General features: G+C 52.4%; 7 protein-coding genes and 3 non-coding genes across 15 annotated transcripts; 5 read left to right on the forward strand and 5 right to left on the reverse strand.

Annotated features, from left to right (window-relative positions):
- Positions 1–944: 944 nt before the first annotated feature.
- SOD2 (superoxide dismutase 2) lies at positions 945–9055 on the reverse strand. Its single transcript, XM_028509592.2, has 5 exons — positions 8849–9055; positions 8235–8437; positions 4983–5099; positions 3327–3506; positions 945–1684 (listed from the first exon to the last, which is right to left on the reverse strand). The coding sequence occupies exons 1-5, from the start codon at positions 8869–8871 to the stop codon at positions 1539–1541; spliced, it is 669 nt and encodes a 222-aa protein (XP_028365393.1). The 5' UTR covers positions 8872–9055; the 3' UTR covers positions 945–1538.
- Positions 9056–31674: 22619 nt separating this feature from the next.
- On the forward strand, positions 31675–55735 carry LOC114493989 (WT1 associated protein). Of its 5 annotated transcripts, none has more exons than XR_003684381.2 (9): positions 31986–32157; positions 36768–36805; positions 40201–40256; positions 43630–43688; positions 44923–45050; positions 48170–48348; positions 48568–49976; positions 53073–53227; positions 54494–55735. XR_003684381.2 is itself a non-coding variant. In XM_036024951.1 (9 exons), exons 3-9 carry the CDS (start codon positions 36776–36778, stop codon positions 55075–55077), a joined length of 1191 nt encoding a protein of 396 aa, XP_035880844.1. In that variant the 5' UTR covers positions 31986–32157; positions 36329–36394; positions 36768–36775; the 3' UTR covers positions 55078–55735. The 5 variants fall into 5 exon arrangements, 4 of the variants coding, with proteins under 4 accessions (XP_035880845.1, XP_028364676.1, XP_035880844.1 ...); XM_036024951.1 differs by lacking the exon at positions 48568–49976 and adding an exon at positions 36329–36394; XM_036024952.1 differs by lacking the exons at positions 31986–32157; positions 48568–49976 and adding an exon at positions 31675–31780.
- Positions 55736–61666: 5931 nt separating this feature from the next.
- ACAT2 (acetyl-CoA acetyltransferase 2) lies at positions 61667–72260 on the forward strand. The gene is made up of 9 exons (XM_028509113.2): positions 61667–61846; positions 62483–62617; positions 65743–65924; positions 67337–67454; positions 68278–68421; positions 69600–69722; positions 70282–70436; positions 71156–71266; positions 71680–72260. The coding sequence occupies exons 1-9, from the start codon at positions 61792–61794 to the stop codon at positions 71848–71850; spliced, it is 1194 nt and encodes a 397-aa protein (XP_028364914.1). The 5' UTR covers positions 61667–61791; the 3' UTR covers positions 71851–72260.
- LOC114495898 lies at positions 64569–64672 on the reverse strand. The gene has a single exon (XR_003684557.1). It is a non-coding gene; the product is annotated as a small nucleolar RNA U13 (small nucleolar RNA).
- Positions 71967–81492, reverse strand: TCP1 (t-complex 1). Its single transcript, XM_028509112.2, has 12 exons — positions 81256–81492; positions 80135–80220; positions 79803–79931; positions 78243–78340; positions 77757–77867; positions 77267–77448; positions 76779–76905; positions 74101–74276; positions 73604–73727; positions 73091–73283; positions 72778–72941; positions 71967–72260 (listed from the first exon to the last, which is right to left on the reverse strand). The coding sequence occupies exons 1-12, from the start codon at positions 81317–81319 to the stop codon at positions 72044–72046; spliced, it is 1671 nt and encodes a 556-aa protein (XP_028364913.1). The 5' UTR covers positions 81320–81492; the 3' UTR covers positions 71967–72043.
- Positions 73403–73540, reverse strand: LOC114495843. The gene has a single exon (XR_003684508.1). It is a non-coding gene; the product is annotated as a small nucleolar RNA SNORA20 (small nucleolar RNA).
- LOC114495860 lies at positions 77951–78089 on the reverse strand. The gene has a single exon (XR_003684524.1). It is a non-coding gene; the product is annotated as a small nucleolar RNA SNORA29 (small nucleolar RNA).
- Positions 81493–82555: 1063 nt separating the features above from the next.
- MRPL18 (mitochondrial ribosomal protein L18) lies at positions 82556–85767 on the forward strand. Its single transcript, XM_028510591.2, has 4 exons — positions 82556–82745; positions 83027–83213; positions 84431–84662; positions 85420–85767. The coding sequence occupies exons 1-4, from the start codon at positions 82694–82696 to the stop codon at positions 85489–85491; spliced, it is 543 nt and encodes a 180-aa protein (XP_028366392.1). The 5' UTR covers positions 82556–82693; the 3' UTR covers positions 85492–85767.
- Positions 85768–87713: 1946 nt separating this feature from the next.
- On the forward strand, positions 87714–104903 carry PNLDC1 (PARN like, ribonuclease domain containing 1). Of its 2 annotated transcripts, none has more exons than XM_028510672.2 (19): positions 87714–88064; positions 88463–88520; positions 88828–88901; positions 90923–90962; positions 91328–91451; positions 91627–91715; positions 93198–93298; positions 95616–95692; positions 95870–96013; positions 96551–96620; positions 98218–98303; positions 99509–99564; positions 100386–100450; positions 100895–100948; positions 101118–101160; positions 102523–102622; positions 102910–103085; positions 103231–103329; positions 104412–104903. In XM_028510672.2, exons 1-19 carry the CDS (start codon positions 87989–87991, stop codon positions 104473–104475), a joined length of 1596 nt encoding a protein of 531 aa, XP_028366473.1. In that variant the 5' UTR covers positions 87714–87988; the 3' UTR covers positions 104476–104903. The 2 variants fall into 2 exon arrangements, with proteins under 2 accessions (XP_028366473.1, XP_035880846.1); XM_036024953.1 differs by having other exon boundaries at positions 96548–96620; positions 104412–104740.
- Positions 104904–127516: 22613 nt separating this feature from the next.
- MAS1 (MAS1 proto-oncogene, G protein-coupled receptor) lies at positions 127517–128565 on the forward strand. The gene has a single exon (XM_028508368.2). It carries the CDS (start codon positions 127517–127519, stop codon positions 128492–128494), a length of 978 nt encoding a protein of 325 aa, XP_028364169.1. The 3' UTR covers positions 128495–128565.
- The last annotated feature ends 9012 nt before the right edge of the window (positions 128566–137577 follow it).

Below are 137577 nucleotides of genomic sequence, written 5' to 3' on the forward strand. Positions count from 1 at the left end.
GTACGTGGTGCTGGGTCACCCAGAGCTGGGCACCCGAGGGTGCCGGCAGGGGGCTCGGGCAGAGGGGAGGGAGCACTGAGTGCGACACTTCCCAGGGGCTCGTCTCAGCAGGGACCCCACAGTGGACCCCAGCTGGTGCATCAAGGATTGGGGGGGCAGCTGAGAGAGGCCTGGAGAAGCAGTGTCCCCATGTGCAGGAGGTTGGGGGGCCAGCGAGAGACAAGGGACCAGAGGGCACACTGTGCGCAGGCCAGGACTCGCTCCCCAGCATCCCATTTTGTCTGAAAATTCTTTTAATTTGCATCCACAGGCCCATAAGGGGTCCTTCTCCTCAAGTGTTTGTGGCTAAGTGTGAAGCAACCAGAAATGAGGCCTCCCACCAGCGCCCCCACCCCTCCGCAGGGCAGGGATGCGCACTGGCCTGTCCCGGGTGCGCTCGCACAGCGGGAGCCTCCTCTGACTGGCTGGGTCGCCGCACCGTGTGCCTAGTCTCCCCGTCATTGGAAAAACTCGACAATGTAAAGCTTCTACGGTGACTGCACATTCTCTAAAAGAAGATCGGAATGGGTAGAATGACTCAACAGCCTATCTCTGAGAAGGCACATCCCAGCAGGAGGTGCGCTGCTGACACACCTGGGGACCACGCCGCCGCTGGCTCCCGGGAAGGGGGCGCCGGGCCGGCAGGGGCTCTGCCAGCGCTGCTCAGCGCAGGGCGCAAGGAGGGGGCCAGCGCCCCGCCCCAGGGATGGTGCCATGGTGGCCTCATCCCAGTCTTCGACCTTATCAGCTGGGCCCGAGGCTGTCCCTTCTGAGCACTTGTACAAACACACGTGTGTGCACTCGAGGGCATTTCTCGAACAAGCCCTCACGTCTCCCCCACAGAAATACCGACACACGCGACTGTTTCCCTCTCATAATGAAGCGACTCTCAGTTAGCAACCACATTATATATATATACATTTTTTTTAATGACAAAACAGTGTTAACTCTGTGCAACACGTGACTACAAACAATTGAAGACCACTGCGTGACACTACGAGAAGGAATACTAGACGTAGGGTTACTTACAAAATAAGCAATTTTCGATAGAAAAACTAAACATTTCCCTTGGGAAAAAAATTGAATACTTTATTGTTAAACTGGGTGAAAGGACTAGATTTTCTATTAACGCGGCAGAACAGGATCGGAAAGGCTTCCCGAGACACCCCAAGAGCATGGGGACCCGACACTTTCGATGGCTTGGTGGTGGCATTTGTGACCTCCTGGCACTTTCTCTCTCTGAAGAAAACGTTCAATCAAGAGACTAAAATCATACAAAGCAGTTAGTATTTTTCAAACTGGTGCCCAGCAACAAAAATTTTAACACGAGACATCATTCATGGCGCTAAAGTACTGTGTATCAGACACTTGAAGAAGCTACATTCAGAAGCGCCGCGGCAGAGCGGCCCGGGTGTGCCGGCCCAGGTGCCGAGTGCTGCCACCGAAGCCGCCGGCGGGGCTGGCTCCGCGCACCCACCCGGCGGCGCCGTGCCGGGGCCTCACTGTCTGCAGGCCACGTATCTCTCGGTGACGTTCTGCCAGTTGATGACGTTCCAAATAGCTTTCAGGTAGTCAGGCCTGACGTTTTTGTACTGCAGGTAGTACGCGTGCTCCCACACATCGATCCCCAGCAGCGGAACAAGACCTGCCGGAGAGAAGAAGAAAAGTCAAAACTGTCCATCTCCGCTCGAGCACTGCATCTCCTCGACTTCCCCTGTACCCCCGGCGTCCACAATCACCCCGCACGGCACCCTCCCCCACGGCTCGGTCTCTTGTATAAGCAGCGAGTGTGCGTAAGAACGCTCCCATCAAAAGGGTTTGAACTTTAACTCCGGAAGAAAATGTGACTGCTACTAAAAATAATTGAAACAGACCTGGGAAAATCGATCCACTACAGTATTTTAACAGTTGCTCCTAAAACACCAACAGATTTACCCAGGAGCCCGTTCTTGGTCGTCCCCACTGGGGGTCCCAGCGAGAGAGTGGTGCCTGCGGGGGTGCGCCAGGACCCTGCCAAGGTCCTGAGCCCTCCGGAGGGGGGGGGGGGGTTTGCAAGAAACCTGCCCTGCTCCCCGAGGCTAGCGTCAGTCTTGGAGAATAAAACGTTCGGGAGACACTGATGGAAGGAACAGGCTAACAAGGAAAACCGAGGCGGCCTGAACCAGGAGATCCGCAGGGGGTGTGGCCAGGGTTCCCCTGGAAACCTCTGCCCGCCCAGGCAGGCGCCCGCACGGGTGCACCCGACTCCCGGCAGCGCTCAGCACTCACGAAGTCTGAGCTGCTGTTACAAATTCTGGGGCACCGCCCTCTCCCAAAAGAGCTGTTTAGGTTCTAGAAAGATCTGAGCAGGTCCAGGCAGAGTCAGGTAACCAAGTCCCCTGGCGTGTGTAGAGGGAGAAAAGGCGGCTGAGTACCGCTGCAGTTTGATGTGAAGGTGTCCCTTGAGCTTCTTTACATCGAAGGCCACGGCCCCAGCTAACCGCTGGATGACTCATGATTCTTTTTCCTAAAGAGCTGCTAACTCGCCCTGGCTGGCGTAGCTCAGTGGATAGAGCGCGGGCTGCAAACCAGAGTGTCGCAGGTTCAATTCCCAGTCAGGGCACGTGCCTGGGTTGCAGGCCACGGCCCCCAGCAACCGCACACTGATGTTTCTCTCTCTCTTTCTCCCTCCCTTCCCTCTCTAAAAATAAATAAATGAAACCTTAAAAAAAAAGAGATACATTGATTTGTTAAAAAATAATTTAAAAAAATAAAAATAATCCTAAAAAAAAAAAAAAGCTGCTAACTCAACCCGGCTCAACACAAAAAAGGAACGCGTGAGCGCAGCCTGGCACTATCAGACCACAGACTCCGAAACGCCCGGAAAGGCTCCTCCAGGTACTCTGCCACGAGCGCTGGGCAGAGTACCACCCGCGGTCTGAGACGGAGGCCGCCTCCTCACCCTTGCCGTCTACCCAGCCCTAGTTTGTTTATTTCACCTCATGCCATTAGGAAGCGGGTACGAACTCCCTGTCAAATGAAGCGGTTTACGTTTAAGATATTTTTTGTCAATGTTTCTAAAATTGCATGTGTTTATTTTTGCTAAGATTTAAGATTTTCGAACAGCGAGACCTTTGAAGGCGCCTCGGCTCACGCAGACCCTGGGGCGCACCTGTGAGGATTCGCTCTAACGAGTGCGCGCTCATCACGGGCTTGAGCCCTGCGGGGGGATTCGTGTTGGAAGCGAAATTCTTTCTCGTGAGCCACCCCACCCCCCCAGGGCACGTGCGACACGTTTGCAGCCTCACCTGTGGTTCCTTGCAGGGGGTCCTGGTTAGAGCAAGCAGCAATCTGCAAGCGCCCTCGCTCCTTGTTGAAACCAAGCCAGCCCCAGCCTGAGCCCTGGACGCCAGCAGACACAGCGGTCAGCTTCTCCTTAAACTTGGCGAAGGAACCAAAGTCACGGATGATGGCTTCCAGCAACTCCCCTATTCAAAAGAAAAAAAAAAAAAACAGAGAAGTCCCACAAATGAACAGACGGCAACAGGGACAGTATCTTATTACCTACGTGAAAGTGTCCCTGTCAGACAACGCCACGCAGAAGACACACCCAGACCCGGAGAGCCCCCACAGCCGGGGTCACCCGGGCCCAAGACCGTCACCTGGCCCTGAGACCGTGGCCCCGGGCCCTCAGTGTCAACCCACACGCCCGTCCCTGAGGCACAGCGGGCCACTTCCTCCCTCACTGCGCCCCAGCCGCCGGGAAGGAAAGAAGAGTTTCTATTCACGTTCCCGCTCGTCAGAAGTTTTGCTTGGACTTTTCTACCCCGTCTACTCTGTCACGATCCGGGAATAAAGCGTTATAGCTGGAATCTGGTAACTTCTGCAAGGCAGCCGGGATCTTTCCTAGCTCGATGGCGTCAGTTAAAGAGTGACTTCCTCCATCACTGAACTAAGGCTCCCCTTCAAGGGCTACAGCCCTTTTACTCCGCAGTAACACAGACTATAATTCTGCACTGAGCACATGAACTACATCGGCTCGGCCAGACGTCATCACTTCTCTGCTCAAAGTAACCGCCTGTCACAAGCACAAGTGATGGAGCACGGTGACACGGGACACGGGAACGGCAGAGCGCCAACACCCGCTGGCCGAAGAGGGGCGCGCCCGGTACTGCGGGAACTCTCAAAACCGACAGGAGGAAATCACGGTCTGAAGACCTAACCCACGGAAAATCAACTGCCCCGCCTCCCACACTTACTCCCCCCCCACTGGCCTTTACGTCCCAATGCAACTGCTGATTTCAAGTGCCACAGGTGCCTTCCAGGGCACACTCAGAAACACACACTGGCAGAAACCCGAGGAACGTTCCAGAAGCCCAGAAACAAGGCGAGGGCTGCAGGCCAGACCCTCAGCTCTGCACCCCCGAGTCACCTGCAGCGAGCAGAAGTCTCACCTGGGAAACCTGACTCTCCGGGACAACTGACTTCTTATGGCTCAGGAAGAGCAGTAAAATAACAGCAAAAGGCACTACTCTAAGCACCTGGCGTGCAGCAACTTATTTAATTCTCAGAACAGCCCTGCTGTCATCCCCGCATCCCACAGGTGAAGACAGGAGGGCGAGGAACGAATGGCTGTGTATCTCGCCCCGGGTCCCTGGAGCCGGGACCGGAAAGGTCGTCTTTCCTGACCCCGGGTCCTCGGTCGCTCCCTAAGGGACAGTGCCGCACATTCCCACCCCAGGTCGGCACGTGACACTGCGTGTCACAGTGACTGATGACATGAGCCCCTGCACGCACGCTCCACTCTGACCGATGTCCCTTTGAAAGTCACCGCTCGTGACTGCGCCCCTTGCTACGAAGACTGCACCACAGCGACACCTCCGAGAGAATCGGGGTCACGTGAGAACCCCAAAGTCACCCCTATGCTGCACGGTGTCGCTCCGCCCGCACCCACGGACACCGACCTGTGGGCTCCCCGCCGCCGTGGGGGCTCAGGTTTGTCCAGAAGATGCTGTGATTGATGTGGCCTCCGCCGTTGAACTTCAGTGCGGACTGGAGGGAGATCTGGGTGGTGACGTCACCTGAAATATTAAAAGGCACGTACATTTTTTAAAATTCTCACTTTTTCAGCCATTCTATACACTATTGTATTCTTTGTAAAATGTCAGGTAATTGGGTCAGCTTGCCTATAGCACCCTACAGGTCCTCAAATTCTACAATTTCAGAGCTCTACACAGAAAGGCCTTTGCAAAATGCTCTGTCCCAGCGGACTGCCAGGTGGTAAGCGACACATTAAACACCTAGAGGGAGGCCCAGGGGCGGGGGCGAGGCCGGCAGAACACTCAGTCCTGAGCTCCGAAGAGCCAGAGCTCCCTCAGCACAAACACAGGAAGCAGTGCGATGCCACACTGTACGGCCCCACACAGACTGCGGGACGGTCTCCCCTCTCGCTGTCTAGGTGAACAGCTATTCACTGGGAAACGTCTCAATGTTACATCAACGAGAAACGCCACACAGGCAAACTACACTCCTGATTCTCAACCCCAAACGTGCTCCTCCTGCGGGCTTCCCCGCCTCGGGAAGGCCCAGCTGTCTTCTCGGGACATTTCTGATAACTGGGTCATCTCTGACCCCTTTCCCCGCACACCCTTCATCTAACAACCCACTGCATGCCCACCAGCAAGGCCAGCTCTCCCGTTCACACACACACAGGACCCGACCCCTTCTTCCGATGCCTGGTGCAGACCAGCAGCATCCATTCCCCCGCCTCTAGCCCCCAGCGCTCCTGCCACCCCGGGGCATCAATCTCCTGCTTCCAAGTCTGCCCCTGACAGTCCATTTTCAACAGACTGGCCAGGGGACTCCTCTACACCCCACAACGATCGCTGCTCTTCTCAGCGTGAACCCCAGGTCCCTACAATGGGCTACAGACACACACACACACACCACGGGGCCCTCTGCAGCCCCAGGCTGGCCCAGCTGCAGGCTCAGCGCGCTGCCAGCTGAGGGTCCCCGAGGCTTCCTGTGCGGGACCCCTCGTTCCCCCGAGGCAGCCTCAGGCTTCACTCCCTCGTCGCTCCTTCAAGTTTCTACTGCACTGCCAACTTCACCGTTTACGCAGTTCCCCTACTTTTCCTCTCTACACCCCCTGCCATACTACATACTTACTTGTTCACCTGTCTCCCCACCAAAATAAAAGCTCCAGTGAGGACAAAGACTTTCATGCACTACTGTGACCCAGGGCCCAATATATTGCCTTGTATGTAGCAAGGCACTCAATGTTTGTTGATTGACTAGATAATTAAATATATTGAATGTCGTTTCCAAGGTCAAAAAACTATCTGACATCTGTAGTACTCAAAACAAAATGTCACCTTTGAAGACATTAGACCTTGCTAACAAGGAGGCAAAAATATTTTGATGCCTTCCAGAAGCTACAGATGAAGTGAACTATCAGATAAAAATGGGGAAATTCCCTTGTTAAATGAAATGACTTGTTTATTATTCACAAGATGGCAAGAGACAAGGTGAAGGGCACAGAGAACCACCGAGGACGCTGCTCAGAGCTTCTGTAACAGAACAAGCTCGCTGCTGCTGGCCTCCAGGCGCAAATGCGTAAGAAACACCCCTGTTTTCTTAAGCAAGGCCGAGCCTCCAGCTGGCCAGCAATTCAGATAGGAGGGGACCGCGTGATATCTGAACGCACAGCTGATCTTTGAAAGTTTTTTCTAAGATGCCAACTGTCTGCTGTTATGTCTATAAAACAACTTTCTCACAAATCGGTGTCTCCCTTGATTAATTCTTCTTGGAAAGACACCCTGAAAATAAATTTAAGTTTACTAAATTGTGTTTTCATAAGTCAACAGTAACTACATTTTTCTAATGAAAAAGAAACACACTTAATCAGAATTAGTCTAACAATTTCAACCTGTGAAAGTTGAGTTAATCATTTTTTAAATTGTAATAGCCATTTGGAGGACTTAGTATCTGCTTGGAAGGAGGGAGGGCGGCTTTGCTGTCGCCCGGGCCGGGTGGCTCAGTTGGTTGGAGCGTCATCCCGTTCACCATAACTTCTCTGAAGTTCAACCTTTCCTTTGGTTTCACTTCTACCTTTTTTCCCTTCTGTGAAACACAATAAAAGCTAAATGAGTTTATTACTTACACGTGATGAGACTGATGATGTAATTTTACTTCTATTCTTTTGACCCCAATTTTCAAACATGAAAACTCAGCTCTTGCACAATTTTTAAACTGTAGCACTTTAGATTCAAGACAACTCGGCAGGTACTTAATAATTAGTGGGCAGTACAGAATTATAATGTAAAGCTCTTCTTCCCCCAGTGGCTTTCATTAAACAAGTAGTTCGCTGAATCACTGCTTCCATTGCACAAGCAAAGGAGAGAAAGTAAGCTATTTTGAAATTACTGAAGAGAGAGGTTCGTAGGTGTCAGATGTCCTCAAGTAGAACATACTTTCACAACTGGGATATTCCCCAGCCTCTCTACGACCACAGCCTTCCCGCTTCTGCTGTGTCCTGAGTCACCAAAACTTTTCCGGTCTGCAGAGCCTCCCGTCTGTCTGTCGGCACCTGAGGTTTCTGAGCATCAGAACTCAAGATTCCAAAGTGTGGCAACTTCCTCTTGTTTTTGTTTTGCTATTTACCTCACCCACAATCCGGGTGAAATACTGCGTCTTTCCACTAGGTGCCCCCAGTAAGCAAGATTTCGCTGTCAAAAATTTACTACGCCAATTTCATAGGACTTGACATTCAATAAAAATACGTATATTCCAGAAAAAAATATGTTTTTTAAACTGTGTAGCTCACGAAGCCATACCTGTAGTCTGGAGACACGACTGCCAATTATTTCCTCTGCAAACCCCTGCTTAAACTAACAGGCTGAAAAGTGTAATCGTTTTTGTATACAAAGATCAAGGCGTAGTATTCCCACACACACCCCCAGACGCAAAACACAAAAAGTCCACATGTTACTGGTTTTGTCAGCTGGGCTCTTTAAAAAAAAATAGTAACTCCACATGTTTTCATTGAATTCTAAATATTAGTAAACAAAGACAAGCCTGTATCAGGTTCCCACGAATGGATACTTTCCTTGTGGATGTCAAGAACACGTGGAGTGATCTACCAAACGGAGGAGCAGCGTCTCCTCGGGGAAACACGCCCGGCCGCCAGCTTCCCCGAGCGGGGAGCCCGCACCTACCCTTCTGCAGCGCATCCAGGTACTTCTCCTCGGTGACGTTCAGGTTGTTCACGTAGGCCGCGTGGTGCTTGCTGTGGTGAAGCTCCATGATCTGCGCGTTGATGTGAGGCTCCAGGGCGCCATAGTCGTACGGCAGGTCGGGCAGTTTGTGCTTCTGCCTGCAGCCCAGGGACCCCAGGGCCGGCGCCAGCTTCCGGCTCGTGCTGGGAAGACAAACACAGACCGATCCGCTCACGCGGGCCGTCCGCTCCACGCGCGCCCGTCTGCGCAGCCCCGGCTGCGGGACGAGCGGCGCACCTGGGCCTTTGCCCGGCTTGCCCGCTGTCTCGCCCGCCACCTTCTTTAAACTAACGCCGCTGTCCTGCGCCTCGGCAGCACCTGCACGCGCTCAACGCACCCCTGCCTTTCTGCAGGGCCGCCCGCCGCGTCCCCGCCACACCACGGCCCAGAAGGTGCCCTAGACCGCGCCGGGACCCAGCCCGGCAGCTGCCGAGAGCGCCAAAGCAGAGAGACGACCGGGGAGGCGACACCGCGCCGTCCCCGCCGAGGCCCCCGCCCTTCGCCCTTGGGGCAGGAGCCGCGTTCCCGCCGCGCGTCGCAGCCAGGCTCCTAACCTGTACGCTGCGCGGGACAACATGGTGACGCCGACAGCAGGCCTCTCCGAGTCCGAGCCGCCGCGCCGCGCTGACCGCTCGGAGTGAACCGGCGACCGTCGCTGCGCGGCAAGGGCACTGCCGCTCGCCGCAGGCTCCGCCCCCTTCTGGCCGCTCCCACCGAAGGGGGTGTGCTGTGCCGGGGGCTGCCCCGCCCCCGTCCAGCCCGCGCCCCGAGCTCAGGGGCGCGAGAAGGGGGGTCGCAGAGACCTTCTCCAGTGGGCTGTGGGAGCCGCGGTGCCCACCTGCTAAGTTTCCCTACGTGTCACCAAAGGAACGCCGCTATGCCCCCCCCGGTGTCTGATGGTACGGTCCTTAGCTCCGCCTGCGTCGGCACCGCCCTTCGGGTCCTGGAAGAAGACACGGGATGGCAGGGTCTGCAAGTTCGTCCCCCACCCTCCTTCCCTGGTGTCCGAGCTGGGGCAGCCCCGGGATCAGGTGATTTTCCCGGAGGAGACCTCCCTTGTTTCCCTGAACTGCCTAGATGCGCTCCAGCGGGTCGGTAAGGAGGGTGGGTCCAGGTTGCTGGGAAGCTGTAGGGCCATTGCCCGCCCCCCTCCCCCCCAGTGCCGCGAAAGGCCTTTCATTCCGAGAAAAGTGACCTTGGGACCTCCTGCAGGCCCGAGCCCGGCGGAGGGCGGTTACTAAACACCTGAGGCCAGGGACTGCGCCGCAGGGCTCGCGGACATTGATCTCTGTTTCACCAGGAGGATCGGTATCTTCGACTCCAGCCTACGGCCAAAGAGTTCATGGAGGTTAAGCAGGCTGTACTTGTCACACAGTTAGTAAGTAAAAGAGTCAAGATTACAACTCCAAGTTCATACTGTCATGAGTACTAAGACCTACCAGTCAAGTCTTGAGTATTTGTTAGGCGTGACTTCCATGAGCTAACCGCTGGGAAAATATAAAGAAATACAGCAGAAGATTCTTTTTTACAGTGTCTCACAGTCTACTAAGTTGTATCAAATGCTTTATCAACAATTAAAAAAAATTCCTAAGTTGTGTGGGCCCTCCCGATATAGAAGTTAGGACGCCTTTAACACTGTTATCGGCTTGAGTTGGGCCCTTATTGAATGGAATAATATAAAAGGAAATAGATAGTTGGTGCTTAATAAAGAATTTCCCCTCCCGGCAAGATAGCAGAAGGGGCGGGTGGGCAGTGCGAGAGGTTGCTGGAGCGGCTCTGCTTTCTCACCAGGATCTCCCACCTTGAATGTTACCAAATTGCCACCACTTTCACACGAAGTTATCACCAGATGAGCCACAATTAACATAGATACAATGGTCATGTAGCTGATGGGGCATCCAGTTGTGAAAGCTATTTCTGGAGGTCACGCTGTCCGGGTCAAAAATGAACTAGAAAGACATATTACAATCAAGCTTGGATATGCTAATGCGAAGATTTATAAACGATGACTCAGGTTGTCCTCGGCCGAATGTTGCAGACCCTGCGGCAGTAGCACACCTGATGGGTTTCCTACAGACAGCCCAGGGACCGAAGGGAACTGCAAGTCAGCCAGGCACGTTTCCCTTGTCCATTGCCCTGGCCGGGGTATTTTGATGGCTGCTGTGCTGAACCCGGCAGCAGATAAATATGGCTCTTCGGTTGATACCTAGCTGGTCATGAGTCTTGTCCTCAGCCTCAGACTTCTGAACGCCTGGTTGCTATAGAAATTGTGAAAATAACATATATTTGATCCTAGAAAATAAAATTGATTCGGTAAAAGAGAGCCCGGCCAAAGAACAGTGCAGACACACCCTCGCCCTCGTACACAAGGTGCAGTAGCAGAAGGAGCTCCCGCTTTCCGATTTCTGCTCAGCTGCACCACGATATTGAAATACTCATTGTTATTAGATCCTTTGATATCAACGAACCTTAAGCTGACTTTAGGGGGGCCGTGGCTGGTCGGTGGCAGTATTCTAAACAGAGTGTTAAAGGTGGGCCCGGGGTAGAGGTCAGACCTGGTATTCAACCTCTTGTACTTAAAATAGGGTCTACCATAATTGCATACATTGGCGTAATGTGGGATTGAATCCACCAGAAATCGATCATTCCCAAATAATGGCTAACATGTCTATCAATGAAGATTTAACATGAAACTTCACTACAACTAGCTTTTGCTACAGCATATGTGCCACTGAACCTGCTGGAAATAAAACTTTTTCTTCTCATCTTCATCATTCATCTTTGGGTAGCTGTGGGCTTGAAGGATTCTTATGTTACTAAAAACCGGAAGACACAAATTCCTAAACACCAGCTTCCCTTTGCCTCATATTTTATGTTGCTTTAGCTCCACAATTTTGAGTGAAAAGAAATGAATTGGCTCAAATAAAATTATCCTTTCGAGCATGAAAAAAAAAACAAGAATTTCACTTGTTTTCTTCTGCCTCTTGCACAACCCTCTAAGGGTGGTGACTGGGTCTGGACGAGGGAATGGCAAGGGGAACTACCCAGACCGATTTCCCAGCAAGAGGGCCCGGGCTTGCCGGCAGTGGAGAGAATGCAACCCAGGGTGTGTTTGGGTGAAGGAGGAAATTTGGGTGGAAAGCAGATTATGGATGTTCTTAAAACAAACATATGGTTGGTAACAGGAAATTGAGAAGTGTTTTCGCTGAGCACATCAAAAGTAGTTTTTCAGGCAAAATAGTGCAGCATTGATATCACAAGGGCCCGGCTAGTTAGGAAGCTGCTGTATGAATCCCAGCGTTTGGTACCAAGAGCCAGTTTCAGGGGACCAGCTATGAAAACTGGAAGAAAAGGGATTTCTGAAGGATGGTACAATGGAATTCAGTGACAGACCAGTCCCTAATAAAAGGGCTTGATCTCGCTGTGGCTGGCGGGGCTCAGTGGAATGAGCACTGGCCTGCAAACCAAAGGTCACCAGTTTGATTCCCAGCCAGGGCACATGCCTGGTTTGGAGGCCAGGTCCCCAGTAGAAGGTGCACAAGAGACAACCACACACTGATGTTTCTCTCCCTCTCCTTCTCCCTCCCTTTCCCCCTCTCTCTCTAAAAATAAATAAAATTTTTTATTTTTTATTTTTTTATAATTTTTAATTTTTTTAATTTAATTTATTTATTTTTAGAGAGGGAAGGGAGGGAGAAAGAGAGAGAGAAACATCAATGTGCGGTTGCTGGGGGTCATGGCCTGCAACCCAGGTATGTGCCCTGACTGGGAATCGAACCTGCAATGCTTTGGTTCGCAGCCCATGCTCAATCCACTGAGCTATGCCAGCCAGGTAAAAAAATAAATAAAATATTTTTAAAAATAAAATAAAAAGGCTTGATCTAGTGAGAATAACAAACATCACTATCAGGAGACTGTCCTGTCAGAGAGCAGTGATGTGCTTCTTGTTTGTACAGATGATGAGACTTAAATTGGGCCCCAGGACGGGCCTTTTTTCATTTGTTTTTTTTTTTTATTTTAGTTGGTTATATTGATTATATTAGTTTCAGGTGTACAATATAGTGATCTGGCATTTTTATACCTAACAGTGTGATCCCCCCACTAATTCCAGCAATCACCTGTCACTGTAAACCTTCGGGGAGCTTTGCCAGCAGAGCCCCGCATCTGCCACGCATGAGAATAAGTCTACCCAGACATGATCTCTCGAAGGAGAAGGGCCGGGAGCCTTTTCCTCAGTGGGCTTTTATTGGGTTCAGTCTGTGCAGGAATACAGATAAAGCTCATCAGTCATTGTCAGGCAGTAAGGATCAAACAATAGATAGCATACAAAGAACTATGAGGGCTTATTCTGAGTCAGGGTCAGTTGGCTAAAGGGCTATAAAACTTTGGGAAACAAACTCATTTCATGCTTGGACCCTTTCAGAAAATTGAGGGCATTCTTAGCACAGCAGGTTTCACAGGATTTTATGCATTCTTTCTTAGGGCTGATCACCCTAGGGAACCTGCCCGTTCCTGCCCAGGGCTGCACCGCCCTCTGTCATTGTTTCAGGCTTAAGTCAGGCAGAGGAAGTCAGGCAGCCAAGAGATTAGGAGACTTCTTGCAGACAGAATGAGGACTCAGGCTTTGTCAAAGCCAAAGGGCGAGGGTCCATCACCCCCTTTCTCCACAGTCCCCCAAGTCCTTCCCTGGGGGGGGGGGGGGCCCTTCATGACCATGCCTGTCTTAGGTCGTCCCTCCCTTGAGGAATCTTACCTGTCATTGGCTAACCGATCACGCACTGGAGGCCAAGCAGGGTGAAGTAACGGGGGGGTGGAGGCAGCACCCCTGCCAGGGAGAGAAGCTTTGTCTCCTTAGTGGCTTAGGGTCCCAAGGTCACTCACTCAGCCTTAGCCACGGGGGGTTACGGCTTCTGAAACCAGGCAGGGCAGGTCCCAACTTAAACTATCAAAATATTATTGACTATATTCCCCTCCCCTTTTGCATTTCCTTCGCAGGGGAGGAGGAATGCACAGACTGGATGTTCTGATTTACTCGGGTATCGGATGAGATGTGGTGAGACCAGAAAGGGGTAAAGGAGTTGCGGATACAGCAGGTAAGTACAGTACGATGGGAATGAACTATGAAGGGGGTGAAGTACAGTGGGCACAGGGTAAGATCAAAGGTTTAGATGTCCCTTGCTGTGTATTGTTCAAACGAGAATGAGAGAGAGCAAGCTGGTAAAAATATAAGAAAAAAAACTGGAGATAATCATCACCAGGTACAGAATACTGAGTACCTCTAGAAGGAGGGTGGGAGATGAGGTGGAATAGAAATACAATTTGCTTTTTCTATTATAGTTGACGTTCAATATTAGATTAGCTGCAGGTGTACGGCATAGTGGTTAGACATTTACATAGTTTAAGAAGTGACCCCCTGGATGGGTCTAGCACCCCACCTGGCACCCTACGTGGTTATGACAAAGGACGCGCCCTTTTGAACAAGCAACGAAGACCGGGGCGGAGTGAAGTGGCCGTGCGGGCCAAGCAGGAGTGTCTCCAACATGATGTCTGTCACTGGCTCCACCCTCCCAGAAGGACGCCGCCAACCCTCGGAGCATCTGAGATTGAGACCAAGGGTTTTGGGGTATAAGAGGTAGTGAGAAGAAAGTTTTGTGGGTTTTTAATTTTTATTTATTGGTTTTAGAGAGAGGGAGGGAGGGAGGGAGGGGGAAACATCAATTTGTTCCACTTAACTATATGTACTCTTTGGTTGGTTGTTATATGTGCCCTGAGTGGGAATCGAACCCACAACCTTGGTGTATCAGGACCATGCTCTAGCTCAGTGGTCCCCAATTTTGTTGGCACCAGAGACGGGTTTCATGGAAGACAATGTTTCCATGGACCAGGGTGGGGGTGGTGATTTGGGGATGATTCAAATGCATTCATTCAAGCTCACCTCCTGCTGTGCATCCTGGCTCCTGACAGGCCAGCCCAGTACCGGCCCCCGGCCCTGAGGTTGAGGACCCCTGCTCTAACTGGCTAAGCTCCCCAGCCGGGGTGAGAAGGAAGTTTCTTACATTCTTCGTCCACCATCATGCCCCACACACAGGCCTCTTTCCTTTTCGTGCGGCAGCTGCAAGCAGCACTCATTTAGTTCAATTAGCCTGAGGAGCCAGATAGAGTACAGCTGGCTGGGGTCCGTCCCAGCCTCCTTCAGCCAGCTCAGCAAGCTCTCTGCTGCAGCAGGGCACCGTGACCGTGGACTCCCGTTGAATGAACCGCTGAAGACCACTGGCTGGAGGAGGCAGATGTGGGTCGAGGTGAAGTCACTGTGAGCCTGTTACCGACCGCATTCACATCAAGTGACCGAGCCCCAGCCAGTGTCCCACACGCGGAGGAATGGCTTCCCTCCTGCAGAGAGACCTGGAGTCCGCAGTCCAGGGCTGGGATGACAGCATCATCGCAGACTCGGGCTCCCTGTCCTCTGCTTGCCTCATGATCCGTGATAGCTTCCACAGCGCCAGCCATCTCACCTCCTTCCCATGAACAGCGACTCTTGCATGTGACTCGAGTCATAACTCTTGGACCTGAAGCTGGATGCTGCTCCTGGGTTCTCACCTTGGGTCACCTGCCCCTTTCCTCACACTGGCTTTTTGGCCTCAGGGAAGACCCAGCTTCCGGGAGCTGCCCTTGGCATTGGCCCACCTAACTGACTCCACCTGCCCTTGTCTATGGAGAGAATCAGACCTTCGAGCCGTGAACCTGGAAACCTGAATGGAATGGGGGAAGGGCGAAGAGAGAGCCACCCCATATTTAGGGTCCAGCAGGTTCCTCCATAGATCCCTCCATTCAGCCTGCAGCGTCCACCCTGAAGCACCACCATCATCGCTGCGCCAGGTGCGTTAGGTGGGGTTCTCCAGGGACGCAGAACCTATGGGATGTGTAGAGAAAGACAGAAAGAGATGTATCATGAGGAATGGGCTCACGTGATGATGGAGGCCAGCGAGTCCCAAGTCTGCAGTGTGAACAGGGGCGGTTCCAGGGCGGAGGCGACCTGAGGAGGAGGCTCCCCTCACTCCGGGGGAGGTCCGTGTCGTTCCCTGCAGGCCTTCCCGGGCTGGACGAGGCCCACCCACCTTGCGGAGGGCAATTTGCTCTACCCGAGAGTCACTGATGTAAATGTGAACCTCACCCCAAAACACCTCCCAGTGGACACATAAAATTAACAAGCACACTAGGTTAAAAGAACAACAAGGCCAGGAGGGCATTCTACGTAAGGGGTGGGGAGCTCTGTCGGTCATTACACCACACAATTCCAGCTAGAGCACCCCGGGTGCGTCATGGCGTGAGGCTGCGTGCATGGGCACAACTAGGAGCTGCCCAAGGTGAACGGACCCAGGCCACCAAGGCAACGACCAAGCACAAGCATCGCAGGCTGGCTGCCTGTCCTGCCCGGCACGTGCCGGGGGCTGCACCCCACACCGTGGGGTCCACTCTGAAGAACCAGAGCGGGTATGCAGGAGGCGTGGCCTCAGGTACCACAGCAGCTCATGCCAGCACTCGGGCCACTGGGAGAGGTATGCCCAAGGGTCCCATGCAGGCATGTCCCGGAACACCACCGCCACCGCCCTGCTCTGGTGCTGGCTCACGGCTGCATTAACCCTTCGAGATGGGAAATCGGATAAAAGCATGTGAAGCAAGCCTGTGTTTTCACCCTGCGACAGTTAATGTACATGACCTATCAGTGATGTACAAACTGGAAACTCTCTCAATTTCAACATTGACCCTGGACATTCCAGTCCCCCTTGAGCAGACACGCCTTAGTGTTGCCCCAGGCCAGCTCAGGGAGTAGACCCGTTGTTCGGAGCTGCCTCCTGTCCCCACAAGTTCCTTTGTGAAGTTTGAACCCCCAACACCGCAGACTGAGGCTGTGTCTGGAAGGAGAGCCTGCGGGGAATTACGTGAAAAGGAGAACCCCAGGGTGGCCCCAAACCAGTGCAGCTGACACCCTAAAGAGATGAGGAGGGAAGGACACAGCATACACTCGGGCCGCAGGGTGGCCGGGTGAGAGGGTGCGGCAGGAAGACGCCCGTCTGCAAGCCCAGGAGAGAGACCTGAGCCCTGCCGACACTTTGGTCTCAGGCTTCCAGCCTCCAGACCGGTGAGAAAGTGGATTTCTGTCGCTGAAGCCGCCCAGGCTGCAGTGTGTTGTCACGGCAGCCCAAGCAAACTAGCACAGCGGTTCAGCACTTTCTGTAATGCAACCTGCTGTCACAATGTCAGCTACTGTGGAGTTCATCGTCACGGTCACAGGGCCTCCTTCCCACCCGGGCCCTCCCCACCACACTCCCCTAGCACCCCCAGCTCCTTCAAAGGCCTTGCTGGCGGCGCCTGCATTCAGGAGGGACAGCCCTTCTCAGCTGGCTCCTGCTTCGCTGTCATCCAGCCCAGGCACTGGGGACGTCGGCGCCAGCCGCAGTCAGGTGCTGAGAGAAAAGAGGTGTGTGTTCCATCCCGGTCTAGTTCGACTTCATTTTCACAGGCTCTGTACAGGCAACATGCCTGGTTTGGCTTCACCCCCCTCCCCCACCCTGCTCCGGCTCTCGGTCACGTGGGGCCCATGCGCCTGCCCGGGTGTGGCGCCCCTGCCCCTCTGCTGGGGGAAGGACCTTCAAGCAGCTGTGCAGCCACCAGGGTGGCCTGTTTCGTGCTTCCCCCACCTGCTCCCTAAGACCAGCTCGTGGCTCCCCCTTCAGAGCCGTCCTGAGGAAAAGTGGATGCCCGTGTCCTAGTTCACCCCAAATGTGCAGGGGGAAGAGGTCCTGGACCCCCGTTTCTCCAAGGGCACGAGAGGGGAGTAACATGGGAAAGGGGAGAGCCCAGCACTCTGCTGAAGCAAAGCCTCAGACAGCTCCGGCTTCTTCCCCGCCCAGCCGTCAGGAGTGGGGTCACGGGGGAGCTGCCCAGCCTGTCCAGAGCACAAGCCTCCCCACCTACGCGCCAGGCTTTGGGGAATCCCTGGGCTGACTCCCTCGGCTGACTCCCTGGGCTGGAGCTGGTGGTGGCAAAGGCCTGCGGTCAGCACCCTAACCTTCATGCTCCACTGCTCCCCCAGTGACAGCGTGCCGACCCCATCACACCCATCAGGCCTCTGGCTGCTGCACCAGTTGTGAGCTGGGTATGGGACCAGCCATCATCCCCACCCTTGGGAGCTGTGCCACAGTCCCAAGGATCCTGTCACTCAGGAAGTGGTGTATGGAAGAGCTGACAGGACGGCCTGAAGCTACCCAAAGACCTGGGGTCAAAGGCCTGGGGTCAAAGGCCACAACCTGGAGAGCAGGACTTTTCAGCATCGGCACCGTTGGCGTTTTGGGCCAGCCGAGTCTCTGTTGCAGGGGCTGTCCTGTGTCGAGTGGGGCATTTATGCATGTCCCCGGCCCCTACCCGCCAGATGCCGGCGACATTCACCCACCTCCAGTTGCGACAACCAAAAATGTAGTCAGCATGGCCAGATGTCCCCTGGGGGCCAAAATCAGCCCCCCGCCCCCAACATTGAGAACCGCTGTCATAGAGAGAAAACTATGACCGAAATGAGGAGCAGGAGTAGGGACCGAGAAGGGAACAGAGGAAGACGAGAGGCACCTGGCTGCACCCTGAGGCGCCGGGCAGGTGATGTGCAGAGCAGGTGAGGCGCAGGGTTTGATGGTGCTCCAGCTCCTCCATGTTCAAGTCCACCTGGCCTGTACACAGTCCTGGCCCGAAGCTTGGTCTGATGGGCTAGCGCTTAGTCAGAAGGCGAAGGACCTCTGAGGAAGAATTAAGAAGTCCTCCGTATCTGTTACAAAGAAAAACCAGTTAGCAAAACCCGATACATTACAGCCGAGTGAGGCCGAATGATGACAGCGAGCTGGGCGAAAAGGAGAACCGTGGGTGCGCGGTCACACACGCGTCTCTGATCAAAGGTGAACGCAGCTGGGAACAGCTGCACGTGCCGTGTGACCGGTGTCACGTGGACGGCTGCGAGCCGGACGTCGGGGGATCTGGCAAAGGGGGAAATGGGAGAGGGAGCCAGCTCCCCCCCCTGCTGGCGGTCAACAGGGCAGCAACCACACACCTCAATGGTAACAGTAACAGCTCTTTCTTACCGAACACCTACACGCAAGAATCTTGACCCGCTGGTTTTGTTTCATCCTCACGGTTTGCCAAGTGTTACAGGTACAAAGAACTTGAGAAAAGAGGAGGTCTTTTCCCAAGGGCACTGAGCTAGAAACACGTAACACAGGATTTAAACCTGGATCGGCTTGACCCCAGGGCCCAGGCTCTTCCACGCCACCGCGCTGTTCCAGGCAGAATCAAGGCAGGGGTGGGCAAAAGCCGGTTTATAGTTGCGAGTATTCAAAACACGGGATTTATTCTTGGATTATGATTTATTGTATCATTTTTCCATTCAAACAACTGCAAACCCTCTTGTGCCCAGGCCTGCATAATAGCTTTGTGATACAGAGTTCACGTCAACGACTCTCCGGGTGGACAGACGTCCTCCGGTTCCTCCGCAGAGCGGCCAGAGCGGCCCGAGCGGCCGCCGTGGCGCTGCGGTGACCAGGGCCGGGGTGCTCACTGCTGCCGCCAGCAGTCGAGCCGCGCGCTTACCAAGCGTCGGGTGCATTTGTTCCCAAAACACTTAGGCCTCGTTTTACTTACTTCCCGGTTATTGAAATTATGTCATTTCATTCAATGCTACAACTGATTTTAAAAAATGAGTCTGAAAAAGAAAAAGTGATTTTAATGAAAAGCACATGGAACCCCCTGGAAAGACTCCATAAAGGGGAGCCACTGAAAACAACCCATGTTCAGTTAGAGGCAGGCAGAAGAAACGCGGCGGGGTGGGGAAGCGGTTAAAAAGCTAAAGGAGCATCACCCATGACTAGCTTAGCTCAGTGGATTGAGCGTGGGCTGCGAACCAAAGCATCGCAGGTTCGATTCCCAGCCAGGGTACATGCCTGGGTTGCAGGCCACAGCCCCCAGCAACCGCACATTGACGTTTCTCTCTCTCTATCTCCCTCCCTCCCCTCTCTAAAAATAAATAAATAAAATCTTTTAAAAAAGCTAAAGGAGCAGATTGCTCTGCAGGGGTCTTTCGGCTCCCACTCCGCCTCGGAGACCTGAACATGAGAATCACAGACAAGGCATCAGCAGGTGGAGACGGCAGTTTCCCGTCTCCTCATCTGACAAGTACTGAAGGAACCTGCATTCGTACGTGTTGAGTTCAGATGCATTTTTAAGGTACGTATGTGACATTCTATTCGGCCGCCGACTTTGACCACATGAAATAAAAAGACGTCGTGTCTTCGTGCTGACTGAAGGACAGATACCTCCACAGCGCACTCTGGAAGCTGCGTTGCAACGCCTGGTCTTTGCGGGTCCCCGAGCTCCTGGCTGTGTGAGTTCTGGGGTCCCCCGGGGCCTGAGCTCAGTCCCCCTGCGCTGTCTCTCCACCTGGGCGATGCCGCGCACCTGCACACTGTGGCGATTCCATTCTTCCCCCCCTACCCCCACCTTGACTGAGGTATGACTGACAAATAAAATGGTAAGATAGTGACAATAAATGGTCTTTGACGTAATGTCTATTTTTGTTAAAATTCGACTTTCCATTGGCCTACTTTTCTTTTAGCTTTAGCGTAACCTTTTGAAGTTCAAAGGAGAGGTTTGGTTTTCTTAAGCATGGTAGAATCTCTCAGTTTTTGGACTGAATTCTGGAAGAGACATTCTCAGCGATGGGGTGGGCTGCAAAACCCCATCGTGGACAGGAAGAGTCCACTTGGAACAAGTGCCAGGCAAGTAAAAAGACAACAGCAGTCAAGCACGATGCCCTCGCGACGTGCCTGTCACAGGCCACCACCGGAAGAGTTACCCCACACCTCCTCCCTCCCCGGGGAAGGCAGAAACCTCTGCTGACGGAGGAGGGGCCAGACGGGCAGGGAAACAGGAGCCGCCAACCAGCTCCCACCTGTTCCCCCCCCCCCCCCCCCCCCCCCCCCCCCGTGGGCTGCTGGCTGGCTTCAGACCTGCAACAGAGAGGGAGAAGACTCCACTTTTAAGTCCGAGTTTTATCACACAGGACTGGGCATCGAAGACACAGCTGTGTTCTGACTGAAGTGATTACATGACCTTTTGTTACCTAAGAATCAGGTGACCCGCAGCGGGTCCAGGGACAAAGAAAAACAAACCCATCAGGCCGGGGCAAGACACCGTGAGTGACGAGAAGGAAGTCACCTATGATCCCATCCCATGAGATGCTGTTACTCAATGGGGTGGTTACCCAATGTACTGACAACTTGTACTAGCGAGTAATAAAGTGTCTACTAGGAAAGTTCTCTCTTATTTTTGGCAGTGGAGTGTAACTCTGGGTTTCTAGCAGGACTGTGAGTTCTTTCCCCCGTGAGTCATCTCAGTGGGGATTTCAGAGCTTACAACACCATTTTCCTAGGATCATCCAAAGGTGCCCTTTAAATTTAGAAACAGTATGCAAATGTATAACTTAGATCCTTCTAGACGTTTATGGCTTCCTTTTTTTTTTCCTAAACATTTCTGGAAATTCTTTCAAAAGAGCATGAAGAGTAACAAACATCAGCTGCTTGGACAGTTCAGCTCCTGTCTCTTCCTTTTGCGTGTAAACCCCGTCACAAAACCCCATCACAGCCCAGCAGGCACGTTCCCTGCCTTCCTCCCCATCAGCTGGAAGGTGGGAAGAGGACGAGAAAGCTTGTTTGGGGCCCAGCCTGGAAACGCCATCCATCCCCTCTCACATGCCAGTATCTGGAACTCAGCCCCATGGCCACACGTGACTGCAAGGGAAGAGGGACACTGTAGCTCACCTCTGTGACCAGGAAGAAGAGGAAATGGGTCTGGTGAGTATTTAACAAGTCCAGTCCACACACACAAATATATATTTTTTTCTATAACTGGTCATTGTTAAGCTATAAATTAATATTCACAGGATACCATGAAGCGTGATGACATAGTTATATTCATCATGTAGGGGAGGAAAAATTTTCCTCCATGCTTCCAAGTTCTTTTTTTTTTAAAGATTTTATTTATTTATTTTTAGAGAGGGAAGGGAGGGAGAAAGAGAGAGAGAGAGAGAAACATCAATGTGCAGTTGCTGGGGGTCATGGCCTGCAACCCAGGCATGTACCCTGACTGGGAATCGAACCTGTGACACTTTGGTTCGCAGCCCGCGCTCAATCCACTGAGCTACGCCAGGAAGGGTCCAAGTTCTTTTGACTGATCTAATAATTAAATTGACATAGATTAACTGGAGGGAAAAAAACAAATTTAATTGTCTATGTACGGGAGCCCCAAGTTACAAGACTCAAGGGCAAAGCAGGAACCTGAGGCTCAGCATGGGACCAGGGCCGGGTCTCCCAAGGAGAGGAGGGTGGTGACTCGCAGGTGGGGGAAGAGATGTTTGATAATTAGACGCTTGCCCTGCCACACAGATAGGTTTTACAGATAAAAAGTTATCTCTGATAATAGGACTGTCCTGGGCCTAGCCCCCCAGTGCACTCTTTTAGTCAGGGGGAGGCAGACACTTTTCTTGGGTCTGCTGGGTCTTCACCAACTTCCGCTCAAAACAACCTACAAGCCAAAGTGGCACATTGCGGGGTGGCTTCTTCTGCTCTCCTTCAGTCATTTTGTAAAGAATTTAGAAATGCTACAAATGCACACTTCAGCTGGATGCCTAATGGCCAAATTATATCATCAATATTTCATCAAAGACAAATAACACCACCACAGAATGAACTTTAGAAAATCAAGAATAAAGCTGAAGCCTTATTCAAAATAAGTAAAATTACTCTCTTATTAAAATACTTAGTAGTAGTAGTTTAAATGTAAATTCATTTTAAACGTATTATGATCATTTCCCAACATGTCAGCTGCTAGATTACTACTGAGGTCGTGGCTGAAGCTCATGACAACAGAACTCCAGCTTTTCCAAAGGCCAAGGCTAAAGCCACACACGCAGTGAATTTCAGAAAACACCAAGGTCAAAGCCACACCAGGGTTTATCCCTTACAAACTTAGTAAATACTTATTATCTCTTCAATGCCTTCAGGGGAGACTCCCACGCAGAACCAACACATTCACCTCCTGGCATTTGCCCTCCACATCTTGCTCATTCCTTGCTTTCAGTGTCTGAGACCCTGGAACACTCCCCCACCCCTTCCCAGTCCCTTCTTCGAGGGGCCGGGTCCCCTACTCGGAAAGTAGCTGGCCAGCACACGGCCCCACCTCCATCCGGAACCACTCCCACCTCCAGGGCCCCGGCTCAGAGAACGGGCCTCTGGAAATTTCGGCTTGCCTGAACACGCCTAAGCTTTCCATGCTGTCAGCACATGGCCTTGGACAGCCCGGTGTTCCTTTCTAAGAAAGACTTGCCCTGGCTGGTAGCTCTGTTGGCCTGTTGTCCCAATGAGCCAAGGTTGTGGGTCCCATCCCAAGTCAGGGCACAGAAATGACCAACCGATGAATGCATGACTAAGTGGAAAAATAAATGGATCTCTCTCTCTCTCTCTCTCTCTCTCGCTCTCTCTCTCGCTCTCTCTCGCTCTCCCTTCCTCTTTCTCTCTTTCTAAACTTAAAATTAAAAAAAAAAAGACTCTGTGACCGCCACCCCTTTTAGCTCGCCTCCCACCCAGACCCGCCCTCGACCATTTGGCTATCTTTCGTCCGCACAGAGACACAACACAGACGTGCCGGGTCAGGGTCATCTGGCTGTCGGAAGCATTTCGCTCCTTGGAACGAGACAGCCTTCCCGTGTCTAAGCTCTCTCCTACGGAGAGGAGGACTGGGTATTCATTCAGCTCAAGGGCTGATGATGGGCATGATGTAAGGATGTCCCGAAAAGGAGACACTTAGGGCTATCCGTCTGATGAGCTGAAAGCTACCTTAAGTCACATTATCTGCAGCAGTCATACCATTATTCTGTGAAAGGTTTCTAGTGGTGCTCCAGTCCCTAAGGGGAGCCTGTGGTGTGTGTTTAGGAGAGTGGACTCTGAAATCAGCTGTTTTCATCCAAGGTGAGGCTTTACCCCTTACCTGCTGTCACGGAGCCCTCTGTGGGGACTAATGAAACAAAGCACGTAGAAGACCTGCCAAAGTGTTGGCCATCACCTCCCACCTCTCTGTCTGCACCTTTCCTTGTATTTTTTTTCCTCTTCAGAAGCCCAGCATATCTGGGATTTCCCTGAGTCTCCCACTGGGTGACACATCTCATACAATACAGACTTGAAACTCTTCAGGAAGGACGAGCCTGGATTTGATCTGGGACAAACTAGCACACTCCATTTGGGCTTCTAACGAAGTCCCTTCCCCTGACTGTGCACCCCTGCCTTCCTCCCCAGTCTGGACCTGGAGTGTGGCCTTCTAAGGGCCCACACAAACTTGGCTTTGACCCAGGGCTTGGAAGCACACACAGCATTTAGATTTTTTGCTTTTATTCCCCCGCTAGGTGGCGCTCTTTCCCAGCGTTCTACAAAGCACTGCCTTCCCATTTGTTGAAAAGGTGTAACGAACCACTCAGATTCGGGGAGCCCAGGTTGTGAGATAACCTTGCCCTGGTGTCACCCCAATCCACCGCATCCCAGATCACCGGTGCTTTGCCCAGGAGGCTGTGCTGGTGAGGATGGGCGTGTTGGCTGCAGAGCATGGTTGCTGTCTACGGTTTTCCGTCTTGTGGGGCTGACCCTTCCCCAGGCCTTAGTCAGAGGAAGCCCGTTTGCTGGGGAGCATGCTATGTCCACACCTGGTGGTGTTTCCAGATCGCCAGCTTCGGGGCTTCGGGAAGCAAAAAGAAAGCCGAAGTTAACTCGCCCCTGTGTCACCCTCAGTTACCTAGTCAGGGTGCCTTGCGCTTGTTTTACAGAAAATGTCCAGGCTTTTCAGTGGTGCTTCATAAGGGGAACAAGGAAGCGTGTGCCCACTCCATCTCCCCGGAAGTGGACACCTCCCAGAACTGTATTAGGGACCAGCTTGCTTGCCGTGTGGAAGGAGGTTTCGTGGGTGGCAGGGGACCAACTATAAGGCTGGCGCAGTGGTCCATGAGAGGAGATGAAGACATGGACACAGATGAGCAGGGCAGAGGACAATCTTTAGGAGGGTAATAAAGGCAGGAAAGAGCCATGGACGTAGGTCTTACGTTGTTCTTCACCGATGTCCACAGCAGGCGGTCAGTGTGATCCTACAGACTTACAACTGCCTCAAGCCCGGGCTCTGCTCTGGCGGAAGTACTGCTTCGTGGTGTGCCCAGGGGAAAACAGGCACAAGGCTTTTGAAGATTTTATTTATTTATTTATTTTTAGAGAGGGAAGGGAGGGAGATAGAGAGAGAGAGAGAAACATCAATGTGCAGTTGCTGGGGGCCGTGGCCTGCAACCCAGGCATGTGCCCTGACTGGGAATCGAACCTGCGACACTTTGGTTCTCAGCCCACGCTCAATCCACTCAGCTACACCAGCCAAGGCTGGCACAAGACTTTTAGATGCACTGTTTTCTGACACAAGTGGGTCTTTTAGTTCACTGGTAATAAAGAGTTGCCCTTTTTAAAAATTAAAAGGGGTTTCATGAGTGTTCGACCCTGCCCCCCAAAAACATACCTGGTGTATCCACAGGTTGAGCACAGTTAGCATGCAGCAGAGGCTAACAGAAGAGGATTCTGGAAAGTGTGGGGAATAAGACTGTCCAGCCCCGGGGAGCTAGGTCCAAGTCATAAAGTCCCGTCTTCCGGGAGCGGATCGAGGTATTTCAGTGTCTGCCCTCGCCCCTTGCTGAGCGGGAGGGCTGCGATCACAAGCGCGATAACGCACCCAGGAAGAGAGGCTGCGTTTGATCGTGGGCCCAGCGAAGGAAACCAAGTCCTCTCTGAGCTTTTAGATTTCACTGAACTCTCTGGAGGTGAATTGCTTTATTATATATACATTTTTTTTCAGAGAAAAACCCAGCTTTGTTGGTGCTTTCCCATTTTCTTTAACTTGTTTACGATGTAAACTCCCTTTTTCTCCAACTGTGTACGTCAGCACATGTTAAGCCATAGGCAGCAGCGACCCTGAGGGGCGGTAATTTAAAAAATGAAGACATTCCTGTTCTACTTCATCAGAAGCCCAGCCACTGGCCGACCCTGGGTTAGCGCGGAAGCCTCACCGTGGCATCCGGGATTTGGGGACCCCCACCCTCCACGCGCGCTTGCAGCAGGCTGGCTGCTCCTCTCCTACTTGGCACTCCCCGTCCTAGGAGTTGCTGCAGGTGCCAGCTTACAGCCTCTCCCCGCCGCAGACAGACAAGAAGGGAGGTGGGGGGCGAACAAAGCACTTTCTCCTCCTGCACGTCTCTCCTGCCAGAGAAGATAACCTTTCTCAGAAACCGCAGGAAGCTTCCTCTGGCCTGGGGCCAGGACTGGTCAGCTGGCCAGTTCTGCCTGGAAGAAGACTGAACGCCACTGTTTGGTAAGGAAGGCCACGGCACCCACACTTGACCGGGGGTTCTCACCAGAGGCCTCCTGCCCATCCAGAGGCGCTGGAAATGTAGAGGGAGCCCTTTCACTGTCACACAGAGAGAGAGGTGCTACTGAAGTGCAGTGGGTAGGTCTAGGGGTGCTCACGGTCCTCAAACGCACGGAGCACTTTTGCACGCAACAAAAGCTTCACCCTACACAAAATTCTGATACCACTCCTTTTAGCAAACGTTGGCTTAGACCGGCCGTAACTCATCCCCGGGGCTGAAGATACTATGACTCAGAACACGAGCAGGGGACCATCAGCAAGAAAAGGAACCCCGCTCCAGCGGTGTGTGCCGTGCCCCTGGTGGGAGTCAGGAGTTTGCAGTGAGCAGTCACGATGGCACAGTGACTCCTCTGCAGAAAGCACTGTTATTTGCACTGAATGGGTGGCAAAGAAAAAACGACAGAAATCAGGACTGTCTCCAAGGGCTGACTTAATTTTTCCTAATGAAGGGGATTTCCCAGGAACTGGACAAGTCTGTGTCCAAGAAGTGGCTGTGACTTCCCCACGCCTCTACTCTCTCCGCTCCCTGCCCCCACCAGGACTCAGGATAATTAAACCTAACTGTAGAGCTGCACTTGGGGGATAAAAATCTCCTTTGAAGACCCTGTACTTGGTACATGGAGCAGGTGTTCAGAAAATGTTTCTTGGGTATATGACAAACACGTTGATTCAAAACAATACAAGGACACAAAGCCAGAAAATTGGTCAGCATCATGTTCAAGGAGATAGGTACAATAAATAGGATTTAAAAAATTTTTTAAACAATAAAATAATTAAAATTTAAAAAAAAATTTTAAAGATTTTATTTATTTACTTTTAGACAGAGGGGAAGGGAGGGAGAAAGGAAGGGAGAGAAACATCAGTGTGTGGTTGCCTCTCATGTGACCCCTCCTGAGGACCTGGCCTGCAACGCAGGCATGTGCCCTGGCTGGGAATCAAATTGGCAACCCTTTGGTTCGCAGGTTGGTGCTCAATCCACTGAGCCACACCAGCCAGGGCTGATTCTATCATTTAAAAATGCATTGTTAGAGTGTCAGTGGAGCTCTTTGTGGTGTGCGAAGATGAAGACCAGACATCGTTAGCTTTAATTATCAGTTAAAGTTTTAGATGTTAACAATCTGAAAGATTAGATATGTGGGGTTGGCATGCTGCACTGCTGTTCACAGAAAACTTTTGCAAGATGGCCTAGAACACACTAGCTTAGGAAGAGAAAATGAGTCTAGAACACAGGTGGCAAACAAGGTCGGCCCTCCACCTTGTTTTATCCTGCCCAGCACCTTGTTTCTACCCGGTGGCAGCGCCAAGCTCCTTGCCCCTAGTTAAGGAGTAGTTTCATGTACACAGTCCTACAGTTACATTCGGCCCTTTGAAGGCCACTGTGAGGCTGATGTGGCCCCCGGTGAACATGAGTTTGACACCCACCCCTTGCTAGACTCTACAAAGCTTGGTTTAGCTCTCGTACCTATACAACCACATCTCTATGTTTGACCCATAAAAAGCGAAATAAAGAATGCCTCTGAAGCTAATTGCTAATGAACGGCGGGTAGCCTGGTGAGGCCAAGTGCAAAGAGCACTACAGACGGAACAAAAGGGCTGCGCAAGCGCACTGGCTCCTGGGAGAGCATGCTGTGCACATGCCCAGGGTCCTGGTCTCACCAGCGCTAAGACTCAGGGGAGCTTCCGTGGATCACTGTCAGCTTCCTCCACGGCCAATTCTGCCCCATCCAGGGCCCCTGGACTTTCTGGGTGCCAATGACACAGGCCAGACTGACTGCAGGTGTCTTTTTCTTCTTCTTTTTAAAAAACCTGGCCTCCCTACTAACATTTTATTAGGTGGTCCCTAGACCAAAGTAGGAGTAAAGGTTAGAGGCTCAGTGCAGACGGATGGAAAGGAAGTGGCCAACTGACTGAGTAGTCTGTGCTGTTTAAAACAGCAACGCGCACGAAACATCACCAGACTTCGGTATCTCATTTGAACTTGCAGCTTCAAGTGGCATGAATAATGAGGACCATGCTAGGCCCAACTCGGGTGCTCAGTAAACATTTATTGTTGATAGTTTCATAAAGTTTTCTTGGAAGGGTAATAATTCATTTTGCTAGTACTTTTAGATCTGCAATACCACTCTTTCTCCTGTGCTTTCTGCACATGGATGGTTACCCCACTCTTACGTATTTTAAATTTGATCATTCGGTTCAGGTGGTGACCACCAGATGGCTCCCTACACAAGTGTGCTCTCCATAATTAGATGAACTACCCGTGGAGCGATGTTTCGGTGGCGCACGAATGCTGCTATTTTGCATCAATCTATCATCTCTCAAGATTTTAAAGTCCATGGATCATCCTTGCCTAAATTGATTATTTCTTGAGGATTTGTGTGATAGTCATTTTCTAACTACATCATTTATTCTACATTTATTTGCTGGCACCATATAATTTTCAGAGTACGAAGTCGGTATGTAGTCGTTTCCAGTGACGGCCATCGTCTCCTGCCCCCTTCTCTCTCATCCAGTACAGTCACAGAGCACAGATTTTTATCTATTCAGTACTTACAATCAATTGTAGTCATTTGCTCAAGTTGCTCTAAATTTGGCCTGTGGGTGATCTTTTAAGCTGGCTTTCTTGTCTGTTTAAAGTTTACTTTTAGAACCTTGAAACACCAATCCAAAAGAACCTACGCACCCCAATGTTCATAGCAGCACAATTTACAATAGCCAAGTGCTGGAAGCAACCTAGGTGCCCATTAGTAAATGAGTGGATCAAAAAACTATAGTACATTTACACAATGGAATTCTATGCAGCAGAGAAAAAAGTAGCTCCTACCCTTTGCAACAGCGTGGATGGAACTGGAAAGCATTATGCTAAGTGAAACAAGCCAGGCAGTGAAAGACAAATACCATATGGTCTCACCTTTAACAGGAACCTAATCGACAAACAAACAAGCAAAATATAACCAAAGACACTAAAATTGAGAACAGGCTGACAGTGACCAGAGGGGAGAGGGGAGGGAATTTCAGGGGAAGGGGGAAGGGTTTGAAGGAACTAGTATAAAGGGCACATGGACAATAACAAGGGTGGAGGGGGAGATGGGAGAGAGGAGGGGAGGGCTGGGGGGGGGTGGGCTGGAATGAGGATTAAGGGCAGAAAACTGTACTTGAACAACAATTAAAATTTTTTAAATTTACTTTTAGGGACCAAACATACAGACAGACATAGCCAGACCATGTATAAAAATAGAATCGTGACACAGCTGGCAGCAAAGTGCACAGGAAACCCACCCCCTCACCCCCAGTAACCTGCCCAGGAAGCCAGCCTGCTGGAGGTCAGAGTCAGGCTGCTCTCCCTGTAACAATCCAGAAGCCTCAACAAGCCGTCTATGTAACACTCAGCTCGAAATGGTCAGATTTGATTAAAAACCGACAGCTTCCCCGATATCTGTCCCACTTCCAACTCAGAACCAACCGAAGAAAGCCAAACCCACACTCCTAACCGATCCCAGGGCTGCCCCACCTCTAATCAGCCGCCTCCAGCTTCCCTGCCCATAGGCCCCCTCCCCCCCCCCCATTCAGGCCACAGCTGGGCCCTCCGTGCCCCCCACTGAGAAGCTCGCCCCTCCTCTGCCTGCCTTTGAGACTCTGCCTAACCCAAGCGGTGGTGGGGGCAACTCTCTTGCTATAGCAACCTCTGAATTAAGTAGCCTTTGTTTTTCTCATTTTGTCTTCATGTATTTCCACACTCTATTGAGGTATAATTTGCATACATACGAAGGTGCAACTTACATGAGGTCTAATAGATGTGAAGTATAATTTACATTAAATACATCCATTTTAGTGGTGCAGTTTAATGAATTTTGACAACCATATATACCTGGGTAATCATCACCCGTGATGTAGAATATTTTCATCACCCGCCAAAGTTCCCCTGTTTTCCTTTCCAGTTCATTCCCGCTCCCTTTCCCTCCTTTGCCAAGCACGGATTTGACTTCTATCACTAGAGATTAGTTCTGCCTGTTCTCCTAAACCCTGGGGACATACCACCGGTAGCCTAAGCGTTTCCCTTGCACTCAAGCACAACAAAACATCTGACTTAACATGCACCTTTCCCCGCCCCAGAACTGGAATCAGTCAATTCTCCAAGATGCTCTGGGTCTATTTTGTGGGAAATGGACATTAGAAACCAGGATGTGATCGGCAATTGTGTTCATTGTTAGTGTACAGAGGCCTGCCCTCAAGGTGTGTGAGACAGGGACAGTTCAGCTCCAGTTTGAACGCTCCAAGTTCCCATCCCAGGAAATCCAAGTCCCTGGCAAACTGGAACCGCTGGTCAACCTACTGCTTCTATCCAGGCCCTTTCCGTGCACAGAAGTAAGAAATTCACTTTTAAAAATCCCGTGCTCACGTTGGTATTTCCAATTTCAACATGACACGTTTTTTCTGAACTTTCTTGATGTTATACGTGTATCTCATTCTCTCTTACACTGAAAGTCTCATACGTTGTAACATTAAAATATTTGTGTATCCTACTATACAGTTCCAAAACTATATAGCAACAATATTACCGTTAATTATACACCACTGAGTGAAGCGGAAGATTCCCTCACAGTTCTTTTTTCATCCTTAGGCTATATCCCACCACAGATCCTCTCTGCGTACTATGTTTACAAGTTCTGGGGAATAATCCTTCTCTCTGTTTAACAACCTAGTTATGTCACCAATTTGCCTTCAACTTTGGGTTTCTTTTTTTCTTTTCTGGCTATGTAAATAAAAATGCAGAAACAGGTTAGTCTTGCCTCCGTTTATTTTCCCTCCCCCCACCTCCCTCTACAAGTAACCATTTTTATTGTTCCTGGGATATCCTCCCAATTTTCCATATAACCTGGAGCTCAATCCAAAGCAACGGTATCCTCCTAATAACGTGCACTCCACTGCAAGTGAGGACGAACAGTCCTTCATGTTTAAGGGCCACTGCTATTTCTTTTTCTGTGACTTGTCTGTTCATGTTCTTGCCCATTTTTCTCTTTGAACTGTGGTCTTTTTCAGTTTTGAAGAGTCCTGTGATGCAAGTTGCAAATATTTTCTCCACATTGATCTGATTTCCTAGGGATATTATCCCATTGACCATCTGGAGTAGACTTTAATCTTATCCTCATAAACCACCTAGTTCCAGGACACCTTTGGGGATAAAAGTTTTGGTAAAGCTGGATAAGGGCGGACCAATCAAAGAATTATCTGATCCTAGGAGCCAGTGTGAGAAGAGACAGTTTCTCGTTTACCAGGTGACACCATCGTTCTTACGCAATGGTCCGGACGACACCAAGTTCTCCTCTTAAGACAGCATATTCGAATTATAAAACTTATTTAATCGGGTTCATTAAAAGCACACAAGGTGCGCTCCCTCTCGTTTCTGGGTTAGCGAGGTGCCCCTAGACTTGCTGACAAAGGCACAGCGTCCATCTGCAAGACAACGGCTCCTCCGCCTCGCCTCGAGACGTCGTCAGGCCTGAACCAAGCGGCCAGGCGGGCCGCGCTTCACGACAGAACAGAAGGCGTCGGTTTCTAAGCTCTTAAAACTCGTAACCGCAAGCCTGAGGACGCCCCAGCCCGTTCTCCACCGGGCCCACGGCCGCACTCCCGGGCTTGCACCGGCCCGCCAGCGCGCGGAGGGATCACAGACAGGCTTTGTCAGTGCACGTCCAATCACGCGCCGCCCTGGCTCAGATTCCTCCGCCAGAGGCCGCGCCGCAGCCGCAGGTGGCCCGCGAGCGCGTCCACCCCGAGCCGCTGATCGCGACCCCGCAGCCCTTCCCGTGATGCCTCGCGGCTGACCTCTGACCTCGCGGCCCAGCCCGCCCCGCGGGCCGCATCTCCCCGCCCCCGGGGAGCTTGCGGCGCTCCCGCGGCCGCGGGGGGGTGCCACCGGAGCGCAGCTCCTCCTTCGCTCCTAGAGTGCCCGGGTCGGGCGCCGTCCATTCGCCCTTCCTTCCTGTGACGCGGGGCCCAGCGGCGGCCGGGGAGTCGCGGCCGTGTCGCGAGGCGACAGGTCGATGAGGGGGCGGGACGCGAACACGGAGGGGCGGGAGTGAGCGGGCGGCGGCGCGTTTGGGCCGGGGCAGGGCTGCGGGCGGGGCGGGGCGGCGGGAGGAGAGGGAAGGGGGTGGGGCGGCGAGGCCTCGCTTCCTCCCTCAGCGCCATTTTGTGGCGGCGAGACCCGCAAATAAAGGGGAGCGTGGGGGGCCGCCGCTACCGTGATCGGGTGGCCTCGGCGGCGATCGGGCAGCGTGGCCTCGGCCTATGTGACTAGGCGGCGCCGGCGCGACCTCCGTCTGGAGAGGTAGGTGCGAGCCGCCGGCGGGAGCGGCCGCGAGGATATCTGGGTCCCCGGGGCTGAAGCGCGGCCGCCCTGGCCCAGAAGGGGCGCTTAGAGCCCGGCGGGCGACTCCAGGCTTCCGAGCCCGCCGGCTTCCCGTTAGCCGCGCCGCCTTCCCGCCCGCAGGGACGCTTCCGCTGCTTCGAGGCCATTACCTCTTCCCTCCGTCCCCTGGGCCCGGGGCGCGGTGGGCGCTCCCGCGGACTGGCGAGACCGGGAGTCCGCCCCCTCGGTGCGCGTCCTGTCTCCGCCTCGGTTTCGCCCCCTCCCACCCACTGGCCGCATCCCGGGGCTAGCGGTGCTGAGCAGGAGGACAGCAGGGGGAGGGAAGCAGCGTCTGTTCACCCAATTTCGCATCGCGCAGTCGGTGGTTGCTGCAGCTGCGTTCTCCTGTAGACTTCCATTTTTGAATGATTGGTGCATTCTGAGCTCAAAGATAATTCTCTGTGGAATTGCTTACAGATTTTCGTGAAAATGGAAAGTCTCGTCTTCGGTCCTTGTCTGGCTGTTCGTTGGTTTTTTGTTGTTGTTAGTGTAGAAAGTCCAAGTTCTTGTTTTCGTAAAATCAGTTAGATGTTTGATCCCAAAGGACTATGTTACAAATTCTAAATAACCGTGTTTATATAGTAAAAAACGATTCTTTTGCGCGAGATAGAAAAATATTTCCATGAGCATGTGACAGTTGTAAATTGTCCATCTAGTTTTCCATCTCTTAGAATTTAGTTAATCCCATTGCTGGAAAATAAGTGGAAGTCAGCTTTATCACACACAGCCGTACGATGTGGATATGAGAGTTGTAATAATCGTAAAATAATAATTACATTTGTACAGGATACTACAGTTTTTCAAAGTCACTTGGAGTCTTGTATTATGTAGTATATACTCCCCTTGAAAATATAGGGGTGGGCAAAAGGTTTACAGTTGTTAGTAGGAAAGATAATACAACAATTAATAATACAAGAATAAACATTTTAGCCGACTCAACTGTAGGTTTTGCCCCACCCGGTATATTTAGTAGCAGTCTTGATGGTTTTCATTAATTGTATATTATGTAGCTATTGAAAAAAAATTCTTCTTGCTCTTAAAAATTTTATGTTGGTGGGTCATTTAGCAAAACAAGACCTAGATAGTATTAAATTATCTCCCACTTTTGTGACTCTAAATAATTTTCTATTACTAAGTTTATTAGAGATAAAACTTTAATATTCCCATAATAATACATTGGCTATTAAGGTGGTGCATCAAGACAGAAATCAATGTTATAAATAAATGTTCTTCTCTCTTGAAAATGTAGGTGATGGAAATTTTTCCTAAATGCACAGTAAAATCTTTTATGTTAAATGTTAGTATTTTATGGGAACTCCCCCCCCCCTTTTTTTTTTTTTTTGGTATAGCGCTTTTATGGCACTCCAGGCATTGAGAGCACTTTATGAAGCAGGCAGAATTTGTGTCCCCTTTCTGCTGATTTAGAGACTGTAGCCCAGAAAGTTAAGTGACTGGCTCAGAAGGACATGACTGAGAAGGTGCAAGAGTCAGGAAAAGGTGGTGTTCCCGTTTCTGATTAGTACCCTTTCTGCTACAGTGCCAAGGCTAGTTCGAGGTCAGATTAGTCATTTGTTGTGTTAGGAGTTTGAACCAGGTACGTGCTTTCATGCTGAAGTTGTATTGCCTGGTGCTTGCCTCTCAGTTGAGAGAGGACTGAGTTGCATAACTTAGATCTTGGTGCTAAGAGCCAGGGAGGTCCTGGGATCTGGGATGCTGGGCCCCCAGCCAAGCAGAACCGAGCCTCCACGTGGTGCACTGGTTTTCAGTGTTTGGGCATCGGGAGTGGGTGAGGCTTCTGACATGGTAAACTTGAGAGATATTGTCTCTGAATTAGCCATATAAATAACTGAAACCATTACATAACTTTACAGTCACGCTTCACCGTTTTCTTAAGTATGCTAAAAGTTAACCAAATTGGCCAGTTCTGAATTGTATTTATTTTGCTTTTCTGCATTCTCTACTTTAGCTAGCTGTAAGCTGCTTGATCATTATTCTGGATGAGACAGTGGGGAATTACCCATCTTCATTAGTTACCAACTTTTGTCATTTCATCATCTGGAAAATGGGGACTGACTTTCAAAGTGGCTTATAGCACTGAACATATATTCATTTTTTTCCTCCAGGGTTCAACTCAAATGACGTTCAGTCATTCCATGTTTCTGATATGAGAACAGATTGTACTGAGAACCTGGACTGCTCGCTGTCTTTACGACTTAGAATTGACTGTAGACGGTTATGCTGTCAGTTGTGCCCCCCAAAATCGCCTTGGAAATAATAAATTTCTTAGCACATTTGTGCAAGTCAAATTTGAGAACTAGGTTCTATTTTGACTAAATAGTTGGATGTTGGTGCTTTCAAATTTTAAACCTGGCCTAATTTGCCTTTGCCAGACTGCCCATTTAACTGTTATGCAACATCATGGACTCAAGACTGACTTTTCATCAGCTAAAGATAAGAGAGGAGTTTCTAAATGCTGATGCTTTGAGTCCTCCAGTTGCGGGTCCTGGGACAGGTGGCGTGATCTCTGGCTGTGAGAACTGATGTGTGCAGTGCAGAGATTTACACAGAGCCTGTATTTACCCCCGCTTGTGTTACAGGTTTAGAAATTCACTATTAAAAAGAAAATACAAATATCCTCTAAGCAGTTTGTTATTAAAATCTACGCGGCATCTAACTTTTAAGGAAAGAGAACATAAGTGAGATCACCAAGAATTTTGTTCTTAAACATTTAAGACTTTTCCTCAACCTGTCAATACTCCCTTTGGTTTTTTCGAGAAATAGTAATTGGGGGTCTTTTTTTATGGGGAGAAGGAAACTAATAATTAAATGCTTATTTTGATTAAATAATTTAAAAAGTAACACCATGCTAAAGTCTGATATTTATCTTCAAAAATAACACAACAATTTTGAGCCTTGGTGGTGGTAATCCTTTTTGAGATGGGGGGACTGAGGCCCAGAGGTTACGTTGCCTTTTTTACTGAATTGGCTGAAAAGTCCGTATGGTTCTTTTCCATAAAATGAAAGACATTTTTCATTTTCACCAAAGACTTCATTGATTTGGATATTTTGAGTATGTTGGCCATCTCCCGGTATGGGCTTCGAGTGGGGAGAGGCCAGGGTGCTGCTGAGCATCTTCCGGTGCGTGAGACAGCCCCACAGCAAAGGGTTATTTGGCCAAAATGTCAGTAGTACCAAGAAACTTTGCAAACCACTTCTGACGCATTTGATCAGTCATAGCACCTTTTCCATGTACCATTTAGTCCCCTTGTACCACTCTCCCCCACCCCCCGCCCCCCAGCAATCTTTTTGGCGTTTCAGTTGCATTTTTACCTTTTCAAAAATAGTAAAGCATAATGCCAAAAATATTGTGTAACTTCTTCCATCTTCACTATTAAAATGGCTGCACAAAAATTCATGAATTTTGTTAAGTTTATTTTATTTAAGATTTTATTTATTGATTTTTAGAGAAAGGGAGAGAAACATCAGTGTGCGGTTGCCTCTCACCTGCCCCCTACTGGGGACCTGGCGCACAACCCAGGCATGTGCCCTGGCTGGGAATCAAATTGGCAGCCCTTTGGTTTTGCAGGCCAGCACTCAATCCACTGAGCCACACCAGCCAGGGCTGATTATTTGTTTTTTAATGCATGCTATGACTGCTATCAGTACAATCGAACAAAATTGTTTCGAATGAAGTTAAAGACAGCTAAGTACTGCTAGAGCCATTGTGTGGAAAAACATAACGGACTTTTTAGCCAATGCAATGTTTTTGTTTTGTCACCCTGTTCCAGAAAAGTAGGGCTGTCAGGACTTCCTTAGTGTCTTTCTCGGTCCTTCAAATGCCTTTTAAAAAATAGTTTAGCATATTTATTGCTAATTAAACTTGCAATTAATTTTATTTTAGTGTAATAAGAAGTTGAACAACTAAGTAGTTGGAAAAGAATGAACAAATAGACCTGGGGAAAGAGTCGGGTTGTAGAAGCATATACTAGTTGATTAACTGGAATTCAGTCTATATTAAATAGCATCCATAATACTTATGTTTTATAAATAAAGTTTTGCGTAGCTATGGTGCCCTTCTGTATCATTCCAGGAAGATGCCTGGGACACTGCTTGAGGCCAGTGTCTGACTTCAGCACCGAGCTATCGCCTCTGCAAAGTTTGTCTTGCATGGGGCAGGTGTAAGAATGCGCTGAAAAATTACTTTCCTCAATCCTTTATGGCGACATCAGGAAGAATGAACTTCCTTACAAAAGAAATGTAAAAATAACCTGATAACAGCAGTAACATCATATAATAGTGATATTGATGTAAGATGTAACAAAGCAGAAATTGAGTGTGGGGTGTGTGGGACCCCACGACGTGTCTGCGGCTGTGCTGTAAATCTGAAACGAAAGTGAGAAGAAACGCTAATGATTTGATCATAGTTGAGTTCACTGATATATTGGTTTGAAAAGGCTAGTATTTTTTGTTGTTGTTGTTCTATCTTCAGTGGAAAATAACTGAATCTCATCTCTTTTCTCTTTTTCTAGGATTCAAGATGACCAACGAGGAACCTCTTCCCAAAAAGGTGTGTTTTTTCCCTCAGTTTTTAAACTACCTCTTTTTTTTTCTTTTTTCTTTGATAGCAGAGTCGAAAGGACTGTCTGCACTGTTCGTTCACTGCCCACGGCCTGCCTTGCCTGCGGCAGGCACCGCACTGTGCTGTGTGGGGTGCTCAACGTTGTGTCTTCCGTGCAATGTATTTTTAGAATATCCTCAGACTTATTTCACAGGTTCCTCTTAGTTAATTATTTTCTTTTCTCCTAATTTAAATTCCTTTGATTATAATGTAAAGCCACTTCTCTTTTTTTTTTTTTAAAAAGGGGGGTAACAGCTGTCTAGTTCTTAGTTTCTGCCTTCTTCGCTGGTCTCCTAGTACCCTGTTCTGTGTCCCTTGGTTCAGTTTAGTTACTGTTACACATACAAGTAACACAGGCAGGAAATTCTCGAACATTCCTTGTAGCTCTGTATTTTCTGATATATCTCCTCGGGCAAGGGAAACAAAAGAAAAAAAAAATAAGTGTGACTACATCACACTAAAAAGTGTTTGCACAGCCAAGGAAACCAACAAAATGAAAAGAAAACACACTGGATTCAAGAACATATTCGCTGATAAGGGGTTAATATCCAAAGTTTATAAAGAACTTATAAAACTCAAGATATCCCCCCAAAAACCCAATTTAAAAGTAGGTGAAAGCCCCGAATAGACCCTTCTGCAAAGAGGACATCAGGTGGCCCACAGACATGGGCAAAGATGCTCAACCTCACCGGTCGTCAGGGCCGCAATAAGCTGTCACCTCGCACCGGTCTGAGGGGCTGCCATCGGTAAATCAACAAACAACAAGTGCTGGCGAGGACGTGGAGAAAGGGGAGCCCTTTTGCACTGTTGGTGGGAATGCAGACTGGTGCAGCCACTGTGGGAAACTGTGAAATTACCTCCAAAAACTAGAAATGGAACTGCCTTATGACACTAATTTGAAAGAATATATGCACCCCTGCGTTCACGGCAGCACTGTTTACAATACCGAGGATGTGGAAGCAGCCCAAGTGTCCGTCAGTAGACTGGCGGACAGAACAACTAGGGTCCATTTATACAATGGCACACTACTTGGCTGTGAAAGACAAGGAAATCTTACCCTTCACAACAGCATGGATGGACCGTGAGAGCGTTATGCTACCTGGAGTAGGCCAGTCAAAGAAAGAGAAGGGCTATATGATTTTACTAATGTGTGAAATCTAATGAACAAAACGAACTAACAAGCAAAATAGAGACAGACTAGAGAGTGGGCTGGCAGCTGTGGAGAGGGGATTGGAGGAGGTGGGGTGGTTGAGCAAGAAAAAAACCAAACTTGAGGCCATGAACCACTGGTAGTGATTGTGGGGGGGCAGGAAGTGGGTGGAGAAAGTTGGAGGAGGGCATAGGTGAGTAAATGGTGGTGAAAGGAGACTTGATTTGGGGTGATAAACAGGACAGTGTGCAGAAGACGTGCTGTGGAAGTGTGCACCTGAAACCTGTAGGATTTTAACAACTAGAGTCACCCCGGTCAATGCAATAAAACACGGGAAGGGACGTAGTGGAGATGGGGCTTCTTCAAGTTCTAGTTGTTAGCCTGCTTGGTACAAAGTTCAATGTGTGCCTACTCGTTAAGTCGTACTTGTTTTATTTTTTATCTTTTAAAGAAGTAGTAACATAGTTTCTAATAGGAATTTATAGTTCAATTGGGAAGGCAGGGTGTGTGCTTACTAACAAGTGAGTATTTAAGTGAACAGATGAGATGTGTGGGTCTTATCAGGGAAACTGTAATACAGCCATAATTTTATCGTAGAGCGAGAGAGGTCCCTCACCTTTACAGCCTTCATTTGGTGTAGAGAAAACACAGCGTTTCTCCATTGACAAGTCAGACTATTATGCCCATTTTTTAAAAGTTTATTTTGAAATAATTACTGATTCACAGAAAGTTGCAAAGAAATGTGTGGGGAGGTTCTGCACACTCTTCCTCCAGCCTCCTTGCCGTTAGTGTCTTGCATAACTCCCAGACACCTTGCATAACACTGTCAAAATCAGGAACTAGACACAGAGCCTGTTCAGATACCACCGGTTATCCTGCGGTGCGTGTGCAGTTCATCCTCGGCAGCTCAGTGTGACCAGCACCACCACCACCACCACCTGAACAGGGGGCTGCGCTGCACCAGCACCAGCACCAGCACCAGCACCGCAGGCCTCCCGGCGCCATTTTCCCAGCTCTGTCCTCTCCCTCTCCATCCCCAGCACCTGGCGGAGGAACGTTAATGAGTTTCCCGTTTTAACTGTGCTGCTTCACAAGTGTTACAGAAATGAAATCTTGCAGTATGTGTATCCTTTTGAGATCCTTTTTTTTTTTTTTTTTCCCACCCAGTATAATTTTCCTGGAGCTTTATCCGAGTTGTTGCATGTACCGCTGGTCTGTTTCTTAGTATCCCGTGGTGTGAGTGTATCATAGTTTAACTCTTCACCTGTTGAAATTTCGGTAGTTTCCAAGTTTTGGCTATTGTAAATAAAGCTGTACATTCATGTACAAGTTTCTGTGTGAAAATAAGTTTTCATTTCTTTGGGATATGTGCTTAAGAGCTCAGCCGCTGGTTTATCAGGCATATCCATTTTTTACTTTGAAAAGGAACCACCAAATTGTTTTCCAGACCAGCCATACCGTTTTACACTCTCACCAGCAATGTATGAAAGTTCAGGGTTTTTGCACCTTTATCTACCATTTGTACTGTTTCCGCTATTTTTTATTTAGCCATTCTAATAGGTACGAAACGATTGCTCATTGGGGTTTAGATTGCGTTTCCCTGATAAGCAATGCTCATTTTAAAGATAACAAGTAATTCACCTTTTAAAAAACTTCTTTGCAATAAAATCAGGAGTCATTTTTTAAAGAGGAGAGAAACACTGATGAGAAATAGTATCAATTGATTTGCCTCTCGCATACCCCCAGCTGGGGGCCTGGCAGCTGCTCTGGCATGTGCCCTGATCGGGAATCAGACCAGCGACCTTCTGGTTTGCAGGTTGGCACTCAATCCACTGAGCCACACCAGCCGGGGAAAATAAGGTGTTTTTGTTTTGGGGGGTTTGGTTTTTGGTTTTGTTTGTTTGTGGGGGGGGGGTTGTTTTTGTTTGTTTTGGGGTTTTTTTTTGTTTTGTTTTTTTAATTATACTATGTACTGACTCATTTAAGTCTCAGACTCAGGAGATGTTCCATTGCAGCGCTCCTTTGGGGAGGGGCTTTGTGTGTCTCCAGTAATTAAAGGAATTCCTGATGGAAACCAACAGTTGAGAGGTTAGAAGTTATGATCCTGTCTCCATAAAGTGTGAAGAGCTTAAGTGCCCCTGGTAGTTAAGGTTTTAGGACAAGCATTCCGTTCACATTCTGATTCTCTTTATAGGTTCGACTGAGTGAGACAGACTTCAAAGTTATGGCACGAGATGAGTTAATTTTAAGGTAAAATGTCTTTTATCAAAATATAAATACTTTTCTATAGAACATTGTGTTATAATTACTATAAACTTTATATCTATGTCACTTTATTTTTATTGTGAATACATCTTCAATCATTTAATGTACTTTTGGAATGTATTTTACATGGCCTGTTTCTTATATGAACATTGAGGAAAGCGTAAGACTTTAAAGATCTGAAAAGCACTAGGTTCAGTACCTTCTAGATGATAGGTAAGCTGATTTTTTTAAATAGGTAACTGAATGCTTTTCTTGCTAAGAGAAAATATTCAGAATTTTGCATTGAAAAGTATAACTTGCTATGGGGAAAGATTCTGCTTTCAGTTTAACAAATATATTGGTTTGGTTTAGTGTAGTTATTTCTTCCTTTTCTGTTTGCCGTGTTAAAAAGTTGTAGTTCTAAAGGCTGTGTTTTTAGTTATGGATGAAATGCAGGATTTACTGATGAAGGCAGGTTATTCTTTATCATATGGCGATGACCTTGGTCAGCACGTTTAACTCTTTGTATCTTTCATTTGCTCATTTGCAACTTAAAGGAGTTAGATTAAATTACTTTTAAGAGTTCCTTGCAGCTATGAATGTCTGTGGTTATCAGATAAATGTCTTGCAAAAGTACATTGTCAAGTGCAGCATTACGGTATTCTTTTTTTTTTTAGATTTTAGATTTTACTCACTTTTACAGAGGGGAAGGGAGGTAGGGAAACATCAGCTTGTGAGAGAGACATGATCCCTTGCCTCTCCCACACCCCCATCTGGGGAACCGGCCCACAACCCAGGCCTGTGCCCTGACAGACAATCAAACTGGCGACCTTTTGTTTTGCAGACCGGCGCTCAATCCACTGAGCCACACCAGCCAGGGCTCAGTATTCATTTTTTAAGTGCAAGAAATCGAAAAGGGGATCATGTGTTTTGTGTTTTACAATTTAAATATATTCTTCCTGCATTTTATTACTATGATTGGTAAGTTTTTTACATGACCATCTTTAGGAAAAATAAAATGAATTACTTTTCAGTGTCATTGAACCTTTTTTCTGTAGAAATTTCATGGAATTTTTTACTTGAAGAACTAAGTAAATTTAAGAGGTTGGAAGTGCAGGGGCGGGGAGAGGAGAGTTCTCTTGTTAGATGGACCCAGATGACTTCTCTGTTGTTGCCTCGGGTCTGATGCCTTCCCACCCGCATTCTGCTTCCTCTGCCCCTGTCACGGACACACGCTCTCACCTTCCTTTGCCATAATCTCGTGTGTGAGGCAGCTTTCTCTTTATGTGCCTTTAATTTCCTCCGCACACATTTTGAATCCTTAGTATTCTAAAATGCATCTGTCCTCTTCCTGCTGAGGTTGGCACTTCCTTATGACATATTGCCACTTACCTGTTCTCTTTGAACCTCTAATATGGGGCAGTCCTTGCCTTTTATCCTTACTTAGATAATTCCTTTGGTTATTACGTTCAGTCTTTTTCTTTTTTTTTTTTTTTTTTTCTTTTTTTTTTTTTTTAAGATTTTATTTATTTTTATTTATTTTTAGAGAGGGAAGGGAGGGAGGGAGAGAGAGAGGGAGAGAGAGAGAGAGAGAGGGAGAGGGAGAGAGAGAGTCATCAATGTGCGGTTGCTGGGGGTTATGGCCTGCAACCCAGGAATGTACCCTGGCTGGGAATCGAACCTGGGACACTTTGGTTCCCAGCCCGCGCTCAATCCACTGAGCTACGCCAGCCGGGGTCTTTTTCTTGATTAACTCTGTGTGTTTGGGGAGTGATCAATACTATAATTTTTTTTTAAGATTGTGTTTATTTTTTAGAGGGGAAGGGAGGGAGAAAGAGAGGAAGAGAAGCATCAATGTGTGGTTGCATCTTGAGTGCCCCCAACTGGGGACCTGGCCTGCATCCCAGGCATGTGCCCTGACTGGGAATTGAACCAGCAGCTCTTTAGTTCTCAGGCCAGCACTCAATCTACTGAGCCACACCAGCCAGGACAAGTACTACAATCTTAATAAAAATCATAGTAGTGATTTTTAGTACTGTTGCCTTTAAGGTTTTAAAATCGTGTGTATATTTTTGAAGTCAATTTAACTTTTTTTTTTTTTTTTTTTTTTGCATTCTCATTGATTTTTAACACATTATTTGTGGGTAGTTTTTATCTCGCGCTCTACTACCAGTTAATGTAAAACGTATAAATACGTTTCCCGCCTACAATGTGTTAAGTGAGTTTTTCCTCATTAATTCTCTTGATGATTTTAAATCATCCACTACTTATTTACCTAGTCTCTGCTTCTTGACTTTTTGATAAGGATGTTCTTGTTGAGCTTTTACATTTTTCTGTCGCTCTAAAACAAACAGTCCTTATATAGCCCCCACAAAAGACCTTTATCCATCCCCAAACATTGAATGCACTCGGGCTGTGTCCTGAGTCAGTGGGGCTGTAAGAATAAGCATGCTCTGGGCTGAGCAGCAGTCTGTATGTGGACGGTAGCTTAGCTTGGTGTTAGGGAATACTGTTTGTTCGTTAGGTTGTAATTATCTATAGCAGACCTGTCAAGGTTGTTAGACTAGAAAAAGATCTTCTGAAATTAAATTTTGGCTAGCAGCAACTGAAGAGCCACTTGAAGACACAGGGCTTCAGTCAGCAAGGTAATGACATTCAGGGTAGTCTACTAGTGCCTTAGCAGTCGGTCACTCTTACGACTGGGGAGAGGCGTGGTGTTCACGTGCAGTAATCGCAAGAGCAGCTCACGTAGCCTGTCGTGTGGGCCGAGGAATCTGACAAGGAAGGAAGGTCTCCTCGTACTGCGATGGTGCACAGCGTTTATGAAGTCGTTTGTGCCGATTAGATGTGGCTTTTAAAATAGTCTTGAAAAATAGTATATTCTTTTTCCCTTTTTGTATAGGCAGAAATTAAGTATTTTGAGAGAGTCACATGGTATTTTCACAGAAGAGCCAAGATAAAGAACCTTCAGTCCCTTATAATCAGGCATATTTTTATATGCCTTTTGTTTGAGGTGGGCAGCATACCCGAAAGCAGTAGTAGGTGTTTCACTCAGCTTCCGCTACCCAGGCACTGTGCCGGATGGCAGGGAGTCCCGTGCGGGGTGGGCTCCGGCCCGGGGAGCACAGCTGGTGTGTTCTCGAGAGAGGACACTTTTCTCTGTGTTGCATTTGCATAGCTCCTATACTTGAGAAGGGGTAACGAAGTGACTAACTTATTACTGGTTAGACTAGGTGTATGATCATCCCAGAATGGAAGAGACCTTAAAAATCATGCAGTGGAATTCTCGGTGCTTAATTCATAAGTTTATAGATGTGACTTTTCTAGTTAATAAAGCAGTTGCAGTTTGACCGCTAACACGACTTTGTTTTTGTGCTAGATGGAAGCAGTACGAAGCATACGTGCAAGCTCTGGAGGGCAAGTACACAGACCTGAACTGTGAGTCCCAGTTTACTTCTAACAGCTGTGTGGGAGACCCCTTGTAGGCTGTGACAGATGTGCAAGATGACTGGTTTTGCTGAGCAGACGTCATTTTTATTGAAATGTTAAAGAACTGTGTCCAGTTACTGTTTGGGGACTAGGGAATAGGTGAATGCGACATGGTCCCTTCTCGGGAAGTTCCCGGTCACTGGGGGAGACTGACAAGCAGGAATGATACAGCAGCACGACTGCTGTAGCACAATTACAGGCAAGGTTCTGAGAGAGCATGGAGAGTGAATGATAGTGAAACTCAGCCACTTGTAACTTTCCTCGGTCCGTCCCTTAACCCTTCCACGGAGGAATTTGAGTTAAAGTGTGAGTAATTGGTCTAGACTTAAATTGTAACGATAGGATATGGCTATGTTTTCACAGATATTTTCAATATCTGCTAATAATACCAGCAAGGTTTATTATTTCAAACCATTTTTTAAAGATTTCATTTATTTTTAGAGAGAGGAGAAGGAGGGGAGAGAGAAAGAAACATCGATGTGGGAGAGAAACAGATCAGTTGCTTCTCACACCCCCCATTCAGGGACTGGGCCCGCAACCCAGGCATGTGCCCCGACCAGGAATAGAACCAGCGGCCTTTCAGCTTGAGGGATGACACACAGCCCACTAAGCCACACCAATCAGGGCTAATTTCAAACCATTTTAGCCTCACTTTTCACTGAGAGAAATGTACTGTATGTGAGCATGAAAGCCAGTGTAGTTTTCAAGCCCATAAATCTTAACACCCTAAAATTTCAGTTATTGTACAACTATGTTATAATCCATAGAAATTATGAAAACTTAAAGTAATAATTGTCCGTGCAGTTACTGGCATGTTTATTACATTGACTAGGATAAAAAGAACACTAACAAGGACTCTGAATACTGTAAAATGCAAACAGATGCAAGTGCTGAAGTTCCCTGCTCTGCCGGAACAGAGGAACTATCGTAGCGTCACCCCACCCGGCACTAGTGAGGCGGCTGGGGGCCGCTGTCACACCACTGCTCCTACGGGAGCACTTGGGTTCGGGGACACACTTCCTTGTTCTAAAAGGAGTTAGCACGGAAACTAAAGACTTGACGCATTTTCTTACCCCGGTGTTTCCATCCTTCACAAAGGCAATTAGAACTTTTTTTGGTTAATTCAGTTTGATTTTGAAATTGCATTTCATAACGTTCTGACCTTTTTTCTTTTGATCATCAGCTAATGATGTAACTGGCTTAAGGGAGTCAGAAGAAAAACTGAAGCAGCAGCAGCAGGAGTCTGCACGCAGGGAAAACATTCTTGTCATGCGACTAGCAACCAAGGAGCAGGAGATGCAAGAGTGTACTGTGAGTATTCCGGACGTTTTGCCTGTTTCTGAGGGATTCGTTTTTAGTCCACATTACATGCGCTGATTAGCACTCAGCTACTTCTGTATACTTAATGCTAATTATAAATGCACATTTTGTTAAGGTAGATGCACTTTGAGCTATAAGCAGCTAAATGTAAAATTTCATTAGATAGCCTCTCGTCATTGGATTTAGAATATATTTTGTACGACCAAGAAGTCAGAAGCTGTAAGTGACTCCCTGGCATCTCCATGGTTTATGAGAATTGGGTATCTGAGGGTGGAAGGGGCACTTGCTCTTTCCTAAATAACCATCCGGTCCGTTTCTCCCCCGTGCTCTTTACCTCTCCGTGCGTAAAGCTGTTTTTCTTAGTATCAGCGACTTGCACCACGTTTCCTTTCTTACTGTTACAGCTTTCACTCGGACCATGTGCTGTGTCTGCATATATCAGAATGTAGTGACATATTTGATGGGTTAGCTCTTCGAATTTAGATTCAGTTTTATGTCGTCTTCAGTAGTTTTAGGCATTTTAAAAAATTTTGTATTTGTATCTGTGTTATACTAAATAGGGCAAGCTCTCTCCCTGTTGTTTTTAATTTTAAGATCTGAACTTTTCTTGAATTCTTCCGTGTGCTCTCCGTTCATTGGACACACGTTTATTGAGTCTAACGAACAGGCAGCCCTCTGGTCCCTGGGGACTCCCGTGAGGGGCGCAGTCCTGTCTCCCGCTCTGCTCGCCTGGAGGACAGTCCTTCAGGGCTCAGTCCCCGCCCTTGTCCTGCTTGTGCAGGGACCCCCCCTTCCACGGAGTGTCTAGGCCTCCCTGTGTCACTGTGTCAGAATGACGCACCTGTCACTTCACCTGAGAAAATAGTGGCCTTTGTCCTTTCCTCTACCTTCTCACCACTTTCTTCCCCTCTGTTTCCATCTTCATCACCACTGATTTTTTCCTCTAAGGTCACTAATGCACTAATAAATTTCTCTTTCTCAGTACTTGTATGTCTTCACTTCTGTATTTTCAACTATTAACCATCCTCACCTTTGCTAGTGACTCCAAGAAGTCTTGCCAGTATTTTCAGTATTACTGTTTTTCTTTCTATGTAACACCCACCTCACCCCACGTCTCCAACAAAATCTTTGTCTCCTACGATTTTCACGTGTAATGGAGTGGGCAGTGCACCCCAGGTGCCCAGTCTCAAAACCATTTTATTCTTTCCTCCTTTTTCTGATTTTTAGGATTCTAGACTCTACCATCTACTCATTTAACAGTTTTAGTTCTTCCTGGTTGCATGGCATTGTGCTAGATGCTTGCAAACACAGAGGAAGAATCTCACCTTCCAAGTGCTCACACCTGCTGGATAGAGTGGGAACAGATGACTCTGCCATAGTACCTTCCACCACCACTGTGTCTTGAGCTCCCTCTTCTTGAGCCCCCCTTCTGATGTCCTAGTTCAGGTCCTCCTCACCTCTTGCTTCAGACGGTGTGTGCTCCTGACTCGCCTCTCTGGTCCTCCACTGTCCTGTGTACCCTGGCGGTTTCGACTGTGGCACGCCCAATCAGAGCCTTTGTTGGTGCCCCGTCACCCCGTGTCTTCTCAGCCTAGATTTCAAGGTTACCTGACCTAGAACCTGACCTTTTCCATCCACGGAGTGACTGTGTCGGTGTCGGAGAGGCGGTGTTTTCTGTAGTGATGGTAGTGTGTGGCACGTACTATGTGGCGTGCTTCATTCTGTTAAATTGTCCTAGCCGTTGGCCTTGCGTTGAATAAGCAGTTATGCTTTTGTTTAAAATGGGTTACCTTAAAAAAAGTTGCCTTAAGTAAAAATTAGTATGTTTGTTCAGTGGAATAATAAATATATTCCAGTCATAATATATTTAGCTTTTACTAAATTCCAGATAGGAATTAGCTACTTATGAAATGTTAACTAAATCTTATTTAAGCCTTAGTGTGAAGTAGGATCTCGAACCATATCTTCTTCGGGTGTGAAGAAAGGGATACACTTAATGCTCCTAAACTACATTTCATATTTTAAAAAGGTGTATTTAATGTGCTAGGAAGTAGTACAACTGCAGTGGAAATTGGAGGTTTCGTATGTAAGTAGAGGGGCTGTGGTGTGGTGGACAAGGCCCTAGACGGGAGTCAGGAGGCCCGAGATCGGGAATTCCGGTCCCAGTTCTGGCGCTGGGTTAACTGTATCCCTGGACAAGTGGTTCATTTAATGTCTCGAAAATAAGCAGTTTGAACTAGGTCAGTCACTGTCCAGCTTTACAGTTCTAGGATTCAAGTCCACTCCAAAGGAAAAAAACAAACATAAAATTTATTTTGGCTTAAGGTGCTATTTATAAAGCTATTTTATAAGGTACTGTTTATAAAGAAATGTCAACTCATGTAAATATAAATACTAAATATTTTTAAACCTGGAAATGCAGGTATGTGTTTTAAATTATAATCTTGTACCTGGCATATTTTTAGGGGGTTCGTACTGCACATAGAGTAACGTCAGCAGGCACAGATTTGAATGAGTAAACCACACTGTAGTGTTATATGATTAATATTTAAACTTGGCGTTTCTTTAGTGGGCACTAGCATTTTAAATAAATGTAACTTTTTTTTTGTAATTTTTTGGTTGCAAAGTAGGATATGGCATCTTTATTTAAAGGTTCCAAATATGTAATAAACTCAAATGCCCCTAATTTCTTTTTTTTTTTTTTTAAGGTTTTATTTTTTTTTTAGAAAGGAGAAGGGAGGGAGAAAGAGAGGGAGAGAAACATCGATGTGTGGTTGCCTCTCACATGCTCCCCACTGGGGCCCTGGCCTTCAACCCAGGCATGTTCCCTGACTGGGAATCGAACTGGTGAATGAAACTAGTGACCATTTGGTTTTCAGTCTGGCGCTCAATCCACTGAGCCACACCAGCCAGGGCCAAATGCCCCTAATTTCTAATGGATAACCTTAAATAGTTGTTTTTAATTTTTACTTTTTCTAGAGGATTTTAAGATCAAAGGGGGAGGGTCTTAGTAAACAAGTTAGTAAATCCAGGGAGTGAAAGGGTTTTCACCCCCTGCCCATGTACGTGCCCTTTGACACGGTGGTGACTGTCTCTCTCGCCTTGCGCAGACTCAGATCCAGTACCTCAAGCAAGTCCAGCAGCCCAGTGTTGCCCAACTGAGATCAACAATGGTGGACCCCGCAATCAACTTGTTTTTCCTAAAAATGAAAGGTGAACTGGAACAGACTAAAGACAAACTGGAACAAGCCCAAAATGAACTGAGTGCCTGGAAGTTTACGCCTGATAGGTAAACAAATCATACTCCCCAGTCAAGACTCCCTGACAGTCCCGCTGCGAGAAAGCGGTGGTGGGACGGCCAAGTTCTCGTTTCCACTCCAAGACTCAGACTTTTTGAGCCAAAAAAAGCCACATTCTTATCCTGTCCAGCTTGTAATGGTTAATGTGTAAAACTTACCAGATGAACCTTGTGTTTCAGCTTTTTTCTCTTCCCCTCCCCTTGCTTCAGAGGCCTGACGGCGTCGGACTAATCCGAAGAAGCGGCCGCCTCCGAAAGCCCCCTTCTAGAACATGTAGACACTTGAGAAATGTTTCTGTTTGAAGAAAATAGAGGGAGAAACAGAAGTCTTAAGTCTGTGGCACACTGTGTCTTCAGACAGTTTGGAGGAATGAAAACCTAGAGATTTAAAATCATGAATTGAACATGTAAAATTCCAGTAAAATGCAAAAATGGAATGTGCATCGCTCTTAACCCTGAGCACAGTGACTTAGAGACACTGTATGTCAGTTTTGCCAATAAGACTGTGGACTTCGTGATGTTGTTGAACTGCTTGGTCAAAACTCAAATGAGGTGAATTTTGCCTTTAAAGGGTTTATTTGCTAAGAAACAACTTAATAATTATAAGAGAATCGAATAATAGATACCAGTGCAAGTAGTTCATATACGTAACCATTTAGTCTGGGGCTCTGTATTACTTGCAGGAGCCTTAAATCAATGTGGTTCTAATCAATGGTTTGTTCTTTGAATGGTTGCTAATCCTGTACACAACCTCACTGAGGACTGTACAAACGTGAAGGTGTGGTATCAAGCTCCAGGTTTAAACTGCTTGAAGCATTATAAACATTCATTTCACAACCAGACTGTATAAGGACATTGGCTGTGATGAGACTCACCGCGTGCTTTTCCTAGTAGTGAAATCGCTCAAACCCCCATTCCATTCGGCAGGCACGTGTTGAAAGAGCATTGTCACTGGTGTTCGTGGGGGAGTGTGTTCCTTCATTGTATTTGGGCCTTTTGTATCGCACTCTTGATATAAATTAAATGTGCCTCGAAATAGTTGGTTTTTAAGTTCAAGGAATATGATGATGATTTTGTTGTACTTTTAACATTTTGATTTGGGGGGCGCTGTGGAGAGCAGATTGATTTTGGACAAATTGTTGCCGTGCTCTTCAAAGGAAAGGAAAAGGCTGTGCCTCTGTTTTCCAGCTGGCATCATAAAAGACAAGGAGACTTGACACTTGTTACTTTTTGACGCCTTGTCCCGGGATATTGAAGTAGAAATTAAAGTGGGACAGCTCCACAGGGTGCCTGCCAGAAGACTGGGGAAATTATGTATTGGAACTGTGGGCTGGCCTAAGGGAGACCTTTTGTGACTTGAAAAAAAAAAGGTATAGTGATCATTTCTAGCAAACTCATTTGATCATTTAGATAAATGAGGCATTTTCTTCATGCTTCCATCCAGTCCTGGAGGTGAATTTTTTTCTTCAGATCATTCTATAAGTCACCAATTCGAATTTTCTCTTGGTGATAATGGAAGTCTAAGATGAGTGGAAGATAAATGTTCCAGATTGTCCCAACGTTTAAGTGCAGTTTTAACAAGGGTGACTTAAGTTCTCTCTTAATCATTCCAGTCAATTGTAAGTATCATGTACGTTTGTGCTCCAGGGAACCGAGGTGGGCGGGGCGGGCTCAGGCGGTCTGCGTGGCTCTGCCGCGGGGAGTCCGCTTCTGGACGTCTCGGTGTGTGTGGGGGTTGGAGGGTGAGGAACCACACCTGCTGGAAAGTAGCTTACTGTGCCTGCGTGAAGGCTTTTGTATATAATTTGTGCCATTTAAGATGATAGTAGAAACGGCCTAAATACTTTTAGTAGGTCAAGAAATAATTTATAAAATGTGTGATGAACATGTACTTCAATGCAGCCAGCACGTTTCTTTGCATCTAGGTAACAGTCACTTTGGGGTCTATGGGTTTTTTCCTTCTTACTGTTGGCTTTTTTTTTTTAACTAATGAGATAATACATGATCATGAATAAAATTGAAACAGCGTGAAGAAAGGTGAAGACGAAAAGTGAGAGTCACTCCTGGGTGTGACCTTGCCTTTCCCCCGTTATTCTCCAGGAGGAGAAACCACTGTTACAATTTCTTGGGTATCGAGATCATTTCTGTGCATGTGTTGGTTTTAAACAAATGTGAACATACCTACAGATGATTTGCTGCTTTGCCTTTGTTTTCCACTTTGTCCCTTGGACATTTTTACTTTTCTTTTTTTTTTTCTCATTTAGCTTCCTTTTTAATGGTTACATAATATTTCCATTGTATTGGTGTATTTTAATCACCTATCAATAGATTTCGTTTTTTTAAAGTAGGCTATAAGCCTGGGGTATTTTAAGTACTATAAATATATCATTGATTTTAAACAAATAGTACATAATCAATATTATATCTGGAATAATTCAAATAGAGTGAGTTGTGGGATGGGCTTATTTATTTTTTCCTATTCTTTTTTTCATTTTGAAAAGAATCCCTGAATTACTTTGTCCACTTGAGTTAAAATATTTTATGCACGTGATAATACGTATGTTTTAGAGGGCCTGTTTCAGCGTTTTGGCAGTTGTCACCTTGATGATTTAAGCACAGAGGGGATTGCGTGTGCCCCTCTCTAGATACCCTGGCCCCCTTGAAAACAAAGTGATGCACGTTGTCCATTCTTTTGTATAAATTTTCCTCTCAAATTAATTCCTTATTGTATTTTCTTTGTGGGTTATTTGATTTTAGGAATGGGTTGGATTTTTATTTGTGGTTAAAAACAAATTTTATTTCAGAGACAGTTACTTCCAATTAGATTCTTAGATTCTTATGTTTTTGTGATATGAACACAACACAAATTTTACATGACGTAATTAGTAAAATGACAAAGTTACAAAATATTTAAAGAACAGCAGTTTTGTTAAGATTTGTTTTAGTAATCATTAATTTTAGAAGCCATAGGACATTATTTATAAAAAGTTACAACTTCATAAATGAAACATTTTTGCATCACAATTTGTGCTACTTCATGAAATTAGGTCACAAATTAATGTATACTGATCTAAGTTGGGTTTTTTTTTTCATCTTTACTAAATTTATATAAAAGATTTTCCAGGTCAATTGGAAGACACTGATGGATGGTACATGCTTTGTGAGACAGAATTGCGGGAGCGTAGGCAGGGAACCGGGAGGAGGGGACACCAGTGTGCCTGGCCTCTTTCTTTATTCCTCACTGGATTTCTAAACTCGCGCTCCGTGGAGGCTCCAGTCTGAGGGTGTGCAGGGCAGGTGGGAGCCAGCTGCCAGAAGCAGCAAACAGGAACCAGTAGCTAATGCAGTTGCTGCAGAGAGAATAAAACCCTTGCCCTGCTCTGGCTGGCTGACTCGTAGCTTTTGCCTGAGGCTCCAGTGAACGGAGTAACCCAGGTTGTACATTGCCACAGAGTTGTGGAAGGAAACTCAAGTTACAAATCTGCTTGCATTATATTAGGTTAGAACACATGCTGTCAGTAAAAGGACCTTGCAGCACTGAAAATCATTTACAAAGTGCTCCCGTTTTAAAAGTTCTAAGTCTTAACAGAATCAGATGCATTCTGAAATAGTATATTGGGCAAGAGAAAACCTCACTAAAAGAAAGCATTAGCAAAAGTGTTTTTTCCCAATAAAGTTATTCTGAACTTAACACCATCACAGTATCAAACTTCCTGTCCAAGTCTCAAAGGTAACATTGCAATTATATGCTTAAGTCACACCCCTTTAAAAGTCATTTCTATGATTGCTGAAGCTAAAGAAAAGCAGGGAAGTTTTATGGAGAGACTGCTGTTAGGGCTTTTGCGCTTTTTGCAATTGCCGTATATATGCATGTAGGTTCTGTATGTTGAGCTAGCACTGCAAAACTGGCTTGTGAAATATGGCACTCCTAATTCGGCACATATTTGCATTTGTGATAAGTAATAGAGGGTTTTTTTTTTTTTGTCCTAAGGATAAGGTTTTGTAGCATGAATAAAATCTTAACCATATACACTATTAAATTTTTTAAAATTAGTGTCATTTTAAGATAGCTATGAAGTTTTTCATATGAAGAAGTTAAATGGGGAATTGATGACTAGAAATAGTTTCAAGGCTCTAGATGCCTCTTTAACAAGTTACTGAACACACCTCAATGCAATAAACGTTCTTCTTGTGAGAACTGCCTATTAAGAGGCATCCTGTTAAATGCTGTTCTGGCAAGAATAAATGTACTCTCATTCACTTACATTTACAGGTACTGATTTTCACAAATTAGGCATTTTAAAGAATTACCCATTTGTCAGGTTGCATTTAATTTTTCAAGAACTTTTCTGTTGCATAAAGCTTAGTGTTAATATTGGCATATTTGAGGTGTGTGTTAATTAACTAGCCTGTTTCTATTTCAAATGATAATTGGGAATGAAAATAGATTTCAGAATTATCAGTGTAATAGCAATACGAGGTGGCCATTCGGGGGCTTTTGGTTTAGGGTGTGTTTTTACCGCGGCGCCGGCAGAACACCGAAACGCGGAAGACGGAGGTGTTCCAGAGGAGAAGATGGTAACCGTAGGGAGGCGTCTGCTGGGACGTGGTTGCGTTCTGTGTCTGGGACCTGTGTCGCTGTAATGATGGCAAGCAAAGAAGGTTGTGGAGCGTTTTGTTCTTCATTTTGTGATGGATGGCTCTTTCCTTTGCAGCCAAACAGGCAAAAAGTTAATGGCGAAGTGTCGGATGCTTATCCAAGAGAATCAAGAGCTGGGAAGGCAGCTGTCCCAGGGACGTATTGCACAACTTGAAGCAGAGTTGGCTTTACAGAAGAAATATAGTGAGGAGCTTAAAAGCAGTCAGGATGGTAAGGGTCATTTGTTTGTTTTTAAAGTTTGGTTAACATTGCACTGCTTTATAAAGCTGCCAGCCAGGTGTAATATTACAGATTAGGCCGTGTATATGCATTACTCTGGCCAATGGTTCTATAAAATTATGAATGAAAGGTGTCTAGTTAGGTCATCAAACAAAGCTGTTTAATTTGTGTGTGTGTCCCCTCCCCTTTCCAGATTGTTGATTGCAAATTTCATAAAAAGAGTTTGTTTTTCAGGGGTGAGATTTGATGAAAGAGTAAGCCTGTTATCACTGAGGCATTGCATAGATGTGCCATTTATAGTCAGTGCTTAAAATGGGGGGTATTTTCATTTAAACAGTTTTTCTAAGTGTAAATTTTGGAAGTATTTGGCTGTTCGCAGTGGTCTAAAAGTATATCATTGATTGTACCTGGAAAGGTCCTAGCTAGTGAACGTGACAATCTTTAAGTCTACTGAGACAAACCAAACTTGTCAGCCACCATCCTTTGGCCGGTGGGGGGCAGGGGGGTAAGTGTAGTTCTTTCTCCGATTTATGAGGAAGGTTAATAGTAAGGAAAATATCTAAACTCTGAAAATTAAATTATGAATTACTGTATTTGACAGTTCATTGCAAAGATCAGGAGCCAAATATATCTTTAAAATCACCTTTTGAAGGTAATAGTTCTTAGCTCTTACTCTTTGTAAACATAGTGAATACGAGATATATTTTGTACGGTAGTGAGGACTTCTTTTTTCCCCAGAAGGCTGTTAGAACTTAATGGACATTTGTATTCTGTCAATTTTAAGCTATTTTTTCTGGGAGTTTGGGGGGGGGGGGGGCGCTGTTGTAGAATAGTCCCTGGGCTACGCGGCCGAGGCCCCTTTGGAGCGTTAGCGAAAGGACCGCTCTGTCCTCCAGGGGCGGCACCTGCTGTGGAGCCGAGAACAGTCCCTGGCTGAGAGCATCAGTGAGGGGAGTGGTCACGTGGGCCCACGCATGGCTCAGACAAACATGAAGCAGATTTTGTGGGCTGTAACAGTTGTATGTGCTAGATGGTTTGAATCACTTCAGACTTGGTGGCTTTAATACATTTCTTTTAAACATCTATCTTCCCCCCCAAAACAAACTCGTTCTTGGATGGCTATTTTAAAATCAATCTTAGAATTGTATTTGTTCACCGAAATATTTATTGACTGCCTGGCTTTGTAGCAAGCGACAGGAAGTCTCCTAAACCACGCCGTGAGAGATGTTAACGCGGGCTCTGCTCTCCTTTGCGCAGAACTGAATGACTTCATCATCCAGCTTGACGAGGAAGTCGAGGGCATGCAGAGCACCATTCTGGTTCTCCAGCAGCAACTGAAGGAGACGCGCCAGCAGTTGGCTCAGTACCAGCAGCAGCAGTCGCAAGCCCCGGCCCCGAGCACCAGCAGGACTACCCCTCCCGAGCCTGTGGGGCAGGCGGAGGCCCCGGCTAAAGACTGCAGCCGGCTGGCCAACGGACCAAGTAACGGCAGCTCCTCCCGCCAGAGGACGTCTGGGTCTGGATTTCACAGGGAGGGGGACGCAGCTGAAGATGGCTTTCCTGCTTCTCCGGGGAGCGGTAATAAGGCGTCCGACAGCTCAGAGGAGAGAACTGGCAGAGGAGGTGGTAGTTACGTAAACCAGCTCAGTGCGGGGTATGAAAGTGTAGACTCCCCCACGGGCAGCGAAAACTCGCTCACACACCGCTCGAATGACACAGACTCCAACCCTGACCCGCAGGAGGAGAAAGCGGTGAGCGGGAAAGGTGACCGAACTGCGGGCTCCCGCCACGTTCAGAATGGCTTGGACTCAAGTGTGAATGTACAGGGTTCGGTTTTGTAATATTTTTCCAGCAGATTTTTATACAGTATCACTTAATTTGGGAGAGGTTACTATGGAGAAAATTAATGCATACTTTTGTCACAATTTGCCTTTTTTGGTGGGTGTGTGTGTGTTTTTTTCCCTTTTTTTTTCTTTGCTTCAATACCTCTGCCACTTCGGAAATTGTAACAGTTAATTACTTTGTTGCTAAAAGGACATTTTGTGTAGGGTCAGGTTATTTTTCTATGAGTTAATGTGAAGCTGTAAATGGAAATCTTCCCGTAAGGTATAACACGATGATGTCTGTGTAGGTCTGTGTCTCCCGGGCCCGTGCTGTGGCGGGCCTCCCCACTCATGCTGTTACTATACTGCGCACCATTCGGACCTGTAGAGTAGATGTGGGTTAGGACTGCCGAGTATGCCCAGTGCAGTAGTTTTATCACTAAAAGACGGACTTGTTGATTGAGTCCCATAGTAGTTTCAGTGTTAGATACAGTTTTTTCCACCATACATCTGTGCATTTTCTCTTTAGGTGCCTGAATGTTTAAGAAATTTGTGTGCATAGTTACTCAGTTTTTACGAACTGTTGTACCCCGTTAATGCATATTGCTTTGTGACTCCAGTGTATCGTACCTGTACTGACCAAACCTAAATAAAAATTTTTATTGTAACTCCTGCATTAGTTGTTATCTCATTTGTGTGTGTATGTTTAGCACTTGTTTGTTTTCACTGAATTGCTTAATTGTTACTCATTATCCTTCAGTAGCATACCACAAGGGTGAAAGGTAAGTCCGTGCATCAATCCTGATGGTGCACTTAATTTTTAAAAAAACTTATGCCTTGTTTTGCAAAATAAATTTGGAGTTTAGGACTACACTTTAAATTTTTTCCCTGGCTTATAAAAGTTAATGTTATAAAATATTCAAAAATAGAGAAAAGTATCAAGAAATAAATAGTCAACCTTTGTAAGGTTTTCGTTGAAAAGCAGACTTTTTTTTTTTTTTTTTTTGCAAAATGGATTTCAGGTAGTTAGGGTATCTGTAGTCAGTAATGTTTGTTTTTAAACATTAGCCAAATACTACTTAACTGATTTATACTATTAACGTGTCTGCCAATATTATATAGTAAGGCTACAGGGTGTTAGAATGAAGGAGAAAATGTTTTTAAGACGCAAGATTCAAAGTTTGCCGTGTTACAAACATTAATATCAAGGCCTATGTTATTGAAGGTTACAGAACCCATAGCTTTTCATATAAGCGAGGCAGATGACATGTGATTTTGTGCCAGCTCAGTATTGTTTTAGATACGACTTTTAATATCAAGGAACCTGAGAAGTGGAGTTACGGTACTTGAAACTGAGGTGCAACTTACCTGAAAACTGCCGTGTCTTTGCTTGTTTAGCTGGCATACGAGTATATCTGGTCTCACGTGGTGTATTAAAGTATTGCACATCCTGTCTTAATCGTTTGTGCAGTGGTTGGGTAAGTGAAACAGCCCACACAATGCTGAATAAGCATGGTAGTGATAAACACTTCGGTGCGTGCTAAAACACTAAATGATATTGCCTTGATTTATCAAGTACTGTGGTCTTTGGTTTTGTTTTCTGTTGTGTATGTTCTTCTAACTAGCCCAACTTAAAAAATGAGATTTTTCTTTTGGTATTATGCAATCACTGGTGTGCAATAGGAAATTAATTGTTCAGCTGTTTAAATCATCTTATGACTAAATTTCGTATAGACCTATTATTACGTGTCACCACCAGTGCCCACACCTGTTGAGTCTGATTAACAGATGAATAACTTGGGCGGAGAGAACTTCAGATGGCGCGGGGTCAACACTCTCTGCGTCAGGAACTGGGGGCTTTACTTGCTGGTGTGACTGCAGTAAGAGCCGTGATTGAACAGCACTTACCACAGGGCCAGGCACATAGCGCCCGCTCCGTGACGGTTCGCTGCCGCTGCTGTCTCAGAGCAAAGTTCCAGCACGGACGACAGGCCATCTCCCTCGGGCAAACTACCCCAGATGCAAGTGGCTGGTCCGACTCTGCTGGAAAAGAAAAAAGAGGAGCTTGAAGGAAATGGATCATGATACCTTTGATGTCAAAGAGAAAGGCAGCTGCCTGTGTTGACTTCCTCTGGTAAAAGCCTGTTACTTCTCAGGCAGGACCAGTGGGCGTGAAAGCACTTTTTAGATGTCTCTTAGAAACTGAGAAACCCAGACTTTCGGCAAACGCTTGATGGGTGCTGCCAAAGACGGTTAATTCTTAAGAGCAGCCGAAGTCCAAGATTAAGAATGTTTCTACTTGAACATGTTTGCAGAGAGTTGAAAGTAGTAAAAAAAAAAGAATATTTTGACATCTACTGAGTATGTACATGCCAGAAACTGACAGGTATTTTATGTGCATTATGATTTTCGTTACCACTCCATGAGGCAGGCACGTGGAAGGAATCCCCAGTTACACAACAGGAAATGCGCTTGAAAGGATTAAGTAACTGCCGAAGGGCTGGTAAGTGTTGCAGCCGCCCTGGAGGGTGCTGTCATAGGAGCTCCCTGGACGACACCTCAGAGCTGGCAGTCTGACAACAAGAAGCCAGACTTGGCCACTGTGTCATAATACATCCCCGAATCAGGTGAAGAAATGTCACTTGAGCTTCCAAGGATGACATCTCACAGCAGTCTGAATGGCTGCTGTGCCCAAAACATACTTGTTGGAAACAAGCACGTGACATGGTAATGCGGTGATGGGAATAAATGCAACTTGTGAAGATCTGAAGTCTATACAGTTCACGATGCTGGCTAAGGGGAGAGGGTTGGGCCTCAGAAGTGGTTCGCTCTGTCGTTGGAAATGCTGGCGGTGGGCAAGAGGGAGGAGAACGTTTTGCCTGAGTCTGGCCTTGGTGTCCCAGTTGTCATCTCTTCACGTAAGATTTAATGGGTACAATGAACTGCTCAAGTGCTTGTAACAAAAGGCTCGCTAGGTGTGTGTTCTCCTGGCCTCTCAGCTGTGTATGCGATGCAACTGACCAATCTAGTTTTTGGATACTTGCAAACATAATTCAAAGCCATTCTTTCTTACAGTTTTCTCTCAGACGTTGTTTTTCATTAATAGTGGTTTGTCCTGTACCCAGTCATTCCTACTGCTCTTCTCTGATGACACGTTCTTGAGGGTTCATTTATTCCCAGGGCTATAATGAACACTTCTTAAAACCCTGGGTAAGGCCATTACCTTTGTTTGATCTTGGACCGGGACCCATCAAGCGAGTGCTGAGCTACCCTTGCTGGAAGGAGCATGCTTCCTACCCCTGCCCTTCCTACCAACAAGAGAGTTTGCCATATGGGAGGTTGGTGAATTCTGCCTTCCACTAAAATCTGGCCTGGACCCCCACAAGGCTCCCTGGGAAGAAGCTGGCTTGGGAGCATGGCTCTCACAGTGGTTCCTCATTTGACCTCACCAGCCGAGGTGGTCTGCGATCCTAGATCCGGGTGTCATTTTCAGAACGATTTCTCCTTTCATCTACTCATTATTCTTAGTCCCCACCTGCCCCATGCAGAGCTTTGAGTAGATGACTGATGAGGGACTGGGACGACTCCGCGGAGGACAGGTGCTGTGTGGCCAGGAAACAAACGCAAGCAATTATCTCCTTAATGTTGCATCTGAATGGAGCCCCCAGGAAGGACACAGGTGAATACTTTTCTTGCACCCAGAAGAATATATTCAGAGTCAGCTGTGCCAGGCACTGGTCATAAAGAATATATTAGTATTCGTATTTAATGACCGTAACGTGCTAGGAGCTGTGCATGAAGCCATAGAACAAGATTGTCCTGCAAAGTTTATGGAGCCTAATAGAGGAGACAGATGGAAGTAGGGATTATAATGCAGAGTAAGCAGAAACAAAGGTTGCCAAGGGGCACCTTGCAGGAGATAGGCATCATTTCCTCCAGGAAGACCCCCGAGTGGAGTGCTACGTGGTAGGTTGGTCAACAGAAGACAGTCACAGTGCTCACTGACATTTTGAACAGGGAAGCAACAAAGGCCGAAAGAGGTAGAGATAATGAGTTAGGTTTAGATGCGTTCCATCGGATGTGCTTGCAGGACGTTTTAATGGAGAGGGCCTGTTTGCTTGGGCAACAACTGGGTTGGAGATGCCAGAGCTGTCCCCAAATGGAGGTAACTGAAGCCATGGGAGTGACCGTATTACCCAGAGTTCCTGTGCAAAGAAAGACTCGGAGAATATACTCAGGAGCTGTCAAAGTGAGCCCACAAGGGAGACAGGAGTGGCTGGAGGACATGTGACAGGGGCCTGGGATAGAATAAAGCGTGAAGCTGAGGGGCAGGCTCCTTAAATTCCTCGGGCTCTCCTGCTTCCAGACGGGGAACACAGGCTGGGCAGAGGATTCTGAGAGTCACTGCTGAGCTCTTGGGGAGGACTGCGGATTCATCCCTGTGCCAGGCCCCAAGCCTGTCTCTCCGGCTTCCGCCTCTCCAGCACCCCCACCTGGGGCTTACACTGTCGTTATCTTCTCTGCTTTGTCTGCCCCATCCACATAGCTGTCTTTGGAGTCCTGATGTAGGTTCCCAGGACTGAATGGCATTTCAGTCTACTTGAAAGTGTTTCAGGAGGATTCCCCAGGCTTGTGGACAGATTTTCTTTGTACAAGCTTGCCACAAAGTCTCCTGCTCCAGCGTCCTCAACAAGCTGCACTGCCTGTCTAGAAGCCCTTTCTTTGCTAGCGCGTTAGGTTGTTTCTCCCTGATGGACCAAACATCTAAAAATCTCAGCTTCCTACCAAGAAGTCAGCCTGGGTAAATCAGGATGCTTGCTGTGGGCTTGTCCGAGCAGCTTACTTCTGGCTCAAACGATAAGGAAAATCTGTTGCACAGTTGGGCTGCAAAGACTGAGTCACGTGTTTGTACATTGGCCAAGGCTGAGGCTGGTTTGATGGAGTAAAACGGATGTTGGAAATCACTCACCAGAACTAGATTCCTGGAAAGAGGTGAAATGTATTATCTCTAATAACCACGAAATTCCAGCCATCCCTGCTTGTCCCACCCAAGTGTTTACCCTCGACTCAAACACACTTTGCCAACACTGACAGCTGATGGTTGTTCAATGTTCATTATTACTCAAATATTTGTGCCGAGGTAAGAAACATCCCGATGTGTACAGAATTATTTGAGTGTATTTGAGCCAAACTGACAGTTGCCAGGAAGCACAAATCTTGACTGAAAAAGTGCTCCAGAAAATGGCAGTTTTGCAGCTCGTTTTATACACTACAATCAAAGGAGATGAAAGGGGGTTATGTGAAATTCACTGGTGGTAGATTGGGGGGGGGGGGCAGGAGAAAGTGAAGCCGGGTCGTCTCGGAGCCTTGAGAGGGAGTCGAACCGAGAGACGCACACGTGGGGAGAGCACACTCCCACGCCAGTGGGGACGGCACAGTGGACGAGCAGCCCTGTCAGCACAGAAGTGTCTGCGGGGCACAAGGGGACATCGAGGAGCTCTGTGGGCTTGTGCTCCGGGGCAGCGAGTGCGCCTTGAGGGCTCTGGAAAGGGGATTATTCCGACATTCCAGGGAGGGTGTATTCTCAGATGCACAGGCAACAGACAGGCTGACTTAAGGTAAAAACCGACCTTTGTCCAGGCAGCGGCAGGCCTGGGACACGACTACTCGCCATGGCTGACTTTTAGCGAGGAGTTTCTGTGTTCAGATCCTCCTCCGTGGCTGCTTTCCGTCTCTGAGTGTGCAGGGCCGCCACGCGGCCTCCGCTGAGCTCGTCGGGGTTAGAACTTGGAAACCTCCACTCGCTGGCTGACTCTGTCTTAAGGAGACAGGACTTCATGCAGCTTTGGGAATTATTAAAGCTTTTAGATGACAATCCTGAACATCCATTACCATTTGATAAGCACTAAGTCCTTCCTGTGTGTCCGACACTGTCCCAGGTGCTAGAGAGACTATGACAAAGCCAGACCTCTGTCGGGGAGACTAGCCTGCGAGGTGTGTCCAGGGGAAACACAGCCAGAGCTGGGGCTGTAAAGTGGCTGGGGCCAGAAGTTCAGGTTCCTCCAGAGCTCTGACAGACTTTGAACTTCGCCCAGTGAGAGGCGGAAAGACGGAAAAGGTTTCACGCAGGAGAAATCCTCCCCTTCGGATTGTGCACACTGCAGCCAGAGGCAATCCTTTAGACTTGTGCGGCACCGAGGCGCGTGCAGCTGACCCGACACAGCGCGGAGTCCGCCCGCGGATCTGCAGAGAGAGCCGAAGTGAGCCCCCAGTGGGCGCCGTGGCAAAACGGTGGTGGGGTGTGGGTGTGGGGCGTGGGGGCGGTGCTTGCGATGCCGGGACATCCAAAGCACACCTCGGCGCGGCCCTCGGGCCTGCAGGATTCTCACTGACATCCCCGCCACTGGGATTCCAGCGGTGGGTGTAACGCTTTCACTGACTCGCAAAACACTAAGTTCAAAAAAAACCCGACACCCCTCCCAAAACAAAAACGCCGACAGAAAAATGCAACGCTAGTCTCAAGTGCTGGTGGGCAGTGAGTTTCTTGCTCAGGGGTCCCGCCTCCAGGCCGAGCCCCGCCCCTCCGGCCCCTCGCGCCTGCGCAGGCGGTGGGCGGGGCGACCCGCGGTTCCTCCTCCGCTTAGGGTGGTCGGTCAGCGGCAGGAGAAGGCTATTGCTTCGCTAGCTGCCGCACGGTGTCCTCAGCTGCGCGTGAAGTGGTCCTGTGGCAGGATGAGTGCGGACTCGGACCCCGTGGTTATCGTCTCGGCGGCGCGGACCGCCATAGGTGAGTGGCCGGCGGGCCCCGCGTGGGGCTCCCTGGGACGCCTGGGACCCTCCGAACTAGGAGTCTCACACCTCCCCGGGTCGACCCTTTAGGCCCCACCCCACTCGCCCGGTGAGGATAATTCTTTTTCACGTGCTCTGATTGGCTCTCGGGATAGAGCCACTGCGCCGTCTGACCCTGTCATTGGCTGACGGGAAGAGGCGCTCTCTCGCGACCTCCTGATTGGCCATCTCGGCCCTGTGGCCTCAGGAGTGGGGCAGCGGCGTGGTCTGAGTCGGGGCTCGGGGCGGAGGTCTTGCCGGTGGTCCCCGCGTTACTGTGACCGACCTTCCCCTCCCTAGCGCTGTAGCGTTCTAAGCCCTTGGACGCGCGGGAGGGCCGACCTCCTCCGTGAGGGCGGCGGGGCCCCTCCGCTGGGACCTGGGGATGGGCCGGCCGGCTCCCCGCGGGTCCGTGGCTCCCCGCGCGCTCTGGGAGCCGCCTGCCCGGGCCGCGGCTGCTGCGAGCCACACGCGCTCCGCTGTGCACCCCAAGGCGCTGCCGAGGGCGCCTGCGCAGGGGGAGGGGGAGCCCGGGTCTGCCGGCCCCCCGCCGTGGGCGGCCTCTTCACCGCCTCCGCGTTCCCTTCTGCCCTAGGCTCCTTCAATGGTGCCTTGTCCACCGTTCCTGTCCATGAGCTGGGCTCAACCGTCATCAAAGAAGTCCTGAAGAGGGCCGCCGTGGCTCCCGAAGAGGTGTCGGAGGTCATATTTGGACACGTTTTGGCAGCGGGTAACTCCTCCGTGATCCCGGCAGAGGGTCACGTGTATTAGAAGCAGCCCATCGACGACCCCCGTCCCCCACCCCAACTTGTGTTCTTGCTTCACACACGCGGCTCACAGAGTTCCTTCCGTTAGCATGCTTCCTTTTGCCCCTCTGCCAGGTCCCGAGAATAGCTTCTCTCCACTCGGCCTCTTTCATAGGCTTTTCCCGAGTGACCCTAGACCGCCCTCCTCCACTGCCTTTTCATTCTTTAGAAGCAGGGCCCGCGTGGCACACGGGAGAGGATGCACGGCCCTTCCCCCCTATTCCCCTCCACTGGCGCACATTCAATGAAAATGGATCGAAATCCTCTTTTGCGTCCCACACTACCGTGCTGGGTGCTGGGGTGGGGCTCCAGCCACGCAGGTGAGGTCCCCGCCCCTGCAGATCTCACTTAGCTGGTAGGGCAGGTTGGCTCCCGCTGCTTCTGCTGCAGACAGGCTGAGCCACCGCTGGGATGGGCGCGGGGAGTCACCCGAGTGTTCCAGCCCCCGATTCCCGCTGGGCGTGATGGACCAGCAGTCCCTGCCAGTTCCCAGTTAGTTCATTAGAACCGGTTTCATGACCACTCAGTAACATCAGTTCTAATTCCTTGTAGTGGTAATTGGCGGTGCTCACTAACAGCCAGCTTTGTCCTTACTCTCTCTGAGACCTGGCCCGTTTTTCTGTGTATTTATATTGCAGTCTTGTAGTTTCTCTTCCCAGTTCTCCTTCCCCCACTTCTCTGTATGGACCTTAACACAGGAGCACCCTGCTTTCTTGTGACTCTTCGGGGCTTTAAATACAGGAGTGCTGCCTTGGACTGGTCCCCTCCAGTCACTCTGCCCTCCTTCCCAGGCCTGGGATGCACCCTTACTCGGTTGCCATGGGGTAGCCACCTGCTGGCTGCTCTGCTGTCTTTTCCGCGTCTCGCCTCCAGCACCTCCACGTATGCTGATGAACGTGGAGCTGTGTCTGTTGCGGGTCTGCCTGGTGCTGGGCCTTCCGAGCACCAGGTTAGTGCTCGCCTTACCTCATGTAGCAGTGAGTCGGTGAGTGAAGGAAATTCGGGCAGGTTAAGTCACTCAGGCAAGGCCACAGCTTGAAGTGGAGCCAGCCCCTCAACCCACACCTGCCCTGTAGCCCAGATGTCTTCCGCAATCACATAACAAATATGTACCGAACACTGGCCATGTGCCACGTGCCATTCCTAACAGCTAGAGATAAGCAATGTTCATAAAAGGTAGAAATTCTCGTTCTCATGGAGATCAAATTCTGCAAAATGCTAAACTACTAATTACGCTCAACATTCATTCCTTAACTCTTTAGAACCTGAAGATAAGGATTATGAATAAATACATAAGAAATTTTTTAAAAGATTTTATTTGTTTATTTTTAGAGAGAGGGGAAGAGAGGGAGAAAGAGAGAGAGAAACATCAATGTGTCGTTGCCTCTCGTGCACCCCCTACTGGGGACCTGGCCTGCAACCCAGGCATGCACCCTGACTGGGAATCGAACCAGTGATCCTTTGGTTTGCAGGGTTGGAACTCAATCCACTGAGCCACACCAGCCAGGGCTAAAATTTTTATAAAGGACTTATTTACTTAAATGCATATGTAATTCATGGTAGCTTAAAAAGCAGGAAACTTTCCTGGCCAGGTAGCTCAGTTGGAGCATCCTGGTGTGCCAGAGTTTGTGGGTTCGATTCCCAGTCAGGGCACATACAAGGAGCAATGAATCGATGGAACGATAAATCAGCGTTTCCCCTCCCTCTCTCTCTAAACCAATGAATGCACAAATGAGTAGAACAACAAACATGTTTCTTTCTACCTTCCTCTCTTTAAATCAATGAAAAAAAAGGAGGAACCTGAAATAATATTGCCTTCTTCATTAACTAGTGTCCTATGAGTTTACCTCAGAATATTTTAATATTTTTTTTTCATGTCAGACAGGTAATGTGCCGATGTCGTGACAAGGTTTGTGGGAGGCACATGTCACACAAGAGCGTGAACACCCAGTCATCACGCTTATGAACTACAAAAGGATCTTAATATTCTTTTTCATGTTTTTCCTGTATCTACTCAACATCCAGCCTAGTCCCAGATTAATAACAGTGTGATGACCATAACCTGTACATTTTTGTCAATGACCCGTTTGCTAGTTTTTTCCAGCAGCTCCCCCAAGGCAAGCCGCTGGGCAGGGGCGTGTGGGTAGTGTGCAGTAGAGTGGCCACCGCACAAACGCCGCCCGACCCTCCGGTACAGACAGTGGTGACACCTTCAGTGCTGTCCTCCGAGCTGGTGCCGGATTAAGTTCAGTGTGTGATGTTCCTTCCCGCTCCGTCAGCTCTCCCCCACAGGCAGTTTTCGTTGTGCGTCACTCGTTGCGTAACCAGTTAACCACGGTGTGGTGAGCATTCAGGAAAGAAGTGCTTCTCATCCGAGATTTTCTGGTTTCGGGAACCCTCTAACCTTCCCACGGCTGAGGCGTCGGAGCCATGGCCACAGGGCACACAGCCTAGTTAGAGACACAGTCAGTGCCCATGTTCTGCCCTTACTTGACGAGGGAGTGTGGGCTTATGCAAGCCTCATGAAAAGGTCCAGAAGACAGTTCCTTTTTTTTTTTTTTAAATCTTAAAATCCTTTTTTTTCTTTTTAAGATTTTATTTATTTATTTTTAGAGAGGGAAGGGAGGGGGAGAGAGAGAAAGAGAGAAACATTCAATGTGCGGTTGCTGGGGGTTCTGGCCTGCAACCCAGGCATGTACCCTGGCTGGGAATCGAACCTGGGACACTTTGGTTCCCAGCCCGCGCTCAATCCACTGAGCTACGCCAGCCAGGGCGACAGTTCCTTCTTAATGCACCAGTGACTTCTCGGAGAAGAAAGCTGGCGTCCACAAATGTCTGTAGAGCGGCGGCACAAGATCACGTGCGCGTGAGGCCGGGCGGGGACAGGTGTGGAGTGCGCCTAGGCCTCTTCGCCCCCCGGGGGAGCTTACCCTGACAGTAGCAGGAGACCCAGATGCCAACTCCTGCTTCAGCATGTGCCTCCACCCACCTGTTTTATTTTTGATGTAATAAAATAAAAAATAAGAGTCCTCTGTGTTCCTTCCTCCAGGTTGCGGGCAGAATCCTACTCGACAAGCCAGCGTGAGTGCGGGGATCCCTTACTCTGTTCCGTCGTGGAGCTGCCAGATGATCTGCGGGTCGGGCCTCAAAGCCGTGTGCCTCGCAGCCCAGTCCATCAGGGTGGGGGACTCCAGCATCGTGGTTGCCGGGGGCATGGAAAGCATGAGCAAGGTGAGACCTGCGGCGAGGTGGCTGCCACGGAGCTCTCGCTCATAGACGGCGTGGTGGGGCTGCGACCAAACAGGAAACAGACAAAAAGTGGACCCAGCCTCGATCCCTTCCTGAATGTTCATTGTTTTTCAGACTTATGTGAGAAATTTGGGTTGAAAGTAAAGCCTGTCAACCAGCGTGATTAGAACAGTTTTTATAAAATGTTAACGAAGCATAAAGTATTTTCTGAATCAAACCTATAATGTTAGTCAGTAGATGTCCTTGGTCTTGAACTTCTTTCTCATTTTGAGGAAAAGTCAAAAACAGATGTTGCCACTTACCTTCCTGCACATGACAGGGAGGACCCCGGGGACCAAATTTCCTTGACCTTTGGGAAGTATAAAACGTGGGAAAGAGGACCACCGAGCAGCGCCCTTCCCTAACAAGTGTGCCAGGTGGGATTTGCTTCGCCAACCTCCATCCCTCGAACTGGCACAACAAAGAGGAAAAGTATACCCCCTGCTTCCTGCAGGCAGTTCGAGGGTCTGCCTGGGGACCCCCAGACAGAGGCCCCTTGAGCCCAGCCATTGTGGAGGCCCAGGAGGGGCAGCCGGAGGTGGCACACACAGTGAGCGTAAAGCTCCAGAGGCGGTGCGTGTGTACGTGCCGCCACAAGGGCCCCTGCAGGGCAGACGGTGTCTTGTGATCCGCTGAGGGCCAGAGCCAGGATTCCGGCACAGGCCTGCTGGCTCCAAATCCGTGTGTTCTGCTGCGGCTGCCACTGAGTTGGTAAGCGTTAAGGGGATACCCTACCTACACATCCCTCCCCATCAGTTCATTAGGCAACCTCATTATTCTCACCATTGGCATTATGTCTCCCATCAAAGTAAGTATCACTGGTAGTATCACTTAAGCCGCAGGTGGCAAACACAAGGCCTGCGGGCCGAATCCAGCTCTCCACCTTGTTTCTACCCGCTGGGCAGTGCCAAGCTCTCGCTTAACTGTTAAGGAGTAGTTACATTCATACAGTCCTGAAATTACATTCGTCCCTTTGAAGGCAACTGCGAGGCTGATGTGGCCCCTGGTGACAATGAGTTTGATACCCCTGATAAGCAGATAACTAGTTGCCTCTTTGGAAAGAATGAATGAGTTCTTAAGGAAAGAGGACACAGAAGGGATAGGTTTGACAAAACGGAAGTGTGTAGGGGGGAGGGTAACAGGCTCCCGAGAGCAGACAGGTGGACTGGTCTGCTGATTCCAGGGGCTTTCGGGCCCTGGACCCTGGGTGAGGAGGGGGGTGGGCCAGAGCTGGGGAGAAGGGTCACAAGGGGAATGGGTGGGAACTTAGGGACCACTGGCTAGTGAAGAGTGGGGTCCTGAGGAGAGGACTGGCTGTAACCAAGCCTAAATCCATTGGTATTTCTTGTTTCTAGGCTCCTCACCTGGCTCACCTGAGGACGGGAGTCAGGATGGGGGAAGCACCGCTGGTGGACAGTCTTCTCTGCGATGGCCTCGTGGATGCGTTTCACAAGTACCACATGGGCGTCACGGGTACGGCACACATCGCTGAAGACACACGTGCTGTGGGCAGGTTACCAAGCCCTGGAGCAGTTGGCTCCACAGGCGCTTCCCTCCTCGTTATGCAACCCTGTTTGGTCGGACGCCTTGCTTTTCTGTGTAGTCTTAGTCTGACCTTGAGGAAACAACAAACCCAGATCAGGGCATTTGACAACAGAACTGGTCCTTTTTAAAATAACAAGGTTAAGAAACACAAAAGTTGGTCTGAGGAACTCTTCCAAACGAAAAAGAAACTAAAGAAATTGACAGTGAAATGCAACGCATGGTCCTGCATTGGGTCCTGAAGAAATAAATGAGCTGTGAAGGACACCATCGGGACAGCAGGTGAAACCGGCAGGTGGACCAGGAGTTAGATCATGGTGACATGCCAGGGGTCCGCTTCCTGATTCCAAAAGCTGCGGTTTCATAAGCAAAAGGCCTTGTTTGGGGGGACATACACTCCGAAGCTGAGGTTTAGTGGTAAAGGAGCATGATATCTTTAGCTTTCAGATGGTTCAGAAAGAGAATGAGGAACCAGCTGGGGCAAAAATAAACATAAAGGAAATTTCTGAAAATTTAGAATTGCATTAAAAGGAAAAGACAGAAGGAAGCACAGAAAGAAAACGGCTTCTTGATAACGTCCCCGCCGGCATTTTCACGCCCGTCGCGGGGGGGAGGCAGGGTCGCACGCAGAACGTGGTCTCGCGCCCACCCGGGAGCCTGCTGCTGGGGGGCGGTCAGTGCTTGTTTCAGAAACACTGGAGCGACCACAAGCCAGTTCCTGAAAGTGTTTGGTTTTGCTTTATTGTTTCCACAGCTGAAAATGTAGCCAAAAAATGGCAAGTGAACAGAGAAGATCAGGACAAGCTGGCGGTTCTGTCCCAGAACAGGACAGAGAGCGCCCAGAAGGCTGGCCATTTCGACAAGGAGATTGTGCCAGTTTGTGTCACTTCCAGAAAAGGTGGGTGTGTAAATCCCAATGAGTTAAACATCAGCACGGCTATTTACAAGTCAGAGCAATATCCAAAAGAACAACAGATGGGACTGTTCATAAATTGCATGTTGGCCCTGTCTTTCGGGTTGTAACTGAAGGAGAGATCCGGACGCACCTGAGTATGGGTGTGGGGTGGGTGTTTGGGCGCTGGCACCGCGCTCAGACGCTCTCGATCCCGGGAGCCCACGCTGCCTGGGGGTGGCGCAGGCCTCCCGGGAAATCGGGCCTCCGGCTCGGGGCTGTGAGGGGGTGGCCACTGACCTTTCACAGGCCGGGTCTCCTCCACAGCAAACACCCCTCACTTCCTGCTGTTTCTATATACATTTCATATTTCTTGGGTGGATATTTTTGGGCCCCTTTTTTTTTAATCTTTTACTTTAGAGAGGGGTATGGGAGGGAGAAAGAGAAATGTTGATGTGAGAGAGAAACATCATTTGGTTGCCTTCCACAGGCACCCTGACCAGGGTTGGGGACAGAAACTGCAACCCCGGCATGTGCCCTGACCAGGAATCGAACTAGTGACCTGTTTGCAGGACAACACTCAACCAACTGAGCCACACCAGCCGGGGCCCAAGCTCTAGGAGTGTGGTTAACTGACATCTCTCATGTCCCACCCTTACGAGCTTGGCTTTCCCATTCCCGGGTCCAGTGGACTAGAACCAGCCCAGTCCCGTGCCCGAGACCATAGCCGTTTTGCACGAAGAACCACCCGTACCTACCTTCCTCGGAAAGGGCTGTGGATATGGAAAACTCAAACTGTCTCTTGACGACAGCGCTCATAAAATGTTTTAAATTTATTTTTTAGAGAGAGGGGAAGGGAAGGAGAAAGAGAAGGAGAGAAACATCCATGTGTGGTTGCCTCTCGTGTGCACCAACTGGGGATGGAACCCACAACCCAGACTTGCGTCCCGACTGGGAATCACTTTGCACAATGATGCCCAAGCGAGCCACACCCATCAGGACAAATGTTTTAACATAACAATTTTTATTCGTGCATACTTTTGTCTTATGGGAATGAAAGTATTTTATAGTAAACCTTTCTCCTAAATACGAATCTTCATGCAGCAGGCCCGAGGCACCCGCCTTCCCAGCATGCTGCCTGCCATCTCTGTTCTAATCCAGGGCTCATTCATTTTTCTTGTCAGGCCTCACGGAAGTCAAAACGGATGAGTTTCCTCGCCACGGGTGCAACATGGAAGCCCTGTCTAAACTGAAGCCTTACTTCCTCACGGATGGGACGGGGACTGTGACCGCCGCGAATGCTTCAGGTGAGACACGCCACCTTCTGGTGGCTCTGCCAGGGTAATTCCTTGTTCTGTTATCTCATAAACTTTCTGTACATGCTGTTCTAAAACCTTGTTTTTGCTGCTTTAGGGGAAAATGTTTTTCAGACTTAACCATTACTCTCTCCCCGTTTGACTGACTTATCCTATGTACACTGAATGAATGGGTCAGCTCGCCCAACCGCATGTACAAATGCAAAAGCACATTAGGGAACCCTCCTTTACCTACAGCCTTTGCCCTTCCCCACACCCAGGAAGTCCAGGGCCCCCTGTGCGGGTGAGGCTGTTTCTTCCATTTCTTGTCAACCTCCCCTCCCCCACTGCTTTACTCTTTCCGTTTCCTCCCATTGGAGTGTTCTGTGGTCAGTTATGTCCTATTGGCTAAGGTACCACTTCTGATTACATGCTAACACCAGAAATACGGCAGACGGCTTTGCCAGGGTGTGTTCATTCGTGTCCTCGGGTGTCGAGAAGGCGAGGGAATGCGGGTACACACGAAGCTCCCGAGCCCCGCTTTAGACACCGAGGCCGTGGCCTTTTGCAGGCATCAACGACGGCGCTGCGGCGGTGGTTCTCATGAGGAAGTCGGAAGCCGACGCCCGGGGGCTGGCACCTCTGGCCCAGATCGTCTCCTGGTCACAAGCCGGCGTGGAGCCTTCCATTATGGGGACAGGACCGATCCCGGCAATAAAGCAAGCTGTGAGTTTACCTCTGGGTGTTGGTCCGTTTCCGTCTGGGGGACTAGCACAGTCACCCGCCATTCCGCACTGAAACCCTGCCTTCCGTAAACCTTCCGAGGCGCTTTCCGCACCCAGACGGAGCTCGATTTTGCTTTCATGGTCATTCCTATCAGGTTTCACTGCCTTTGTTTCCCTTTTATGAAAGTCTCCCAGTTAGCCTCAAATGAGCTCACTCACTGCCCGCCCTGTACATTTGGATGATGGGCTTTAGGGCATAGGTGGCAAACACAAGGCCCGTGGGCCGAATGCAGCCCTCCGCCTTGTTTCTGCCCAGCAGCAGCAGTGCCAAGCTCTCCCGTAACTGTTAAGGAGTAGTTACACGTACTGTCCCAAAATTATATTCGGCCCTTTGAAGGCAGCTGCGAGGCTGATGTGGCCCCTGGTGAAGAGTTCGACACCCCTGCTTTAGGGGAACCAGTTCTGCTCTGTCACCTCTCTTACGCATGAGAGGTGTTACTTGTTCAACATTTAAGGTAGTTTAGAATGTCTGAGGGTTGTTCTACCCTTACTGTCTTAGAATTGGTGTCTAAGGCAAAATGTGGCCTCACCACTAGGCTGACTCAGGAACCCAATCGGCAGCTTTTGGAGACCCTTCAGTACCACAGTGTGTCCCACTGTTACCCACAGCGAAGAGCGGGTCCACGAGTTTTAGAGCTCTCCCGTTCATCTTCCCTTTAGGTTGCAAAAGCAGGTTGGTCACTGGAGGACGTGGACGTATTTGAAATCAACGAAGCCTTCGCAGCCCTGTCTGTCGCAGTGGCTAAGGAGCTTGGATTGAACCCGGAGAAGGTAACGCGAGCACGCAGCCCTGAGGAGAGCCTGCAGGCGGGCTTTCGCGGTGCAGTTTGACCGGAAACGCCAAAACCCGTGTGTGTGTGTAGTTAGATGGCACCTCCCAGACGCTGGCCACGTGGTTGTAACGGGTGGCTACGAGACCGAAGTCCCTGCTGGGACTCACGGGTTCACTGTTTCCCAAGGCAAAAATCCTTGACAGCATTCCTTTACTTGAAATGGGAACGGGGTTTTAACAATTTTTTAAACTAAGAAATAAGGGAAGGCAGTCAGGACAGAGGTCACAAAGCTATAAGTCAGTTCCTAAGCAGTGGGAAAGGGTAGCTTACTGGTATAACATTAAGAGGAAAAAGATCCTAGTTTAGGATTTTGACCTGTTACCACAAAGTAACAAATCTTTCCCCCCTTAGGTCAACATTCAAGGAGGGGCAATAGCCCTGGGGCACCCTCTTGGGGCATCCGGCTGCCGCATCCTGGTCACCCTGCTACACACGATGGAGCGGCAGGGCGGGCGCCGCGGCGTCGCTGCCCTGTGCGTCGGGGGCGGGATGGGGATAGCAATGTGTGTCCAGAGGGGGTGAGCCTGCCGGGCCCGCCTGAGCCTCATTTCCCTCTGCACTAGTGAGACACTGACACGAGAACAGGACCAACGTGAGGCTGGACGCCCCCTTCCAGTTCACAAGAACCCAGGGGAGGCTGACAGCTGGTCATACTTTAATGTGGGATACACAAGACAGCCACACCCCAGAGTGTTATAAATAAGAGCGAATCAGGTCAGTCATCGAGGTCTCCTGAATGAACGGCATCTTCGTACCCTCCATGCTTATCATCTTTGCTTTCTGGGTGTAACTTAATGAGATCATCAATCCGGAGAATGGTAATTGCAGCTTCTGTTGCAAATTTCAAACTCTTCACTTTAACGATGGTTGGTTCAAACACTCCTGCCTGTTTGTTGTCTCGAGGTTTGCCGTTAATCAGATCAAGACCAATCCTATAATTTAGAAAAAAAATCTGTTAGGTGATGTCTTACAACACATGCTCACCCTATCCTTTTACAGTGGCCAGGTAGCTAGGTGGGCTGGAGTGTCACCCCGATACGCCAGGGCTGTGGGTTTGACGCCCTGCTGGGGCACGCACAGTAATCAACCAATGAATGCATAAATAAGTGGGGCAGCAAACGGATGTTTCTCCCCTTTCCTCTCTCAAATAAACAAAACTCTTTGATAATAATTAAAGACTAAAGTAGTTCTTTATGAATGACACAATTAACACAGAAACTTTCTAAACATCATTTAGTAACTTATAAAGGGGTTGCTTAAAAACAGCTACGGATTGGCCCCAAATAATCTCCCCTATTCCTCAGTGGGACCACCCTGCAGGTAAAGTAACCACCCAGAGAAGCAAGGACAAACCTAAGACACATCAATGCTAATAAAAATCTCCAGAAAACAAGACTGACATATGAGCTACAGAGGACAATGAAAAGGTCAGAGAAACTGTGTACTTACCATTTTAGGTTTTTACGTTCTGGGTTCACTTGAGCCTCATTATGAAAAGCTCTTAACTTTGCAACCAGATCCGTGGAGTCCTGGGCGGCATTCACTGCCAGCGTATTGGGAATGACCAGGAGAGAGCGCGCAAACTCGGCAATAGCGAGCTGTTCCCGAGACCCCTGAGGAGGAAGACAGTGAGGCGTGTTCACACAAGACGACAGCACTCACAGCAGCCAAGACCTCAGATGAGGTGTATTACCAGAGTGCTAGAGACGGTCCCTCACGAGCTTCTTGGGGGAAAGGGGGGGGGGCTCCTAGCCGTTCTTACCATGCTGGTTGCGTAGTTCTCAAGGTAGATGGAGAGGGCTGCCTCCACCGCGCCGCCCCCCGGGACCACAGACTTGGACTCCAGCACCCTCTTCACCACGCAGAGCGCGTCGTGCATGGAGCGCTCCATCTCGTCGCACATGAAGTCGTTCGCCCCGCGTAGGATGACCGACGCAGACGTGCGCGCCTTGGTGCTGGCAAAACATAAGTGAGTTCCAACCAGTACTTTCATGAAATTAAGTCTACATAGAATTAACTCATTATGAGCACGCGGATTAAATTCTGCCTATGTAAGGACAGGGGCCCACGGAAGCCGTGTCCGGGCCACACACACGTGGAAGAAGGGTGGCACGGCCACCCACCCCCGTCCACAGCGGCCCGGCGTTGCTCTATCCCACGCGTATAACTGCTCGTGCCACTGGGGAGGCGAGAGCAGCAAATCAATGGGAACGGGACCTGCTTGTATCCCCGAGCCCAGCCGACGCGGCTCTGTGGCCGAGGAGGCAGCGCTCACTTTTTGATCAGGATCAGCTCGTCATCACAGATTCTCTCCTGCACCACCTCTTCGGCCTGTCCCAGCATCGAGGCCTCGAAGGTTTCGTCCCCTTCCAGGTTGGCCAGGGTTGACAGAATGGTGGCTGTCGAGGTAATTACAAAGATCTCGTAAGCACTGTTCTCCACGAACACTTCCGCAGCTTGTCTTAGGGTTAGAAACATTTATGAAAAGGCGATGCACTAATAATGCAAGTTTACGTTTCCAGCGAGGCATCAGACAGCAACTGTCCTTTGGTCCAAGATGGAACTGTCACCAATGTAAAGAAATTCAGTAAAACCAAAGAACTTTTCCAATCACATGAAAAATGGCTCTATAAAACACACCCGTAAATCGTTATGGGAGTAAAAGAAACAAGGGTAGGTTTTGAAGCTGCTCAGCGCTGACATTCCAGGGCAGCTTCGTGGTCATGTACAGTGACCCGAAATGTCACACCTGAGAGCTGGCGGAAGACGTACCTCCAGAAGCTTTGGCAATGCGCTTAAGGTCCCTTTTCAAGACTCTCCTGACGGCCATCGAGCCAGTCTCCACAAAGTACTTGAGACACATATCGTCAATGCCACCGGTGGTGAGAATGACATTGGCGCCAGCTGCCAGGATCTTCTGGATTCGCTCCTTGGTGATGTCTGATTCTCTACAGACAGAGTAACCCAAAGACACCTTCTGTTTTTCACATAACACAGCTTTCACTTCCGTAAGTACTTTTCACAAAATAACTGCGGATTAAACAGTAACCAACCTTTCTCTTCTACGTCTAGAATTTAGATCAGCCCAATTTTACATAAAAGTTCCAGGGATTAAAAATCACCACTTAGCTTCCCCCAGATTTGAGCCCCAACCCCAAGAACAGTGATTATGAAGGGAAGTGTCCCTACCCTCAAACACATGGTGGGGGGCGGACTGTCAACCACAGTTCATGGCCAGTGAGGAGGTTACAATGGGCCTCGGACAGAAACCCGTCCTGGTGGATGGGACGAGGAAAGCCTGGGGTCTGGGGTTGAGGGCTCAAGAGGGGAACCTGTGGGCAGGACCAGGACGTGCAGAGCCCTGCAGTGAAGAGTTCGGACTGAGTGAAATCTTTAAGAGCAGCGTGGTCAGAGCTGTGTTTGCAGAAGGACCCCCGATGGCAATGCGGAAACCACGCGGGGCAGGTGAAGGGCCACGGCAAGGGGCCGTGACGGGACACAGACAGCCGAACAGAGAAGTCGGGGTTGACAGCGCCTGGAGTAGAGCACACACTAAGAGCCTGGGGGCGGGACGAGGAAGGAGAGCTGGGTTTTCAACATGAGTTTGAAGGCCACGTGTCACTCAGGCGACGAAGCCAGAAGGCGGTCAGACGGGTGGAAACCCCAAGCAGCCAGGAGAGAGAGTGCGCACTCAGGTGACTGAAGCCACGCTGCTCATCATGCCAAGCGTGGCAGGTGCGATCACTCAAAGAAGTCTTGAAATAAAGATTAACCTCAAAACGAACCCCTGTGTACATACTGAATGAGTGCTGTGTCCCAGACACAACCTAGAAACGGGGGCCACAAAGCCAAGGACACCCTTCAGAGCTCACAACCGAAGCCACACACACACACACACACACACACAGAAACTATAAGCGCCGGGAGCACAAGGCACGGAAAGTCGCGGTGGGGCCTGACGCAGACCGAGGGATGGAGAAGAGCCACCCCGAGAGACTGAGCACCTGAAGAGCAAGTAAAAGGTCAGCTCGTCAAAGCAGGTGGGCAGAGGTGTTCCAGGCACAGGGGCAAACACCCCAGGGCCTGTGGAGCAAGGGTCTGGTGAGCCCCGGCGCCTGTGGGGTGGGACCACAGTGAGAAGAATGCCTAAGGCGTTCCCACGGCTCTGGCCTTGGAAGCGATGAGCGTGGAACACAGCCCGGGGGGGGTGGGTGGGGGTGGGGGGGGGGTGCAGAGTAAACTCCAGACCACCAGCTGGGGGCCTGTGCAATAGTTTGCATAACGATGCAAATGCAAAGTAGACGAACTTGAGATTTAATTTGAAGGCAGAAATCAAGTGGTCGTGGTGAAAAAAGGGAAAAAAGCTACCAGATTAAAAAAAGAAAGAGTTAAAGATATTTTCTAGTGTTCTGCCTTAGTAGAGGGGTCCCCATCACTAAACCAAGAGCAGATTGTATATCATCAAAATTTTGGTTTCAGACACGACTTTGAGATGCTTAAAAAACATCCAGCTAGACAAATACATGCGTGTTTGGAGCTCAGATTTGGGCGTCTCCGAACCACCGAGACCTCGGGAAGGGGGAGCGATCCTGGGAAGACCAGCGAGGCAGCAGGCGCCCGGGAATACAGGTGAGGCAGCGTCAAAGCCCCTCCACCCTCAAGTGTTTCAAGGAAGGAGTCAAAGGCTTCATAAAGGTCAAGTGAGGTTGAAAGTGTCTAGTGAATTGCTCTCAGTCACCAGTGACCTTGGCAAGTGGTCTTCTGCTGGAGAACAGAGCTGTAAAAGTAAGAGAAAGTGCCAGGCACGTTTCTGTATAAACCCCTCCAGACATCTGGCTGTAAAGCGGTGAAGGATGGGGAGGAACTGGAGCACAACGTGTGAGCTACAGGTGGAATCTGAGAGGAATGAAGAGCAGACCCGGGAGCTGAAGACACAGGTGAGAAAACTATCAGTGAACCAGGGCTCTAAGGCAGAAGGAGTCCGGAACACTTAGTGTAGAAGGACTGGCCTTTCACGGAAGGACACCTCCTGTTACATCAGGAAGCAGAGGTCAGATTGCAGTCAGATTTAAAAGATGTAAAAGATGAGGGCATTCCTGACTCTTGGAAGAGATTTCCTGAAGATTTGGTTCAGTTACTAAAAACAAACAAACAAACAAACAACCACTAAGCGGCGAACCATTAAAAACTCACCATTTCCTGCCTAGGTCCCTAGCATGCCAATCAATCGCCGCCGCCGCCTGCACCCCCAGCACCCCCAGCACCCGCCCGGCGCGCGGGAGGAACGCAGCACAGCGTGCTGCTTGGTGCCTCCGCTGCTGGTCTAGGGAAGCACGTGAACTACATACAACACACGGCCCTCGTTCTCTTTCGGTTTCCTGTCGCCTGCTCTAGCAGAAGCAGTTTACAAACACCTCTTTTCAGAGGTCAAAAATAATCTCTCAACGTACCTCTGTCTAATCTGGTCCAGTTTTTCAGGGTCTGTAATAACCACCTGTACACCAAGCTTCATTTTTGTTTTCTGCAGACTGAAGTCAAGGCAAGCAATTTTTGCATTGACTATTCTCTTGGGCATGCCTATAATTAAACATAACATTAAATTCCTTTGTAACAACTATTAACACATACCTAGACACAGAGCATAATAGAATAACAAAGATTAAACTAAGCTATACATAAACACAAATTTAGATCATTACATTTAACATTACGAACACGTTTTTATGGTATTAACACATGTGCTGTCTTCTAACTTGCATTTTTCCTAGGCTATGTGCCTGTGTCACTAAAGAGCAACTGACGTGACGCACACTTCCTTAAAGCACAGTAAGTGCACAGCTTGGGCAGTTCACCTGGAGACGATCAGTATACACAGTCTACAGAAAAAGCTACTTTAACCACCAGTCCCCACACCACATGACCGAACCCTGAGCCTTACCCTGGGACCCCACCACGCAGTTGAGCGCGTAGCCGCTGATGAGCATACTCTCCACCTGGCTTCGCCCGTGGGCTTTCAGAATGTTGATGGAGTTGACTGGATAGCGAGGCTGGCCTCGCACGTCTGTGTATTTCACGGCAAGCACAGCATCTACTACCATGTTAGCGAAGAAATCGCCATTTCTAAGGCAACAGTTAAGGAGAGCAAGAGACTTGGAATGGACAGTGGTTGCACATGGAAGTCAAGGGTAATTCAAAGGCACTTCCTTTTTGAAATCTCAGCAAGGAAACAAGCATTACTCACACCACCAAAATGCTACTATACTGTTATCGCTATCCGCAACTCACACTGCTCCCACAAACACTGTATATTACCGCCCCACCCAGAAGAGCAGGGAAGAAAACAGGAATTTCTATATGGTGCTGCCTCGCATGAAAACTAACACAAGGTCTTTTTAAAAAGCCTCAACTGTACTGGACCACAAGGATACATTCCAATGATTTTGGACGACATGGATGTCTTAGCAGCATTGATCAGGCAATCTCTTCCCAGTTCATCTGTGTTAATAATTAGGTTTTCACTGATGTAGCGCACTGCTTCCCTGTTGACAGTGTGGGAGAGAAAACGAAAATTAACTTCCCATCCAAAGCCTTGTTCTATCACCGTGCCAAGGGCCAGCGGCACAGTGCTCTGTGCAGCCACTTCGTGGAGGAGGAGGACACGGACAGACCCTCCCTCTGCAGACCCCGGCCGCTTCACTCCACCCCGTAAGCACAGCCACCAAGATCTACCCTCAGGAGAAAATGTGGTAGTCAAGGGGAAGAAAACACCCTGGCCCTACTCGCCTCAAATATTCATTAAATGCCAAAATATACGTTTTTCAAAATAAAGCACAGTCATTAAAGAGACGTTTTTAAATGTTTACAATGATTTTAGCAAATAATGTAAAATTTTCTCTGAGTGCAAACAATCTTACTTGCAAGCAAGCCGATAGCCGCTAATGACGGAGGTGGGGTGGATCTTCTGTTTGACTAGCTCATCTGCGTTTTTCAGCAGCTCCGCCGCGATAATGACCTGTCGGGGAAACACGGATCCCTCTCACAGCCGCCTGACACTCAACGTGTGCAGTGACGGCTGGGCACCACAACCATCAGACGCTAAGCGGAATCGCGACGGCAGTGAAATGAATAATTAGACACCTGAGAAAAGCAAGTCTGCAGCGTTTCACATACAAATGGCCAAAGCCAAGTGAGAGCCAGGAAAACGTCCCAGCCAAAATAACCCTAGCTCTGTGCCACGGCAGCGAAAGACTTCACATCCGCTGTCGCATATCCGTCCGACGGACGCCGAATGAAGAGCCCGACTGCTCAAATGACCTGTACTGCCTTGGGTTGTTGTTGCCTGGCTTATTTTAGAAATCATTTAAAGCCTCGGCTGGTGTGGCTCAGTGGGTTGGGAGTCATCCCGAAAACTGAGAAGCCACAGGTCTGACACCCCCCGGCCAGGGCACATGCTTGGGTTGTGCGCATGTGAGAGGCAACCAATTGGTGTTTTTCTCCTTCCCTTCCCCTCTCTAAAGAGATAAAAATAAAATCTAAAAGCAATGAAAAAATGTCCTCGGATGAGGACTAAAAAATGCTTTAAAAATAAATAAAAATCATTAAAAGGCACTGACATTTTTTTAATCAAAAAGACTTCAAAAATACCACTTCTTTAAGAGCAAATTGTAATTTTATTTCAAAAATCCTATTATCAGCCCTGGCTGGCATAGCTCAGTGGATGGAGCGCGGGCTGGGAACCAAAGTGTCCCAGGTTCAATTCCCAGCCAGGGCACATGCCTGGGTTGCAGGCCATAACCCCCAGCAACCGCACATTGATGTTTCTCTCTCTCTCTCTCTCTCCCCCTTCCCTCTCTAAAAATAAATAAAATCTTTAAAAAAAAATCCTATTATCATAAATAAGCTCCTTGTACAAAGACCGATTTTATTATTTTAGAAGAGGTAGATTCCATTCTTTTGTGACCACATTTTTTTTTAGAGCAAAGCATCTGTTCTTCACCAAAAAATAGTGTTTCTACACCAATGTGCTGGCTGTGTAGAAACGTTTACATCATGTCATTGGTCACGTGTTCACTGACTTCCTGCACTCCCACTGCGCGCTCATGAGAATGCCCTGTCAACACTTAGAACATAAAAAACATCTTGTTTTTAAAAACCAGTGAGACTGTCTTCTTCAGATAATTATAACGGGAAGGTTTTAGACATTTCTAAGTCTCAGGTCATGGGGCAGGGGACCGTAAATGAGGGGACCATATTAAATCACGTTTATTTTCTACTTAAATTGTGCAAACTAGCTACAACCCTCAATTTTTGCGAACTTTGTTTCTGAATCGGTACCAAAGAAACAAATTACATTTTCTCCCTCTGATGTATGTAACCTACTTCTAACTCAGAAGCAAAGGACTTACTGTGGTTCACTCTCTGAAAGCCTGACTTAGGAAAACCAGTCTCGGGTGGTCTGCCAGGTGACTACCTACCACGGAGGTGGTCCCGTCTCCCACTTCCTTGTCTTGCAGATCGGCCAGCTCACAGAGGACTTTGGCTGCAGGATGCTCGACCTCCAGTAACTTCAGGATGGTCGCACCGTCATTAGTAATGGTTACATCCTAAGGAATTTGCAGGGAAGAAAAAATAAACAATCATCCACAGAAACAGAACATTCTAATTAACATAACATACATTCTGTTAAAACATACATACGTCCACCTTTACTATACCTCCAACACCAGCACTCTGATTAAAACCAAGTAACTTACATAGCAAGGACTTAAGATCTTTTTAACTTAAAGAAACATCTAGCTGTACTTACACCAATATCATCCACCAACATTTTATCCAAGCCAACTGGTCCAAGAGAACTTTTTACAATATTGGCAATAGAGGCTGCAGCCATAACTGTAGGAATGAAATAATGGAATTAGAAAAATCCACTCCTTCAAACAGCAATCATTTCAGTGTCAAGAAAGTATACGACATTTAACAGTCTCTGAATTTTCCAAATCAACAAATCTTTCCTGATTACCTAAAATAAAAAGGTAATCTACTAGTCACAATTTCGGGTTTGGCCACCTAAAGGGGGAGGGATAGATACACTATACCAGCCTTTTCCTTTTAGCAATTGGCATGTTAAAAAAAATCATATAAAGGCAAACCATCTTTTATCTGTGAATCAAGAAAGTGGGAATCCCAGGGTTCTGACCTTATTGCGAATCCATCTAAGACAAAAATTAATAATCCACCAAATAAGGCTAAGATGGACAGGCAGCCACCCATGACTTCAAATGGCAAAGGCTCTCAAAAGAGGCTCAACAACAAACGCTGTAATGCGTGCCAACGTTCACCAGAATAAATTCACTTTAAGTACCCTTATGCTAGCATTCAACTAAAATTTCGTCGGCTATCTTTTTATTTCAAAAAGCCGTCGGCGACAGGTGGGGTAAGAACTGGATCCGGACGCCCGGCACCCGGCATCTACTGCAGATGACAACCGGTAGGGTACCAGGGGCAAGTGTCCAGAACGGTGGCCATTTGCTCATCGGTAACACGAGCAATTGGAACCACTACTCTCCGGTTAATGGTCCTCCCAAAACGAGACGCTCCTCGTCGTCAGACTCGGAACAAAAGGGGATCGGAGCAACCCAAGGGGACGCCGGGCACGCGTCAGTACCGGGGCTCGCTTTCCCTACCCCAGAGCCCGGGCACCCACACCAACCACTCCCATGCCGCGCGGTGCTCAGAAACGCGCCGCGCCCCCCACCCCCGAAGAAGTGGTGAGACCGGCGAGGGTAGGGCATGTCCCCCAACCCACGGACCCTTTTTGGGGGGGAGAGAAAGAAAGCACAAGGACAGTAGCCACGGCCCAAGCCGGGCGGGCTAGGGGAGGGGGGAGCGCACCACGTCGGCCCAGCCCAGGCCTCATCCCGTCCTTACCGTTCTGGGAGCGGATCGTCTCCCCAGTGCTGCGGTCCCCGAACACGGACAAAGGCCCCTCCATCTTCGCGGCAGGGTGCACCTCGGGTTCCACTCACACCGCGGACAACTAGCGTCTCGGTCCCTAGGCCGGGTAGCGGCCACACGAGCAGCAGGAGGCAGCAACGGCGTGGAAGGAGCCCAGGCGCTGCCGCAGGGGCTGCTGGGAACGCCGCTCCTCTCTCCCCAGAAGCCCAGCGCCCCGCGGGGCAGGGCGGGAAAGAAAGAAGGGGCGGGGGGGGGGGGGGCCGAGAAGCGTGAATGAGCAGGAAGTGAGGAGCCGGCAGGGGGCGGGTTCAGCACTTCCGCTCCGTTAGAGAGCGAATGAGAAAGGCTCCAAAAGGTAGGACGGAAGTCAGGATCCTGGAGGGCGCGAAGATGGTGCTTTGTTGCGCACGCGCAGTTGTACATTCTAGCGCCTTCTAGAAGAGGTGGTACACAGTGGGGCGGAGCTTAGAGTGCGACGGGAGTGAAGGGGCGGGCCCTTCTCAGAGGCAGAGCTGGGCTTCCAAGCTAGATTTGTGTCTTAATTTATTTAACAGCGATTTACAACTGTTTTCATCTCTTGGCACACATAATCTAAAATTCTGCAGCATACCCAAAAATACACTTCTTGGCCACCTAAACAAAAAGGGAAATTTTGATTCATTCATATCCGACAGCTATTTTTCTGTTGGCTGTTATCAATTTTTAATTTGACTGTCGAAAGGAAAGAGGTCAGTGCCCAGGAGTGAGCAGGTTAGAAATCTTGCACGCCGGTTGCAAATCGCTGGTTTGTACAGGACCTGTTTTCCTTGTCCTAAAATGTAGGAACTTGCTCCTGGAGCATGCAAGTCACAGGCTTTGTTCATGCTCTCCGAGCGTAAGCTTGGGCCAGGGTGGGACGGGGCAAAGCTATCCATGGGCCACGCCCCCCCTCCCGTCTCGTCTTCTCACTCCCGCAAAATGACAGCCACTCTTTCTGAAAACTGTGCATCTTGCTCTGCCCCATTCCCTCTCAGTGTCCTCCAGGTGTGTGTCCCAAGCTCTGCGATCAGAGGGCCCAAATAAGGTAGCCTGAAGTTACGGGTTCCTTGTGTGGGTCTCGACAAAAAGCTGTAAGAAGCGTGGTGTAAAAGAACCGGTCGCGCCCACCTTCAAGGGCGTTCCTGCGGAGTGGTTGGTCGGCTCTGGCGGCGGCGTGCACCCCAGCGTAAGATGATTGGAGGGGCGGAGATGACAGATGGTCCTCTCAGCCACTCACTGGAAGGGAGGTTAGTTCCGGGTGGCGGCGTGAATGACCGACGCGGCCTGAAGGCTTTTCCCTGAGTTAATATGGCTGCGGCCGGCGAGCGGCGGGGTCGCGGGTGAGGAAAGGAGGCTAAGCTTTTCCTAGGCTTTGACCACGATCCTGACAGCGATGGCGCTTCGGTCACGGTTCTGGGAGGTGTTGTCGGTTTGCAGGAACCCCGGTAATTGCTCGCTTCTCTGAGATTTACTCCCCGGGGCTTGCACAGTAACGTGCAAGTGCAAGTGGTATTGCATGTCCAGCACGCCCCATGGAAGGGTGAGCGAGCTAACGGCACTGTGATGACAGTCGTAGGAAATTTCAGCGACCGGGGTCTGAGATGGCTACCTCCCGTGGCCAAGCACACCTTCCAGGGCGCGAAGATGGGGGGCAGTGGATGGGAATACTCCTGTTTTGTCCGTATTCGTTACATTTGAAGACCCTCCTGGTTGCGTCCATTCGTAGGGCGTGGGGTCGCGGCGCTGTCAATCAGTTCCAAGCCAGAGGTGAAGCCCGAAGCGGACCCCCTGGGAAACGAAGCGGTGGCCCCGGAGTTCACCAACCGGAACCCCCGGAACCTGGAACTGTTAGCCGTGGCCAGGAAGGAGCGGGGCTGGCGGACGGTGTGGCCCTCCCGCGAGTTCTGGCACAGGTACTTAACCCTGCTCGGGACTGACCGACCGAGCCACGCGCGGTCCTCATCCCTTGGTCCAGGGCCGGGTACCGCTGCGGACTCGCTCCTAAGGAAGCTGCGCTGCGGCGGGTGGAGGAGGGCCTCCGGAGGGAGAGGGGCCGACACGCGACAAGTGGGTGTCAGAAAACAGAAAGAGGGTGGCGGGGGAATGGGGGGCTGGGTGCCTACGAAAGCCCCTCTGAAAGCCAGGAAAAAGCCCAGTTTTCTGCCAAGAGGAGCATTGCCAGCAGCGGACACAGTAGCGTGGGTGTGAGCTCGGTGTGTGGGTGTGTGAGGACCTCAGTGGACAAAGGAGGGGACGGTGTCAGATGAAAGTGGAAAGGTCGGTGGGGCACAGATTGTGAACTTCAGATTGTCAGTCGGAGTAAGCACTTTAGACGTTATTTTCTTTTTTAATTATTATTTTTTAAGATTTTATTTATTTATTTTTAGAGAGGGAAGGGAGGGAGAAAGAGAAAGAGAGAGAAACGTCAATGTGCGGTTGCTGGGGGTCATGGCCTGCAACCCAGGAATGTACCCTGACTGGGAATCGAACCTGCGACACTTTGGTTCGCAGCCCGCGCTCAATCCACTGAGCCACGCCAGCCAAGGGCCTAGACTTTATTTTCACAGCAATGAGAAACTGAGAGAGGATTTCAAGTTTGAGCCTGAATTAAAACTAAATCGTTCTGGTTAAGGGAGAACACATTTTTAAGGGGAAGGGTGGAAGAGAGAAGACCGTTCAGGATTCTCTTTGTTATTAAGATGGTTATTTATCGAACACTTTCTGTTTACCGGGAACCATGCTGGTGGCTTCACATGCACTTAAGTCTTTGATCCATCTTGTATTTATTTTGGCGTTAGCCGGAAGATAAAAGCTTAAATTTGTACCCTGTGTAGGGACCGCAGCTTGGCTTTGCCACCTCAAATCCTTTTTGACAAGGATGCTGGGTACATAGGTCTCTGCTCTCAGAAGCACCAAATTTCTCTTTGATGTTTGAGGTTAAGGGGAAGTGCATGGTTTATTTATTTATTAGTGAGGATATCCTCACGGAGGCAGAGGAAAAATACCTGTCCCAGGTAAAATCCAGGTCAAGTACGTTGCAGTAAATGAGCACAATGTTTAGGCATGCGTTCCCCTGAGGTCGCCTACCCTTAGGATTCCTTCACGATGTCGCTCTCCTTTCCTCACTCAGGTTGCGAGTGATAAGGACCCAGCATCACGTGGAAGCACTTGTTGAGCGCCCCAATGGCCAGGCTGTGGTTTCCGCGTCCACGCGCGAATGGGCCATTAAGAAGCACCTTTACAGCACGCGAAACGTGGTGGCCTGCGAGAGCGTGGGGCGGGTGCTGGCAGAGCGGTGCCTGGAGGCGGGCATCCACTTTATGGTCTACCAGCCGACTCCGTGGGAGGCAGCCTCGGACTCGGTACCGTTGTTTTCACAAGCTTATCTAGTTGTGTTCATTCTTTTTTAAAAAAAGATTTTATTTATTTTTAGAGAGGGAAGGGAGGGAGAAAGAGAGAGAGAGAGAAACATCAATGTGCAGTTGCTGGGGGCCGTGGCCTGCAACCCAGGCATGTGCCCTGACTGGGAATCGAACCTGTGATGCCTGGTTCACAGCCTGCACGCAAGCCACTGAGCTACACCAGCCAGGGCTAGTTGTGTTCATTCTTGACATTAGAAACTTGTGTAGTAGTAGCAGTTGTTCCATATTTCAAGCTCTTTTCGTGTGTCAGACTCAGAGGTGAGTATCCTGACGAGCCTCAGCTGACCTCACCCTCCCAGCAGCCCACGGGGCAGGACTAGGGTTCTCCGCTCTGCACGCGAGGCGCGTGCTGGAGGCTGGCAGCCCAGCGTCCCCGTAGGGGAGCTTTCACACTCTCGGGGACTGTTACGGCCACGACGCTGACCGCTCTGCTTCCCTGTTCACACACCAACTCCTTGTCCGTATGGTTTTAAAATACCGCTTGACGTCCTTGACATGTCTACACCCTCTTTTTCCTTGTCTCTGTGATTATTTAAAGACCATTCTCTGAAAAGCCGGTATGGGGGGGGGGCAGTCAGCATTGCACAATTCAGGGGTTCACGTCTCCTTCCCTCAGGAAGCGGGCTGTTTGTTGTCGGCTCACTCGTGGTGAGCTGGTTTCTTGCATCTCAGCCTGTTTTTCTGGCCTTAAACCTAGATGCAGCGGCTGCAGAGCGCGCTGACAGAAGGCGGCGTGGTGCTGCGGGAGCCTCGGAGGAGGTACGAGTAGGGAGAGGCCTCTTCGGAACGCGTGAATGTCCGGCCGTCCGTGCATCCATCCGTCGGGAGAGCGTGTCAGGGAGAACAGCCGGCTGGAAGTGTCCTGCGACAACCTACCTGCCGGAAGGTGTCTGCAGTCAGGCTCGGCCCCCCCTTGCCTTGCGCCTCGCGTGTGTGGGGCTGGCGCCTCGGGAGTGTCCGAGGAAACTGTCACCAGTTACAATTAACTTTCGAAGTTCAAGTTAAATGTTTATATGTTAAAGAATAAAGGCACATTCTGAACTCCCAGTTTCTGGTTATATGAAATTTCTTCCCTTTTCCAGCTCGTTCTGGCAAGCATGCACACGCGGGGTTCACGCGGAGCGCTTGCTGTCGTGTCCAGCTCCCGGTGAGCGGTCTGAACGGCAGCCGATGCTGCTCAGGGTGCGGAGGTGGCTTTTACAATGTGAGATGTCAGTGTAGGTTGGTTACAAACAGCGATGCGCAGAGAAAGGGGCACGTTCTAACCTCAGTGGGGCCCCCGGACCCTAGCAGACAGAACCCGACAGGAAGGGACAGAGACTCACAACGAGGCACTGAGGACGGGGGTGGGATGGACAAGGTGAGTGTGTTCTGGATTCGGCACGGAGTGGATGCTGGATGGATAGGAGACGAAGCTTGGAGCGCATTCAGGGTGACCGGAAGCTGGAGCAGGGTGGGTGGAAGTCCCAAGCAGAAGCCGGAGAGGGGTGGGTGGGAGTCCCAACCGGAAGCCGGAGAGGAGTGGGTGGGTGTCCCCGCAGTTCTCTGAAGGGTGTTGACTGAACCAGGTGAGGTGCGAGGAGGGAGCCTGGAAACAGTTCAGGTGTGACTTCCAGAGCATCTCCCTCTGGCCAGTAAACGAGTAGCCGATTAATTATATGGGCGTGAAATGACGTTACACTGTCGGTCTGGGTGTTCAGTCTGTATGTTAGAGAAAACAAATACGCACGCACCAACACTTTTAAACAGTGTAATGGATCCTGAGAGGCCTTCGGAGTGCAATGGCTTATCCCCCTTTTGGTCGCTAAATACCCCAGGGAAGACGCTGGAATGTACATGTGACAGTTCTGCTGTTTTCTGACCTCACCCCGGAGACTGACTGGGGCGCCTCGCTTTTTTATGGAGTTTACAGTGAATGTATCTGTATTATACAAGCTTCGTGGATTCTGTCTTCTGCAAACTAATTCTACACATTATTATTTCTCTCTTTTTTTAAGATTTTATTTATTTTTAGAGAGGGAAGGGAGGGAGGGAGAGAGACAGAGAAAGAGAGAGAAATATCAATGTGCAGTTGCTGGGGGTCATGGCCTGCAACCCAGGCATGTACCCTGACTGGGAATCGAACCTGGGACACTTTGGTTCGCAGCCCACGCTCAATCCACTGAGCTACGCCAGCCAGGGCCACATTATTATTTCTCTTTTTTTTTTACATTTTTATTATTTTCCACATTTTTTATTGTGATTCAAGTACCGTTGTCTCCATTTTCCCTCACTTTGAAAGTCACGGTTCTCTAGACGGCTGTTCGGTCAAGTCTTGACTTCAAGGGAAGGTATAAAAAAAACCACGGCAAGGACAAGTGGCTTTGGAGATAGGTAATGACGAGACAGGGCTCACCTGTGAGCGATGCTGTAGGTGGGGACTTTTCCCTGCAGGGAAAACCATTGTTCTAGTTATCTCGTCTAGGACTCCTTCAGTTTGATTGGCAATTCTTGGAGCTCTGTGTGGCGGTTGCCACAAGGCATTAAAGACAGTGACGATGCCGCCCTGGCCCAGCAGCTCCCTGGGTTAGCGCATCCACCCTGTACCGCAAGGTTGCAGCTTGGATCTCAGCTCAGGGCACGTACAGGAAACGACCAGTGACTGCGTGAACAAGGGGAGCGACAACATCGATGTCTCTCCCTTCCCCTCTGGCTCTCTGAAATCAATCAATCAGTCAATCAGTCAAAGGACAATGATGATGCAAAGTAAAGTGAAGAAAAGATGGGGGGGAGGGGAGGGGAGGGGAGGGGATGGGATGGGGACACACCAATACTAGCAAGGATGCCGGGTTGGGAGACGTGTTGATTTAGGAAACCTACGAAGTGTGGTCTCTGCAACGGTGCCCCCCCCCCCCCACCCCCCGCACACCTGCATTATCAGCTTACTGCACTTCCTCCGGCGGGGGTGGGGGTGGGGGCTGTTCACGTCTTGGTTCGCTGTTTTTCAGGCTCAACATTCTAGGTCTGCCTATTTCGTCGTGACCGCAAAGAAACTGCGGCGGAGCAAGGTAAGTGGGCTTTGACGGCAAAGGCGAGTCTAAGCGCGACTCTTATCGTAGCCCCCACAGCAAACACCTAAGAGCAGGCGGGAGGTGTGCGCCCAATCCGCAGGTTCCGGGGGGCGCGGGGGCGGCCCGTTTCCTGCGCGAGCCCTTTAAGGTCAGCGGCGCGGTGGGAGCGCGTGGCCGCCCTGGGTGACCTCGGCCGGGCTGCGTGGCTGCGTGACCATGGACGTGGGCGCCGACGAGTTCGAGCAGCGCCTCCCTCGGCTGCAGGAGCTTGTCCTGGGCGCGGACTTCGTGGGTAAGGCGCGAGGTTCGGGCCTTGTCGCCGCGGCCCTCTGGGCTGGGAGAGCCGGCGGAGGGCGTGGTGTGGGCGGAGGGGGCGGAGAGGCGGGGCCGGCTGGCTGAGACCCTCTCTAGGCCTCGGGAGGCTCCAAGTGAGAGGTTCCTTCTAGGCCTGGCCGAGGGCGTGCCAAACAGCAGTTACCCCCTTGGCCCCGCATGGTCCAGATGAGCCCAAGGAACTGGCTTGTCCTTGCTTTGGCTCCCTCCGTTTCCCCTTTCTGAACTCACCTGGCCTGTGGAGCACAAAGAAGGTGAGCCAAGTGGTCAGTCTCCCGCCTGCAGCGTTCAGAGCGTGAAGAGCTGTGGCAGGGGGGCTGGGCCTGGGGACTCTGGTCTTTTTTGCCTTCCCTGCAGGTCTGGACATAGAGTTCACGGGCCTCCGCACCAGCCTGTCTGGGCCTCAGCAGATCAGGTAAAGCTAAAGCTGCCTCAGAGCTGAGTGAGAGAGGACCTGGCCTGCAACCCAGGCATGTGCCCTGACTGGGAATCAAACCAGCGACCCTTTGGTTTGAAAGCTCGCAATCCATGCCCCTCTGGGTGGCACCCTGGCCACATCAGCGTTGTTTCTCAGCAAGCACCTGTTGGCACGGGGCGGGCAGGACACTATTTTATGTGGGGTTTTCCCCAGCTGGAGCAAGGCAAAACGGTGGAGAGGCGCGGAGGCCGGCGCCTTGCTGCCCCGCCATTGCCTAAGGGATGAGATGCCGGTGTTTTCACAGCCTTTTCGACTTGCCGTCGGAGTGGTATCTAAAGACCCGGCAGAGTGCTCGGCAGTTCACAATCTGTCAGATTGGTGAGTCTGATCTTCAGCTGTTGGTCACGATTACTAAGAGGGGTACTTTTACTGTCTTTGTGGTTCTTTTTTTTTAAGATTTTATTTATTTATTTTTAGACAGAGGGGAAGGGAGGGAGAAACAGAGGGAGAGAAACATCAATGTGTGGTTGCCTCTCTCACCCGCCCCTCACTGGGGACCTGGCCTGCAATCCAGACATGTGCCCTGACTGGGAATCGAACCAGTGACTCTTTGGTTCGCAGGCCCACACTCAATCCACTGAGCCATACCAGCTAGGGATGTTTCTTACTGATCAAACAGCTTTGACACCTTCCAAAGAACCCAGCTATCGTTTCATATGCTTGTTTGGTTTCTGGTCGAGTCTGTCAGACCTAACACTGTGGAGTAAGCAGACATCAGTTCAGCAGCAGAAGCTCCGTGCCGAAACACATCAGCGTTGCAGAGCCTCTACCATCCTTCAGGGAAAGATGCTTGTAGTTTTTGCTTAGAGAAAACGTATGCCAACAAGAGCATCCTGCACACATGTTGTTCTGCATCTTTCTGTTTTCTGCATCGTTTTGGTTTAGAGATCTTTCTAATACCAGCCCCTGCAGATCCCTTGTCCACTCTGAACAGTGGTGCTCTAAGCCAGGCACGCATCTGCAGGCTCCCTAATGACGCATACTTCGGTTACTGTTCGTGATAAAGCCAGGCACGCTTTGTGAGTGCGTGAATAAGCCAACCAACGCATCCCTGTTTCTCTCTTCCTTCCTCTCTCGCTCTCAAAAATGAGTAAATTAAAAACACAAAAAACAAGGTGGCATGGACTGTCTTAGTATTTATACCTTCCTGTACTTTCATGTGCATGTGTGTTTGGAGTGCCCCCAGCAGCAGAGTGGCAGAGTTAAAAGAGTGTGTGCTAAAGCATGGTTCCGTGTTGCCGACCCGTTCCTCCTGCGACCAGGCACCTGCTCAGTTCAGCGGCTCACACCGACAGCAGTGACTGTGCCTGTCCCCTCCCTCATGCTGGCTACTGTCGTCTTGAATTCTTTTGTCCGCCTAGTAGTAGAGGAGAAGTGATATGACTGTTAAGTTGATTCCCATTTTTAATGCAGGGTCAACACACTTTTTTTGCAAAAGGCTATTCAGTAAATGTATCAGGTTGTGCAGACCATACGGTCTGGTAGAACTACTCAATGTTGCCATTGATAATGGGAAATCAGCCTTAGATAGTGTCTAAATGAAGGAGTGTGGCTGTCATCCAATAAAACTTTATTTGTAACCACAGGCCCTGACCGGTTTTACTGACCCTTGCTTTTCCTGTGAATGACGCTGGGCATCCGTGTGTGTTGCTCTGTATCTTTGTCCTTGGTTATTTCTGTTGTGGTGGCTGTCCTTGGTTGTAAGCCCTCTCTGGAAAGTGTGGGAAATAGATGTGGTCCTATTGCTGTCCCGCTACTCGGAAGTCTTTTCCACTTTGTATGTGGTCTTTTGAACAATGCAGACACGTTAAAGCAATTAAATATATAAATTGTCATGGTTTTAGGTGTTTCCTCTGGTTAGCTTTGAAACTATAAAACGTCTATTTAATTTGATTTCTGTGTGAAGAACCATCCACAATTATATTTTAGTAATTTCAGCATAACAGTTTGACAGCTCACATTTTGAACCTGTCTCCTCCCCCTCCTCCTTTTTTTTTTTTTAAGATTTTACTTATTTATTTTTAGAGAGGGAAGGGAAGGAGAAAGAGAGAGAGAGAAACATCAGTGTGCGGTTGCTGGGAGCCATGGCCTGCAACCCAGGCATGTGCCCTGACTGGGAATCGAACCTGTGATGCTTTCGTTCACAGCCCGAGCTCAATCCATTGAGCTACACCAGCCAGGGCCTCTTTTTCTTTTTTAAAAGAGCTTATCATCTTCTAAAGCCCACACAGTTTTCTGAAAGCAAAGTACTGTTCAGAACATTTTGCTGTAGCACGAGAGCTAGCTCCCGGCAACCCTTCCCGGCACTCACCTCCCCTCCCCTGCTGTCACTCCCCCAGGACTGTCTGTGTTTACCAGCGTCGAAGGAGAGCCAAACAAGTATGTATAAAGCCCTTCGCAACACACGCGGCTCCTCTCTGCCTGCTGCTCCCCCAGATCTGCTCGGGCTCTGAACCACTTTGGGCCTGGACGCCCCATATCCCCCGGCTTCTGTGCCCTTGCGTTCGCTCCCTTCCCTGAGGACTCCGGCTTGTCCTCCAAGTCTCTCAGAGCAACACCTTTTCTGGGGGCCCTTCAACCCATGAGGGGTGGAGCCTGTTCTTCGAGGGTGGGGTGTCTGCCTCTTTTCACTGACCCCCAGGGCCAGACAGAGTGCTGGAAAGAGCCCTCTCTGAAGCCAGCTCCGAGGCAGAGCTTTAAAAATGCATGTGGCTTTTTCTCCTTATGTTTACTTTTTCCAATAGGTACGTAGCCCATTCATATAACTTCTTTCTCTTCCCGACAACGTTTGGGATTTTGGACTCGGAATTCTCTTTCCAGGCTTCTAGTGTTCAGTTTTTGAACCAGTACGGCTTCGACTACAACAAGGTACGGACGGCCCTGCGGGAGGGAGCGGGGAGGTGGGAAGGGGAGCCGGCCCGAGCGTCTCCGCACCCCGTTTCCGGCCCCTCGCATCCGCATGAAACCGGGAAAGCTTTCTTTCCACTCCGCTCCCCAGCACAGAGGGTGACACTACCCGACTCCTGTCTCTTCCCGTCTCTAGTTTCTCAAAAACGGAATCCCCTACATGAACGAAGAACAGGAGAAGAAAATCAAGCACAGCATCCTGACCGGGAACTGGAGAGTTCGCAGGTAGAGCCCGTTTCTCCGGGGGCTCGGCGGGTTTCTCTGTGGCTGGCGTTTCTCTGCGTCTCCTGTGGGTGGGCATGTACCCTCCTCGGGGGCCGGCGAGGCTTCTGCGGCCTGTGCTCCGTCCGACATTGCCGCTCGGAGCGCTGGCGATTCCACTCCCACGCCTGGAGTGGAGAGACCTCCCCCTGCGTTGGCTGTGAGGTCGGTGTTCAAAGATGAAGGAAAAATGGAAAAAGACCCACCTCTTAAACTGGTTCTCAAGGAAGCAGGAACTCCACTCCAGTGCGGGGGGAGGGTGACTGTGGTGGACGCAGTGTGACATGGCACGTTGGCCTTCAGTGTGACCTTAGGGGTCTCTCAGGGTGCATCACAGGTGACCTTGACCATGCCAGCCGCATGCCTCAATTCGGAGCCTGCTGTGTTCCCCGAGGGCAGGACTTCTGCCTTTTTTCCTTTGGCCCTAGTGCCAGAGGTCATACTCGAGTCCCTGCTCTCCCACAGAGGTCCCATAGGGCAGGGTGAGGGGTGGTGGGTGGCAGAAGGGGCAGGCCACCGGGTCCCAGGCCGGCCCCGCCTCCAGTTGTCTGCTTTTGAGCAAGTGATTGAAGCTCTTCCTGCCTCATCAGGGAGTGGGTGCAGCGAGACAGCTTCTGACTCTGGAATGCTGTGCTTAGTTATTCGGTCTTGATCACGATCTCACGTAATGGTGGAGTTTGGGTTCGTATTTTTTTAACTCCTTGTTTGTGATTTTCACACAGAAATGGAGCTTTTTGTAAGGGAAAAAAAACAATTTTAATTTTTAAAAAAGACTTTATGTATTTATTTTTAGAAAGGGAAGGGAGGGAGAAAGAGAGAGAGAGAGAGAGAGAGAAACATCAATGTGCGGTTGCTGGGGGCCATGGCCTGCAACCCAGGCATGCGCCCTGACTGGGAATCGAACCTGCGATGCTTTGGTTCGCAGTCCACACTCAATCCACTGAGCTACGCCAGCTAGGGCAATTTGAATTTTTAACCTTCTGTTATTTTCTAATGTTGGAGAAGAGTCTGTCCGTACCTCAAAGTAACATCATGTTCTTGTATTTCTAAGACAGGAGACGCTGCATTTCCCCACATTCCTGCCTGTTCCTTAGCCACCCAGATGGTGGCGCCTTGCACCTCCGAGCGCGAGTTAGGGAGCCGGGCTGGAGAGTGGTGCGGCGGGTGGGCTAGCTGCCCGTGCCTTTTCCTCCATGTGTCCGAGGGGAGCAGAGAGCGGCTCGAGTTCTCCTGTGACCGCGTGGGAGAGGGCGGGCCAAGGGCTTGGCTCCCCGTGGCAGGACGGGACTCGGGAAATGACCGGTCTCTTCTGGGCGCGTTTTCCCGCCAGGATCCGGCGTTAAGCCCGGAGGCCGCAGCAGCAGCTGCCAAGACTCCCTCGCTGGCGTGGCCTCAGGGCCCCGGCGGCCTTTCCCCAACCCTCTGCCTTCCTGTGCCCGCCCGCAGTTCCCTGGATAAGGACCAAATCAAGGTGGTGATCGATGAGGTGACGCGGTGGCTGGCCCTGGCAGAGGAAGGCGACTGCATGACTCTCCCTGGCATCACTGGTAGGCACGTGGCTGCAGGCGGTCGCTCTGGTCACGGTCACACACCCTCTGCTCCCTCGGGTCACCCGCCCCGCCGACGTGGGGTCCTCGGGGTGAGACGCGGCGCTGACCACAGTTCGGAAGGCCAAGGCAGTTTGACCTGTTCTGAACTTCAAGGTCGAGGAAGTGAGGTGCCTTTGGAGCCGCCCTTTCACCCCCATCCCAGTGCCCTGTGCACACACTTGCAGTCGGCTTCTGTGGGTCCCCAAATTTCCCCCCCACGGAGCGGTGCAGAGTCACGGCGCCCAAGCGCTAGATTAGCGAGTGGTCCTCAGGGCAGGTCTGTGGGCCCCAGGGGCCTCTGAGACCTTCTCCAAGGGGACCATGAGGTCAAAAGTATAGTCAAAATGTCACTCAGCCAGCACTTGCTGTTGTTGTTGTGCAATTTGTGCGGACAGTATCAAAGCCCAGGCGGGTGAACCCGTCGGCACCTGGGCACAGACTGAGGCGCAGCATCGACCTGCTGGGGGCACTGCGTTCCGTTAAAACAGAGGTCCAGTCTAACTTGACAACTCCCTTCTTAGAGAAGCAATAATTGTTTTTTAAAAGATTTTATTTATTTCTTTTTAGGGAGAAGGGAAGGGAGGGAGAAAGAGAAGGGGAGAAACACCCATCAGTTGTTTCTGGCACGCCCCTGGCGGGGGACCTGGCCTGCAGTCTAGGCCTGCGCCCTGACCGGGAATCGAACCGGAGCCACACTGGTCAGGGAAAGAAGGAGTAATTTTATTCAATCTCAGTCTTTGCTCATCTTTTTAAACACTCTGGGTGTCAGCGCAAGCATGTAGACAAGTAAGTGTGTGTGACACCACGAGGCTGCGGGCCGGAGCACAGTGGCTGTCTCGAAGGAAAGCGCTCGTGTAAGTTTTTGAGTCGAGAGCTGAATTAGCTGCCTCCCCCCCACCCCCCATGCAGCACTATTCTTTTTTTTCCTAGACTTTAAAAAAATTTTTTTAAGATTTTATTTATTTATTTTTAGAGAGGGAAGGGAGGGAGATAGAGAGAGAGAGACATCAATGTGCGATTGCTGGGGGCTGTGGCCTGCAACCCAGGCATGTGCCCTGACCGGGAATCAAACCTGTGATGCTTTGGTTCTCAGCCCGCGCTCAATCCACTGAGCTATGCCAGCCAGAGAAGCATTATTCTTACTTAAAGGAATTGACTGTGGTTCCTTTGACTTGGGTATCTTCATTCACTTTCTCAAACGGAAAAAGCAAGTCTGTCTGTCTCTTCAAGGAGCACAACTCCCAGTGTTTGCTGGTGGTGCCGTTGGAGCTCACAGTCGGGAGTGGGCACTGGGGCCCTGGCAGGGTGGCTCAGTCAGAGCCTCATCCCGCACGCCGGGAGGGGAGCGGGCTCGACCCCCGTCAGGACACAGACCTGGGTCGTGGGTTTGACCCCCAGTAGGGGTGTGTACAGGAGGCAGCCGACCGATGTCTCCCTCTCTCCCCCTTTCTCTCTCTCTAAAATCAATAAAACGTATCCTTGGATGAGGGTGAAAAATCAGCAGTCTGGGGTTTTGGAAGACTGCAGCCTGCCACCACGAGCGTGCCAGCTCCCCTGCCCTGAGGCCTTTCTGATGAGGTCACGGGCCACATTCACAAGCGTCCCTGGTTGTTGCACTAGGGTGAAACGCATGCACACTGGGAGGTCTGCGGAACGTGGCACCCCTGTGTTTTCCACACAGCCTACCCACAATGTTGCAAATCCTGGGCAAGAGGAGAACAGGCTTATTGTTTTAAATGAAAACTGTGCCATCTTAAATTTAAGGTGTAGTTTTTTTTTAAAGATTTTATTTATTTTTAGAGAGGGAAGGGAAGGGGAAAGAGAAAGAGAGAGAGAAACATCAATGTGCAGTTGCTGGGGGCCATGGCCTGCAACCCAGGCATGTGTCCTGACTGGGAATCGAACCTGCGATGCACAGCCCGCGCTCAATCCACTGAGCTATGCCAGCCAGGGCTTAAGGTGTAGTTTTAATTTCTAACATGGTGGCAATCCATAGCCATCATTGACACTCAGAAAGACCCTTTGGGGTCCTCAGTGGAAGAGGAGCCGGCCTGGAGACACACCTGCAGGCCATTGCCCTGGACCGCGCCCTAGCACGCTGCAGCTGCTGGGCCGGCCCTGTTGCGAGCCCCGCACTTCGGCACACCTGAGAGCTGCCTCTCCCTTGGACCCTCCTCTCGGCGGCTGTCTCCCTCCAGCCTCTCTTGAGGGCAGGGCAGACCCCCGGCCCAGGGTCGGTGGGGCTGTGTGCGAGCCCTGTGTCCCCTTGCTGTAGGCTTCCAGGCCTTCACGGTCCAGCTGGTGCTGAAGCAGGCCCTCCCTGGCATCCAGGCAGTGCGGACGGACCATGGGGTGAGTCCTCCCTGCCGCGGGCCACCCTGGCCGCCCCACCCGCTCTCTCCTGCGACCACCCCCAGCCCCTGGGAAACATGGCTCTCTCCCCCATAGCCCTTCCCTTTGGAGATGAGGAACCGCCTCTTCGGCATCATTGCCAGGATTCGGGGCACTCGTCCCTCCTTTCCGTTTCAGGTGACAGTGAAGAAGGCGGGCAAGCAGCATCGCTGGTACCTCGAGGGCGCCTCCTGTGACGGAGAGGGCCGTTGGAAGGAGAAGCTGCTTCTGTCCGCCAGGGGCTTCTCCGTGTTTTTCCAGATGCTGGTGAAAGCCCAGAAGGTAGGAAAAATATCTCCTCCATTCTTAGTTGGGGGACAGTCTTCTGCGTTTCTGGCTGTCGCACAGGTGGGACCCCCAACCGTAAAATGAGGTTTCTGGGGAGAAGTGGTTCCTTCTCGTTGATCACTGGCTTTATGGGTCTCACTTGCCTCCACCCAATCACGACACTGGTTTGAGGAAAGACTGCCGTACGGACTGTTACTGTTCCTCTGCCCCTCTCGGGCACGTGGGTACCGTGGTACTAGTGGGCTTGAGACCCCTTGGGGATCTGAGTGTCTGTCTGGTCCACACTTCAGACGTCCAGTGCGGCCCTGGCCTCACGTCCCCCCTGCTCGCTGCTTTTCTTCTGTTCTGGGATTTAAGCAATGGGACTACTTTTCACAGGGGTGGGAGGTGGGCGGGGGTGGAATTACCACGTGGCGACAGCCTCAGTGGGTCCGAGAGCTATGCCATCTGCCAGAGACTGTTAGTCCGTGGTGTCTGTCTCTCTTGTGCCTGAAGTTTCACGTCCCTCACCTGTCGCTTTCCTCCAAGCAGCCCCTGGTGGGGCACAATATGATGATGGACCTGCTGCATCTCCACGAGAAGTTCTTCAGGCCCCTCCCAGGTAGGGGCACGCCCTTCCCTCTCCTGCCCTTTGATCTCCAGGTGCCACCCTGGAGGGGCTGGGCCCGGAATCCTGCTCCCGGAGGGAGGGGCCAAACGGCTCTGCGGAGCTCGGGCCCTGGGTGCTGTTTACCATCCCCCCCCACCCCCATGGAGGACCAGGGGACTTTCTCACCGTGGGGTGGGGGGGATGTCTATGTTTGAATTAGTACTCCTGCCCCAAAACAGAGGGTACACAGTCCCATTGTAGGAAACTCGGCAAAGTCGGACACCGGTGACAAGCCACCCGCGATCTCAGCCCTAGTCCCGACACTGGCCTTTCCTGTGTTGTGGGTTCTCACTCATTCGACCACACTGTGTATTTGATTTTGTGTTGGGGTTTTATTCCCCTCATACCAAAAGCATTTACTATGTCGCTAACGCAGTGCATGTGATCTGAGTGGCTGGGTGGCCCTGTCCTCCAGCTGTCAGCACGCTCTCCCACCACGGGAGTGCCGCGCCGCCCGTAGGAGCCCCGGCCCGAGTCCTCACGCGCCCCCCCCCCCCCCGTCCTGTGTGTGTTCTCGAGCGCGTCACGCCGGCACACCTGTTCTCGGTCTCCGTGCCGATAAAGTGGGGCGTTCATGGCACCGGTCTTGCAGGGTTGTTTGGGACCAACTGAACTAGTAAAATACACCCAGGGCGCTCGTCTAGAGTGATGGGGGGAGGAGGTTCTGTCTGGGAGAGGTCGCCCCCCGAGACGGATGGCCAGAGCGCCTCGGTTTGGGGATATCGAGGGAATCGGAGAATGGGGGGCAGAGCCAACGAGCACGTGCTCAGAAACAACCCCACCAGCAAATCGAACGTGCTGGGAGAACTCAAGCCTTGAGAAAGGAAGTCGCTGGAGACTCAGCGCCGCACGGCCCTCGAGCCTGGCGTGCGTGCGTGTGTGCGTGCGTGGCGGGGCCGGGGCCGTGGGCTGAGAGGCGGGCAGCGACTGGGTAAACCCCTGAAGCTGGGAGACCGGCTGCTGGCGCCAGTCTGCCGCCTGGAGATGGGGGGGGTGACGCCCCCAAAGGGAAGAGGGGAGCCAGCAGCCGCCTTTGGGGAGCAGGAGACGGGCAGGTTGGAAGAAGAGCACACGTGGCAGGGGGTTTGGTTGGTTGTTTTTTGCAGCAAACCCCCTAAACTGCACGCAGGTGTGCTTCTGATAGACACGCCCATCGGTAGTTAAAAATTGTGATCGGGCACATGACCCTCGCTGTAACGCTTTCGGTGGTTTTTCCCTCGGAACTGTCATTGACCAACCGTGGTCTCATGTCCGGGTCCCAGTAACACCTCCTTCCCCTTTCTCCACTGGCTAGAACTCTGCAAACTGTGTTAAGCAGCGTTGGTAGTAAGCGTCCTGAGTTGGACGGAAACCCTTTTGGCTTTTCGTCCTGCAGACGGACGGGGCAGGCGGGCCTGGGAGGTGGAGCGTCTGGGTGATTTAGGAGCAAGGATGTTTTCGGTTCCCAGTTTGTGTCGTTTATTCACCAGCTGGTGACAAACCAGGCTGAGAACTTCCCTCCCATCTTACCGACAAACTCACCTCCGACGGTCTCCGTCTCTCCCCACAGAGAGCTACCATCAGTTTAAGCGGAACATCCACCGCCTGTTTCCGGTCCTCATCGACACCAAAAACGTGACCAAGGACATATGGAAGGTGAGGGGCGGCACTGCTGTAGGTGAAGGGGTGCTTTGCCCCAGTACCACAGCTTCCTCTCTCCTTAACAATTGTTCCTCGAACCCTTGTTGATTCTCATACTTTACAGCCAGTACCGGTTTCCTTTTCTGTTGTAGCACCGCTGGGTCATTGTAGCTCACACATAATTCTTTTCCTTCCCTCATTCAAGTTCATGTGCTTCTCTAGATGGGGCCACAGAACCTGTTCTAGAGCTTGATACATACCTAGTATTTGCCACACGCTTAAAGGGCATCAGGATTGGGGGCGGGGTCGCCTCTTAAAAAGTCTTGAGAAAACGTCTCTCCCGAGCCATAAGGCACTGGGTCTTCAACCCACACAGCCCATTAGTCACCTGGGAAGCTAGATTCTAAAATGTTGGGGATCTAAAGTCGCCTGTCAGCCTCCCTGGTTCAGAGGGTGGGGGTGGGACTGCTCAAGCTCCCAGGTGACTGCTGTTGTGCTTGGGGGCAAGCACCCAGCTGACTTACATGCTGCTTGGAATTGAACTGAGGAACAGGGAAAGAGGAGTGGGATTGGGGTCTTCGAGCCTCACGCTGGCCACTCGAGGTTAACGACCTGCTGAGGGACCCGTGGGGACGAGACTGGGGGCTCGGTGCACCATCGCCCGGAGATGCACTTCTTTCGTGCTTCCCACGCTTCTAGTGCTGGCGGCCTTCCGTGAGGTCGCTTGTCTCCATGGACCCGAGCCCCAGGGACAAAGGGGCGGGGTGTGGGGCCAGTCTCAGGGAACCAACCCATGGTGCCCCTTTCCACACAAGGTGAGACCGACTCTAGGTCGTGGGGACCTGGCTTTGCTCCGGTCCTCAGAGTGCCTGGTGTCCCGCATGCATGTCCTCGGCCGGGTCTGAGGCCTCGGCATCCCATGTGTCCAGAACCCCCGAGCCCTCGCCTTTGAAGGGCGAGAGTGCGAGCTGTGTCTGTGGCAGCTCCTCCTAGCTTAGGTTGCCGGGCGCCTTACAGGAGCCCAGTCCTGTAAGGGACTGTGGGTACCCTGGCATCCTACATGAGGGATGAGGACCGGCAGGTTCGGAGAGGAGGAGGCAGCGGCTGTGGGAGTTAGCGTTTTTCAGGCCGTTTGAATGGCCCTTTGGGAATACCTGAAGCAGGTAATAGACAAAAGCACACATCTTTAATTCTCCCTCATTTGTTTTCCACAATCACAGGAACTGAATTTCCCCAGGGTTTCAAATCTTTCCGAAGTTTACGAAGTCCTGAACAGGTAAGGAGGTCATCGTTTGGAGCCGGGGTCCTCAGGCGGGCGAATCTGCTCCCCGGGACACATGGGCGATGTCTCAACCTTTATAACTGGGGGTGCCACTGGCACCCAGCGAGCAGAGGCCAGGATGCCCAGGACGGCCCCCAACACAGAGTTCTCCGGCCCAAAACATTACAGGTGCCGCGGCTGAGAAGCTCTTCCAGAGGGGCGGGGACCTGCTAAAAATACCTGCAACTGTGTAACGATGACGTGGTGTTCTCTGTCGGCCGGGGTTTTATCTTCCCTTGCCCTGTTTCTGGTCCCTGGAGTGACGCATTCCGTGAGAGCAGGGTGGTTCTGTTTCGTTTTTCTTTGGGACCCGGATGTTTCTCTTGGGCCTGATGCCATGCACGGAGCAGCAGGTGCTCCTTGAACAGTGTGAGAACGAGCGACACCCGTGCCTGGCGGAGCCCCTGACCTTGGCTGTGCACTGCTCACGCCCGGGCGCTGCACACGCAGGGTGCAGGTGTGATGATGTCTCTGTCCCTCAGACCACTGGACAGCCAGCCCTCAGGGCAGAGCCGGCGTCGAGCTGTGGTTGGTGCCCAGGCTACGTGTCTGCCGGACGCTCAGAGCCGCCGGTTCAGCCTGGTGCCCGCTGGTCTCGCTCTCCTGCCCCGTTGCCTAGTTACACAGGCCCTACGCGCCCGGGCCCTCACTCCCTGCCTTTCCGTTTGAAGATGCCCAGGACTAAGAACATTTTTATTTGTATTAAGACAGCGAGGGGAGAACCCAAGGGACTGGTTTTAGTGAATAGTCTTCATCCTGTGTCTCTCCTCCAACAGCGACTTGAATCCCACCAAGAATTCTGGGCCAGTGATCATTCACGCCAGCGAGTGCGAAAAATACGGTGGGTGCCCGTGAGGGCATGCCCCGCAGGGCCAGAGCTGGGGCTGGGTCTCCCTGGGGTGGCTGGGGCGACCCCACCGGTCTCCTGTGCTGTGCTCCCTGTCGCCCCCTCGCTGGAAAGGCGCCATCCTGGAGGCGCTGGAGGGTCCTGGGCAGGGTCAGACGCATCAGCTCCCCTTTGCCGTGGCGGGTGGGCTGTGGGGAAGCACTCAGCTCTGCGCTTCCTCCCCCCCCCCCAGGGGGTGCCCGTGCCACGGGGGGAGGAGCGGGAGAGGCGGGCAGTGGGTGGGGGAAGGTCTATGGAGGAAGCACGGGTGCAGGTTGTGTGTGCCCGGCCCATGCGGGGATGCCGGGGTGGGGATGCCGGGGCGGGGCAGAGACACCTTCCCCAGGTGCGTTCTGACCTGTCTGCCGCTCTCTCTCCTGCTCCGGAACGCCGCCTCAGCAGAGACAAAGTACCCGCACGAGGCAGCCTACGACGCCTTCCTCAGCGGCTCAGGTGAGAGTGGGTGTCCTTTCACCAGGAGGCCCATGTCTCATCTGTGGCGACCCCTGCCACCGCCCCCCCACTCTCGGCTCACTTCCCGGGAAGGCGTGCCTTTGCGAGCCTTCCCAAGGTGGCCAGGTGGGGCCTCGACACCTGTCACACCTCCAGCTTCTCTCCCCAGTCCTTTTGAAAGTGGCGCACCTGCTCCTGTGGAGACTGCACAGGTGAGTGGCCCTTCCTTGCGTCCTGTGATCTGCCCTCCCGTCAGCCAAGACCTCCGGCCCCCTTGGCTGTCCCAGAGAAGGGGGGACGCAGAGTGTCACTGTGTAATGGAGTCCCTGGCTGGGTAGCAGCTTCCCCCCCGGGCGGCCTTGCCCCCCGCCCCTCCCCCATGCCGGTCCTGGCCCCTGGCCCTGTCTTGGGGTCGGGCCGAGGGGTCGCCCTGCTTTAGTGCTTCCCAGCATGCTGTGCTGGCTTGGTCTGTCACCACGATCCTCATAACCATGTCACTCAGAGAGCGGCAGGAGGACAGTGCTCAGGTTGGCGAAGGACACGTCCTCGGGGCCCACACAGTCAGGCCGGCGGGCAGGTGGCGGCGGGCAGTGACTTGGAATCAGGCCCGCATTGCGGGGGGGGGGGGGGGGATGCTGGAAGCCCCAGGTCAGAGTCAGGTGCATCTCCCCGAGGCGGCGGCAGCAGCAGCGTCCTGGACGTCCGTGCACAGGCAGCTCTGGGCTCAGGGGCGCCGGCTCAGCCCCCGGTGGCACGCCTGTTGAGCGGGACTCCGCCAGCCAGGTGGGGGAGCCAGTCAGAGGGGGGACGTGGTCTTTGTGGCTGGCTTGGAAGCAGTTCTGGGCCGCGGTCTGTTAGACCGGGCTTGGCCGGCGCTTGTCCATCAGGGCGACAGATACGGCGCACGGAGTAGGCTGTGGCACGTTGGCGTGAGGCTGACGACCAGATGAGAAGCCTGCCCCCCGTCTCCCTTTGTCCTGGGCTCTGGTGGCGTTGAAGGGCCCACTGGGAGGCTCGTGTGCCAACCAGTGAGGGCCACTGCCAGCTGCAATGGAGTCCCCTCATGCCCAGCGTCCGGGCCGTACAGCCGTTACTTCCTCTTCTGCTCACGACTCGAACCCTGGCAGGTTTAGGGAGGTTCCTCGGGGGCCCAGGCCCGCCTGGGACCGCAGCTCAGGCCCCTGCCCAGCCTGCGCTCGGTCAGGTGGCCGAGCAAGGCTTTGCAGGAGGGACAGCAGTTTGGAGTTGAGGGTGTTGCCGCATCAAGGGATGACAAAGTGGCCCGTCCCCTGAACAGTGGCCCCTCACTGCCTCTCTGGGCCCCGTGCTCACGTGTGTCAGCCGAGGGATCGTCACCAAACTGCCGCCGACAGACGGTGACCACCCGGAAGCTCTGCTCTGGCGTGGGCCCTGGGGGACAGCGCTGAGGTTGGCAGTGGGGGGAGCGCGCCGGCCCACGCCCAAGCAGCTGGGGGGGAGGAAGGCGGAGCGTCTGGGGCAGCTCTGCCCAGTGGGTCCGCGGAGCCGGTGGCCGCCAGCGTGCCCGCGTGCTCTGGTTCTCTCTGCCCGTGCAGTGCTGGCCCCGCACCCGAGCCCTCCTTCGCCCTGTGCCTCGAGGCGCTGGCCCCCTACCTGAACCAGGTGAACCTGATCCGCGCCGGGGTCCCGAAGATCGTGAGTAGCCTTCGTTGCGCTGTTCCCCCGTCCAGGGGCTGCGCTGGGCGGCAGCCTTGTTCTCTGGGACACCCTAGGGGGCTCCTAGAACCACCGAAACCTCAACTGGTCATTTTTTTTCTCGTCTTCCCGCCAAAACCAACGTGGGCCCACTCCTTCCTTCCGTCCCCCTCCTCCCCCACCCGCAGACGGAGCCTTTCCCACCTTGTCTCTCGGGGGTTTCCAGCCGGGTAGGCCGGCAGCAGGAACGGTGGGAATCTCCTCCTGTTCTTCTCCCTGTCTTCCAGAACTTTTCTGGCCCCGATTACCCCAGTGTCCGACCCCCCGTCCTCCTCCTCAGCGTCAGCAGGTGGCCCGGGGTCAGCGAGGAGCAAGTCTACCGTGAGTTCCAGAACCTCTGCAAGTTCGACGTCCGGCGACTCACGCGGAACCAGTTCCTGCTCCTGACCAACAAGTTCAAGGAGTAGGTGCCCCGGGTGCCAGCTGTCCCGCCCCCTCCCCCCGCTGCCCCCTCTCCTTGCCTGCAGCCGCTCGGAACCTGCTCGGAGCCTTGGGTGTGCGGCGCCCACGCTTGCAAGTGCCAGGCTTGAACACGCTTCCTTCCACAGTGCCCGGAGCGTCCTCAAGGAGCACAGGGGCCACCCCACCCTGCGGGTGGCCCTCTATCGGCACTGGAGACACTCGCCGGACGTGAGCTGCCTGCTGCAGTGAGTGGCCGGGGCTGGGGGTCCGCGGTCCTGCTCTGGTCTCACTGGGGCTCAGCTCGGTTGCTGGCATGTTGCGTTGTGAAGGGCTCGTTGGCACGTGTGGCGAACGGATGTCACTCGGTGACGTTCACTGGGCGTCTGCTGTGTGGGGCACGTCGGTAGGTTCTAGGGCCTCGTCGGTGACAACAGCAGACTCCCGATGTCATGGAGCTCACGCCGCAGCTGGGGTGGCCGCAAGCCAACAAGCGAACTGCGTGCCTGAGCGGATGACAGGTGTTAGTGAGCACGAGAGCCCTTTCAGGAGGTGGGGCTGGAGGGGGGCTGGGTGGCTTGGGGGGCTGCTGTTGAAAGAGAAGATGGGAGGCCCTGCGTCCACGCAGAGGGGGTGGCAGGGCGGAGGCCCTCGGTGGGAGGGCAGGGTGTGCCGGGGGCAGTGAGGAGGCCACGGCGACGGGAGCGAACTAGTAAGGAGCTGAGGCTGGAGATGTCCGTGGGTCCTGCGTGGGTGGGGGGAGGGGGGTCACGGGTGAGGACTGGGGAGAAGCTGCGGCCCTCAGAGGCTTCTGACAGAGGAGTGATGACGCGTGGCTCTGTGGTGGACAGACTGTGGACACCAGGCCGGGGAGGAAGTTGGGAGCCTAATCACCTGGTCATAGTTCGGCCGTGGCTCGGACTGGCGGCTGGTGGCAGAGGGGGGTCAGTGAAGGAGGGATCCCTGGCACAGTGGAGAGAGTCAGGTGTGAACCCCGAGGTTTTTTTGGCCGGAGCGTCGAGAAAGATGGAGTCGCTGGTAAGGCGCTTTAGAAGGCCCCGGCTGCAGGAAGAACGCTGTTGGAAGAAAGCCCTTGGCCTCTAGGGGGTGCTGCGTCCTGCGTCACCCTCTGATGTCGGTCACCAGAAACGTGCCCGGTGGTGCCCCAGGGCCGTGCTGACCTCCAGAGGCAGAAGCGCTGCCAGCGCCGGGACAGCCGTTGGGGGGAAATAACATCTGTGTGAACCACGCCGGGGAGAGAGGGCAGGCGCCTGTGCGGCAGAGCCCTGGGGCCTCCCGCGCCGACCCCTGCCGTGTGTCTGTCTTGCAGAGTCTGTGGCGTCGTGACCACCTGGGCCCTGCTCGCGTTCCTCCTGGGAAGACCCAGCCCCTGACTCCGCGCGGCCGCCTGCGGCTCCGCCCCCTCGCCCGTCCGAGATGGCCAGCCCAGGTCTTGGGTCTCGTTCGAGTGCACCATCTTCTGTTTGCAGATGGATCTGCCTGGTCCGTCCTTCCAAGGAATTTTGCCACGGTTTCCACCAGAAAGTCTGTAACCACGATCAGTGATAAAGAAATCCATGGGCGGCTCTCCCTCCCAGGAGCGCGCCTGTGAAAGTCCCCTCCCTTCTTCTTACCCCGGGCAAGTTGCCGTCACCCCCATCCGTCTGTCTGTGTCTGTCTGGCGGCCTCTCCCCTGAGCCCCAGGGGCCCCCTCTTCTGCCTCTGTCCCTCATTTCCTGAGCCCGCCTCTTCCACAGCTCACGTCTACCTCTGTGACTTCCTAAACAAATGTTCTCCTATTAAAAACAGAAACCCTTGGATCTGGTACCTCTGTGGCCAGGGAGAAGTCACTGCCTCTGGGCTTTAGTGTCCCAGAGCGTCTTATGAACAGACAGGTGGCGTAGGGGCTGGACGCCAAAGGGAGGACCGGCTGTGTTCCCTCCGGGGGCGGAATCAGTGGCCGGCTGGCTGGTGAAGGGAGAAAGCGAAGCTGGGGGTCCGTGTGCTTGGGCGATGCTTTGGAGATGGATTCTACACCATGAAGTGCTAATATTTAGAAACAACAACAAAACTAGAGTTGAGGTATAATCAAGTATTAGCTTACCATAGTCTAAGGTCTTAATTTCATCCACGTAGTTGGGTATAAACATTTAAGTTACCCTAAATCCCTGGCGTAGTTAAGGAGGGAGGCAGCAAACGAGGCAGGAAATAAATAGGGGCCGTCATGCCTCGCCCCCCGAGTCTCTCTGGGGCTTTTCTGACTGCCGCGTCCCACTCCTCTCTGCCACGTGGCTGCCGGGGGGCGGGGCTGCCAGGGGCAGGGCTGAGGTGCCCACTGGTCTGGGCGTGGCTGCCGTGGGGGCGGGGCTGCTGTGCCCACTGGTCTGGGCGTGGCTGCTGTGGGGGCGGGGCTGCTGTGCCCACTGGTCTGGGCGTGGCTGCCGTGGGGGCGGGGCTGCTGTGCCCACTGGTCTGGGCGTGGCTGCTGTGGGGGCGGGGCTGCTGTGCCCACTGGTCTTGGCAGAAGGGTGTCCCCCCCCCTCCCCCGGTCGCTGGGGAAGGGAGGGCAGGGGTCCAGCAGGACCGTGTGGTCTGTCCGCCTGAGGGCCCGAGGACCCCACCTCCACTCCTGGAGGAGGCAGGGGTGGCCCACCTTGGGGGTCGCTGGTCTCTCATTTTAAACCGGACACTCTGCTTCTGTGTTTTCCGCCTGAGAAATGCGTGGACGAAATGCAGTCTCCATCCGAGGTTTATTTTGTATTTTGTGTGCGTGAAAGTTTCAATCCCTGTTTGTCCGGCATTCTGTTGGCCGCCTGGCAAGCCCCGCTCAGGACCTCTGGCGGCCTCGAGGCTCGTGCTGCGCTTCTCGCTGCGAAGGCATCCAGGGCCCTGGCCGGAAGCAGGCCGGGCCTTGCAGGCGCTGGGCGGACCCTCCACGGAGTTCTGCCCCCACCCCCGCCCGGGGAGCTGGCTGGAGGCCTGGCCGTGCGAGCCCCGGGGGTCTTCCCTGGGCGCTCCCAAAACGAGAGGAGACGGGACAGGAACGTAAGCTGGTCTTGAGCATTTAGAGCTTTCTCTACGTCGTGACCACGTCCCCATGCTTCCCATTTTGTCAGGTGTCTGAAGTGACATAGAGCAAGCCCACCTCTCAGTACTCCTCCCCCCCCCCCCACCGGAGAAAGGGATGTTGTAGTTGGATGTCCATCATTGTCCCTCACCTTGGGGACTAAAAGGGAGACAGGTCACCCCCTGGGAGAAAAGCGGTGGTCACCTTTGTCCGCCCTGGTGAGTGGGCCGCGTTCCAGTGTCTGCGTGGACCTGACGGGCCGTTCGAGGAGAAGCGTGGATGTGAGGGCGCAGGAAGCAGTGGGGGCGAGGCTGAGAGAGGACGGAGGGGCTTTGTCCAAGAGCCCTTTGAGCCCTGGCTGGTGCGGCTCAGCTGGTTGGAGTGTCGTCCTGTAAACAGAAAGGTTGTGGGTTCGATTCCTGGTCAGGGCACATGCCTGGTTGGTGGGTTTGATCCCCTGGTTAGGGTGCATATGAGAAGCAACTGATTGATGTTTCTCTCCCCCCCCCCCCCTCTGTTTAAAATCAATAAACGTATTCTCGGGCGAGGATTTTTTTTAAACTCCCTTTGGGCGCTGCTTCCAAGAAATTGAGTTTCTCCCTGACTGACTCAGACAGCCTATGGAATGACACTGGGGGTCAACCAAGATAAAGGAATCTTCCCTGTTTTTTTTGGGGGGGGGAAGTTCTCCCTAAAATAACCATTTAAGAGATAAAAATGCAACCTCCTCCAGAAGCAGGGGAAACAGTAGGAATAAAAATAATTGTTAGAATGACTTGCCTTGTGCGAAAACCCACATCACCACTTGGTGGCACCAAAAAGCAGGAGACGGGGAGAGCTCCTCCCGTCTTTGGGGGTAGTGGCTTAAAACTCCATTCTCCCAGAACGAACCTGGGAGGTGGGTGGCAGTTTCCTTCTCGGGAGAGCCTGTCACCCTGACTCCCTCCCCTGCTCGGGACACACTTGTTGCCCAGCCTGCAGTGTAAGAATTTGAAAACTGAACCTGAGACCACGAAGAAGCTTCCTGGGGACTTGGTGGAGGCTGTGCGTGTCTGTAGGCATGGCCCTCGGGACGGAAGCCTGAGGGCCCGTTTTAGGACAGACTGTGGACAGTGGGGGCAGGTGCCAGCCACACAGGCCCTATGGGAGCTGGCAGGGGACTGAGGGGGGGCACCTGACACCATGCTCAAACCCCGAGGGGCAGGTAGCCCAGCAGGGTGAGACCTGCGGGAGAGGTGACCCCAATCTGCGTCCAGCCTGGGACGTCCCCTGGGTGGAGGCGCCAGGGGACCCCCGTCCTGCATGGGCCAGCAGCTTGTGGCCACAGTGGGGTCAGCTGGCGGACCGGGGTGGCACAGCACCCAGGGGTGGCCTCCGGCTTCGCTGTGCAGGGTTGAAAACAACACTTATGTCGTTGCTGGGGACAGAGGTGGGACGGAGCGAGGAGAGGGACAGCTGGGGGAGGGAGGGCGGTGTCAGTGGTGGGGACGCACCCCTGCGTGGGCCCCTGAGGCCTCCCCTCCCAGGCGCTGCTCCCGGCGAGGCTGAGCCGCCACAGGGTGCTGAGGCGGAAGGGACTCCGTGGCCAGCCAGCTTGGGCTCCAACAGGTAGGTCCCATGGGCCTTGCGGACCCTTCCTCTGCCTGCAGGTGGGCCAGGAACATCCCCCAGCCGTCCTTCCCGCCCCTCACGCAGGGATAGACTTAGAAATTCTGAGGTCTGGCAGTTTTTCCGACCTGCTGCTGGCCCCCGAGTTCTCACAGGTGGGTCCCTGATACCTGCCTTGCACGGAAATCCTACCTTCGTGGTTCCCCCCTGGGGGCCGGCTCACCCACCACTCTAAGGCTCAGCCGGTCCCCCCAAGGCCGTGACGTCCCATGAGCCAAACTCGGAAGGACAAACACTGGGTGATCCCCCCTCCTCGAGGTGCGCAGGGTAGTGGACTCGGAGACAGAAAGCAGACCCGAGGGCCGCAGGGGGCTGGGGAGGGGGTGGGGCGGTGGGGGTGGGGAGGTAGCATTCAAAGGCGCAGAGTGTCAGTGTGGGAAGATGGAGAAGCTCCAGAAACGACGGTGGTGGCGGTGGCCCCACAGTGTCACTCATGGTTGTGCCTTGTGCTGTGACACTGCTCCCCCGGACAGGGGTTCCAGTGGTGGGTTTTATGTTATGTGTGTTTTATCACAAAAATGCAGGCGACCAAAGTGTTCAATAGGACACATTCCACCCTTGCACCTTGACAAACCTGCCTGCGTGACAGGCGGGAGGGCAGGTGTAAGGTTAGAATCCTCGGACTCCTCGCAGCTCTGGGCTGGGAGGCAGCCACAGGGGGAGGGCGGCCCCTGGCCTCCTCCCCTGCTGCGTGCAGCCCTGTCCCTCCCCACGAGGGGCCTCACTCTCACCCGCGTGGCTGCCCGGGGGAACGTCTGAGTTCCGCACTCACCCTCTGGCCAGCCCTGGGCCGGGGAGCAGGGCGCATCTATGGGTGACACAGCTACCCTCAGGCACTGGGCCCTGGGCACAAGGCGTGTGCAGGCCCTGGGAGCAGGCTCGGTGCCATTCGGCCTGAGGGCCAGGCCCGGGGCCCCCAGAGCATGACCTGCAGGCACAGTGCCACTGGGTGCCAGCGGGCTCAGGTGGGTGGGACTCGGTGGAGGTGGCCCCTGGTGACCTTTGAAGTGTGGGCCTCAGGGACCCCTGCTCCTGGGAGGACGGGTTTGCTGGTGGGTGTGTTCCTGCCTTGAGTCGGCTCTGACGCTTGGTGACCCTCTGAAGGGTCCATGCCATTAACCCCTGACATGGCTCCTTTGGGCTACCCAGAACCAGGGCCCCTTCCCACTGGGGGGTGGAGGACCGCCCTCCCCCCCATTTTAGGGGAAACACACTCTCCCAGCCTCCCTCCCCGTGGGCATCTGACGGTGGCCCAGCCAGCCAGGTTCGTCTGGTCCTGCCGTTATCTCAGCTGCTGGCGCCAAGGGAGCAGGGGCCCTGAGAGTCCTCTCTGGCCGGGGTGAGGGAGGCCGAGAGCCCAGGGCAGCAGGGCCCGAGCGGAGGGCACACAGGGTGCACTGGGCGCCGGTGGCAGTGTGAGAGCAGCCGGGCCCCCTGTGGCCCTGGACTTGGCGGAGGCAGCGGGAGTGCCTCGACGGAGCTGACTCTGCCGCACGATTTTAGCATCGCACCGTTGTTTTTGGCCGCCCGACCTAGCCTGCATTTTTCTGTCCTGGGGAGCCTGCGAGCTAGCTGATGTCCTTTTAATAAGTCCCCTTTCTACTCGAATTAGCCGGCGTCTGTTTCTGCTGCTTGCAGTTAAAGCCTCCCCGAGACAGGTCCCTTGGCACAGGCACAGCTCCGGGCCGGGACCACCTGCCAAGTACCTTCGGGGTTGTTTTAGGTGAAGGGTATCAGATTGCCGATTCCAGAGGGTCCCTGAAAACCGGGTGGCGAGAAGGGCATGTGGGCGCTGACCTATAAAAGCCTGTGCCCCCGACCCCCAGGGCCGCCCGCGATCTCACGGATGGTACCCTGCAACACCCCGGGCCCAGCAGTGGGCGAGCAAACGGTCCCCACACGCTCCACCCGATTCCGTGGAGTATTACTCAGCCCTCAAAAGGAGCAGAATCTGACCCAGGCTCGAAGCTTGGCCAAATGAAGCTCGAAGACATGATGCCAGGTGAAGGAAGGCGGACACGAAAGGCCACATAGAGGGTGAGCCCACGTCCAGGAGCCAGCGGAGTGGTTGAAGCCTACAGCCAGGATGCAGGTGAGAGGGCCCCGGGGCCGCTGGGGCGGGAGCCGGTGCTTCCTGGGGCGGAGGTTCCGTCTGGGAAGATGGGAGTGGCCCAGAGCCGGACGGTGGTGGTGGTGGTCGCGCATGACGTTGTGATTGCACCTAATGCCGCTCACTGTACGGCGCACTTGACAATGGCCAAGCTTGTCAGTTCTAGGGCAGGTGTGCGCTTTGTGTATTTATTTGGAGAGAGAGGAAAAGGGAGGGAGGAAGGGAGAGGAACATCAATGTGAGAGGGAAACACCGATTGTATGCTTCTTGTACCCACCCCGACTGGGGACTGAACCTGCAACCCAGGTGTGTGCCCTGACCGGGAATTGAACTGGCGACCCTTAGCTTTGCGGGATGATGTCCAGCTGACTGAGCCTCACTGGTCAGGGCAGGGTATGCATGTTTTAAGATTAAAAAGCAAAAAACAAAAAACACGTAGAAATGCCCTCCAAAGAGAAGCGTTGGTGCATCAGCCCGTGTGGGAGCCAGACTTGAACCCCACCTGGGATCGGATTCCCTGCTCTTCCAGTTGGCCGTGGGCACCTGGGTTCAGGAGTGGGGGTGGGGGGCCACGTCTGTGATGAGGACCGACAGTGGTCCCCTCCCATAACTGCTCGTGGGGTCGGCGCGGACCCTGGGGGTCCAAAGAGGACAGCCGCGGAGGCTGATTTCAGGATTGCGTGTGGGTGGCGGCGTAGCAGTGAAAACGGGGTGCTCGTCTTGCACCCCTTTCACCAACTACCGAAAGCCTTCCCCGAGGAAGGCTGGAGAGAACTCGGGACTCGCCGAGGCCGGCAGACAGCCCCTGCCTGCAGTCTGGCTGAGGGTCTGGGGCTGAGAGCCCCCAGGTGAGAGCCCCACGCATGCGGCTGCCCGGTGCTGCTCCCATCAGGCGGGGGAGGGAGGAGGCAGAGGCGGATGGTCCTGAGCCGAGGGCATCAGGGAACGGGGAGAGCACAGCTTGGGTCCCCGAGGGCCCCGGCATCTTCCTGTATTCCTGGGTCCCTCGGAGCCACGTCGAGGTCGGGGGCAAACGGCTCATCTCTCCTCCTGACCTCAGTGCCGGCTGCGGACACCCGAGAAGGCCCGTCTCCGGTTAGCGACGGCGGGGTTGGTGACGGTGGGTGAGCACTGGGTCCTCTGGGTGCGAAGGAGGAGGGCTGGCCTCAGGGCCATGTGGCTGTAGACCCTTCAAAGCATCAATGTGTGTCCTGGCTGGCATAGCTCAGTGGATTGAGCGTGGGCTGCAAACCAAAGCATTGCAGGTTCGATTCCCAGTCAGGGCACATGCCTGGGTTGCAGGCCATGACCCCAGCAACCGCACACTGATGTTTCTCTTTCTCTCTCTCTCTCACTCTCTCTCTCCCTCCCTCCCTCCCTCCCTTCCCTCTCTAAAAATAAATAAAATCTAAGAAAGAAAGAAAGAGAGAGAAAGAAAGAAATACAATTAGTAGTAATGAAATAGTGTTAGGGATGTAAAGTACAGCATAGGGAATATAGTTAATATTAAAAAAAAAAGAAGAAGAAGAAAAAGCATCGATGTGCCAGGACCCTTGTCCCAGGAACTCAAGAGCGTGGCCTGGGACGTGCCCCAGTGCGTCTGCCCAGGCTGCCCTTCCCATGTGAGTGGAGTCCACCCGGGGCCAGAACTCCAACCTTGCAGCCTGGGGGCCCCCTGCGGGAATCTTCTCACGTCGGTCAGTCGGGGTGGCGCGCAGGGCACGTACCTGGGCTGGGGAGGGGCCGGAATCCAGAACCGTCCCCCAGCCACCACGGAGGTGGCCTCACCTGGGGAAGTTTAACTGAACATCCGAAGGCGTTGGGCGCTCGCACGTCCCTCGTGTCTCTGGACGTGACGCCACGAGACCTGTCACCCTGGGGGATGTAAGGGGGAGCTGAGGCTGCCCAGCTCTCTCTAGAAAGAGTCGGCACGGGAAACCCAGCCCCGTGGCAGCTGGTCTGAGGCACAAACACAAGCGCTGCCGTGAGTAGCCGCTGACACGTCCTGGGCCCTCAGACGGAGGCGGGCGCTCGCCGGTGCCGGGCTGAGGGCTCGGGCTGTCGGAGGGCAGAGGGGGAAGCAGGGCCGCAGGACGGGGGTGAAACGGCCACTGGGAACTGGCTGTGGGGCACAGGCTTCCCCGCCCGGGGGGCTGGATTGCCCCCGTGTGGGTGGGGGTGCAAAGGGCACGAGCAAATCAGGGTCTGGATGCAGAGCTTAGGGACCCGCCGTCTGGAAACAGCATGGGGGGGCACGGGCTCCAGGCGTCCCCCCCCACCATATGCTGGGGTGGGGACCCTTCACTTCTAGTTTCTAGGCGGCTCCCGGGGCAGCGGCGCCCACCTCCAGCTTGGAAGCGACAGAGAGCCCAGTGTTGGAGGGTTTGTGCCTGTGGCGTCGGTCAGGAAAGACAGATCCTAGAACTTTCCTGTTCTAGAATGTTCACTTCGGGCTACTCCTTTAACAGTTCCCGGGTGTCAGAACCATTGAAGGGGCTTGAATGTGACTGTCATGGATGACGACATTAACCTAGGTTGACCTTGGGCTTGTCCTACGGCCACGGGCCTCTGCCCACGACCTGTGACCTCTCCCCATGGGTTCCAGGGACTCCTGGGGGGAGGAGGTGTACTTCTCAGGGGTCCCTCATTTTCACGTGGTGCGTGGAGCCTCTCTCCCCCTCATCCACTCCCTCCTCCTCAGCACTAAGGAGCCCCCCTCACTTCTGTGCCCCCTCTCCCCAAACCGCACGGCTCGGAGGACGTATCAAGGCCAGTACCTTTGAACTCGGGGAGACCGAAGCACGTCCTCAGGTGACGTAGCACATCCTCATCACTGGAGCACAGGGAGCGTTCAAGCGCAAATACCTGGAATCCTTACTCTCAGTCTGTCCAATAGAGCAGCCGCCTCCTCCAGCACGGTCTCTGAGGATACCGAGAGTGCGGCGGGCTCGGCCCCATCGGGCTGGTCCGGCTCCCTTCGCCGTGGTGGTGAGCCTGCGGGGACGCGGGACGGCAGGCCACAGGCCGAGGGGCTGGCCTGAGCCACGGCCAGCTGACCGCGCCGTCCGATTTACCCTGAGCGATGGTTACAGTTGGGACGGATTTTATTTCCGCTGCTGGAGGCTGAGTGGTGTTAGTTTTGCCAGATAACGTTTTTATAATGAGGCAGAGGGTGGCTGGGTCGCGGTAACGTGGCCGGAAATCTCACTGCCGTTTTCGGTGGCAGCTGCTGAGTGTCTGGGGCAGCGCAGGGACACTGACCCACCAAGAACGAGCCCTACAGGGGCTCCAGGGGCCGCAGAGGTTGCTCCCAGACAACTGAGCACAGCGAGTTGGGGACGTTTTCACCTTTGGGATCTGCCACCAAAATAATCTCGTAAGGGTATATTGGCCGTGATAAGACACTCGGTTTTACAGAAGAGAGTTGGCGAGCCCTGACCCTCTAACGTACGACAGGCAGTCATGGCAGAGAGTACCCTGGAGTTCCCCACACGTACCCTAGACGACGACAAGTCATCAGTATGAGGTCGTGTTACGTGCCGGCAAGGGTCGGGGTCAACAGGGACAGACAGGTGCAGCAAAACGGCAGCCTGGGGCCCTGGCGAGTGTGCTGTGCCGAGGTGCGTCTGTCCAGCCACCTGTCAGCGTTCAGCTCCCAGCATCCTCAGCACCACTCGAGGCCACACGGCGAGCACAGGTGCGGTTCTTTCCGCACGAGACTCGCAGTTTCATTGGGGAAGTCCGACTGACACCGAAGAAGCAATTGCAAAACAACCCATGTTGGAAACTGTGGCGCTGATTCCGAGCATAGATGGTTTCCCCTACCTGTCTTTCCGCTCAGCCAGCACTGAACGAGTAAGGCATCGTTGCTCTGCTTCAAAGAGCTGAGTTGCGTGGGGGAAACACACATAAACACGTGACTCGAGTAAGATGAGGGGGACCCAGAGGAACCCCGGAATTCTCTTCCGGAGGGCAGGCCCCTTGGAGCACAGGCTTCCCCACTGGGTGTGTGTCTAGGAACCCACCTGGGTCAGTGGACCAGCTGGCGTTGTTGTGAGAGGCTGTGTTTGGCTTCAGTGAATTTTTTTTGAAGACTCTTTCAGCACCTTTGCCCATTTCACGATGGGTGGTTTACAAGCGCACCCGCCCACACCGCACTGAGCGTTCAGCAGTTTTTGACCAAAAATAACACGACTCGTGCCCCAACCCTCCCTATTCACCCAATCTTTTCCCGAATGACTTTTCTTTCGGTTCCCTGGATGAAAAAAGTCCTCAAAGGGAAATGTTTTGCCAATGTGGAAGAGGTGAAACAAAAAACGGCAGAAGCACTAAAAGGCATCAAAATCGACGAGTTTGAAAACTGTTCTGAGCCGTGGAAAAAAGTCTCAACAGGTGTGTTGCATGACATGGAGAGTACTTGGAAGGTGACTGAAGTTTCAACATGTGAGAATAAATACACGATTTTTTATAGATAAATGCCGGGTTCTCCTGCCCCCCCCTCATGTATTTTTATGGGTGCTGTCACAAACTTCAGCACACTGCTGCCAGTTCCGATCCGGAATCCCTGCTAACTGTGGCCGTCCCAAGGTGGAAGTCACTGTCCTTTGGAGGTGACTTATTTTTTTCAGCCTCCTTGAGGATACAGTAGGTAGGAAAAACATTGCCAAAATCCACAGTTATTGGCAGGAAAAGGACAAGGAGTGCAAGTTGAATGGTGCCCAGATTTGGCCTTTGACTAAGTTAGAAATGTCAAACGTGTTTCTTTCAAGTAGCCACATGGTCCCTTTCTGAAGGCAGGTTAGACCTGTGTCTCCGGGCTTCCCGGCAGGAGGAGAGAGCAAGGGCGATCGCACGCACGTCGGGGCGTCCTCCCGACCCTGGCTCGCCACAAGGCTGCCGCTGCCAGTGCGGGCAGCGCCGAGAGGGCCTCGGGAGGCCTGGCGGGAAGGGCACGAGCCAGTTCCTACAGGAACCCGGCTCTGATCTTTTTCCGTCTCTGTTTTCAGAGCCTCCCCATGCTCGCCGATGCTATCTCCAAAGGATGACTTAGAAATTACAGTTTTATGAAGGGCCAGCGCGAGGCCGGCCAAGTACGCAGGGCTAGACCCGGGGTAATATTTAGAACATCCAGAGGCATGGACAGACGCCATGTCCCAAGGCGGTGCTCCAAAAATACTCTTTCTCACAACTGGATGTTTTCGTGGTGTTTGCACAAGCGAGAACGCGCGATGACAATCTAGGTAAGGAATCCAGAGGGCAAGCGTCTGTGCAGCCAGTTAGGTGCCGGTCCAGAGGGGCAGGAGGCATTGCCTTTATTCAAGTCAGGAGCACCTGTGTCTGCATTGACGCCCGCCCCCTCCCCGCCCCCCAACCACACACACACAGTATGTGTGCGGCCCCTGCCCCTGGCACGGAGGGCTGTCCTTGATGAAGCACTGCTGGCCTCCTCTGGGCTCGTTTCACACTCTCCTCGTCACGCTGCAAAGGCGGGAAGAGTCTCCCTTCTGGCAGATTTCAAATACAGGGTCGGGGGGAGCAGTGGGGGACACAGGACTGGGGACCCAGACTCCCACAGCCGGGTCTAATCCGCAGCCCCTGTCTGTTTGGGACCCTTCCCAGGGTTTATCAAGGAGTCTGTCTGCTCCCTTAACTTCCCCACAGGTTTGCCCCCCCCCCCCCACCCTGTCTTTGTACCTGCTGTGGGTTGCACCCCACCCGGTGGGCCTGTCTGGTCAGAGGAGAAGGGCATTGGGGAGAGAATGTCATTTCTCTGTAAGATTTGTTGTTTAAGAAAAGCGCACCGTAGAGTAAAGATTGTTACTGGGCAGGGTGGGGTAAGAGGAGCCTGGAGAAGACTCCCCGAGGCTGATGGGATCCAGTCAGCCTGGGAGAGTTCTGTTCTCAGGGTTTTATCTTGGAGTCTTATCTGACCCGTGAGATCTGAGGTCTCTCTTGTAGGACGGGAGGGCAGAGGGTGGGGGAGTGGGGGTGGGGCCCTGAGACCCTGTCCATCAAACAGTTGGGACCCAGAGCCACTCATCATCCCAGACAAACCTGCAAGTCCTTGTTTCTGACGCCCCGGAAGCTGTTCTGCTTCCAAACGGTGAACCAAGACAGTTCGTGCTCAGCTGCCTGCCGTTCCAGGGACCCGCTGTTCCTCAGCCCTGACCCTGGAGCCCGTCATCTTGCTGTGACAATGGGCTCTCCCGCCTGTCCCCACGACCACGGCCCTTCTCCCGGTGGGAGTGGCCCAGCCCTGATTTCCTGACTCCTACTTTCTAACTAACCCCAGGGGTGGTGCTGGGCTTTGTGAGGCACTGAACAGGTTTCCCCCATAACCACGGGCTCAGCATCCGGGGTGGAGCAGAGGTCCTTCTAGATGGGGAACGCGTTCTAGGCTGTGACGGGAGTTCACGGGGCTTCCCTGGGGTTAGCCCCGAGCAAAGCACCCAGGGCACTGAGAGGGTCTGGAACCTGAGAGCGACGTCCTGATGGAAGAAAAGATTTTTATCACTTGTGGGTCTACTCATGGGCTCTACCACCTATGGGCTCTACCACTTGCAGGTGCATTCCATGGCCTCCTGGGTTACTAAACGTCCACTTCCTTTGCCCCCATGAGGTCTGTCCCCAGACCGCCCCCACCAGGTTTCCCTGTCTGAGGGAGGAAAGAGGGCTGTTATTTCTCTAGGAAACTTCGGAAGGTGCGACTTGCCTTGTGGAGGTAAAGCTGGAACTTCTTCCTACCCTGGTCTTTGAGGACCGCAGACGCCACGGGCTCCGCTGGCGCGGCGACCCAGTCCCCGCACGCCCCCTTCCCTGCAGACTCGCCTCACCTCTCAGAGGGAGGAGGAGGATTGCCCGCAGAGACAAGCCAGGCACAGAAATAGCCAACCTATTTGTGGCTTAAGTGCAAGCAGTTTTATTTGTGCAGAGAGTGGCTGTATTTTCTCTAAATGCAAATCATTATCTGCTGCAAATGAAACTCCAGCTCCATCTGCAATCATTCCTGCTTTTGTTGGCGGTGCCAACTGATGGCAAAAACAGTCGGTGCCTTCTCCTGCCCACTCAGTCTAGAGGGAGAGAGCTGGTCTCTTCCCGGCTCCCCCCGACCAGCCGCCACGCCCGGCCGCACTCCCCCTACCTACGCACCACCTGGCCACTCCGGCCTGCTGGTGGCTGGTCCCTCATTCACCCTGTGATTGCTATCCGTCTCCAGACCGGGCAGCTGGTGCTCCGCCAGCCCGCACGGACTTCTGTGTTCTGGTAGGGGCTGGACAGAGCGAACTGCTCAGGTCCTGTGTCCTGTTGACTTCACTAGTGACGTTGGAGTCTTCCTTCCAGTTGGTCGCTCTGCTTGGGGTTTCGGGGGCCCCCCTAGGGACCTCGGGAAAAACCCGCACAGTCCCGGAGCCGCTGAGAAGCAGCACGTGTGAGCAGGAGCGCTGGGCGGGCACTTGTCTCCACGCCGTCCCCTCTCACGCCTCTTTCCCTCCGGGGACCTCTTCCCCACCGCGACCGTGGAACTGCCTCGGCCAGCCTGTCCCTGCCCTCCCCGTGGCATTTCCCTCCGTGCGCCTGGCCCCCTTTCCACCGAGTGCGCCCTCCTTCCTGCCTCGCGGGGTCCTGGCTTTCTTTCCAGTCCCTGACTGTCCTCTGGGGACGGGAAACTTCTGCAGGAGGCCGACCCGTTCCTCCCTTGGAACATCGTAACCAGGTAATGAAGGGCTCTTGCAGCTTCCCAGGATGGAGGTCACCTGCCTGTCCGGTGGCCGCCCCGACTCCCACCTTGTCCCACCTATGGCTTTAGGGGACCTGTCTCCCCTGCCTCCCCATCCACCCCCCCCCCCCCCACCCCGCAGAGGACGGCACGCAGGTCGGCCCCCCCCAGGAGCCGCCTGGCTGGCCTTGGGTCTCGCTGCTTACGGAAACAGCCCGAGGAAAGCTTCGCATGCGGGTGCCCAAGTCTGCTTTCCCACGGAATCTGAGCCTGCCTTCCCACCCCGTTTTGATCCCGTGGGTCCCAGGGGTCCCGGACAGCTCTGACAACAGTAGCCACGGAGGAAAACTTTGGAAAAGGAGGAAGCGCCGCCGCAGAGGAGGGAGTGGGGGGGTGGGTCTTCCCTGTGGGGCTTGGCTAGTCACGCCGCCCAGAATTCTCCCGCTTGGCCTCTGCGCCTCTCTGCGGGGTCTGTGGGGAAGGGAACCGGGGTCGTGGGGAAAGCAACCGCACTGCACGGGCGAGAAGCCGCGGCTGCTGGAAACAGCTGCTCCAGGAAAGAGCCTCCAAACCAGGCTGAGGGGCAGCCTGGGCATCACCCTTAGCCTCTGGGCTCTCTCTCTCCTCCGCTGCACAGTACTTACACACGAGACTCTGCAAACGGGTTGTAGGAGGGGAACAGATACCTGGTGGTTGAGCAGTGCGTGCCTCCCCGTGCAGGTGTGTACGCACATCTCATTCGACCACAGCTACTGGTTGCAGGGCTGTGATGAGCTCCATTCTGCAGGTGGCAAGACTGAGTCTTACAGGGCTTGGCAGAGATCACATGGCTGGTGACAGGCTGAGACAGGAATCTGAGCCCTTTCCGTCTTTCCGACACGTGACTTTGCCCCTCCGTGGGGCCTGTTTCTGGCTCATCTCTCTCCTTGGCCCCTTCTGGCCCTGGTGGTTCAAGGGGCCGCACCTTGCGTGGTCACCAGCGTGTCCCCGCTCCGGATCGGCACGCAGACTTTCACTTGGGCGTGTCACTGAAGGGTGCTATTTGAATGTGGCTCCCGCTAATAAGCGTGGGACCATCTGCTTGGCATATCTCAGCCTCAGGGAGCAGCTCTGATTTCTGCAGAGAAGGGAGGCTGCGGCCAACCTCGGAGAAGATGCTAGGACCGGAGACCCTGCAGGCCGGCGGGGCGGCAGAGCCCCGGGGTGCGGATGCAAAGGGCCGGCCTCTCTACTGCCGCCTCCGACCCTCCCCGAGCCCACGGAGCTAGTGAGTCTGCACCCCACTTTGTCGTTGCTCAGCTGCCTTTCACACGCAGAGTAAGATGCTTCCTCTTCAAAAAGCTATTGCCCGGGCAACTCTCCGTGCTGGTTGTTTTCACAGCGTGTTAGACGTTGTGTGTTCGGGGTGTGTTGGTGAAGACCTTTGTCTCCTCCTGCCTTTGTTTTGGAAAATCCACTTCTCTGTTGGGTTAACTGTCCCCAAACATTGTTTTTCAACTTCGGGGTTGAAACTTCTGCGCTGGCTTTTTCTTTTTCTTTTTTTTTTTTTGACTCCTGATGGGGGGTAAGAGTCTTCGGATCAATTTATGAATAAAGGAGTCGGGGTCTGGAAGCATCGTTACCGTATCTGATTTTTCAGCAGGGGGTGGGCGTGGCCAGAGGCGAGTTGGACTGGGTTTTCTTTGCCTTTCCTTGGTGGACAGCAGCATTAGCGCTGGCCTCTGTCGCTTATGAAGTCAGGTGTGCAGCCCTCGGGTGACCGGGGGTCCGTGAAAAGGGACCTCCTGCTCGGTCTCCATCTTTGATGTGAGTGTCTTGGCAGTATTTCCCAGGCAGGTGGGTGGGGGGACACGGGGGGCGGGGGTGCAGGATGCCGTTCGACTGCTCTGCACGCAGCGAGGTGCAGGCAGACGGAGCCTGCCTCGGGAGCGGGGTCTGCAACCTGGGTGCCCTGACACTTGGGCTCAGATGACCCTTTGTTGTGGGGATTGTGCTGTGCGTTGCAGGGTGTTCAGCAGCATCCCTGGCTGTGCCCCCCGAGATGCCCATAGCCCCCCTTCTCAGTTGTAACAACAAAGATCCCCAGAAGTGCCCGATGTCCCCTAGGAGACAAAACCACCGTCCCCACCCTTGGGGACCAGTGCCCTGAGCTGGCCCTGCCGTACACCTGGAAAGGGAGCAAGACACTCTGGCTTCTCCGTGCAGGCGGCTCAAGTGTTAGGAAGATGGGAATGAGCACCTATCACCTGGACAGATGCTCCTGCCCTGCGCGTTCCCACCCGGCCCCTTCCCTACCACGGAAATTCCACCTCCCAGATGGGTTTCTGTTTGCTCAGGTCACTGCACACACGCACAGAAGAGAATTTGCCCTTTTCTCTGGCGCTGCGCACCAGGAAGGTCCAGCTGAGGGTCAGGCCTCTCTTTCTGGTTGCCTAGGAGCAAGGCAGGGTTTCATATGGCCCACCTGGAACCCTCGTTTTCCTGGCTTTCCTCCCTCCCTCCCTCCCTCCCTCCCTTCCTCCCTCCCTCCCTTCCTTCCTCCCTTCCTCCCTTCCTGCCTTCTTCCTTCCTTCCTTCTTTCCTTCCTTCCCTCCCTCCCTCCCCCTTCCTCCCTTCCTCCCTTCCCTCCTTCCTTCCTTCCTTCCTTCCTTCCTTCCCTCCCCCCCTTCCTTTCTCCCTCCCTTCCTTCCTCCCCCCTCCCTCCCTTCCTTCCTTCCCTCCTTCCGATATGCTAGGCTGAGAATCCAGGACCCTTGGCGGACCATGGCCAACTAAGTGGGAACACATAAAGAGAAGTTTGCTTCCTAGATCCCTAAGAGAAAACTTCAGCAAATATAAATGTGTAGCATTTAAAACTTTCTGCCTCATACCTCAGTAAAGCTGAAAAACAACAGCCTAACAACCAAACCCCACCTCTCTGCCTGATTTGATTCTTACTTTTCTATCCGCTCCGTCGTTCATCGGTCCCTCTCCGTTTTGTGAGAGGTAGACGCAGGTAGCATTTCCCCCAGACTGGCCAGGACCTGGGCTCCGCCAGGCTCGCACCCGTGCACCTCTGTGGAGACCACTGTGCTTGTTTCCCTGCCCGCTGGTTCGTGATCTCGGCTCGGCGTTCCGTGAGGCCGCTGCTGGCTCAGTGCTTTTCAGTCTCTGCCTCCTCGGACACCCCAGCCCTTGAGAACGGCATTGAACTGGCGGCTCAGTGAAGGAGCTGGGGTCAGAGGGTCGAGGCCGCCTTGCTCAGGACTTGCATCGAGGGGCCAGTGTGGCGGAAGGAGTGGTTCTGAGGCAGAGCCAGCCTTGGGCACAGGCAGACTTGCAGTCCCCTCTGCATTGTCATTTGGCCAATGTGAAACCTCTCTTAAGCACCTCTTCTGCATTCAGATGCCAACCTGCCTAGGACTCGTTTGGCTTTTGCGTGAGGGTGTGGCTGTTAAGTATGCTGCCTGCTGTAGCCCTCTGCCTGGTTCCTGGGAGGCTCTGGAGCCTGAGCAGGCGGGAGCACGCGCAGGGGGCAGTCCAGCTGGGGTGAGGGCGGTGGGGCGGACGTGGCAGGGTGAAGTGGTCATCCACAGGGGGAGGGAAGGGACCTGACAACAGGTGGACAGTGTCTGCTGGGTGAGGAGTGTGTCCCGGGGCAGGGCCACCGGCAGCGGAGCCCAACACAGTGCGCAGGACATCTGAGCAGGGCTGGGGGATGGGCAGTGGCAGGCCCAGGAGATTATTTACCCGCAGGTGATTTGATTGAGTAAGTAAATATATTAGGGATAATGGGAGCCAACTTTCTCACCACCATAGAAGGGAGTTACACATGGGGAGAGGAAGAAAACAAAATTGAACTCAATATATTGGTGTAAATCCTGTGGTTATCTGGATCTATATTTATATTGTATGTATACACATAAAGATATAGAAATGTAGATATCAGTGTGTGTGTGTGTGCGCACGCGTGCGCACGGGAAAGGACTGGGAGCAGTGACACCCCCAGAGCAGTGGGCACACCCAGCACCCAGATCTTGGCTTCTAAATACCCTTCTTTCCTGAAAGGAACCAGGGTGCTCTGGAGAAGTGGCTGATTCTAGGGGCGGGTACAGGGACAGTACGAGAGGAACAGGGCCTGATAAAACACCCAGAAACGATGGGTATCTCTGAGGCTAGAAGATTATTAAAAATAAATTATGGTGCATCAACCAGTGACAATTAAAGTCATGTTTTTAAAGCACACGCTGACAAGGAACATGTTTACAACACTCTATTGAATGAAAAACAGCAGGATACAAAAGAGATGATAAAACCACAATTCAGTTTTTAGAAAGAGTGTATGTGAGAAATAGAAGGAAGACTAAAAGGCAATATCCCAGATGTTCCATGGGGTTAATTTTGAGTAGTGGCTTCACGTGTGATTTTTTTAATGAAAAATTTCTAAGTTTTCTCCAATGAACACACATTGTTTCATGCTTAGAAAATAAAGCGACAAGCCCTGGCTGGCGTAGCTCAGTGGATTGAGCATGGGCTGTGAACCAAAGCATCGCAGGTTCAATTCCCAGTCAGGGCACATGCCTGGGTTGCAGGCCACAGCCCCCAGCAACCGCACACTGATGTTTCTCTCTCTCTCTCTCTCTCCCTCCCTCCCTCCGTTCCCTCTCTAAAAATAAATAAATACAAAATCTTAAGCAAAAAAAAGATGACACAGACTGTAAAACCAGCCTGCTGGGGCAAGCATTGTTCCAGAGGCGAGCTCTGTGTGCGGCAGGGCTGTTTAATCACAGGAGGAGCTGGTGCAGAGAGGGCGCGGTGACTCCGGCCCTGTGCTGGCACACTCACAGTTAGAAATCAGACAAGTCTTTGGGGGAAAAAAAATCCCCTATACCGTCAGGGAATAGGATGCGTCACATTCCTTCGGTAGGAAGCAGTAGAAGCCACTGGCTCGGGAAACAGGCAAGAGAGAGGCTATAAAAGGTAAGGTCTTAAAAATAGGAGGAGGCCCGGGGGCAGAGAGCGAGCTCAAGAGAAAGAAGGAGCTCCCAGCTCCGCGGCTTCCTCCACTTAGTCGTGAACGCCGGCCTCTCTCTCACAGTCTGCCCAGCTTCCATTTAGTGGCGTGTGGGGTGAGGGGTGGCTTCAGACTTTAAGTGGGGAGACTGGCTCAGCTCTCCCAGAGAAGTGGGGACCGGGACTCCCGCTTGGCTGCCTGGCTCCGGGATCAGGCTCCGGGATCAGGGTCCATGTGAGCCTCCCTCCTGCTCCGACATCCTGCCAGGACCAGGGAGCACGATACACCGTGCAGCATGAGTTGTGAGGACCAGGGCAGTCGAGTGACCCAGTGGCTCTGAACTTGACCTGCTTATTAGTCCTTAGTTTTCCCTCTAGGGCATGGGGATGCTACGCTTTCCTCAGGGACAATGAGGCTTCCTTATCACCCTCCCCAAGCCGGTTGGAAATTGGAAGTTGGGAGAGGACGGGGGACAGGTGGATGCTGCTGGGGTGCTGCCAGTGGTGGTGCCACTACCTACTCCCCTGTCCCTAGCCGAGGTGTCCCCTCCGGCCGTGCTGCTGTGTTACTGACCACGTCAGGGGGCTGGTGGGCCGAGCTGTGTCCTTCCACCCTGGCCTGCCACTGCCAGGCCACAGGCACCCCTGCAGAGGTGACCACCGTCTAAAAGCGGAGCTGAGCAAGGCCACCACGTGCATGTCTGGGCAGCGAGCTCACGGCACCAGAACTGGGGGCACAGCAAGATGTGCTGAACCCCACGGCGTTCATTCTGGGGGGGCATCAGCTTCCTCTTGCCCTCAGGGGAGCCCTCTGTGTGCCGAGCAACGTGAAATTCTGCTGAGCTAGACGGTTTGGCCGGCGAACAGCAACGGCCCCTCTGTCCTCCTGCCCTTCCCAACCTCACATGTCCCCGTCACCCTGCAGCAGAGGTGACTAATACGCAAAATGACCAGGGACCCGGAGGAGGGCAGGGGTCGAGGGGTGGCGAGCAGGTGGGACCAGCTGTGTTCCGGGCACTTCTTCGCTGGGGGAGCGCGGAGTTTGGGTGGGTCTGGTGAGACTGGGAACGTGACTTTGAACCATGTGTTCCCTGAAATCAAACGCCTCTGTAACACGGCAGTTTGGAGAATTATTAGTTTTTAATGAGAGTGATTTTGATGGGTTTTTTTATTTGCTTTTCAATCACATCATGGTCAAAACCTGAGTCATGTGTGATTCCTGAGTTCTGCTCTAACCGTTAGAGGACTCTTTCATGAGCTGAGGGAGGCTGGGCGTGGGGCTGCCTTCTCCGGACGGCAGCCGTGGCGACTTCCTGTCTTGGAAGAATTCGGGAAGTGCCGACACCAGGTGCTGGAGGTCCAGACGTGAGCAAGGTCAAGTCCTGTCTCCAGGAAATTGCAAGTTCAGTCAGGGAGATAGGCTTTTACTTTTCTGAGAAGGAATGAGGTGGCCTTGGAGGTATGTATTTTGCCACGTGTGATGCACAATTTTTTGCCCAAATTTTTGAGGGAAAAATAAGGATGTGCATTATACATGGGTAGTACTAATTCCTTATCTACATAAATGTTTTTAATTCTTTTATTTACGCTCCTGCGTTTAAAGTATAACTTTAGAAAGCAGTATCAATATCTGTATGTTCAAAAATCAAAAATTCCTTTATAATACAAAAAACAAGTATCTAAATATAAATGAATGAATGAATGATTGAATTAAAAAATTAAAATGAAAGATTGTTGTCCTGAAAGTTTGGGCCAAAAACATGGGTGCGCATTATACAGGAGAAAATACGGTAACCGGGGGTCGCACCAGCATGGGCAGAGGCAGTGCGGGAAGAGGAAGGGGTGGCAGCGGGAAGGGCTGGGAAGGACGGCTTGAGCAGGGACCAAGAGGACAGGAGGCTCATCCCGGGAGTCTAGGCCAGAGACACTCGAGCAGGAGAGGAGCACACGGTGCAGGTCACGTCCGCGTTTGGAACCGACACTCAGGCTAATGCACCGTAATGAATAATGCTCTAAAGGTCTCATCTGTGTGTCCATTACTCTCTGCGTTGTTATGTGCGGCTCATTAAACAATTCCTTGAGAGCGGGGTGTGCAAACAGGAGGGCCGCTGAACCCGCTCTCATCCGTGCCCTCCTGCTGCCTCACTCCCCGTGCACGTGCGGCGCTCCCGTTCCGGGCCCTGCCGCCTCCTCTCCCAGCCGCTGCCCGCCCGCCCTCTGCCCCTCCCCGCACCCCGCCCTGTCTCAGCGGTTGGCAGTTTAGCTCCGCAGCCTGCTCCAATGGAGACCTCAGTCCCCCGGCCCTTCCCCGCTCGCCCCCTCCCCTTCACGGTTGCTGAGGCCCAACCAGTCTTCTCTGAAATGCCTCTGGAATCCATCCTCTCCCCCAGCCATTATTCTACTTAAATGTCATTTCTTGCAGGACTCTTTCAGCGCCTCCTGCTGGCGTCATTGCTCCATCCATCCTCCCCCTCCACCCGGCCTTTAGTCTACCACCACCGTGAACTTCCTAAGACACAGTCCAAGTCCCATCGCCGCCCTGCGTGAGCCCCTGGAATGACCCCCTCCGGCAAATGGCAGTGTTTTTCTAACCGTGGCCCACGACCCCCCTGCAGCAGGAGCCCCTGGGCTGTGAAAATTCAGCTTCCAGGGCTGCACCCCAGGCCTTCTGAAACAGGCGGGCCCTGGAATGTGCATTTTTACTGAGCTCCTCCAGGTGGCATTTCAGCCCTGAGGCTGGAGGAGCGCAGCCAGGAGACCGGGCTCGGCCACAGGGTCCTGACCAGGCGCTGCCCTCCTGCTGCTGCCTGCCCGAGTTCACTCCCTGCAGCCAGGCCGAGGCCCGAGGCCCGAGGCCCTTCGCCGGCATACCCCAGGGCCCAGAGCAGTGCCAGGCAGGGGGCTGGCTCTGAATTAGTGTTCAATGCATGAATCTGGGGGACAGGGCTGTGTCACCTGCAAACTTCGAACCAAGCCACTGCAGGCCTCCAGTCAGCCGCGTCCTAGCAGTGTGGGTTCTGGTCCTTGGGTGGGCCTCTGGGGGTCCTGGGCTCTATCTTCTGTCTAACTGGGAAATGGGAGAGGAATCTGCCCCGGGGAGAATAATTCCAGCATCTCCTGAGAACAGCTGAGGGAAGTGTGCATGGGCAGGGAGGGGTGTCAGGACAGAGGAGGCAGGGACCTCTCTGGGCTTCTGGGTCACACCCCTGGGGAGGGAGCTGTCCCTTTGACCAGCCCTCCTGCTGGGCCAGGTCTGTGGCGCAGCCGTGCTGGGACTGAGACTCGGAGCCCTGCCAGTGCTGGGAGCTGCCGGGCCGTCCCAGACAGGCCTCCTGTCGTCAGAGACATTCCGGCTCGCAAAATAGGCTGTCTGCGTCCCGCTCTGCGTGAAAGACAGACATTCGCCAATTCAAAGTATCGTTTTGATCCACTTCCTTGAGGTTAATTATCGGCGCATGTAGGGGCCCTGGTCTGCGAGGGCAGAGTTCAAAAAGCAAAGGACAATATTTTAGCACACCCACAAAAGAGCCTAAAAAAAAAAGGCCAAGGTCAAGTTGGAGTTGCAACAAAGGAGACACTCTCTGCTGGCCGCTTCCCTTCTCTGTTCTCTGCTGGTGGGAGCGGCTGACGTGTGCGAAACCCCGTCCGCTGTCCTGGCCACCACTCCCGCTCCAAGTTAACCCAGAGACCCCGAACCCACACTTTCAGGGGCCATGATACAGACACCTGTCATGTAAGAGGAAGAGGAGGCTGTGCGAATCCTTATTGCGCCATTCGGAAAACGCGAGGGAACGTTTCCCGGAGTCTTTGCTTTGCAGTTGAAAGTATTCAGCATTTCTGCTGGGTTCGGGGTTGGTGCGTTCTTCACTGTCTGTCAATAGTGTGTGCCTGTGTGGCCCGGGGCTCGTGGGGGTGTAAACACACCTTGTCACGCTTGCCATCTGTCGGTGTTGGTTTGTGCAGCTCACCCAGTCCGAGCAGGTGCCCAGCTTCGCACAGACCTGAGACCACATGAAATAAACGCCTCTGATTGTTCACACTTTAAAGTTATTTGGTACACCGTTGAACCCAATCTTGTGAGCTATTCCCTCTCCCAAAATGGCCTTCCCCATGGCTTATGGCACTTGATGCCTTAAAAAATGACAACAGCAGCCTTGACCAAACATGTATTTTGTCGTCACACTTTAATGCCATTACCTGGGTTCCTCAGGCCAGGAGACTGAGGTATGGGAAATGAGGTGACCTGTCAAACACCATTCAGACAGCTCGGCCGGACCAGAGACCGACGCCAGGGATCCTGGCCCTCTGGCTTTGCCGGATCCCCTGGGCTCTGAGCCACAGGCAGATAAGAATGCAGAATCAAGGGCTACTATGGGATCAGAAACAGCTACTAAGTCTGCTCTCTTTCTCGGTGCCCTATCTAGTCTTATCATCATCAGAGACAGATTGTACAGCCTACAAAAACATTGTTTTGTAGGAAGGTTACATGGGTATAACCTTTTGTATGATCATAAATAGCTTTTTTTAAAAAAAGATTTTATTTATTTATTTTTAGAGAGGGAAGGGAGGGAGAGAGAGCAAGAGAGAGAGAAACATCAATGTGCGGTTGCTGGGGGTCATGGCCTGCAACCCAGGCATGTACCCTGACTGGGAATCGAACCTGCGATGCTTTGGTTCGCAGCCCGCACTCAATCCACTGAGCTACGCCAGCCAGGGCAGTGACCATAAATAACTTTTGTATGATTATACTATGAAGGCTGTGATCCATAGCTGAAATTCTCCCTTTCCCTCCAATTCATCAACTTGATTGATTGATTGATTGATTGACTGTTTACTTATTTGCAGAAATTTACCTGGAGAGTGCCAGCCCAAGGCCCCCTCATGGGTGCATCGAACCTGACGTCGTCTGCTGCCGGGGGGCCCGAGAACGCCTCGGCCGGCAGGAACGCGTCCGCCGGGGAGCTGTACCAGGCAATCTCCGTGGTGCACTGGTTCATTATGAGCATCGCCTCCCTGGGCTTCGTGGAGAACGGGGTTCTCCTCTGGTTCCTCTGCTTCCGGGTGAGGAGGCACCCCTTCACCGTCTACATCACCCACTTGTCCATCGCGGACATCTCACTGCTCTTCTGCATTTTCATCCTGACGGTCGACTATGCTTTAGATTTTGAGCTCTCCCCCGGCTATTACTACACAATGGTCACCTTGTCGGTGACGTTCCTGTTTGGCTACAACACGGGCCTCTATCTGCTGACGGCCATCAGTGTGGAGAGGTGCCTGTCCGTCCTGTACCCCATCTGGTACCGATGCCAGCGCCCCAAGCACCAGTCGGGGTTCGTCTGCGCCCTCCTGTGGGCGCTCTCTTGCCTGGTGACCTCCATGGAATACGTCATGTGCATTGACAGTGAGGGGCAGAGTCACTCTCCACGTGGCTGCAGGGCGGTGATCATCTTCATAGCCGTCCTGAGCTTCCTGGTCTTCACCCCGCTGATGGTGGTGTCCAGCACCGTCCTGGTGGTCAAGATCCGAAAGAACAGCTGGGCGCCCCATACCTCGAAGCTGTACCTGGTCATCGCGGTCACCATCGTCATCTTCCTCATCTTCGCCATGCCCATGAGGCTCCTGTACCTGCTGTACTATGAGTACTGGCCGACGTTCGGGAACCTCCACCACATTTCCCTGCTCTTCTCCACCATCAACAGCAGCGCCAACCCTGTCATCTACTTCTTCGTGGGCAGCAGCCCGAAGAAGCGCTTCAAGGAGTCCTTGAAGGTGGTTCTGACCAGGGCTTTCAAAGAGGAAACGCAGCCGAGGCGCCAGGAAGGCAACGGCCATAGTGCCACCATCGAGACGGTTCTCTGAGGACGAACACGGCGGGTTATTGGTCATCTGTGCTTCAAACACAGCTTACGTATCTCCTCCCTAGGACGCAGAAGGACACCCCACCCCACATGCACGACCACACGGACTGACCGCGAGATGGCACTCAAGAGTGTACCTCCTGGAAATGCCCCACCGCAATGCTCAATCATTTCTGTACCTATCGAAAAACTCTTCCTTTCTTCCTCGGCGCTTCTGGCAGCATTTTTCCAAAACTCTAAAAATGACCCTAGCAGGAAGGTCTGCAGACGTGTACAGGAGAAGGTGACAAAAATACTTGTTGGAACTTGAGGAGGCAGAGCCACGCGGCGGGAAGGACGTGGGTTCTGGAGTCAGGTCGACTCTGTCACTTGTGGCCTGTGTGACCTCGGGCGAGCGGTTCCAACCTCTCGGAGCCCTGCTTTCCTCCCTCGGAAAACGTTCCGCAGCGCGAGTCCGTGCTCCCCAGGCTCGCGGGTGAGATGAAAAGGGAAGATGAGGAGTGCGGAGCACTTGGCCCTGTTGTCAACGTTCCCTGAACGGCAGCCTCTCCTCCTCCCGAAGCGGAAGGAGAAACACGTACTTCTGTTTCTGTAGAGCGCACCCAGGGCTCTTTCGTGTACCCATATTCTTTACAGGGTTTCAGCTGTCGAACGTAGACTTAAGAAGGTCCTCTCTCTGCTTGCAGCGTGAAAGCCTTTCGTGGTGCAGCGCCGCTACCAAAAACAGCCGCAGGTGTGCCAGCACCCCGGCAGCCTTGTGTTAGACCGTCATTTCGGGTTGTGAACACACGCTTGGCCGCCAGTGTGTGTGAGGGACTGCTCGTGGCTGCCCTTGCCCCTGTGGGAGTGCTGGCGGTCGTGAAGGTCTGTTTTGACGCGCTCTACTTGACATCAGTGTTCACGAGTGGAACTGAAGTCCAGGTGCGTGAGGGGGGCTGTGCTGTCCGAGCCCTGCCCCCCGCCCCATGAAGAGGTGGGTTTTTCTTTACAGCCACAGAGATGTCACCTGCAGCCAAGTGCCTGTCCCCGCGCCTCTGGGCCTCCTCTCCTCTTGAGCGTGAGTTTCTGTGTGTCATCTGGACGGAGGCTCGGTGGCAGGGGCTGGTGACAGTGTGGCCACATCTCAAGGGATCTTGGCAGGACTTGCTCAGCATCTTAGCGCTCTGCCGCCCACCTACCCCGACTTGTGCCCGGGCCTTCGGCCCCACGTCCCAGGTGTTGCTGGGACACGCGCAGGGCCTCTAGACTACACCACTAGGTTACTTTCCTTCAGCCTCTCCCGGAGCCCCATGACAATGGCACTGCTTCCCCTGGCTCTCTGGGGAGTCATGTGTTGGTGCCTGTTGGTATGTATGTTCACTGCCTCGGACGGGCCAGGGAAGTGCGGCGAAGTGGCTCTCTCCCGCTGCCTGTTTCTCTCCATCCTCTGCCTTAGAAAGAACCCACCTCCTTGAGCATGCAGGCTGCCCCGCTGGTGGAGACCAGCCAGTCCCCTCCCGCCCCCCTTGGGTGCCAGCAGCTTTGTGGTGGAGACGGCATTGGATTCAGAAATGAGGCAGCTTGTTCCGGGAGCCCAGCTGGGTGCGGAGCGGTGACATTTAGGATGATCTTGCTTTCGGCTGAAAACAGAGCGTCTTCACTGGGGAGCAAGGGAAAGTGGGGATCAGAGGGGCTGCCCTCTGTTCACCGTCATCTGCCCGGGGCTGCGCTGGCCTCCTGGTCGGTGGGAATGGGATCCCCCTTGGCTGGTCTCCAGGGGGTCCCCGTGCCGACGAGGAACGAAAGACTCTTATGAAACGACGAGTTCTCACCCGAGGGAAATACGGTGCCCCAATGGGAAGCCCCCGTTCATTGCCTTTCTGCTGACAAGGTGGGGACATGAATGTGTTAATGAGTACACAGAGCTGCGAGTGGCGAAGAGGCGGGATCCAGCGCTTGGCCATGTTTGTAAGGGACATGCCCCCTCGCTTGCTTCCCCTAAATCCGTCCCCTACAGCGAAGCGTAAGGCGGAAACTGAAGCAGGAAGATGTACGTAAACACACACGTACGGAATAGAATAGCCGGTTCCCAACCGCTGGGCACGAATGACAACAGGCCTGAGTAATGCAGGCTGGAGGCACCATTTCCAAGAGCCCCTGGGCCTGGGGAGGAGCTTGTTTGGATGGTGTCTGTCCCTGACGAAGGGGAACAAGATTCGAGAGCTGCCTCTCTCCCCCAAGCTCCAGGATGCAAACCAGGCCCGGACCTGGTGGGGGGCGGGGGGAGTCGCCAGGGTGTGGGGGTGGGGAGTTGAAGACGAGCTGCGGGCCTCTCCACCCCGCTGCCTGAGACTCGGCCTCAGGGGACTGTCTCAGCACAGCTGAGTGGCAGTCAGAGGGCGGAAGTATCATCTCTGGAGCGAAAAAGGAGTGCGCCCTTCTGGTTGCTTGAGGGCGGGATTCTGAACAGCGGAAGCAGGCTGGGGGACCAGGCGGAGGGCGGCCTGAGCGAAAGCAAAGGACGAGCAAGCCCGGGGGAGGCACGTCCAGCTGCTGCCGCTTCTCTGGACCTGGCCGCAGGAGAGGCTTTGGGGGCCCACCGCAGGGTCCCCTCCCCACCCCCACTCTTCTTTGCCGCTGTCCTCTCTGGCCTGGCGACCCCACGTTCTTCACATCTGTTGAAATATGGCTCCCAGGCCTCTGTGCACACCCACCGTAGTCATCGCCCACGCTTGCCCGGGCAGCCGTTTCCAGTGTCTGCCTGCACGAGCCCCGCTCTGGCCGCCACCTCCGCTGTCAGCTCTGCGGGCCTACCGCTTCGTCCCTGCTCAGTGCACGCTGGGCCTTGCCTCAGCTGCAGCCGGTCTGCCTTCTGGGAACCGAATGCTGCAGGTGCACCACCTTGGCCACGCTCTCCTGTGCCGTCTGCTCATCCCGATTTCTTCCTCCACTGCCCCTGGGTCTCTGCACCACCGAACCTCCTGCCTCTCCCCGCTGAGTCCGCTGCGTCTGGTCTCTTCCCGGTCCTCTCTGTCCCTGTGCAGCCAGGCTCGGGCGTCCCTGGTACGGTCGCTCTCACTGTGCTCCTTGACTCTCTTCCCTCTGGCTCTCCCGTCCCTGCCCGTCTGCCTCGGTGGCCGCTGGCCCGCACCAGGCTTCTGAGCAGACCTGGCACAGCAGTCAGGCTGGGATGTGGCCCTGGCAGGCCTGTCCCTCATCACGGCCTCCGGAGCCGTCCCCCCCACCCCCCTGGGCAGCTTTCCAAACGCCGTTCTCTGTCCTCAGGCTCTCTGCATGGTACGTTTTCTCCTCACTGTCCCTGTCTCCTCTCTACCTTGCTTCCCAGGTCACTGGAAGGAAAAGCACCAAGGCCACTAGGTAACAACCCTGGACCCTCCCTGCCCATCTGGGAGAAACTGCTCCCTCCCCTCTGCCCCCACCAATCCTCCCGTGGGAAGATTTTTCTCCTCTTCCAAATTTTCCCTTTCTTCTGGCCACGCCCTGCCCCCCCACCGCCAGACAATAGTCTCACTCCTGTATAGCAACCAACTTGTGGGGTTTTTTTTTTAATGTAAAAAATGCTGCAAGACCCAGCCCTAACTCTCGGCCCCTCCAATCGCTCTGCAGGGCTGGTGGGGCTCCCACCCCTGGCTGCTCCCCTCTCGTTGCAGTTCTTTGAAAATGCCAAGTCTGCTCTGACTTCTGAGCCTCCACGTGGGTGTTCCTTCTCCCTGGAACGAACTCCACCCCTCAACCCCCGGTCTCTGCTCACCTCCCCTCTTCCCTCAGGCCTCTGGTTGGATGTCACCTCAGCAGGGAGGCTTTCCCTGACCCCCAGCCACCACCCCCAGTTTCCCAGGGGCCCACTTGCTCCTTGCCAGCCCCGTGCCATGCGTGGGTCTGCTTGTTTGCTCACTGCAGAGGGTTAGGGCCTGGCCGGCAGGGACCCCTTCCCCTGGAGACCTCGGCCCGGCCCCTTGTTTGCTGTAGTGGCACCACGTGTACACAGGCCCAGGCTGTGCCCATTTCAACACAAACAACAAAGACACGAAAGCCGTTCCCTACGTCCTGTGCCACGTCAATCCCGTCTGCCCCTCGCCTCCGGATCCGCTTCTGAAGATCCTCTGCCACCACCCTCTGTCCCCACCTTCTCCACACCCAGCCAGCTGAATTGACACCTTGCCACCACATTGAAATTGGCTCAGCCAGGAATACTGGTGACGTCCACACGGCCATAGCTGATGGGCCCTTCTCTACCTCTGTCGTCTGTGGCGTTTGACATAGCTGACCACACTCTGCTGCCCTTGAGCCCTGGCTGGGTAGCTCCGTTGGTTGGAGCGTCTTCCCAACACACCAAGGTTGTGGGTTCAGTCCTCAGTCAGGGCCCATGCAAGAGTCAGCCATGAATGCATGAATAAATGAGTGCAACAACAAATCAACGTTTCTTTTCTCTTTCTCTTTCTCTGCCCCCATTCCGCTCTCGCTGAAATCAATCAATAAAAAAGATGCGCTTGAATTCCAGTCAGCCCCTCCCCCTCCAGCTCTCATGCGTCATCCTGTCCTGCCTGCTCAGAGACGTCTCACCTCTTGTGGCTCTTCCCTGCTGTGCCGCCACGGCCACATTCCTGTGGCCCCGTGGCTGTGCCTCTGCTCGCTCTCTCCACCCGCTCTCCCTGTGTGTCCTGACCCAGAGCCGCTTACATGTTAGTGGCCTCCAAACTGCACTGACCGACCACAGCCCTTGGCTGTGCTGTGCCCTGGTTGTCCTGGGTGTTGGCACCCACCCGCCTGGAGGACATGTGACTGGACGCCCTGCAGACACGTCAGATGCAGCCTGTCCGGGACCCCACTGTTCCCCTTAGGTTCCTTTCTCAGTGGATGACACTACAGTCACTGTCCCCAAAACTCTGTGATTCCCTTGGCACAGGTTGCCCTTCCCTCTTATGAACCTGGCAAATTCCGTTTATCCAGCTACATTCAGCTCACATACCAGCCACTCAGGAGCACCTTCTGGGAGCGAGCATTTCATACTCTCTCTGGTCTTTCAACATCTCTTTCTGCCCTCGCTCTCCGCTGATGGCTCTCTCCCCTTCTCACGAGGGCGGCAGCCCCGGAAGAAGCCCCGCACATCCGGCCAACGTCCTCCCACACCTGCTACCCCGCTGCGCCCCTGTGCCCGGGCGTCTCCCCGTTACCCCAGCCGAGGAGAGAACCCCCACATCTGCCCCCCAGCTCCCGACCCTGGTGCCCGCGCAAGGACACTTCCCCAGGGCTTCTCCCGTCTTGCTGGGCACCATCGGTTTCCGTCCAGGCCAGCGGAGGACAGGTTCTCAGCAGCGGGATGGGGAGGGCTGGTGAGCTGCGGCATCGACGTGGACTACGGGCCCCAGTCACCTGCGCCAGTCGTTTCTCTGTGGACGGCACTGCCCACGCTGACGTCACACCTGGAGAGCCCTGGCCGTGCCTCGTCCCGTGTCCCCAAGCCTGTGCCACCGCGGAGGGGCTCGGGCCGGCCGCTGCCTTCACGGAGTGGTGTGAGGAGCTCGTGGCAGATGCTTTACGGGGTTTCTACAGTTTCCCATGAGTGGAATAATTCTTTCAGGTTCAAGTTGGATTTTTTTACTCAACTCTGACAATTACAATCGCCCCAGAAAGGACAACACACCAAGTCACAGATCACACTTGCGCGCTTTTCTAGTGGAGAGAGGCATCAGGAGACCAGACACCCAGAGCCGAGGCTGCGGAGTCAGGGGGTGGGGGTGCGGGCAGAAAGAGGAGGAGGGAGCCCTAAAAGCACCCAGCCCTTGATCCCCAAACAGGAAATAAAAGCCCTCAAAACATGAGAGCACGAATTACCAAATGTATCGCTTGGGAAACTGGCTCACCCAGCCTCCCTCGCCTGTGGAGTGTCTAGGATTCTGCGACGCTGGTCGAAGGTGCCAGAGACCCACTGAAGTAACCGCTCCAAACCACCGCCGGGGCTGGGGGCAGAGCGGGCCCGCGGCCGCTGAGTCGGGAAAACAGACGAGGATGGTGGCAGATGAGAACTTCCAAAGAGAAGGGTTTCTGCAGCGACGGTTTCAGGAGGGCTCCTGGCAAAACTCGTGAAGTCCTCAAGGATTTTTGCAAAATTATCCATTTTTTGATATTCAAAAAAAGCAACCATGAAATAAAGGAGGTCATACCACGGTAGGGCACAACGTTGACAGAAAAAATATTCCAAGCGTCACCTCTTTCTGTGACTTAGGACAAAGACAGAACGTCCTTTCTCAGTTGTCAGAGTTGAGTGAGATGCTTGCTGAGCGCTCATCTCACTGGGGGTCCTTGGGCAGCTGCTGTTGGATGCTGGCTGAGGGGGTCACCTGCAGGCCCATCTGCAGGCGGGACAGGGCGGGCCGCCGAGATGGCGCGCCGCCTGCCCCTCCACCGCGCGGGCGCGGCTGGAGAGGTCGTCCGGGGCTCCTACCACGACCTCCGGTCACAGCTGGAGGTCCTCCCACGCGGCGACCGTGTCCTGAGAGCAGCCCTCCTGGGAACGAGCTTTTCCCAAGGGCCGAAGGTCAACTGTTGACTTCTCATAAAAAAAAAAAAAGAATTAGTATGTAGTTGAAATTGCCCAAATGTTGATCAAGAACAAATATTTTCATGATTGTAATGATACTCTGCAAAATAATGTACTAAGCTCCCCCCCCCCCTTCTTTTGGAGTTTAGTATGAGGTTCTGGTCCTCACTGTGACAGGATCCCCTGTTAACGGACTTGCACTAAAGCCAGCGGTCTGGGGCTCGGTGCTGTCTCTAACGCGTGTGCGTGACCGTGAACGCACGAGGTCGAACGGTCGGTGCGGACTCCCGTGTACGGCAGATCTCGCCCGGCCGGAAACGGGTGAGCCAAGAGCTCCCGGCAGCTGTAGGCACCGACGAAACGTTCTTTTCTGGGAGACCCAACGCAGACGGCGCTCCCACCCCGTCCCCTCTCCTCCACGAGGCACAGCGCGGTTTCGGATGGACTCCCGGGCTGTGAGTCCTGGGCTGTGAGCCGTGCAGCGGATGAAATGCCCTCGAAGGAAGCTGTTCGGGTTGGGGCTCAGTCAAGTACACAGACAGCAAATGTGCAGGGGATGGCTCCCCTTCTCCCGTCCCCCGGGCCCCACAGATCTATCCAGTCCAACAAGCGGTCTTAGAAGATCAAGGGTACCCTGCCGACATAGGACCACTGCATTTTTCCATGTATACTGCGCACACTTCTGCCCAGATTTTTTAGGGAAAAATAAGGATGTGCGTTCTACATGGGTATAATGATTACATACCATGGGTAATAGTGGGTACAATAATCCCACGTATAATGCACACGCACAAAAAGTCGGCGTGGATTACACATGGCAAAATGCCTTCGTTCCCTGAGCGTAATTGATGTTACCAAGCTACCTGATGGAGATGGGCAGCTTTGCAAGGAGCTGGGGTGGAGGCCGCCCACTCCTGGGCACCAGCACGCCCCGTGGGGAAGGAGAGTGGCGGGCGGCTGCTGCACCCCATTTCTAATACCTCAGCCGACGCCAGGCGGCGCGTGCCCAGGCAGAGGCCCCGGCCCCCGGGGGGGGAGGGGGTCGTGAGAAGGGCCCTGCCGTGGGGGAGAAGGCTGGGACTGCAAACCTGCGTCCACAACAGGTTCGTCTCTCTGACCCTGAGCTGTCTCCAGTGGGCGGGATTATCTCGAGCTGGAATTCCCCCCAAAGGGACCCTGAGGCCAGGGTTGGTGCAAGTGGTCTATTCATTCAGGAGGTCATCCAGAGCTTGGAGAGGGAGGGGGGATTCAGACAGGGGAGGGGTAAAGCCAGCGTGGGGTGGGTGAGTGAGCACGGGAGCCCAGGATGGCGGGGACCCTCTGGGAGAGGTGTAGCCCACCTCAGAACTGCCTCTGCCTTCCCCTCTGAGGCCAGGGTCACGCCACAACGGTGACAACTCCCAGCTCTTCTGCACCTGCCCGTGCTCAGGTGTGACCCGCCACAGCCGCAGCGGAATGCCTGGAGGCGGACAGCTCAGTGGCCATGGGCGGGTGCAGGGCCTGTCAGCGGGTGACCTGCGGGTGGCGTCGCTCTAGAGGGCGAGGAGGACCCGCCTCACGGAGGGGCCGCGCCGCGCCGGGCAGACACTGCGTGCGGAGCTCTGCGCGAGGTGGGAGCAGCCGTGAGAAGCCACTGAAGACGACACGCTGAGGGAGCACAACGAGCCAGAGACAGAAGGACGGCCACTCTGTGACCCCACTCGCATGAGGTCCCTAGAGGAGTGACATCCCCACAGACAGGACGCAGGGGCGGGTGCCGGGGGCTGGAGGCAGAGGGGTGGGGGGCGTGGGGTGGGGGCAGCGCTTCTGTCTGGGGGGATGAGCACGGTCTGGGGACGGATGGTGGCGACGGTCTCGGAGCCACGGCGAGTGCTCCGTGCCGCTGAACTGTGCACTTAAAAACGGCAACAGTTGTGCTGTGTGTATTTTACCACAATAAAAACACCAGTTCTCATGCTTGCAAGGCCCTGGGTGTGCTCCTTGGCATCCGGGACCGTGTCTGGCCCAGCGGTGGGCACAGAGCCAGTAAACAGCGCTGGCGACACAGGAGGAAGACAAACCGTCCTCCCTCCAGGGGGCGCCGTGCCTGCCTGTCCCCTGGGGGCTGATTGACTGCACATCTCAGTGTCTGCACTTCCTCGTGAATGTGCTTCCCGTGGGGCAGCCCCACGCGGTCCCAAGGAAGCCCTGGCAGCGCGCCAGGGTCACCGTTCTGGACTCCAGAGGCCACCCAGTCTGTGTGGCAGGGAGTCACCTCCGCCCTTTGGGGCAAATGAACGAGCATGGCTGTGTCCGAACAAACCTTTACTTACAGGTACTAACATGAAAGTTCAGGTGCCTTTCGTGTGTCGCAAACATGCTCGTTTCCTTCAAACACTTACACCTGTGAGCAACGACTCTAAGCTGTAGCCACGAGAACAAGCGGCGGCTGGCTTCAGTGGCCGCAGGACCTTGCGGGCCAAGCCTGGAGTACGTGGGGAACCCCCCTTCCGGAGCTGACCTCAGTGTGGCCGCAACACGTCCAGGTATAATCCAGACCCTGC

Source organism: Phyllostomus discolor, chromosome 4 (assembly GCF_004126475.2).
Source record: "Phyllostomus discolor isolate MPI-MPIP mPhyDis1 chromosome 4, mPhyDis1.pri.v3, whole genome shotgun sequence".
In the NCBI taxonomy this organism is placed as follows: domain Eukaryota; kingdom Metazoa; phylum Chordata; class Mammalia; order Chiroptera; family Phyllostomidae; genus Phyllostomus; species Phyllostomus discolor.

Bases quoted from the DNA above. Each gene is read 5' to 3' on its own strand.
- SOD2 (XM_028509592.2), bottom strand. From the start codon at position 8,871: ATGTTGTCCCGCGCAGCGTACAG. The intron at 8,438-8,848 runs GTTAGGAGCCTG...TTGTCTTCCCAG, and splicing joins TTGTCCCGCGCAGCGTACAG to CACGAGCCGGAAGCTGGCGC. The intron at 5,100-8,234 runs GTAGGTGCGGGC...TTAATATTTCAG, and splicing joins CCTGGATGCGCTGCAGAAGG to GTGACGTCACCACCCAGATC.
- LOC114493989 (XM_036024952.1), top strand. From the start codon at position 36,776: ATGACCAACGAGGAACCTCTTCCCAAAAAG. The intron at 48,349-53,072 runs GTAAACAAATCA...TTTCCTTTGCAG, and splicing joins TGGAAGTTTACGCCTGATAG to CCAAACAGGCAAAAAGTTAA. The intron at 53,228-54,493 runs GTAAGGGTCATT...TCCTTTGCGCAG, and splicing joins GCTTAAAAGCAGTCAGGATG to AACTGAATGACTTCATCATC.
- ACAT2 (XM_028509113.2), top strand. From the start codon at position 61,792: ATGAGTGCGGACTCGGACCCCGTGGTTATCGTCTCGGCGGCGCGGACC. The intron at 61,847-62,482 runs GTGAGTGGCCGG...CTTCTGCCCTAG, and splicing joins GGCGGCGCGGACCGCCATAG to GCTCCTTCAATGGTGCCTTG. The intron at 71,267-71,679 runs GTAACGCGAGCA...TTCCCCCCTTAG, and splicing joins TTGGATTGAACCCGGAGAAG to GTCAACATTCAAGGAGGGGC.
- TCP1 (XM_028509112.2), bottom strand. From the start codon at position 81,319: ATGGAGGGGCCTTTGTCCGTGTTCGGGGACCGCAGCACTGGGGAGACG. The intron at 74,277-76,778 runs GTACGTTGAGAG...CTCTGTCTGTAG, and splicing joins CTGGACCAGATTAGACAGAG to AGAATCAGACATCACCAAGG. The intron at 72,261-72,777 runs GTAAGTACACAG...TCTAAATTATAG, and splicing joins GAACGTAAAAACCTAAAATG to GATTGGTCTTGATCTGATTA.
- MRPL18 (XM_028510591.2), top strand. From the start codon at position 82,694: ATGGCGCTTCGGTCACGGTTCTGGGAGGTGTTGTCGGTTTGCAGGAAC. The intron at 82,746-83,026 runs GTAATTGCTCGC...GTCCATTCGTAG, and splicing joins GTCGGTTTGCAGGAACCCCG to GGCGTGGGGTCGCGGCGCTG. The intron at 84,663-85,419 runs GTACCGTTGTTT...CCTTAAACCTAG, and splicing joins GGGAGGCAGCCTCGGACTCG to ATGCAGCGGCTGCAGAGCGC.
- PNLDC1 (XM_036024953.1), top strand. From the start codon at position 87,989: ATGGACGTGGGCGCCGACGAGTTCGAGCAGCGCCTCCCTCGGCTGCAG. The intron at 93,299-95,615 runs GTAGGCACGTGG...CCCTTGCTGTAG, and splicing joins GACTCTCCCTGGCATCACTG to GCTTCCAGGCCTTCACGGTC. The intron at 95,693-95,869 runs GTGAGTCCTCCC...TTTCCGTTTCAG, and splicing joins CAGTGCGGACGGACCATGGG to GTGACAGTGAAGAAGGCGGG.
- MAS1 (XM_028508368.2), top strand. From the start codon at position 127,517: ATGGGTGCATCGAACCTGACGTCGTCTGCTGCCGGGGGGCCCGAGAAC.